Source organism: Lissotriton helveticus, chromosome 12 (assembly GCF_964261635.1).
Source record: "Lissotriton helveticus chromosome 12, aLisHel1.1, whole genome shotgun sequence".
In the NCBI taxonomy this organism is placed as follows: Eukaryota; Metazoa; Chordata; class Amphibia; order Caudata; family Salamandridae; genus Lissotriton; species Lissotriton helveticus.
Window position 1 is genome coordinate 293,196,653 of NC_136073.1, and position 144,179 is coordinate 293,340,831.

Below are 144,179 nucleotides of genomic sequence, written 5' to 3' on the forward strand. Positions count from 1 at the left end.
GCTAGCTAGTTTGAGATTGCAGACCTAAAATGCACAATGATGTTGCAATAAACTTCAAACAGCACATCAAAAAAGCATTTGCCACTAGAAAATACCCCACAAAAAGTGCAAAAAAGTTAAAATCTAATAAAAAAAAGTAACAAATACAAACAACTTTACCAATAAAATGCAGAGGGGCGTTGTCAGCATGAATGCAGCAAGGGCTAAACAAGAAAAAGCAGCCTCCAGTCAAAAACTTCCAGTCTGTGTAATGATAAAAGTTTCAATGGGCAGGGTGCTGTTAGCATTAAATGCACCTTGTCACATTGTGTGCGGCCACAAGGGGTAGCCCAGCCCAACCTCTGACGGGCACAGATGGGCCTGCCCTTGGCCCGGGCTTTGACCTGGGCACAGACTGCACATGTCCTGAGCATCGGGTCTGCAGCGTGCTTAAGTAGCACTGGTCAGGCACCAGGGCCGGACTGGCCATAGCGGGCACCGGGCAAACCCCCGTGCGCTGCACGGTTGGGGGCCGGTTTTGGGCCCCTGGGGGCCGAATTTGTTACAGGGACGTTTTTGCAGCATTGCTGCAAAATCAGCCCTGTACCAAAATCGGCAGAAAACCGGCCCCGGCAAAGAGCTCGGCGGCACGCCCAACCCCCCCGAGTGGGGAGGGGGGCCGGCCGAGCACTTTGCCAGGGCCGGCCGAGCACTTTGCCAGGGCCGGCCGGTTGTGGTTTCCAGTCCGGCCCTGTCAGGCACTGGTGAAGGCACAAGAGTGGTTTCTGGGACATGTAGTCCCCTGTGGTCGCAGCATGATTGCTCCCCCCAACGATGATAGCCAACAGGAACTTGTGTAGAGAGCAACCTTTGAGCAAGTTGTGGCCAATAATTGCCCAGGCAAGGTTCAGAGCAGCCCCCACTTGTTACCGAATTGCAACTTGGTTTTGTGATGCAGTATTTGGATGGGGTGTTTTAGGGCTTACTTTCCAAATGCTGAATCGCAGTGGTATGTAAAAATGTTTTAAAACTGAATTATGCTCACAAAATATTAATATTTTATCACCTCTTCTGCGGAGGTGGTAATCCAATCGCAAATAGGAATAGGCCCACTTCCCTTTTGAGAATAAAAAACAATCTTTTTTTAAGAACAGGCATTGGTCCCAGGAGCCACTGCTGACTCTTAAAAAATAACACTTAAATATTAAATATTATTTTTTTTTAACACATCCTGTTTTCTTTCAACAAAAATATGCTGCCTTAAAAAAATGCTTTATTTAAAAGCAGTCACATATATGGTGGTCTGCTGACTTCAGCATGTCACCATTCCTATGATGGCAGCAATTCCTAGTGGGTCACAACTTGCATACTACCTCATTAATATTCATAAGTTAGGTCGATATGCAAACCCACTAGGAATCGCAACTTTAAGAATAAGTCTTTAGTACATTAGGAATTGGAATTTTCTAATTGTGATTTGTTAAGAATCACAATCTACAAACCACAAGTCTTAATTACCGGGTACCCTAAAAAAATGCCCAGAAAATTTGCAGATTCTGGTGCAGAAATGATTAAAATACCCATGCTGTGCCCCCTTTAAAGGCCACAACCCGTAAAAGATGCCATATAGTACACCTTATTATTACGCCATCCTGGGGTATTGGATTGTAAGCATTTCGAAAAATATTGCAGGGGGAACAACGTTTACAACGCAACTTTTACAACGCACTTCCATTACAACGAAACTTTTACAACGCAACATCCATTACAACGCATGTCATTACAACACAACCATTACAACGCATAGTACCCCTACACTATCCAACACTTACCCTACTGTTGCACCCTCTAGAGTGAGAATAGTAATTTTTACCCCTACACTATCCAACACCTACCCTACTGTTGCACCCCCTGAAGTTAGAATAGTAATTTTTACCCCTACACTATCCAACACCTACCCTACTGTTGCACCCCCCCCGGAGTTAGAATAGTAATTTATACCCCTATACTATCCAGTAATTACCAATTATGCATTTTAATGGTATGCGTTGTAATGGTATGCGTTGTAAAGGTAGTATGCGTTGTAATGTAATGCGTTGTAATGGTAGTTTATGAAAATTCGTTGTAATGGCATGCGTTGTAATGGAATGCGTTGTAATGTATGTTGCGTTGTAAAAAATGCGTTGTAATGGCATGCGTTGTAAAAGTATGCGTTGTAACGACATACAACCTATTGCAGCCCTATTTGGAACACCTATTATTAGAGCCAACAACTAAAATTATAACAGAAGGTATTCATAATACCAAATGTTCCACACATTTAGGTGGCCCTGGGGTGAAATGTTGCCATGTTTTAGAAATACGCACTCTTATTCAGCATACAAACTTCTTTTTGTGCATTCCTTAGTGGTCCTTTGTGGAGCGCCCTAGCTGACCGCGGGTAATGTCTTCTTCGGGTAAAACCTACCCTCTGGCACTTCAATCTATAATCTCAAATCTTAAGGTTCAACAGCAAAAAAAAAACACAATAGACGTCTTTTTGTTATGCTTTACTTCGCCTTTGTTCCTAAACCTTTATACTCCAGACGGTAATATATGCAGGCATTTCTAAATTAATCTAGTCCCAATTGTATTGCTCAAATAAAATCAGCAACCTGACCTGTCTGGTAAATTAAATCTTACTACTTGTCACTTTCCTGAAGTCAAGTCTCCGATTCCTCCTTCTTCGTATTTTAAAGGACATCATTTTAGAATCAAATTAAAAGACCGATGATAAACATATTTTGCAACTCTTGCATGACTTGTAATTTAATTTTATTTTCGGTTTTGCTGAACTGCAGAAAAAAATGTCAATCAGGAATGGGTGACGGCAGCCCTGCTCCCCAAGTGCTGCAAGGTTAGGTAGCGTCAATTGTCAGCTCTCAATTCCCGAGAAACTCGCTGCAGCATCTTCGGATTTTCATTCAATTTAAGCAAAATGAGTAGATGAGTGTCATGCACAGACAGTGAAGTTTGTTGTTTAAATATTAGATATGAAATACGTATTAGCTTTTACTGTCTATTGATAGGTTTTTCCTAACTCAATTTGCAGACAGGCAGCAAATAAAACCAAAGCAACACAGCAGTCTTTTTGCTCTAGTGAATTAAATAAAGCACCAGTGCTCGATTTGTAAAAAAGAAAAAATACGTTCTGTTGTGTAGTTCCTACTAATCTGTGGGATCTGTGCATTGTTTTGACAACATAAACTAAGGACTTGGGGCATATTATCAAAAACGGCGATAAAATTGTCACCGCTTTAGCGGCAGGAAACTGCCGCTAAAGCAGCGATAATGGGCTTGATAATATGCCCTTGTGAATTCCCGTAGCAGCCCAGGTTCGTGTGAATTCCCATAGCAGTCCAGGTTCACACCAGAACCTGGGCTGCAATGGGAATTCACAAGGACATATTATCAAGCCCATTATCACCGTTCTTGATAATATGCCCCTTGGAGTCTAGACTGGTTCCGGACACCCCTGCAGGATACGTTGGCCTGTAGACTGGCTAGCTCGCAGTGCCAGTGCAAGCCCCCCCCTCCCCCTAACTTACCAAGGAGCGAACAGTTTCTGGCAACCACTGAACATGACAGCCCTGGTTCCTCAGGAATCATGGAAACAGTGCAGAACCTTTTGCTCAGTCACTCGTGCTCACTTGTTCTCAGTGAAATATACAGAGAACACACACACCAATGTTATTCTTGCATCAAATACGTGTGCTGCAATGATTCAGAGACAAAAGCAAATAAAAGAGATTACATGTGCCAAAAGAGTACAGTAGATACATTTCTACCATCGTGCTGAAGCAAGGAATATATGCAGGTATATATTCTGTATATTAATCTACAGTACTTCTACGATGCAAACGCTACTCTAAGTGTATTTTGAGTGTGTGTAGGTGTAGTACTAAGAATTCCCCCAAGGGACGTTCCAACCCCATTACCTGCTGGGAGACAGGGAAGTATCCCGTCTTGGTCTTTAGTTGGACACCCCTCACAGAATCTCAGAGCGGTGTGTGGTGATTTCTCAGCAGAAGTGCCTCCTCTGCCAATCTATTGGGATGCCTATTATTTATAACTAAAAGCAGCCTTTTGCGATGTGCGCACTAGATTAATGATGTAATGGATGTGTGGATAGCGCTATTACCTTGTGGATGAAGATAAGATGACTGTTGTACTTAGTGCATAGAGACGCCTAGTACATGATGCACAGGGTATCAGGACAATGTTGTGTGAAGCTGGATGTATAAACAAAGTTGTTTCAGAGAAACAAATCCAACATTATCGTACATGCAAATGTGTGCAAAAGGTCACTCCTGAAATTTTATTTTTTGCAAACAATTTATGGAATAAGTTGCCTTGCTACATGGGCCTAACTCAGGAAAATAACAGTTCAGTGGACCAACTATTTTGTGTGCGTGGGTGAGGAGTCCACCAATGATACTTCCCATTGCGAAGTTCTCGAATACTAAGGCTACCTAGTTTTGTTCCCAACTCATTCCTCCTATTTCCACTCCCTGCTTCTTCCATCATATTTTCACTCTAACCGGTAGGCTACTTTTCAGCACTCTTGTCCTCCTTTGTTGTTGCAGAGAAAGCTCCCCTGCATGTTTCTGGAAAGAGTATACCCTGCTTTGAAGTCCTCATTGGTTTGATTGAGTCCTGTGTCCACTGGAGCGCGGCCGTGAGCAGTAAGCAGGAGCAGCGAGCTGCGGCAAGGAGGCGAGGGACGCAAAAGAAGCGGAGTAAGCAAGAGCGAGGGCTCTGGTGGTCTGCAGCAGGGTTGAGACCCCCGCAGGGCACCGTTATGCACTGCGGAGCCAGAAATGAAAGTGTGGTTCTCTGCATGCCGCTCTGAGCTCTGAGCTCTGACCTCCAAGGGGGGAGTGACCTCGTGACCCTGAGATACTGCATTGACCTGGAGAGACCTTCTGTTTCTTCGGCTGTTCCTCGGCGCTGTATATCGCTCTGAACTTCAAGCATTAAAGGGATCAGTGAGGCGTGATTCCGGTGATTCCGGTGAGAAGCTAAAATCAAAACTTAAATTTTATTTGATTGTCTCTGGCTGCTTGAACACTAAGTGGTCACACCGTAGTGGCCTCGGCGGCTCTGAGGTGGAAACTGTATGCAACTTCTACGAGTGCCACAAGTCTCACTTTGTTTCACTTTACTTTACTTTACTTTGCTTTGCTGCAGGTGGTATTTCAACCTGTATTACCTGCATTGGCAGAATCACTGCCCCAGGGTCTGAGAATCTGAGAGTCTGAGGTCAAGTCAGAGAAACCACAGCATAAGATCTTAGAAAAATGATTTAGTTACAAGCTAAACTAATCAACTAAGCAAAAAATACAAACCAATAATGAAATAATATACCCCCACAAGAGGACATACTTTTGCTTTGCTACCAAGTTGCCGAGCCGCGGCGAGTCTAGTTTAAGCCCCTGGAAAGAAGGAACTCCAGCCGGCTGCCTGTTGCCAGTACTTTTACCAACCCCGACGGCTGCTGCTTCTGGTGCCTGTTACTGCCTCCATATTGCCACTGCGTCCCACTTTTGCAATTTGAGGGTTTGACAGGCAGGCATGCAGTGAGCAGACAGGCTGGGGTGGTAGTACGGGTGGCAGTAGGCTTTACGGGACTGTGAGATCAAGAGGGACGCTGAGCCAGTGTGCGACTTACCGGTTCTATACGTAGCCGGCGGCGGCGGTGGGAGAGGTAGGTTCCAATACCTTCCATAGAATCAGGGGGGTAGGAGTCATGGTCTCTGCTGGTAACTAATGAGGAATTTTTCTCTCTACCGTCAAACCTCCTACATAGCAGTATACAATATGCAATAATCCAAATCAATATAATCCAAACATAAGTAATAAAACACAGGAAAACTAGGACTTGCAATCTTAACCGGCCTATGAGCCATAAACCTCTATGGAAAAGTCTTGTAACCTGCATAAGTTCTTTCGAAGCATTTGGGGAAAAAAATAAGGGGGCTTCTACCAGCCTATCATTTGATATCTGACATTGTGTTGACCAAATTACTATTTACAATTTAAAACTGTTTTCTGGCTGCAACATCTGTGACAAGAATACTTTCTTTGTTGAACATTTGCTGATTACTTGTTGAGTATTTATTCGGGCCTAATATCTGTTGTTCAGTTGCATAGGGGTGCATATGGTTGCATTAGGTACTGTTGAACGGTTGGTCTCTTTTTCAATTTCTCTTCCTGTGATTGTTTCTGCATACTAAATTACATAATCGTCTTCAAAAACAATGCGCTCTGGAAAGGAGAGGGCGCCTGCTCTCCCAGCACATAGATCCCGTAAATCCCGTAAATCGAAAGTTACAAGCATAACAAAAAAAGTCAATGTACAACCTAAGGAGCTGAGTAAAACACTCATATCGCCAATAGCAAGAATGTTTTGAAAAAAGTACAAAAGTTCCTCAGAAATTTGATTTTCTAAAGGATCCAGCAGGAGTTTTGTGTCAATACAAAGTGATCCAGCAATAGGGAATCTGCAGTCACCTATTTTACCTCAGTAATCAGAAAGTCATGATTCAACAATTGGGACTAAAACAAGGTTTTGTGGCGGAAAGTAATACTGTCATCGAACCTAACAAATTGGTTAAATTAGTAAACCATACACCTATGAAAACTAATAACCTGGAACCACTACACATAAAGAACATACAGGAAGGGGATGTCTTAGTGAATAGTATGGAAACAACAAAAACTGAGGTCTCATATGTTGATCATTCTACGGATCCAGGCATAGTAACCATTTCATCTAGGATGCCGATAGAGGATAATGTCGAAATAAGGCAAAACAATGCTCAAACTATGGTACCCATAACTAATAGCATCAACATAGGGGATGACTCTCCATGGAAAAGCCTGTCTAGAAAAAAACAAATTGCTTCACCTACATTGGAAATACCCATGCTGCCATACAAGGATAAGAGCATATGCCTTATAACACTACATAATGAACAGGGTACTCAAATTCAGGAATCATCGAATTTTAAATCAATTAGAGTGCTGAATCAACCAGACAAACTAAAATCAGATAAAGCAAAATGGGGCATAGAAATGATACAACCTGTGGGAGAGAGAGCAAGACGTAACTCTGAACCAGTGCAATCAATACAATACGATGACTATAATATGATCTATTTAAATAATATCCCCTCCAACGATCAAAAACCACGGCTGAGTAATAGCATCAAAACCACTGATAACCAGGATTTGGGTTCTATTTGGGATATTTTTTATCAAACCTCAACACTTACTCTTGAAGTTTTGTCACTACAGTCCAATAAAATGGATGCGGGAATAGATCTCAAATTAGCGGACCTCAACTCATTAATAACCAGAGCTCAAGCAGACAAATCCACCTCTTACTTAGAATGTTCATGTGGGCCCATAATCAACAAACTAATAGCCATACCAGAAGTTATTAGTACAATACTAGAGGACGCTAAGGCAACTCTCAAAAGGGATCAAAGCTGTAAAAAAGAGGAAGATAACAAAGGTAACAAAGGTATAAGTTGCTTAACGGAAAATGAACACACCAAAAAGGATTATCCTCCAGTCAAAAATGAGCTGGTAGCTAATTATCAACCATCCGTTACAACAACATTTCATACTCAAGAGAACACTAAAAAAACTGAAAGTAAGAAACGTACTAATCAAATAGGGGAAAATAAAAAAGGGGACAATGACGACGAGGACAAAACTGATCCAGACCCAAATCCTTTTCAAATGTCAAAACGGTGCAAAGAAAAGTTACGTAAAGCACAAAATAAAGCAAAGTTACAGGATCAACAAGATCAAGGATCATTTGAGGAATCATCTAGAAATATACCCATTCAGGGAACTAAGGGAAAACAATCTTTAAGGGATACAACATTGCATATAGGTAAAGACTCGCTAACAAAACGAATGCAACAAACACTAAGTATTATGACATCTTTGCACACCATGGAAAACATACAAACACGACAAAGGATCCGGAAAATAGGATTGCCACAGATAAGAAACTTAAAAGTGGCACAGCCAATCCTGTAAGTGATACATGTGATCTTGTTTCCGAAAAAGTTGTTAAAACTTGAAAAAACTTAACATCAAATAAATCCTCTGATTATAAGGATAGAATTGACTCTGGGGAAAAAACACTTAAAAAAGGGAACCCTGGTTGGCACCCTACTTAAATGTGGCCACACAATCAGTTCAACAAAACTGGAAATAGGCAAGATAGCGCCAGAAAGAAAGATTTCAGTTCCTCCGAAAGTTGATGTCATGGAACAACAAATAAATACACAAATTTCAAATGAAGAATTAAATATCACCCAACTATCGTCTACAAAACTGATAACACAAACATTGAAACAAACTATAAATAACGTAACAGAAAAAAAACAACTTCCAATGATCAAACTGGCGAAATCATTGGAAGCAATTAATATAACAGAGGATGCGGTTGATTTAACAAAGGGAGACTAAATAGTAATAGTTAGAAGTGGTAATAACGACTCAAAATATTGTCAAAAAGGAATTGAATCTAGACAAAGAAAGTGATATGGAAAATCAGAGGAAAGTACAACTAATCTTTAAGCCAGTATATGAGTCCAGAGGACATCAAGATACGTTAAATAGAGGTAATCTCTTGTGTCTATTCAATCAGTTCCACCCTTGGCAAATCTTACAACTAAAGCAATAGACTGTGTCGGTTTCATAGAAAATTCGGATGGATTACCGCCACTAACAGTATTAACAGTCACATCCCCGGCTGTAGCAGAACAAATTATGAAGGAAGAGGACACTTTCCGCAGTTGGGGAATAATGATCAGTACAATCAAGCCAAAACAATACCCCACACAACTTTTAAAAGTACAAAATTTAGCAAGCTTTGAGAAAGGAAAAAAGAAGCAATCAACATTCTCTGTGCTAAAAAATCCAATTCAACAAATAGACATAGGAGTTGAAAATCGACCAGAAGATATTAGAGTAGACAATGAAAACGGGATAAATGATTCATGGATTAAAAGTGCCCTACATGGCAACAACACACAGTGACAAGCAAACCAGGAAACACCAGATGAAAACTCATGTGATAACGAAAAGGCCATAACAATGTGCTCTTGGAACATTAACGGTATAGGTAATAAAATGGAGAAAATAACTGATAATTCTCTCACAGGAAACCAGGCCTACAGCCCCTTTTAATTTCTTTTAAAATCCATGGCTATAAAGGATGCTATGAACCTGCTACTAAGTTAAGTAATTTCGGACGCCCTTCAGGAGGTCTAGCAATTTTTATATCAATTGATATAAATACGGAACATATGGAACTAGTCACAAATAACTGTAATATTCAATCAGTATTGCTAGGATCCACGAACAAAAAAGATCATTCATTTTGGTTAATATCTACATTCCACCTACACCTATTTCTAGGAAGACCATATGTGCTACCCCTTCTGCCTATTTATTAGAGCAATAGATAAAGGACGGCTTTATGGATTTTATTATTACAGGTGATTTCAATCTGAATCTCTTAGCACCATTCATTAGAGATGAGGTGACGCAGTCACAAGACCACCTATGGTTAATTCCAGCCCAAGTATTAGAGCTCTCAGCTAAGCCGGGACAAAATCAAATAGGTATACATTTCGTGAAAGATATAGAAGCTTGAGAGTTACGGATACTTAATGGCCAATTTTCAACGGATTTGCCTCCATCATGGTCTTTTGAAATCCGTAGCAGTAAATCTCGTATCGACTATACCATGGTATCACTAAACATTTTTAACTACTGCACCTCATACTATTTAAAGAAGGTCCTGGAGAGTGATCATAGTCAGCAAATAATCACCACATCATTTACAAACAAAGGACATCAAATTTATTTAACAACTTTAGGTCAAATCGGAACAACCAACTACCAGAAACTAATCTGGGAAACAAAGTCACAAGACAAAAGATTAACTAGTGATTTGGCATTAAAACGGGCTAGGGAATGTCTCAATGAAACCGCAGCTACATCTATAAATGATCAATGGGCTAGTTTCATTTCTAAATTACCTGCACATAATGGGAATTATAACAAACCTAGAGATAGCTGTGTGACTCGGGCATTACAAGGGGTAATCCATATTAACCTTCCGTATGCAGTACAGAAAATGAAACGAACTAGAAAACGACTAAGGAAAGAGTTGACTAACTTCCCAAATAAAGAAGAAATTAAAACCGCTCTAAGGGAGCTAAATCAAACCATAAGGAAATTAATCTGGAATGAAAAAATGGCAGCTAATAATGTTCTTTGGACTCGTATTTTTTATGTAGTAACCAAGTAAACTCAAGGGAGTTCTGGAAAATGATAAATAGCCTAACCAGGCCAGATAAAACCATAGTCTCATCAGTATTAACTGAGATGGAATGGGTGAATTTTTTGGGGCACCACCTAAACCCAAATTCTACACTATCCGGAAGTGAAGAACATTTTCCAAACAATGAAATTTTATTTACAAGGCAAGAATTTGGCCTTGAAACAATACGAGAATTTGATCTAGAAATAACTCAAGAACAAGTTTCCAAGTTAATAAAAAAACAGAAAGATGGAGCACTAGGGCCAAACGGTATACCCTTTGCCCTATATAAAGCAGATCCGGAAGTATGGGCAGAACATCTCGTAAGGGTCTTCAAAGAAGTGGTTAGGAAAGGGGAAATACCGGAAAGTTAGAGAGGTTCCTTAATATTCCCCATATATAAAAATGGAGACTGGGTGCTGCTAGAAAATTACCGTCTGATAACCTTACAGGATACCGACGCAAAACTATTCGCAGGTCAGCTTTTAACAACTTTATCTGATTGGGTAAAGACTAATAACATTTTCCCGCCAAATCAAACCGGCTTCATAAAAGGACTAGGAACAACTACCAACATCCTAGCCCTATCGGTTTCAATCAATAAAACAATTACAAATGGCCAATCCTTATATTTATGCTTTATTGATTTTAAGTCAGCTTTTGACAGTGTAAACGAAGAACGCCTTTGGGGAAAGTTACATGCTCAAGGGATTCCCTCCTTGCTAATATACCTAATCCGTCTTCTGCATACAAAAGCATGGGCCAGAGTACGTATCGGTAATGGTCACTCATTAACTAAAGAAATACCAACGCTAGGTGGAGTGAAACAAGGGTGTGTATTGGCTCCCTTATTATTTAATTTGTTTTTAGCTGACTTAACTGAGGCCTTAAACAACATAAATGCACACCCCTCCAAGCTTGCTGATAAACACTTATCTAATCTACTGTATGCAGACGACATCATCCTGCTAAGTAACACAAAGGTGGGTTTGCAACGGTTAATAACACGCATACAGGAATATGCGATAGAAAACGAAATGGTAATAAATAAATCCAAATCCAAAGTTATGGTTGTTACAAAAAACTTAAGGAACAAGTATAATTCTAAATGGTTAAAACCTATAGATACCTTGGAGTTATATTTAACGATAATATTAATTTTAACCCTCAGAAACTGGATATCACCAGGAAAGCAAACGCACTAAGAGGTGCATTTGGGATAATTAAAAAATCTACTAGCAATTTAACTTACCGACCGCTACTTAAGGTGATATCGGCAAAATTAATACCTTCATTAACCTATGGAAGTGAGGCATTAAATAAAGCTGTCTCAAAAACCTATCGGTCTCTCTTTCTCTTACCAAAAAATGCCTCACAAGCCCAAGTCAGACTGGAATTCGGCCTGTATAACCAACTATATGCACGAAAGGGGCATACAATTAAAGTATGGAACAGAGTAAAAAATGATAAGGAGAACTTAATCTCACAACTCTTACGGAAAGAAATTGAGGGTAATACTAAATCTTCTGCCTGGAATTATCTGAATAAGGCTCTGAACGAGTTTGGGGTCAGGGTTATTTGGACTACTACCATAAACCAGGAATCCTTCAAAAAAGTTGTGAATAAAACAACAGATCACCTATCATTGATAAGCGATAAAGAGACCTTTGTTAAAAGGAAACACACTTGGTCCATAATAAATAATTACAAAAAGAAGAGGCCTCAGCAGTATCTGGACACAGCATGGTCGTGGGTAAATAAAAATATATTCATGAAAGCAAGATTTGGAATTTTGCCAGGAGAATCCCATGCACTTCCTTGGAAAAAACTCGAAAATAACATATCATGTCAGTTGTGCAAATCTGGAGAGGAAAATATTATACATCTTCTGTGCATCTGTCCAGAATTAAAAAATGAAAGACTAACATTATTAAAAAGGCTTTTTAATGGAAGAGCGATAAGGACTTGCAGACAAGCACTGCTTCGGTGTCTTTGCCCAGATGATGTACTTATTAATTCTGCTTTTACAACATTTTTAAAAATATCCTTGGAAAAAATTAGAAAGATATTATCTGAATTTTCAAACTGATTGTACTTTCTGCCAATTTTCTTTAAACATATGAACTAGCGTTATTCAAAAGAGTTTTTATAATACATGTGAATAATTTTAAAAGTTTTATTGCGATTTAAAAGTTATTTTATTGAGTTAACTTAATTGAAAGCCCATAAATGTGTACCCATTCTTTGTAATGATTTTAAATAATCAATCAATAAATTACTTACTTACTTAAGTCCTCATTGCAAGCTACAGTGTTTTTAAGATCCGGCCTCAGCATACTCGGCAAGTGTGCTGAGACCTCTGGAATATTTGGAGTGAGACCCAGAGCAGGGCTCTGGGCTTGAAAAACCATGTGCATGATTATAGTTGCAGTTGTTTTTTCTTGTTACCTGCTTGCAAGAACAGCCTACCGGCCTACCTGCCATGCGTCCATTTTGGAAATTGTTTTGTTAGTCCAAATTTACCTGGTTCTTCACCATTCATGCAGATGTGTGCATGCAGTACTTGTATGCAATGTTTCCTCTAATATTAGTTTCCTTTGAGTGTCAATGAAGGCCTTCTGTGTACCACAGCCAAGGTCATGTGCGCATCCACCTCCATCGTGTTGCTTGCCAACCTGTCCTCCTCCTGCTGCCTATATATATATATGCATATATATATATATATATATATATTCACTGAAAAAAACATAGGTTTCATGGGCGTTATTGTTATTTGGATATTTCACCCGTACAAAACCATAGAAATTCCCCCGTTACAGTTAGTTCAGCTAACTATAACTCGCTTGCCCGCAATTCACTCCTGATGATGTCACATATTACATCACTCATGACATGGTCAGTGACATCACTGATGACATCTCAAATAGCATCACTGATGACATTATTGATGACATCATCCAGTGAATGTGTGTTTTTGTGAAAATTAAATATGGTTTATATATGTATAGCTCAAGGTCAATGGAAGAATAAATGGGTATATAAGTGTCGAAATGGATGATTTTTTTGTTGTAACATTGATTGTATAAATGACTGATTAAGTGCATCTAAGTGAATACATTGGTTAGTGTGTAATGTTTAAATATGTAAATATCTGCATCATTCTCTCACTTTGTGTATAAGTGACTGCATCGGTTGGTGAGTAGCTACATGAGTGTCTACATGGGTTATTAGTTGGTTTTTTGAGTATCAGTATGAGTGTCTGAGTGTCTGTATGGTTCGGTGGGGGTATTACTTAGTGTATAGATGCATGAATGAGTGACTCACTGTTTGTATGTATTGAAGACAGCATGTGTGCAGGTCAGTATGGGTGGATGAGTGTGTGTATGGGTGCGTTAGTGAGTGAATGACTGTCTCAATAGTATCTTTATGAGTAACTACATATGTTTTAAACTAGTATATGTGAGTATTGGTGTATATAAGTGAGTATATGTGAGAGTGAGAGATTGGAACAGTTCCTATATAAATAAGTATGTGTTTCTGTAAGTGATTGTTTAAGAGAGTAAGTATGTGTAAGTTTCTGTAGAAGTAAGTGTGGTGGTGTGTGTGTAACTGTATATGCAAGTAAATGGATGTTTGATACTTTGTTTGCATGTGTGACTATGTATCTGAGTAACTCTATGGATGAGTGGCAGTGTGTAACAGTATGTTTAGGTGTATGAGTACATATGATGAGTGAGTACATGTATGAGGACTGTATAGGACTGTTGGTGAATGAGTGGATGTGTGTGTAGATCTTGGAATTACTGAATGAGTATGTTGTAACTGGTATTGGTATGTCCATTGTTTTGAAAATGTTAATTTGTATTATTGAGTGTGTGTATCAAAGGTTATATTAGGGTGAGAGGAGGTCTGCCATCACAAGGATGATCACTATTCACAGAGAAGGGGAGAGGGACAACTATATATACAACTCTACCACCCCGAACCCCCAAGGCAACGTATACACACAAGAAGGGGTGGAGAGATTAAAGTTTACATATACCATCACAAAACAGAAAAACTCATCTGTTTTGGAAAACTGCCCTCACTCACACACCGAAGTGTGTGACATGCTTCATCATCGGGTCTGCTTACAGTACACCCTGGTATAGCCACACTCAGGGCGGAGCATAAGGGAGGGGGTAAAATACATAAAAAGACCACAGGACACAATACAAAACAAACACAACCTTGAATATCACCCTGTGACTAGGACTAGTGACACGACAAAAGTGCAGTTGATAGGGAAGTGCTTTAAAACTGGTTTGAGGATACCAATCAAACCTTTATTACTAGGTTCCACAACCAGGATTAAAATAATTAGGATGGGTAGTGTTTAGAAGAGAAGATTAAAGTTCTCAAAACACCCCTCCTGGTACTGCTTGTGCCAACATGTTTCGACCGACTTACTGCGCCTCGAAAGGTCACCCCGGTCTTCTTCAGGACGAATGTCGTTCCCAGTCCTGGTACTGGCCCAACCGCAATTCGGACAATATGCCAAAGTCAACTGATCTCCAATGATCCTGACTAAATCGTCACATGTGGAGGAGGTTCCCAACAACATGGAAAACAAATACTGAAAATAAACATAATGGTATATATGTTTACATTCGGGTTCCAGAGGACAAAGTATCCTCCCATGCGACCACATTAGGTGTGTCGACATATGCCCCCTCAGTGGTCCAAGATAGTATTTCTTGTACTACTCCATAGCCCTGGTGGTGTATGCAATGATCACCCCGGGCATAGAATTCAGAAGAAAAGAAGTTATGTATAATGCTGCATAGAAGTAAGTCACCACCTCTTCTTCCGTGTAAAATACCTTCAACCCTATCCAATCTACCAAGCATGCATATTCACATTGAATCTGTATAGTCGAAGAAATTTGGTGAGGAGGGCTCAGAACCACTCATGTACTCACCGAGTTTATAATGATTAAAAACTCGAAAGGGTGCCCGGCAGGGGGGTCTCCCAGGAACACAACCTATGTTCCAGAAACGAGAGAAATTCACACGTGAAATTGCCTTTCTCAGTAAAGAAACAGTTAAAATGCAGCCCATCATAAAGACTTCCATTCACTGTAAATAAACGGTATTAGGTAGATATCATGCTTAGATTTCGAAGCTCATTCATGGCAACAAATCCCCAAGCAAACACCCATCAGGCCTCCTTACTGTTCCGCAGGAACGACCTCACTCAGATGCCTGTTCCCGGATCGCCGCGAAGTCAATGGCAGCTCCGGGCGTTCGGCATTATAAACAATCACCACCATTATTGGATGCCCTGACGATCCCATGTGACTGCCGTCAAAGCATGATGATGTCAAACACGTCGCCCGCGGGAATGCTGGGAGAGGTAGTTCCTTTTGCCTGCGTACCCCCGATAATAGAAACAACAAATTCAGCTCACAGGCTCCTCACTTAATCACGATTAAAACCATTCCCATAAACATTCTGCCAGCCATACTTGTATAAGCGAGAATGTCAGAAGGGGAGTGGTTGCTGAAAAATGAACACCACTAGGTTGTATGGTCAGTAAAGAGAAATGACCACGGAGTGGGGTATAGATACATTCACACATGTGTATATGTACGCAAGAAAGGAGGAGATAAGAAAGGTTAGGAACACTAGGCTCCTTGTAGCCCTGTCAAATTCTGGTGTGTTCCGCCCCCTGATGGATGTTATAACAAAGCCATTCTGTGTACTGATACACTGGCATTTTAGACATCAAACCTTCTATTGTCTCCCCAGGGATTGCCATGGTATGTCATCATTAAGCCCCACAATATGACTCTTCAGGCGATATACCCACTTTTGCTCACACAAAAGTAAAGTCCGCTGATCATCTGCCATGTGCCTCACTAGTTGTAGTTTTTCAATTACAGTCCACCTTAGCTATTCAGTGGTATGTCCCAACTCCAAGAAATGCGCTGTAAGTCTAGTGTTGGAGCTACCGCATCTAACTGTACTCCGGTGTTCTGTTATCCTTGTCTTCACCTTCCTACTCGTCATGCCCACATAGAATTTGTTACAGGGGCATGTGATAAGATAAATAACACCCTGTGAATTACAGTTTGTGTGGGATCTCTGTTCCCAAGGGGTGGCGAGTTCCAGGTCAATGTGTTTGGTGTTAGAAGTGAGGTGGCATACACTATACGAGCCACACCGTGTGTGGCCCATTAACCTGGGCAAGCCCGCCACTGTGTGAGTGTCCCTTATACTGACCGCAACCCTTGGTCTCGTGTGAACTAAGAGGTCCTTCAGATTCTGACTCCGTTGAAAGGAAAACAGTGGCTTCTCCATACTCATGCCCCCTGTATTAAGAATTTTCCAATTACGTAGAACCAGGCGTCTGATCTGTTGGGATGCTGTATTGAAAGTTGAAACAAAAACTGGTTTGTTAGTTTTAGGTCTGATTGTTTTTGAAAGAAGAGAGTCGCGATCCGCATTAAATGCCCGTTTCCTGGCTCTCTTAATAATCCTAGGATGGTACCCCCTTGTTGTAATCTCTGAGAGAGGGCGCCTGACTCCGAAACAAAGTTGGCTCGATCCGAGCAATTGCGGCGTATTCGAAAAAAGTGTCCCACCGGCAAGTTCTCCCGTAGGGACGTGGGGTGAAAGCTTTCGAATGCCAGCAAGGCGCTTTTATCTGTTGGTTTCTGAAACATTCTCGTTTTCCGTATACCCTTACTCGGTTCTATCAATAAATCCAAAAAGGGCAGACTGGTTTTAGTGACAGTCGAGGTGAAATGGAGAAACGGGTTTCTCTCGTTTAACCAGTCAAGGAAACGGACAACTGATGGTTCATCGCCTCTCCAAATCACCAAGACGTCATCGATGTAACATCGCCATGACCTCAGGTGGGAAGACCATGGACCAGTGATATCAAAGAACGTCAAAAGCCCTCACATATAATCCGGCCAGACTAGGAGCGAAGACACTACCCATTGAAGTACCATGGGTTTGTAGGTACATAGTGCCTGCGAATTCAATTTTTTTTTGTTAGAGCTATTTCAGCTAAATGTAGTACAAAAGCTCTAGGTGTCTGGTAAGGCCACTCTTCCTCAAACAGGATGGTCTCCAACATTCTTAGGGTTTCTCTCTGGGGGATATGGCGGCCCCTGGTGTAAATGTCAGAATCAATGGCGCGTGTGAAACCTAAGACATGTACAGTCCTCCAAGTAAGGTGTGGGGGCGGCAGATATCTATGGGTGGAGGCTGTCTCCACGAACTTTGGGGCAAATGCAAAAATGCTGAGTAAAGGGGACGTATAATGTGGAAGGCAGTTATGGTGTGCAGGGAGAGTGCGCCTCACTACAGCTCTTATACAGCATAAGCATCAATGGCAAGGTGCTTCACAACTCATATTATCTACTTCATATGTGCATTGGAGATGAGGGCGTTGCACATGTTACAGTGGTAATGGTGATTTTGTCCTACTATTTGGGTGCCCTGGAATTAAACGCTGGACCCACCACGCGACTAAGTGCGTACTATTGTGGACTGTGGGAGGAACACCGGTGACAGGTAGATGGGTAGGATCACAATGTTGTGTTGTTGTAGGCTGCTGGGGGCGGCGTGCATATCATCGCGGCAGCCGTGCTTGGAGGGGCCACATTATCCCGCGCCAAGTGAAGCTCGTGGCGCAAACACCGGACTATACAGTGTTGATTTCACCGTCCATATTGCGCTCTTTAAGTGATCGAATACAGGACAGGAGGTACCGGGAACTGGGACTGTACTAGAGGTGTTGAAGGGTACGATGTCTTGGTTGCCGTGGATGGCGGGGCACTGAGTGAGCAGGAGGAGTTGTGTACGCAGCGCTTTCAGCTGGGGCGCACTTATCTGCGCTCTCCAAGGCCAGTAACTCCCAGCCACAGACAAGGAGGCAACATCAAGCATGGAGCAGATTCCCTCTTTCGGCGCGCCTGATCCCAACATGGCAGCAGCAGCACAAAGGCAGAAAAACCCCAGTCACAGAGGCCCAGGTGGCACTAGATAAGTGGGAGGTCAAATACCAGAGACCTCTGGTTCCTCAGAGGAACAGAGTGAAGACCCAGCCGGACCTTGGACATAGTTCTCCTCGTCTCTACCCCTACCTCTGTTCCCTTACCTCTCCCCTCTTCCTCCCATGCCACATTCGTCTTGTATCGTGTACCTTTGTAACATTGCTATTTGTTTGTCTTGTTTGAGTATGCATCACCATGCCCCAGTAACTGTTTGTAACCATGTAACTGTTACCAAACTACCTACCCTCTACCCCTCCCCGCTCTACTCCTCTCCACTTTTCTGCTACTGACCTCTGCCCCCACCTGTTTCTGGCCCTAGTCCCCAACCCGTTTAACTGTGAATTCTCCCTCGTCATTTGAGATCTAGCTATTTTGTCTGATGCCCGATGGAGCTACCTGGTTTAGCTATAGGGGAGACAGGTCGGGGATTCCCTCCTTGGACGTCACCTTCCCAGTCGGTCTTTAGCCAGACTTCCTTTCGTCTCTCCTTGTCGTCTATTCCCGCATCCTCCCTCTATTTATGTCTCTCCTTCTCTCCTCTCTCAATGTATTGAGACTGAACTATTTTGTCTGATGCCCAATGGAGCTACCTGGTTTAGCTATAGGGGAGATGGGCCGGAGACTCCCTCCTTGGTCGTCACCTACCCAGTCGGCCTTAAGACAGACTTCATTCCGTCTCTCCTCGTTGTCTCTTCCTATCCTCCCTCTCTCACCTACCTTGTCCGCTCCATTTATTTTGCCCTCCAACTTCTTTAAATGTTTCCCATTAAGACCTAGCTACTTGGCCAAAGCCCGATGGAGCTACCTGATAGCTATAGAGTAGAGGAGATAGGTTTTGGAACTTCCCCCTCGACCGTCACCTACCCAGATGGACTTTGGGTGGACTTTCCTTCATCTTTATGCCGTATCTCCCTCCCACCCCTTTAGCCTTACCCCCTTCCCCTCTACACTTCACTTATCTAATTTTCTATGCTCTTGTAATTGTTTGTCTAGCAACTGATGTAAATTGGAACTGATGTAATCTTGTAATTTTGTGGAACCTCATGTAAAGCGCGCTGATACCTCCGGGTCTAGCCATCGCTATATAAAACTCTTAAAATAAATAAATAAATAAATAAAATAAATAAATAATGCCTCTATATCGAGACCTATGAGAAACTCAGTGTCTGGTTCAAAGGAGATGTCCTTTAGGAGGTTCAAAATGTCCAATGTTCCCTCAAGTATGCAGGCAATTTTTGAACAAGTGGTATAAGGAAAAAAACGCAAAATTGCGACAGAGGTTCGAGCAGGGACCCCATCCCGGAGACAATCGGTCTCCCGGGAGGGGGTCTCACTGCTTTATGGATCTTAGGTAGAACATAACAATACGGAGTTTTGGGATGTTTGTTTATTAAAAACTCTGCTTCATGTCCCGTGATCCAGTCATTGGCTCGGGCCTCCTCCACCATTGTTATAATCTCCCTAGTAATGGTATATGTAGGATCACTGTCAACCTGCAGTAAGTTCTGGGATCAGATAATAAGCGGGTGCATTCTGTGCGGTAGGTGTCCTGATCCAGGATCACTGTTGCCCCGCCTTTATCCGCAGGTTTGAGGATAATCTCTTTGTTATCCACAAGTTCCTTGAGTGCCATTCTCTCCAGATTGAACAAGTTGGAGAAATTATGGTATTGTACTAAATTAGAATTTTCCAAATCATGAACCACCACCTGCTCAAAGGCCGCCTTGTGGCGGTAGCAGAGTTAGTTGGGGAGTGAAAGATGACTTAGGCCGGAAGGAGGTATTCCCTTTGTCTACATCTAGGGATTCCTGATCCTGGAAGAAGACCTTTAATCTAAGATTACGAAAAAAGGTTGCCAGGTCTTGGCGGAGTTTGAAAAGGTCAGGGGGGTTAGTAGGAACAAATCCCAGCCCCTTATTGAGTACCTGTTCCTGCAAGGGAATTATGGGGCAGGAGGATAGGTTAACCACTAGGGTGGTCCGTGGTTGGTGCTCGGTAGACTGCTCTGTGCCAGACTCCTGGTTACCCGTTGAGTAATCTCCTGGTCCTGGTTGTCCCAGGTCACTCGTTGTTGACTTCTCTGTTTGCCCCGTCCCTTGTTCTGGCCTCTCATTAAAAAAGGCCCCTGAAAATTCTGGAACTGAGGGTTCTGGAAACGAGGATTTTCAAACTGTTGATTCTAAAAGGGTACTGAGGGGGTGTCAGTGATGTAATTTGAGGGGTCATGAGTGATGTCATGAGTGATGTCACTGACCATGTCATAAGTGATGTAATATGTAACGTCATCAGCAGTTCATTGCGGGCGCGTGAGTTGTAATTAGCTCAACTAACTATAACGAGGGAATTTCTATGGTTTTGTATGAGTAAAATGTCCAACTAACTATAACGCCCCTGAAACCTATGTTTTTTTCAGTACATTTCTAAGGTTTTTTAAATACTAATTTCTAACTATAACATTCCAGAAACCTATGTTTTTTTCTGTGAATTTCAAAGTTTTTTTAACCCCTTGGATGGGCGCCCGCAGTGCGGTAAAATTCCGTGCATGTGCAGTTCGGACAGCTCCCGGCCATCCGACGCACACACACACACACACACACGCATGCACACACCCACCGCATGCAAGGGGTTAAATGCTAATTTCTAACGATAACATGCCTAAAACCTATGTTTTTTAAGTGAATTTTTAAATGCTAGTTTCTAACTATGCCTACAGAAGTAGGACATGTGAAGAAAGAAGAAAGAACAGATGGAAAGAAGCAAAAGAAATGCAGATAGAAGCAACAGAAGTCCACAAAGACGAAGAAAAGTGCAGGAAGAAGCAAGATGTGCAGAAAGAACCAACAGAAGAGCAGAAAGAGGCCTTGTTGCTAAATCATCCTGTGCCCACAACTTTTTCAGACGGGTACTGGTGGTAACTGACTCTGACTATCCAGGCCTAGAGCCAGTGCTATGCTAAAAGACACTTAGAATACAGTGAAAAAACCTCCATACACTAGGGAACACTATGCGTTGAGGTATGCCTGTGATTAGCATGACCTCCTCTGTAAGGCCCTAGTATATAATAGGGCAGAGTGATTAAAACTACCTCTAAGTCAGAGGTGCAGAAATATGCTACTTTAACTAGTAGTTGTGTTTGCAGAGTGGTGGAGAAAGGGTGCTGGGCGTCCAACCAATGCTAAGGAATTCCGCTGCGTAGGACTTACAGGAGGTACCAGGAGGGATTCTTGGCCCCCAAACTCCATCAGGACTAAATTGGACTTAATCCCTCATCTCGTAGTCTACCACGAGGCACGTTTGCAGAGTGGTAGAGAAAGTGGCCCATGGCCTCCAAAGACGTCTTAGCAATCCCACTATGTGGGACTTACTGGAGGTAACAAGAGCAGTAGATGGCCAGAGGACATCCTTGGGGGCCAACTTCCCAAACTATTACCTCCAGTCATTCCCACACAGCAGCATTGGTAAGTACTTGTACCAGGCCATGCCCACTTTGCCAACCACTCTACAAACGCACTCCCTGGCACGCTCTTGGATGGGGATTGAAGTCCCCTTCACTGCTGGGGATCCTTTAGGGGCCAACTAGCCTACCTTTTACCTCCAGTAAGCCCCATGCATTGGGATTAGTGAGAGATAAACAAAGGCCATGCCCCCTTTCTCCACCACTCTGCAAACGCACCACCTGGCGCATTGTAATTCTTAGGATTAAGTCCCCTTAACTCCTGAGGGTCCCTGGGGTCCTACTAGCCCACCAGGTACCTCTAGTAAGCACCACAGAGCTGCTTTGCAGAGAGGTGTAAAAAGGGGCATGGCCTGGACCACCTCTCTGCAACGTGGCCTGTGGCACTTACTGGAGGTACCTGGTGGGCTAGTTGGCCCCAGGGGCCCTCAGGATTGAAGGGTAATTAATTCCCCAACTTAAAATGGGCCACAGGGCGTGTTTACACACATGTTACCTCAGGCCCGCCCCCTCCATTCACTGCAATGCAAATATGCCTGTGGTGCATTTTAAGTTGGGGGATTAAGTCCCCTTGAATCCTGAAGGTCCCTGAGGTCCAACTAGTCCACCAGGTGCCTCCAATAAGCACCACAGATCTGTGTTGCAGATAGATGTAAAAAGGGGTGTGGCCTGGGCCACCTCTCTGCAACGCAGGCCTGTGGCGCTTACTGGAGGCACCTGGTGGGCTTGTTGGCCTCCAGGGGCCCTCAGGATTGAAGGGGAATTAATTTCATAACTTAAAACGAACCACAGGGCGTATTTGCACACATGTCACCTCAGGCCCTGCCCCCCCTTTACTACAGTGAAAACATGCCTGTGGCGTGTTTTAAGTTGGGGGATTAAGTCCCCTTGAATCCTGAGGGTCTGTGGCGTCCAACTAGCCCACCAGGTACCTCCAGTAAGCTCCACAGAGCTGCGCTGCATAGAGGTGTAAAATGGGGCATGGCCTGGACCACCTCTCTGCAACGCAGCCCTGTGGCGCTTACTGGAGGTACCTGGTTGGCTAGTTGGCCCCCACGGGACCCCCAGTATTGGAGGGGAATTAATTCCCCATTGTAAAACGCGTGACAGGGCGCGTTTGCAGAGTGTTGCTGTGAGGGGGCGGGGTCTCCGGCATGATCACATGGTTTTGTATTATTTATTTTCTTAGAAGGGGACTGTGTGGCCCCCTTCCTTTAACTTTTTTTTGGGCCCTGGGGACCCCATCCCACAGGGCCTTTCCCACATAAAAAAAATTGAACGGGAAGGGGGCCCCGTGGGGCCCCCTCCCGTGGCCAATTCCAGCCCCTGGGACCCCATCCCCTGTCGCATGGCCACATAAATATATATTTTTTTTATTGAGGGGGCTGCGTGGCACTCCTCCCAGGCCAGATCTAGCCCTGGGGACCCCATCCCCCAGGGCTGGCCCTCTCCGTTGGGGACCGTGGGGGGAGCCCCAATGCCCTCATGGTCCCACCGGCTCCCCGCATCCTGCAGGAGCCAGCATTGCTTTTCCACATGGGGAGCTGCTGACATGCAGCTCCCTGTGTGGAAAAGCAATCTGCTTTGCTTCATTGAAGCGAGAGCAGGTTTCCCTGCTCTCGCTTTAATGGAGCAAAGCAGAGTTTGCAATGACAGGGCGGGAGCTACACGGCTCCCGCCCTGTCATTGCAAACAGCAGTGTCCCGGGGGTGGGCACCCCAAAACACTGAAGAAGCCCACCCTGGGGGGGTGGTGGCCATCAAGGGATCCAGGGGGGCGGCCGCACAGCCCCCCTCCTAGCATCTGCACAGCCCCAGGTAGGTGGTGGTCCTGTTACGGACCCCCAAATTTGAATATTAGTGCAGTCCCGAGGGCGTGTGGGGAGCTAGAGTCCCCCCACACAGGTGTATGATTTTTGTTTTTGAAAAACCCCTGGAGTGGCGGTCCCCAGGGCAGCGGGGGCCACGTGCCCCATCAAATAATTACTAAGAGCCCTGGGGTGGCAGTCCCCAGGGCTAGGGGGGCCTTGGAGGTCCCCCACACCTAAAAAAAGCAAAGGCCTGGAGGCTGGCAGTTCCCTGTGCTGCGGGGGCCGTGAGCCCCCCACAAATATTTAATGAAAGCGCCGGGGTGGTACCCGGGGCTGCGTGAGCCTGCCTGGGCCCATGCAATTTCAATTTTACATGCCCCCGGGACTTGGTCCACCCAGGGGGTAAATAATAACGAAGCGCAGGAGTCCATGCTTTGTTTTTTCCTAAATTTTCATCCATAATTTGCACTGGGTGAGCGAATCTCGACGATTGTTAAAAATAAATGCTTTTTTTACCCTGGGAGTTATTGTGGGACCCCCTGATCAGGTCTAAGGGGTCAGGGTGTTTCTACCCTGCCCCCTTTTCTTGCTTTTTTGCATATGTTTTTCTTTTTCCTTGTGCCTCGGTTAACGAGGCACAAGAATGCTGCCAACACTTCCTGATTTGGAGTGCTGACAGCCAATTACAATAAAGCTCATGGTTGGGAGGGTGCACGGATCCTCCATGCCTCTTTAGATCAAAACTTTTATTTTTTTATTTTCTCAGCAACTACTGAACGGATTTACACAATTTAAGAAAAACAGTTCTTTCTGAAATAAGGGCTACCTTTATGCCAAATTTGGTCTAATTCCATTCAGCAGTTCGGGCTGTAGCCGTGTCTAAAGTTTCCTATAGGAATTAACATGGAGAAAACACATTTTGGGACCCCCCTATTTTCTCGGCCCCCACTTGCCGAATCACCCCGAAACTATCAAGATAGGAGCTGACCGAAGAGCCCGCGAGTTTTGAAAATTTCGCGAAGATTCGTCAACCGGCGCCAAAGTTACTGGGAAAGCAAACAACGCTTTTTCTATGGAAACTAGGTCCTAACTATAACTACCTACTTTCGACCGCCAGTAGGTAATATATATATATACACACACCAAACACACACACACGCATACACATATATATATATATATAGGTAGTTATAGTTAGGATTGTTTTCCATAGGAAATCCGCAACATTCTATTGGGAATAACTTTGGCGCAGATTGAGGGATCTGCCTGTAATTTTCCTCAAATTTGCCTCGCTGCGCTCTGCTCCTTTCCTGAAAGATTGGGGGGGATTCGTCAAGCAGGGGCCGAGATAAAAGGGGGGTCCCAAAACGTGTTTTCCCCATGTTAATTTCCATAGGGCGGTTGGACTCACTTTTAGCCCGAACGGCTGAATGGATTTCCACCAAACTTGGCAAAATTGTAGGGACTGGTAGCCCGATGTGCCTTTGCTATGTCTCAAGATATGTGCTCCAGAGGATTTTGAGTAATTTAGGTTCAAAAAAATATATATATCTATAAGCGCGCCCTGGTACGCGCACCGGGGAGCGCACCAGGCGCGTAACGCGAGTTCGCGCGCGGAAAGCTGATTGGCTCTCGGGTGTCTGTCAACATTCCAAACAGTCCGGAGCGGCCGCCATCTTGTGCCTCGGTAGGATCGAGACACAAGAGGTGGCAAAAACAAAGGGGGAAATTACCATAAGGGGGCAGGGTAGACCCCCCCTGACCCCCTAGGTTTGATGTGGGGGCCATAAAAGGTCCCCGCCGGGCCAAAAAAAAAAAGCGTACCAGGGAGCGTACCAATGGGAAAACCCAGTGAAACAGTAAAATAATAATTTTAAGTGCTTAGAGGTAGGGTAGCTTTGAATAGAGTTGTTGTGTTGTGTGGGTGATTTAAGTACCAACATGTAGGTACCAATGCAGAGTCTTAAATTCAATGTACACCTTTTTTTCTGTAGATATCTTGCATGTTGTTACAGAAGTTATTGTGGTATATGGAATCCATACCATAGTCTGTCAGGAAAGCAGAAACAGGTCCTTTAACCACTTGGCTGCTAAGGGGTATGCATGTAGGTCCATTGACTTTCCATTGAAATCAATGGGCCCTACATGACGAGCTGAGCTCGTCATGAGCGTCGAAGGGGTTAAGCACTCTCTGAGAAGACCTAGGGGATCATGGGTCGTCTACCGTGCTCCCTTATGATGTTTTAAAATTGCACAATATACTGTAAGTTTCACTTTATACTCTAATATAAACATAATCATTTTGGTAGTACTTCATGAATTAGATATAAAAATGAATAATGTCTCAAACAATTTTTAATTATTAAAAAAAAATGTATTGGTTAGAATTTTCATAGTTTACTAAAACTTCCAGCATTAGATCATCTGGAATCTCCTCAAAAATGCATGTTTCAATATCTTGTAAACATTCAATAAATTTTTGATCCAAAGACTGATCCATAAAATCCTCTTCAACAAAATCTTCATTAAGAATCTCCTCATATGTAATCTCGAAAGAAACATTGATGTTTTCTTGCTCCCCTTCCATTTTCTTGCTGCAAATTAAATAAAAAATAACTATATCAGTAGAGTTAGGGCACTGATTTTTTAACAGTGAAGTTAACTTTGGGCAGTGTATGGTATCAGGCAGGAAGTAGAAATATAAAAAAGTGCCTGTGAAGAAGCGTAAGTAAATTCATAATTATAGCAGAGAAGCCTAAGTCAATCCATAAATATAACAGAGGAGCCTATCTCTATCTATAACTATAGCAGAGGGACAGTAAATAACTATCAGAAAACGCTTTTACAAATTAACTTAAAGTGCCCCTTACAAATTAACAACTTACTTTACAGAGAGGTGAAGAAGAAAAAATGCGAAAATCCTTTCAAGATGTACCTCAGGTAGTTGTAGTCAAAATGGCCGTGTTTCCCTCTCATTTTTCATTTATATTCGTGTACATAACCAATCAAATGTCAGGAAAAAAAAGTAGAAAATGAAAGTAACATTTTAATTGGTTGTAAATTCTAACACTTCATATGTGTTTTTGTCATGTAATTTACCTCAGGATATTTAGACAGTGCTACAGCTCAAATGGCTCAATGGAATTCCACCAAATTTGGGAAAATGGTAGGGACTGGTATGTAGTAGGGCCTATTCTATATTTGGTGAAAGTGTCTCCAGTGGTTTTTATGCAAATGAACGTTAAAAATTTTTGGCCAGCGCTTACCGGAGCGCGCCCCGGTACGCGTACCGGCAGCGCTACAGGAGTCCTCCATTTGTGTTTCGGTAGATTTGAGACACAAGATGGAGGACAAACAACGTTGGGAATGGGTAAAAGGGGACACTGTAGGCACCCCCTGACCCCCTAGGTTTTCTGAGGTGGGCTTAGGAGGCCAATATAGGCCAAAAAAACAAATTATTTTAAAAAATTTCGCGGGGGGAGCGCCCGGTACGCGTACCGGGGAGCTTACCAGGGAGCGTACTTTGGTGAAAAACAGTGAAAAAAGTTAGAGTAAAGTAATCATTTTGAGTGATGAGAGGTAGGGTAGCCCTGAAAAGAGCTTTGGGGTTCTGTGGCTGATTTAGGTACCTACAAGTAGGTTCCAATGCAAAGTCTTAAATTGAGGAGGAATATTCTATTCCCCTCATCTGAGAAGTGCACACCATCTCCTCTGTAGATATCTTGCATGTTGTAACACAAGTTATTGTTGTACATTGAACCCATTCCATAGTCTCTCATGTAAGCAGAAACAGATTTATTCACATGTTTCCGTGCTTTCTCAAATTGTGGACAAAATTGGTTGGACCACTTCCATTTCTGTCTATGGCATATATTGGAAAATACCAAGGCAGTTTGAGGAAAAAGTGCCATCAATTGCTCAAAAGTGTTCTTTAAAAACATTTCCAGACCTACCCCAGTCAAAGTGCCTAAGTCATTTCCACCACAGTGAAGAATTATGAGGTGAGGGTGTGGCAGATGCAAAAAGGTTTTCACCAATGGTATCAATTGATGACATCTCAATCCTCTCTGGCCAATCCATTTTATGTTCATATTTGGTAAATCAAGGTTGTGAAAATTTCTGGTAGCTGCATACCTTTGAGCCCAGTGGATGTAGCTATGTCCAATAATCCAGACAGAATACATGGTAAGAGGAGGTTCTGGTGCAGTCAGATGAAGTGTGGGAATGAAATGGCAGTTGGAACAGTAGGAGTTTCCAACAAAAAACTGTGGACTTTCAGTGCTCTTGAATCACAATCAATGATTGGTGGATTCAGATAGTTGAAAACTGAAAGTTAGGGTGCATGGTTCTGTTTTGTGAAAGAAGCAATTTGAATGGTAAAGAAAAAGTCATTTAAAGAAACATTGCACTGGATAAGCTGGGGTATTGAGAGGTCAAACATCCTTGCTAAGTTCAATTGCAACATTGTAGAATAAACTTTTAAACCTGAGAGCTCAGTGAGGAGGGAGTTGCTATGGTACAGGTAGAAAGGGCTGAGGGGCGGAAGGGTGTTGATTTGAAAATAGAGAGGGAAGAGTTTTGATTGGTTACCATGAGGAATATGTGTGTAGAATTAGAGGTTCTCTGTGCCATTCATGGTTGCAGTCCCTGGAGTACATACCTTTTGCTCTGCTAAAGAAATATTGGTGTGTGTGTCTGACACTGTTCTCAATCTCCTAAAGCATTTGTAAAAGTGAGTAATGATGCATTTAATATAGATAGAGACTTGTATACTCTATGGAGAAGATTTGGAAGCAAATTGTGTTTTTTAATGTTGCTTTGTGTCATGCTTTTTGATAATGCTTGGTAAAAAGTTTTTACTGCATAGAGGAATAGTATTTTCTAATATTGTGAAGTGTCAGTAGTGACATGGAATGCTTGTACATAGGACCTGTGCTGTGTTTCTTAAATGTGATGTCAAAAACGATTTTGGGGGAAATGAATGGCTTTTACATTTTTTAGAAGGAATAAATAATGTCTGCATGCTTAAAGAAATAAATTTGACCGTTTCACAATGATGTTACCTGTGTTAACTCAGTGTAGGAAGCACATTGAGTTTCTTTGCATAGAGGAATTATATTTTGTAAAAATGTTAAGTTTCAGTAGTGACATGGAATGCTTGTACATAGGACCTGTGCTGTGTTTCTTAAATGTGATGTCAAAAACGATTTTGGGGAAAATGAATGGCTTTTACATTTTTGAGAAGGAATAAAAAGTGTCTGCATGATTAAAGAAATACATTTAAACCTTTCACAATGATGTCACCTGTGTTACCTCATACTAGGAAGCACATTGAGCTTCTTTGCTGTTGGTTTGTGTCATGTTTTTTGATAATGCTTGGTATCAACATTTGCAAGATAGAGGATTTGTATTTTGTGAAATGGTGAGGTTTCAGTAGTGAAATTGAATGCTTGTACATAGGACATGCGCTCTGTTTCTAAAATGTTATTTAAAAAACGATTTTGGGGCAAATAAATGACATTTTTACATTTTTGAGAAGGAATATATGTAGATCAAAAAAAATTTGGGATGAGAATGTGAATAAACAGAAGGAGAGAGCAAATTTGAAGAGGAAGGAGAGACCCCCCAAAAATGTTACTACTGGAGCAGGAGAGAATAATATGTATAGGAATAGAAGGCAGAATCAGTTTAGAGACATTCGTAAATGATGTTTCGCAATACGGTGGTTTTAAATTTGTTAAAAAACATTAGGAAAGGTAAACAGAGAGCTGCTTTTTATAAGAAAAAGAAAAGTGTAGAGAAGATTGTTGATCAGGCTTTTGAAGTTAAGAAAAAATTATTTATTTTAATAATCAATAGAATTAGGACACTTAACAAGACAATTGATGTTTTCAAATCAAACAGTAGATGGAAAAGAGTAATTAATCGGACTAATTTGTGTTAAGTATTTTCTGGAGAATGGATGCACAGTTCAAGTTGTGAGCCATTTTTTAAGGAGGAGAGTTACTTCCAGGAGAATGATTTAGTGCATGCAGTTGACACCAGTGGTCGAGCATATGAGGTGAAAGACGGTTGTCCGATTGAAAAAGAGAAACTTGTGCCTAGAGAACCAGAAGAGTGTTAACTGATGAAGTTTTAGGGAGACGTACTAAGGGTCCAGTGTACACTTGGAAGTGTAGTAGTATTTGTAGTGTGCGACAGGAATCAATCCATTTGTTTAGTAATTTCTTGCGTACATATACTAAGAAAAGTCTAAAACAGAAAATGAAGATGTTGCAAGACTTAGATCCTTGCAGAGTGAGAGAAAACACAGGTTTGCAAGGGCATTCACTGGCTTGTCTTTCTAGAAAAGTCTGTCAGAGTGTTTTTCATCATTTTAGGATGTTAGCAGTGCATCATAACAAAATGAGGAAATTAGTGAGAAGGTTGTATTATGCAAAAAGTCCAGCACTTAAGCTTAAACAATTAAACAGTGCTCTTTTGCATGGAACTGAATTAGATGTGAAGAAGATTTGTGAAGAAATTGAGATTTCTTATTTTGGTGATAAAGAGGACAGTGTAGAAATTGGCACAGAAATTCAAGGTAATGTGGAAGACAATGTACAGATTTCAAGTACAGAAAAGTTTGACCAGGAAATTACCAGGTTTAAGGTGAAATCAAGTGAAAGGCTGAATTTTACTTGTGTGTGTTGTCGACGAACTCATTATAAGCATCAAACTAGATTAGTTGATTTATACGTAAAAAGTAAAAAGATAAATAATTATGAGTGGAAGGATTTTGCAACTTATTTGTGGGTGGAGAATTCTTTTGATTTGAGTTCTGATCAGCGTATTTGTAAATATTGTTATGATAAATTAAATCAAAACAGAATGCCTGCTAGAGCTATTCATAATAATCTGGGGTTGGTAGACATTCCTCCTGAATTGATGGATTTAAATACATATGAGTCTATTTTGATTCAATGTGTCCATCCTTTTCAGGCAATTGTTCGCATGGAGCCTAAGATAGGGAAATTGCCTCCTTCAGATTTACAGAGAGGATTAAAGGGAAGAGTTGTTTATTTGCCTCTAGATTTCAAGAAAAATATTGATACAATTGGTGTAGAGAAAGTGGAAGAGGAACCTCTGGTAATTCCAGTTAATGGGGTTCCGACAAAGAGTAAGAAAATCTGGCAAGATTTAGTGGATGTTAGGAAAGTCAAAAAGGCAACGTTGTATTTGGTCAAAAACAATGAGTACTACAAACATGTATGTAATGGAGCAGAGGAAACAGCTGCAGATGAAGACAGTGATTGTTCAGCTGGCCAAATTGAAAAACTTGATGTGTCTAGAAGTGAAGAAATATATGAACATTATACTGTTCATTCTTTGCATTCCAAAGAAGTGATGGGGAATGCAATTGACTTGTTTCAAATGAAAGCAGCAAAAGGAAGTCCCATTAGTGTATGGGAAGAAAGTTTGGAAGCTCGTTGTTTTCCACAGTTATTTCCAACAGGTCAAGGTGGACGATATGACGATCGACCACTTAAAATTCCTGCATCTGAATACCGGACTTCAAGATTATATGCTGAAGATCCAAGGTTTCGTCAATGCATTCCATATTTGTTTCATCTACTGTATGAAAGTGACTTGTCTGGGCATTCTTATGCAGTAAACGATATACTGAAAAGTGGAGCACATCTGCAAAATGTTTCGGCGAGGGACTTTATGGAGAAAGTAAATCTGCAAGATAATATTTTGGAATCTCATCTAATCAATCTCTTGGCATGTCAGCGTGGTACACATGAGTATTGGTTCCGTCGTCATGGGGAATTGAAATGTATGCTAAGAAACTTAGGAACTCCTACATGGTTCCTCACTCTTAGCTGTGCTGAGTATGCATGGGACGACTTACTTCAATTTCTACGAGAGGCAAATGCAAATATACAAAATATAGAATTCAAAACTGCTGGAGAACTGTGTTCTTTGGATCCAGTGAATGTATGCAGATATTTCAATCATAGATTTGAAGCTATGATGTCTTTTATTACCAACAAAAAAAATCCTCCTCTTGGAGAGGTTTTGGATTTCTTTTGGAGAAAGGAGTATCAAGCGAGAGGTGCTCCTCATATACATATGTTGTTGTGGATTAAAGATGCACCCAAATTTGGAACAGATTCGGATGAGACAGTGATGAGCTTCATTGAAGAGTATTCAACATGTGCTGTTCCGAAAACTACCGAAGAAAACTGTTTAAGGCAACAAGTTTTATGCTTTCAATCCCATCGTTGTGGAAAGTACTGTAGTCGAAAATTCAGAAACAAGGACAAGTTCTACACAAAATGTCGTTTCGGGTTTCCACGACCAGTGATTTCTAAAGGAAGAGTAAATAATTTGATGTCTTCTCTGCGACATACTGTGACGAGGAAATCACCCAAAAATACATACAATTTAAAAAGAAACGAAGAGTCCAAGTACATCAACGACTACAACCCAGTGATTTTGTCCATGTGGAATGCTAACATGGATATTCAGTTCGTTGCTGACAACTCTATTGCTGTGGCTCGATATGTGACGTCTTACATCACAAAAAAAGAAAATACAGAACTGAAGGAAATGTGGGAGGATATTTCACATGAAAAGAGTCTAAGCAAGAAATTATACAGTTACAGTCGGAAGATGTTGTCACATCGAGAAATTGGAGCATATGAATGTTCTGATCGATTGTCATCAGCAAGTCTATATGCCAAATCTAGAACCATCATTTGGGTGAGTCTAGGTCTTGCTGCAACACGAAACCGAGTTTTGAAATCTGTACAAGAAATACAGTATTTGGCGGAGAAAGAACCAGAAAGTACAGATATTTTGAAGACAAACATGTTGGATACATACTATCCAAATAGAAGTCCTTACCTTGAGAACGCTTGTCTCTATGAAGTTCTGCAAAGATATATTTATAAGAGGAACATCAGAGAAGATATCAATAATGGAATATATGCTGTCATTGGGTGTGAAGGATGTCTAGTGAAGCAGAGAAAAGGCCATTTGATTAATCATCGAAAATTGAGTGGCGAAAATCCAGAGAAAAGGGAATTGTACTATTTAGCTCTTTTGCAACTCTTTAAGCCATGGCGTACAGAAGAGGAACTACTTGGAGATTTTCTCTGTTACGAAGATTCTTTTAATGCAACCAAGGATACCATAGAATGTCCTGTTTTTCCAAATTATCTGCAAATGTTGAACGAAGAAATAGAGCAAGAAGCCACAATTGCTGTAGAGATTGCTAGAGACAGTTCTCAAGACAGTCAGAGTTCTGCTTCATTGAGTCAGGATCCACTAGGAGGACCATTTATCCAAAATGAAGCTGCCACTGCCATGAATGAGGTAGAAAGAGCTATGGAACAAGCTCAAGATGATGTAGTTAACTTAGAAGATTTGGTGAAACAACTAAACCTTGAGCAGAAACAAATATATGACGAAGTCACAGAACAGGTTGAACATGGATTCAGTCATAAGAAAAAAGAGTGCTCATGTACATCATTTAAGCCTGTCCAACTGTACTTGAGTGGAGAAGCGGGAACTGGAAAAAGTTTTCTGATTAAAGCAATTGCAACTTATCTGCAGAAAAGGACTGAATCACCACTGTCATGTGTTGTTACCGCTCCAACTGGGCTGGCAGCACATAATATTAAAGGGATTACTTTACATCGTTTACTGATGCTGCCAGTGGAGCATGATAACAAATTGCAATACCACAAGCTATCTGGAGATGCGTGTAACGAAGTTTCCAGAGTCCTGAAGAAAATGAAACTTCTTATCATTGATGAAGTAAGCATGGTGTCAAATCTAATGCTTGCTTTTGTGCATTTGAGAATGCAAGAAATTCTTAGAACAGAGTACGATGTGTTATTTGGAGGGAAATACATTATTGTTTTTGGAGATCTACTGCAGTTGACTCCAGTGAAAGGACAACCAGTGTTTAAAATGGTCACGCTTGAAGATACCAGGAAGTGCCTAGGAAGCATTGGAAACGTTAATATATGGTTAAATTTCAAATATGCAGAACTACTCCAAAATATGCGACAGGCAAAGGATGAAGATTATAAAAATATTCTACAAGATGTAAGAATCGGAAAAGTAAGTCAGCATGGGAAAGAAGCTTTACATGGACGATTAATTTCAAATTTGTACCCAAATGAAAACATTCTTCCAGAGAATATTTTTAAGAAAATTAACGAGAAGAAATCTGGGATATGTTTGATGCCAATTCTGAACGAATGTTCCATGTTCAACAACAAAATGTTAAAGTTAGAAAATGAAGAGATAGTGAAACTGGAAGCTATAGATAAAATAGAGCATATGGGAGCAACAATTATTTTGTCTGAACATTTGAAATCAAAATTGGATTCATTAGAGAAGACTATATCCAAAACTGCTGGTTTTGAAAAGACTCTGAATGTGTGTTTAAATTGTCGTATCATTTTGAGAAGGAATTTAAATGTTGAAAGAGGTCTGGTAAATGGAGCAATGGGTCATGTTGTTGATTTTGTGAATTACAAAAATAGAGATGGAATTGAAATTTCAAAAATTAAATTTGATGGCATTGACGAAATAGAACAATATTGTCGTTGTTCAGCTAGATTTTTGCTTGTGAAAGACTTATATGTTCGCAGAAAACAGTTTCCTGTTTGTTTGGCATATGCGGTGACAATCCATAAATCTCAAGGTTTAAGTGTAGATAGTGCTTTGGTGAACATTGGAAGTTCTGTGTTTAAAGAGGGTATGGCATATGTGGCCTTATCACGAGTCAGAACTTTATCTGGATTGTACTTGATTGAGTGTGATGAAACAAAGATTTGTGCAGATCTAGATTGTGTTAAAGAATACAATAGGTTAAGAAGAGAGTATGCTCCACATTTGCCTCAATATCCTCTGTTTGAAAAACGTGTGGTAGGCCGAAAAAGAAGAAATGTGAATAATTGCAGTGAGGTAGTAGCAAAAAGACAAAAAGTAGATGAAACTGTAATTGTAAGCAGAAAGAAAAAGGATTCTGTTGAAGATGTTGTTGGATTTGAGTTTGAAAACAGTTCTGGTGTCAACTGCTATGCTAATGTAGTGGTTAATGTTGTTTTTTTTCTTCAAAATTTACAAGAACAGATTGTTGAAAATCGGGATCAAATATTCTGCTGTTTATTGAATTCTGTGTTTCAGAAATGTAGCTGTGATAGAGCAAAAATAGAAAGTGTTTCAGAAATTCGAAATCTTCTAGACATATGTTCTGGTCAAAATCAATTTTCACAGAATATTCAGCAGGATTGTCAGGAATTTTTAATGTATATGTTTGATGTATTGGAAGACGAAGGTGTAGATATAAAAAATCTTTTTAGCCTTTCTTATCAATGGCAGCATGACTGCGACAACTGTAGTTTATCAAGTAGTACTAGAATAGACACTGAAAGATTTATATATTTGAGTTTACCAGACTGCAAATCAGTGCCTTTTGTGTTGACATTTTTTATTAAAAGGTTTTTAAATGAAAATACAAATGCATATATAGATGCAGGGAGAAAACATCAGAAGATATTGATAAATGAAACATAGTACAGATGAGAATATTTTACATAAGATATAACAGGGGTGAGGGAATAAAAAATTAGCAAATATTCCATAATTCATAAGGCAATGAAACAAGGAAGATACAAGTAGGAATGTAATAGAAGAGAAGAAGATAGAAAAAAGAAAAGAAAAAGGAAAGAAAGGAAAGAGAGAGAGAACAGAAAAAGAAAATGAAAGAAAAGAGAAAAGAAAGAAGGAAGAACCCCCGAGTAACAAAACCAACTAAGAAGGAAGATGGAATCAAGAGAGATGGAAAGAGGTGAAGAACAAACAAAGGAACAGGGAAAAGGGAACCCTGAAGAGAATAGAATTAAGAAGGGATAGCAGTCGTAGGAGAGGAAGGAGTGGAGACAGAGTCACTATCCACTGTGGTTTCCAGGAATGGGGACCAGGTGTGGAGAAAAATGGTAGCCTGATCCTGCAGATTATAGATTATACGTTCGTGAGAAGCTGTTTGTACCATTGCCACCAACCACTCTTCCTGAGATGGAGACAAGGAAGACTTCCAATGACGCAATATACAAATTTTGGCCGTAGCCAAAGCAATATGGAGAAGACGAACCTGTTGTTTAGAAAACCTCGGAAGGCCACGAAAATCGTGCAAAATAATATTTGCAGAAGTAAAGGGCAGAGGCAGTGACATGGTACTAGCCAAAGTCTTCCTTATAAAAAGCCAAAATGATCTAGTATGGGAACATTCACAAATAAAGGATCTTTACCAGGTTTTGGCAAAACCGCTATGATGGCCTTGTTGGAAATAGAACCAAGAGAAGATTCCTCTACAGCTTCCTCAAAGGCAGCATGTAGAGTATCAATCATACTCTGACCAGTCCACTTAAAAAATTCAGGAGGAAAACCATCATCACCCGGAGCTTTATGGTACGGTAAGGCAGTTATAGCAGAGGAGATTTCTTCTTTCGTAATAGCACCCTCAAGTAGGGCTCTGCCATCATCTGAGAGTTGTGGAAGATGTACCGCATCTAAAAATGTAGACATCGCTAGTGTATCTACGTGAGTGCTTGGAGAGTAGAGAGATCTGTAAAATGAGGCAAATTCTTCAACGATGTATTGTGGTCGAGTAAGTATATCACCACCACTTGATTTAATAGCTGGAATTGCCATAGCGGCCTCTCTCTGACGCAGCTGCGCAGCCAATAGCCGACCAGCCTTTTCCCCTTGTTCGTAGTGACGGCCTTTCATCTTTTGTAAGGCATATTTAGCCTTAGAAGTAAAAAGAGTATTAAGAGACATGCGCGCCTGTTCCAATAACTTACGGTTTTGGAGAGTCGGTTTTGAAATATATAATTGAGAGAGCCGACGAATGTCTTTTTCCAGATCGACTTGTTTGGCAGCGTTTTTCTTTTTAGAAAGAGCAGCGTCCCGCATAAGTTGACCTCTGATGGTTGCCTTAGCAGCTGCCCAGACCATCCTTTTAGAGGAAATTGAATCCTCATTATTTATAAGGTAATCACGTAAGTGTGACTGTAAAAGAAGCTTACCTGTTGGTGTTTTATATTTGTTTATACTTAAACGCCACGACTTGCGCCCTGGACTCGAAAGACCCAAATCAAGAGATAAGAAAATAGGAGAGTGATCAGATATGGCTGCTTCTAAAATTTTGGAGTCTGTAACCAACCGGACTGAGTGTTGCGAAAGGAGAAAGTAGTCAAGACGTGAAAATGTACCATGAGTAGAAGAAAAGAACGTGTATTCTTTATCCTGTGGGTGACTGAGTCTCCAATGGTCCACAAGACCAGTGTCAGTAAGGATGTCATGTAAGATGGCTCTATCCGAGGCATTGACGGTATCAATGCAACCTGTTCTGTCAAGAGCAGGGTCCGGAGCCAAATTCCAATCACCTCCAATGAGAAATTGAGAAGCATTTATTTCTGTAAGCAGACGATTGAGTCGAAGGAAAAATTGTTTTTTGGGACCTAGCGGAGCGTATACAGAACCAAGACAAATGAAGGAATTTCCAAGTTTCAGCTTAACGAATACATACCGACCTTCCGGATCAGACCATGTCTTTGAGATTGTGAAAGAAAGAGATTTCCGAAAAAGGATGGCCACCCCACATTTTCGAATAGAGTTAGGGTTGGTGGGATCAGGCTTAGAAACACTACTATTAAAGACTTTACCAACCCAGTCTCTGCTGAGTTTACTGGATTCAATATCGTCCAAATGAGTCTCCTGCAATATAGCAACGTCCACATGTTTAGAGTGTAAATAGGAAAGAACTTTCTTGCGTTTAATATAATGGGTGAGGCCATGAACATTCCAGGAAATCACAGATAACGGATGAGTAGAAGACATGATAATAGGATTAAATAAATAAGGAAGGAAGAAAAGAGGAAACAAATAAATAGAGAAAAAAGAAGAGAGATGTTACTCTGGGAAACAGAAGACAAAAGGTGTATAGAATGTGGAAAAACTGATTGGGGAAGATGAAAAGAAAAAGGAGGAAAAGGAAAGAAAGGAAAAAAAAATAGATTATAAAATCAGAGTGAAAATCTAGAATAGACAAAGTATGTAGAAATAGAAGAAAGGAAGTATTAAAGATAGAGATAAAAGAGAAAGATAAAGAAAAGAGAAAAGCAATCTAGACTGTTAACTACTATTTTTGACTTTGCAAGACTGCAAATCAGTGCCTTTTAATAATCTAGTTAAAGCAGCTGATCACAATATGGTGTGTACCCAATGTAAGTCTGCAATGCTGTCCACATTATTTTTACAAACTTATGGTAAATATGTGATTTTAATGTTGCAACGATGTAGACCTGATGGGAGTAAATTGTCAACTTCTATCAAAAATTTTGTGGCTTCTCAGTTATCAATTTCAGGAAGAACTTTTGCAACTGTAGCTATTATTTATCATGATGGTCCTTCAACAACATCAGGGCATTACACATGCTATTTAAAATGTCGTAAAGGTTGGACCCACTGTAATGACACTCATTTGACTTTCAAACAACGTTTGCCTTTTGACTTAAAAAAATTCATACCTAGTGTTTTTAGAACCAAAATTTAAGTAAAGGTAATTGCCCTATGAAGACGGGAGCAGTTAATAAAAGTTAGTTTGCTGTTTAAAATTATATTGTGAGTAAAATTGATGAAGATAATATAAAAATTATAGTTCTCATAAAGGTACGGTAAGTGGATCACATAGTAAGTGATATCAGTATTATAGGAAATGTTCAACATGAGAGAGCCAGAGATGGAATTATAAAAATTTGAATATTGTGACAATGTTGTTTGAGCCTTTCTTTCAGAACGGTGGGAAAACGGAAATTTTAGAGTTTATTTTAAGTAATTTGAAAATATACTGATACATCTGACACTATTTGGCCTTAAGGAATGGTGAAGGAATGAGCAAAGAGTTATGACTGAACAGAAGGAGTATATGAAAATAATGACAATATTTCAGATGTTCTTCGAGCTTTTCTTCTAGAAAGTCGATGAAATGGAATTTTTAGAGAACAGCAGAGTACTTTCCAACGAAAAGGACCTTCATGATGTACTATTTGGCCTAAAGGAAAAGTAAGTGAATGAAAGATTAGTGTACATTTGTGATTTTTAAGTTCAGATTTTTTTTTAAAACACAATCTTTTTGATTGTGTTTTTTTTTCCCGCTGTCATATGATGAGTAGTTTGAACTCACTGTTTTAAGGGAAATTCAATATATTGTGAGAACAGCAAAAATAAACTATGTAACATGTTGTACAAGTTATTTTATAGTTTGTATTATGTAATTTAAATTGTATTCCCATTGTCTCACACTCACTTTGCTTTTTGCATCCTCTTTCAGCTCTCTTTACTCACTCATAATGTCTTTCTCTCACTCTCTTTCACACCCGTTCCTTTACCCCACTTCTTTCACAACCCCTCATTTTCATTTCAACTGTCTGCATCCCCTCTCTCCCTTGCACCACTTTTCAGCTTTCAGTCTCTCTGCTTTACTTCCCTTTTCCGTCTTTTCCTCCTTTGCTCTTTTAGTAATTCCTCTTTACTCACTCAGCAGTATTGTCGCACTCTATCACTATAACTCACCCACTCTCCCTCGCTTATCTTTTTTTGCTCCTTTTTTTTTACCTCTTCTCTCTATTTTCCGTTCACTACCTCTATGTCCTCAGTCCCTCACTGTCCTTGTGTTATGTTCACTTGTGTTTATCTACCTTCTATCATTTCTCTTACAACAACTTCACTGCTCCTCTCTCATCGTTCTTCATCCCATTTCTTTTACTCTGGTTCCATTAGTACCCCTCATTTCCTATCTTTCAGTGTCCTTCTCTTTACTTTCATCACCGAATCACTTTCTCTCAGTACCACTGTTTTAGTCCTTATCCTCTCTTTCCTTTTTTTGCTCCCTTACTCATTTCCTTTCCTCACTCATTGTACTCCACTTCACTCAGTCCTTCTCTTAGTCTCTCTGTCTACTAACTTCCTCACTCCTTTTCCCTCAATCCTTCTATATTATCCTCTCTCCCTTCATGCCTTCACTCTATGACTGTCCTTCACTTACTCTCAGTTATCTTCCATTCCTCATTCCAAAAGAATACTTCTTATTTGGGTTCTCTCTTGACAGTTGTTCGCTACAGATGAGGAAAGTCACCTTAGCTGCATTCACTTTTTTTGCACCCCTTGGTATCTTGAAAAAGTTCCAAATAAAATGTTCCTTGGGTCAGTATCGGGGATTGACCTCAGGCAGGAATGTGTTCCTCCTCACCTCCTCCATCCTCTTCGTTCTCCTCTTCTTCTTGACCACCAATGTGGCCTTGTGGTGGTCCTTGTGGTGGTGGTGGAGGTGGTGGTGGTGCAGACGCACCTGCAGCTGCTACTAGTGAAGCCATTTCTCACAGAATGAATGCAGGTCTTCTTCACTCAAACAACAAAGTGAGAATAAGGAAAAAGGTGGGGTCTTTCATCATTTGGAAAACAAAACTGTTGTGAACCAATCAAAACTGTTATTTTCAGGTCTCATGACCTGGGCTTTCTCATCATTTGGAAACCAAAAGTGTTCTGAACCAATCAAAAGTGTTATTTTCAGGTCACATGACCCGACGCCCTTACGGTACGCGCCCGTGCCCGGGGCGCGCCCGGCGCACGCCTGGCGGCGCTTACGTTGCACGATCGTATGCGCTCGGGTGCTTCCGGGTGCGCTTACGCCGTGCGACATATGACGCATCACGCGGCTACGCGATACGTCACGATGTTGTTTTCGATCGTGGCAATAGCGCTAACAGGACGCTCCCCGGTACGCGCCCCGGGGCGCGCCGTAACAATGCGCACACCGGTGAGCGCATCGGTACGCGCCCCGGGAGCGCTCCGGAGCAAAAAAAGAAAAAAATAGAATTACATAATTGTAAAATATAAAATTCATTGTAAAAAATGTTACATTTCATACCTACAGAGACTTGCTATTAAAAAACCTATGAAATTCACTGAAAAAAACATAGGTTTCACACCAGTTATAGTTAGGAATTAGCATTTAAAAAACCTATTAAATTCACTGAAAAAACCAAAGGTTTCACACCAGTTATAGTTAGCTGGAAATTTTACTCGCATAAAACCATTGAAATTCCCACGTTATAGTTAGTTGGACTCACTATAACTTGCGCATGCAATGCACTGCTGATGACGTCACATATTACATCACTCATGACATGGTCAGTGACATCACTCATGACATCACTGATGATACCATCCTTGTGACAGAGTGACAGACCTCCTTTCACTGTAATGTAACCCTTGAAACACATATTCAAAAATAGAAACTACAATTTTCAAAAAAATTGAGATACCCATTCCAGTTACAACAACCAATTCAATAATTCCACCATCTATATACACATCCACTCATTCGCCAAGAGTTCTATATAGTCACTCATACATATACTCACTCATCATATGTAGTGATACACCTATACATCCTGTTACACACCGACATTCATCCAAAAGATACTCTCACACATACTCACACATGCAAATAAACTATTGATCTTTTCACCCATACCAGCTAGAATTGCTACTTGTGAAGCGCTGAGCACGCTTCCTTTAATTACGAGTTGTGCGAGTAAAACGGCTCGTTTTTATTGTATTTTTAAAATTGTGTATTTTCACTCTGTAATGCATACAGCATACTTTTAGGCCACTTGCACGCATTTTCGCCACTCTTTCACGGCTCTAGCTGCCGTTAGGGCTTCAGACCGGGGTCAGGGATTTCCGCCCACGGCGGCCATCTTGAGTGTGGGCTAGAGTGGTGTGAGCGCTCTAGTGTCCCACATAAAAGGAGCCCAGGGACTGCGCTCGCGAGATCTTTTCACCCATACCAGCTAGAATTGCTACTTGTGAAGCGCTGAGCACGCTTCCTTTAATTACGAGTTGTGCGAGTAAAACGGCTCGTTTTTATTGTATTTTAAAAATTGTGTATTTTCACTCTGTAATGCATACAGCATACTTTTAGGCCACTTGCACGCATTTTCGCCACTCTTTCACGGCTCTAGCTGCCGTTAGGGCTTCAGACCGGGGTCAGGGATTTCCGCCCACGGCGGCCATCTTGAGTGTGGGCTAGAGTGGTGTGAGCGCTCTAGTGTCCCACATAAAAGGAAACGGTTGTCTCACGCGCTAGCGGTCGCGTTTGCGGGTGCGCCGTCCCTGCGCCGGAGTCTCGCCTGAGTCATCCCGTCTGCGCCCGTCAGCGTCCCGGAGGCGCACGGGGAGCGAGCCTGGTGGATCTCATTGAGCACTTAGTAGGATGTACACTAGAGAGGAACTTTTGTCCTATAATGTACATACTGCTCCATGTCAGCGAGTCATCCCCTACTTTGCAGGGGCTATTACTAAGTGCTTCACGTGCGGGTGGATTCCTGGTTTCACCGAAACCCTTCCGTGCAAGCTCCCCCCTTTAGGCAGTAAATGTGCATTGTTAAATACTAGGTCCCTTCCCCAACAAGCTCTTGACATCCATAATCTTTTAACACACAATGAAACGGATTGTCTCTTTCTCACGGAGACATGGCTCGGTGAGGGATCGGAACCTGATCTGGCTATCGCCATCCCTCCTACGTATGCTATTTTCCGTCGAGACAGAAGTAAGGGCAGGGGAGGTGGAGTGGCGCTTATTATTAAGAGGCACATTCCTTGCACTATCTTGTCTGTGGATGACCTACCTGGCTGTGAGACCCTTGCCTTTTCCTTGGCCCTCTCCCCCCATCAATCCTGCTTGGGGATCTTGCTTTATAGACCTCCTGGCCCTCTCGGCTCTTTTACCGAGGATTTGTTGTCGATTATTTCCACACTCAGTCTCAGGGCAAAACACTGACTAATCCTAGGGGATTTTAACATCCACATGGATAAGGGCGATGATCCTGAAGTGCAAAAATTCCTGGATATGACATTTTCGGTGGGATTTCATATGTACTTGCAGGCACCTACACACGAGAAAGGGCACATTTTAGATCAACTTTTCTCGACCGTTCCGGTGTCCCTCTCCTCCCTTGCCCCAGTCCTCTGGTTGGATCATTTCCTAGCGGACTTCGTGATAGTACATCATCTAGCGGCCACTCGCAATGTGCAGCGGCAAACAGCACGTATGCCTAGAGCCTTTCACAAAGTCACCCCAGCCATGCTTACCCGGGCCTTAGAAACCTATCCTTGTGTTCTCACAGGCAGGTTGGAGGACGATGTAGTGTGTTTTCAGAACTGGCTCACCGCACGTCTGGAAGCCTTGGCACCACCCCGCCAGGTTAGATCAGAACTGGCAAGAGCGTCGGCTCCGTGGTTCTCTATTACATTGGCTGGCAAGAGAAGGCACTGCAAGAGGCTGGAGAGAATTTGGCGGAGGCAGTATGATACATCTGCTTAGCAGTCTTATAGAGAAGCAGTGAAGGAATATCATAGGGAGATTACTGCAGAGAAAAAATCCTTTTTAGCTCAAAGGATTGAGGAAGCAGATAACTCCTGCAAAGAGATCTTTAAGATTGTTAAAGAATTTATCTCTCCCTCTTGCTGTACTCCTACGTCTGTCTTCTCGATCCATGGATCACGGAGCTTGCAGCATTTTTCACTAATAAAATCCGTACCATCCAGTCGGCCTTGCAAGGAGCCCATAACATCTCGGGTTCTGGCTCTGTGGCCGACGGCTCTCTTAATCCCTGGATACACTCATCTGCATCTGATACGGACACACCTATCCTTGACTGCTTCCCTGCTTTAGAGCTTCAGGCCTCGCTTGACCTCCTGTCCAACTTGAAATCTGGCTCTCCACTTGACCCTTGCCCCGCCAAGTGTCTTGCGACCGTGGCGCCTGCTCTTAACTCTATCATTAATCCTATTATTAATTCATCTCTGAGCTCGGAAAAAGTTCCCTCATCCTGGAAGCAGGCCCTAGTCCTTCCCCTTATTAAAAAGCCGAATGCAGATGCCAAAGTGCATTCCAAATATAGGCCAATTTCGTTGCTGCCCACTTTGGCCAAAATAGCGGAAAAGCATGTACACACCACCTTAACCAACTTTCTAGAGGTTAATTCCTTATTACATCAGTCTCAGTCCGGGTTTAGATCTAACCTGAGTACAGAAACCGCTCTACTCGAGGTGACCGAGGCTGTGAAGGAAACTCTGGACAGGGATGGAAAGGCCTTGCTCATCATGCTTGATTTGTCGGCGGCATTCGACACCGTTCCCCACGACCTTCTCCTGACAAGACTCTGGGAGATTGGCCTGAGGGGAACGGTGTTCAAATGGTTTCAATCTTTCCTGGCCGACCACAGACAAACGATCTGGGCCCCCCCTTTCTCCGCCCCTATGCCGCAGCTTGAGGTGGGGGTCCCGCAGGGCTCCATACTCAGCCCCTCCCTTTTTAACATCTTTATGACACCTTTGGCGGCACGGGTGGAGGAGCTAGGGGCTCAGATCGTGTCCTATACGGACGATACACAGCTCCTATTCACTTGTGACAGGGGCTGTGATTTCGACGGAGCGGCCATCCGGAAGTGTCTGGAGTTTGTGTTTGATTGGTTCGGGAAAAGTGGCCTCAAATGCAACTCAGACAAATCCGAGATATTGTTTTTTGGTTGTTCTGCCGACCCGAGATGGATGCACTGGTGGCCTTCGGCCATGTTCCCCCCTGCCAGCGATTCTGTTACAACTAAGATTCTGGGCATGTTGGTCGATAACACCCTCTCCTTCAAGGCCCAGGTAGCTGGCCTGACGGGGAAGTGCTTTGCCATCTTAAGGATGTTGAGAAAGTTTCTGCCGTACCTATCTCTGGAGCACAAGAAGATTACGGTGCAGGCCCTGATAGGTTCACGCCTAGACTATGCCAACATCCTTTATCTGGGTCTTCCTGAATATCTGCTGACCCGCCTGCAGATAGTCCAAAATTCGGCAGCTAGGGCAATATTTTAAGGCGCTTCACAATTTCGGCGCTGGCTATTTGCAGAGAAGGGTCAACTTCTATCTTCCATCTAGACCCTTGAGGTCGGATGCCCAGGCCAATGCCATCGTGCCGGCAGTGAGACGTGTTCGTTGTGGAGGTCGTTCCTTTAGTTACCTTGCCCCCCGTCTTTGGAACACTCTGCCCCTGACGTTGCGAACGTGCTTCAATTTGTCTGCTTTTAGAAAGGGACTTAAAACTTATCTCTTTGCCCTATAAGTTTTTTTTGTGGATTTTTAGTGCCGTTTTGGCTGTCTTGTTAGTTGCTGGTGTTTGTGTGATGATCTATAGCGCCAGGACGCTCTCTTGAGCAGCTGAGCGCTTTACAAAACCCCCAGTAACATAACATAACATAACATAACATTGAACATCCATTTATTTGCATATACAGCTATACACACTACCGCTTTACTTCTAAGGAAACTTACACATACTTACTCTCTTAAACAATCACTTATAGAAACACATACTAATTTAAACAGGAACTCTTACAATCCCTCACTCTCACATATACTCACTTATATACATCAATATTCACATATACTAGATTAAAACATATGTAGTTACTGATAAAGACACTAGTGAGACAGTTATTCACTCACTAGTACACACATATACACACTCATCCACCCATACAGTCCTGCACATATGCTGTCTTCAAAACACATACAAAGAGAGAGTCAGTCATTCATGCATCTATGTGCTAAGTAATAGAAGTTTATGGGTTATTAGATGTTTTTCTTAGTATCAGTATCAGTGTTTGTATGGTTTGGTGGGGGTATTACTTAGCACATAGATGCATGAATGACTGACTCTCTGTTTGTATGTGTTTTGAAGACAGCTTATGTGCAGGACTGTATGGGTGGATGAGTGTGTATATGTGTGTGTTACTGAGTGAATGACTGTCTCACTAGTGTCTTTATCAGTAACTACATATGTTTTAATCTAATATATGTGAATATTGATGTATATAAGTGAGTACATGTGAGAGTGAGGGATTCTAAGAGTTCCTGTTTAAATTAGTATGTGTTTCTATAAGTGATTGTTTAAGAGAGTAAGTATGTGTAACTTTCCTTAGAAGTAAAGTGGTAGTGTGTGTATAGCTGTATATGCAAATAAATGGATGTTGAATAGTTTATTTGCATGTGTGAGTATGTGTGTGAGTAACGTTTGGATGCCTGTCGGTGTGTAACAGGATGTATAGGTGTATCACTACATATGATGAGTGAGTATATGTATGAGTGACTATATAGAACTGTTGGTGAATTAGTGCATGTGTATATAGATGGTAGAATTATTGAATTGGTTGTTGTAAGTGGTATCGGTATCTCCATTTTTTGGAAAATTTTAGTTTCTATTTTTGAATATGTGTTTCAAGGGTTACATTACAGTGAAAGGAGGTCTGTCACTCTGTCACAAGGATGGTGTCATCAGTGATGTCATGAGTGATGTCACTGACCATGTCATGAGTGATGTAATAGGTGACGTCATCAGCAGTGCATTGCACGCGCAAGTTATCGTGAGTCCAACTAACTATAACGTGGGAATTTCAATGGTTTGATGCGAGTAAAACTTCCAGCTAACTATAACTGGTGTGAAACCTATGGTTTTTTCAGTGAATTTAATAGTTTTTTTAAATGCTAATTCCTAACTATAACTGGTGTGAAACCTATGTTTTTTTCAGTGAATTTCAATGTTTTTTTAATAGCAAATCTTTATAGGTATGAAAAGTAATATTTTTATACCGAATTTTATATTGTATAATAATATAATTTTTTTAAATTTATTTTTTTGCCCTGGAGAGCTCCCGGGGTGCGTACCAATGCGTTCACGGGTCAGCGCAGTGTTACGGCGTGCCCCGGGGCGCGTACCGGTGAGCGTCCCGTTAGCGCTACTTTTGCGAACGAAAACAACATCGTGACGTATCGCGTAGCCGCGTGATGCGTCATATCAAGCACTGTGTAAGCGCTCCCGGAAGCACGCGAGCGCATACGATTGCACAACGTCCCGACGCGCTTACGCTACGCGCCCCGGGTCGCGCCCCGGGGCACGACTACGGGCGCGCCCCAGGGCGCGTAGCGTAAGCGCGTCGGGTCATGTGATCTGAAAATAACACTTTTCATTGGTGCAGATCAGTTTTGGTTTCCAAATGATGAAAGCCTGGATCATGTGACTTGAAAATAACACTTTTCATTGGTCCAGAACAGTTTTGTTTTCTAAATAATGAAAGCCCCCACCTTTTTTCCTTATTCTGACTTTGTCCTTTGACTGAGGAAGACCTGTTTGGAGATCTGTCTCTAGTCTTTTCTACTTTAAAATTGCTACAGTAGCAGCAGCAGCTGGAGCATCTGCACCACCACCACCACCACCACCACCAAGAGGACCACCACAACAACACATTGGTGGTCAAGAAGAAGAAGAGGAGGAGGAGGATGAGGAGGGAAGAAGGACATACCTCCCAGAAGACAATACCCCATATAGGCCAAAGGAGCACATAGTATGGGAGTTTTTTTCTATTCCAGATGGCAAAAAGAAAGTCAATGCACCAAAGGTGACTTGCCTAATCTGTGGCATGGAACTTTCAAGGGGGAACCCTAATAGAAAATATTCATTTGGTAATTATACCATGATTCGGCATATGGAGCGGAAGCATCCCAACAACTATGCTAGGGCAGAGGTCCAAGAAATGGCCAGGAACCCTTCTCGATCTGCACCAAGCACCTCCCAAAGAAAGCAACCCACTTCATCGGATCCAGAGGCAAGAATGACAATGTCTGTAATTCAACCCAAGTTTGGTGATTTTAAAATCGTGTGCAAATTTTGTGGGAAGACACTTTGCTATGGTGAGCAAAGTCTAAAACTTATCCTCTGTGCTGGTGATAACCACAAGTGCCCGAAAAACACCTAATTTTTTCCTGATTTTTTTTTGCTCCATTTGAGCCATTTACATTTCCCTGTTTTTTGTTTCTCCCCATAAAAAATACAAAAAAGATATAAAACTGTTCAGAAAAGCCAAAAAAAGCAAAAAATGTTCAAAAAAACAATTACAAAAATATAAAACAACAAAAAGAATAAAAAAAACAGTTCTTTTTAGAACTACCTTTAATTTATAAAAATAAACCTATATTTTTAAAGAATCTCTGGCAATCTTTTTTCCTTAGGGTACGCGCACCGGGGCGCGCACCTTAAAAAAAGAAAAAAAAATATTGAAGGAGTGAGCATGAGGGAAGAACACAGAGAGAGTAATGTTAAGAGAAAGAGAGCTAGAGGGAGCAAGACAGAGGAATTGTTTATTACATAGTAAAAAACAGAGAAGGTGAAATAGGGTGAAAGTGAGAAAAGTAAAATGAATAAGGGAGCGAAAGAAGGGAAGAGAGAGGAAGAAGACTAAAGTAGAGGTAGTGGGAGAATGTGAGTGGGTGTTGAAAGAAAAAGAAAGGACAGTAAAAAATGGGGAATGAAGGGTAGTGACGGAACCGGGATAAATGAACAACGGTGAGGGAGGGTGAGAAAAGAGCAGTGAGTGTAAGTAAAGAGGGGTGAAAGAGGGTGAAATATTTGAATTAGGATAAGACATGGGGAGTGACGAAAAGAAAGGACAGAGAGACTAAAGGAAACAGTGCCTGAAAGGGTCTGAGTTAAACAGCAAAGAAAAGTAAGTAAGGCCGTGTGGGTGACTTATAGCGAGTCAGTGGGTGTAGGTGGGGGTGTGGGTGTGTAAGGTGTGTGTGTGGGTGTGTGGGGTGTTTCGGTGTGGGTGGAGGTGAGGGCGTGTGAGATATGTGTGGGGGGGTGTGGGTGTGGGGGGTATGTGTGTGGGATGTGTGTGTGTGTGTGTGGGATGTGGTGTGTGTGTGTGTGAGGAGTGTGTGTGGGGGTGTGGGGGTGTGTGTGAGGTGTGTGTGGTGTGTGTGTGGGGTGTATGTCAGAGGTGTGTGTATGTGTTGGGAGGGGGATGAGGTGTGTGTGTAGGAGGGAAGTGAATAATTAAGAAAAAGAGAATGCGTGAGGGAGCAAAGGAAGGCAACAGAGGGTAAGTGAACTAAAGAATGGGGACTGAAAGAAGTTGAATGTGAGAGGGGAAATAGGGAAAGGGGAGTAAACATGGAGAATAAGAATAAGTGAAGGAAGCAGAGTAAGGAAACAGGAGTGAGGTTGGTTGAGAAATTATTAGTGAGGTTAAAGCAAAGGGTGATGACAAACTACATTTTTTTAGTCACACTTACCATATAATAAATGTAACTTTTATTACATTTTTTTACTACACTTTGTATCTGTGAAAGAGAGAAGAAAAAATAAGTTATAATTAGTAAAATACCTATTTTAAAATAAAAGATACAAATGAAGAGGTTAAAAATCATAACAGTGTATTTAGAAATAAAGTAAGAGTGAAGGACACAGAAAGAGAAATAAAGTAAGGTAGAAGGACAAAAAGAGAGAAAAAGAAATAGAAGGAGAGCAAATTACTAAGACTAAGGCATATAGATTCACTGACAGAGAGGAAGAGAAGAACAGAGAAATGAACTGAAGGTAAGAAAGATACTAAAAGAATGTGAGTTAGCAAAACTAAATCAGGAAACAGTAGTAAGTAAAAAGATAATGACTGAGACGCAAAAGAGTCTAATTAAGGATGCATTTAGAAGAATGAGGAATGGAAGATAACTGAGAGTAAATGAAGAACAGTCGTAGAGTGAAGGGATGAAGGGAGAGAGGATAATATAGAAGGATTGAGGGAAAAGGAGTGAGGAAGTTAGTAGAAAGACAGACTAAGGGAAAAACTGAGTGAAGTGGAGTACAATGAGTGAGGAAAGGAAATGAGTAAGGGAGCAAAAAAAGGAAAGAGAGGAGAAGAGGACTAAAACAGTGATACTGAGAGAAAATTATTCGGTGATAAAAGTAAAGAGAAGGACACTGAAAGATAGGAAATGAGGGATAGTAATGGAACCAGAGTAAAAGAAATGGGATGAAGAACGATGAGAGAGGAGCAGTGAAGTTGTTGTAAGAAAAATGATAGAAGGTAGATAAACACAAGTGAACATAACACAAGGAGAGTGAGGGACTGAGGACATAGAGGTAGTGAACGGAAAATAGAGAGAAGAGGTCAAAAGAAAGGAGCAAACAAAGATAAGCAAGGGAGAGTTGGTGATTTATAGTGACAGAGTGCGACAATACTGCTGAGTGAGTAAAGAGGAATTACTAAAAGAGCAAAGGAGGAAAAGACGGAAAAGGGAAGTAAAGAAGAGAGACTGAAAGCTGAATAGTTATGCAAGGGAGAGAGGGGATGCAGACAGTTGAAATGAGAATGAGGTGTTGTGAAAGAAGTGGAGTAAAGGAACGGGGGTGAAAGAGAGTGAGAGAAAGACATTATAAGTGAGTAAAAAGAGCTGAAAGAGGGTGGAAAAAGGAAAGTGAGGGTGAGACAATGGGAATACAATTTAAATTACAGAATACAAACTATAGAATAACTTGTACAACATGTTACATAGTTTATTTTTGCTGTTCTCAGAATATATTGAATTTCACTTAAAACAGTGAGTTCAAACTACTCATCATATGACAGCGGGAAAAAAAAACACAATCTAAAAGATTGTGTTTTAAAAAAAAACTTAGAAACTTGAAAATCACAAATGTACACTAATCCTTCATTCACTTACTTTTCCTTTAGGCCAAATAGTATATCATGAAGGTCCTTTTCGTTGGAAAGTACTCTGCTGTTCATTAAAAAATCCATTTCATCGACTTTCTAGAAGAAAAGCTCCATGAACATCTGAAATATTTTCAATATTTTCATATACTCCTTTTTTTCAGTCATGACTCTTTGCTCATTCCTTTACTTTTCCTTAAGGCCAAATAGTGTCAGATGTATGAGTATATTTTCAAATTAATTAAAAGAAACTGTGAATTTACTGTGTTTCCGATGTTCTGAAAGAAACGCTCATACAACATATTCACAATATTTAAATATTCGTAACACCATCTCTGACTCACTCATGTTCATCATTTTGTATAATACTGATATCACTTACTATGAGATCCACTTACAGTACCTATATGACAAATCAATTTTTTATATTATCTTGATCACTTTTACTCAGAATATAATTTTAAACAGCAAACTAACCTTTAATAACTGCTCCCATCTTCATAGGCCAATTACCTTTACTTAAATTTTGGTTCTAAAAACACTAGATATGAATTTTTTAAGTCAAAAGGCAAACGTTGTTTGAAAGTCAAATGAGTGTCATTACACTGGGTCCAACCTTTACGACTGTTAAATAGCATGTGTAATGCCCTGATGTTGTTGAAGGACCGTCATGATAAATAATAGCTAGAGTTGCAAAGGTTCTTCCTGAAATTGATAACTGAGAAGCTACAACATTTTTAATAGAAGTTGACAATTTACTTCCATCAGGTCTACATTGTTGGAACATTAAAATCACATATTTACCATAAGTTTGTAAAAAATAATGTGGACAGCATTGCAGACTTACATTGGGTACACACCATATTGTGATCAGCTGCTTTAACTAGATTATTAAAAGACACTGATTTGCAGTCTGGTAAAGTCAAATATATAATTCTTTCAGTGTCTATTGTAGTACTACTTGATAAACTAGAGTTTTCGCAGTCATGCTGCCATTGATAAGAAAGGCTAAAAAGATTTTTTATATCTACACCTTCATCTTCCAAAACATCAAACATATACATTAAAAATTCCTGACAATCCTGCTGAATATTCTGTGAAAATTGATTTTGACCAGAACATATGTCTAGAAGATTTCGAATTTCTGAAACACTTTCTATTATTGCTCTATCACTGCTACATTTCGCAAACACAGAATTCAATAAACAGCAGAATGTTTGATCCCGATTTTCAACAATCTGTTCTTGTAAATTTTGAAGAAAAAAACCCCCTACATTAGCATAGCAGTTGACACCAGAACTGTTTTCAAACTCAAATCCAACAACATCTTCAACAGAATCCTTTTTCTTTCTGCTTACAATTACAGTTTCATCTACTTTTTGTCTTTTTGCTACTACCTCACTGCAATTATTCTCATTTCTTCTTTTTCGGCTTACCACACGTTTTTCAAACATAGGATATTGAGGCAAATGTGGAGCATACTCTCTTCTTAACCTATTGTATTCTTTAACACAATCTAGATCAGCACAAATCTTTGTTTCATCACACTCAATCAAGTACAATCCTGATAAAGTTCTCACTCGTGATAATGCCACATATGCCATACCCTCTTTAAACACAGAACTTCCAATGTTCACCAAAGCGCTATCTACACTTAAACCTTGAGATTTATGGATTGTCACCGCATATGCCAAACAAACAGGAAACTGTTTTCGGCGAACATATAAGTTTTTCACAAGCAAAAATCTAGCTGAACAACGACAAATTTGTTCTATTTCGTCAATGCCATCAAATTTAATTTTTAAAATTTCAATTCCATCTCTATTTTTGTAATTCACAAAACCAACAACATGACCCATTGCTCCATTTACCAGACCTCTTTCAACATTTAAATTCCTTCTCAAAATGATACGACAATTTAAACACACAGTCAGAGTCTTTTCAAAACCAGCAGTTTTAGATATAGTCTTCTCTAATGAATCCAATTTTGATTTCAAATTTTCAGACAAAATAATTGTTGCTCCCATATGCTCTATTTTATCTATAGCTTCCAGTTTCACTATCTCTTCATTTTCTAACTTTAACATTTTGTTGTTGAACATGGAACATTCTTTCAGAGTTGGCATCAAACATATTCCAGATTTCTTCTCGTTAATTTTCTTAAAAATATTTTCTGGAAGGATGTTTTCATTTGGGTACAAATTTGAAATTAATCGTCCATGTAAAGCTTCTTTCCCATGCTGACTTACTTTTCCGATTCTTACATCTTGTAGAATATTTTTATAATCTTCATCCTTTGCCTGCCGCATATTTTGGAGTAGTTCTGCATATTTGAAATTTAACCATATATTAACGTTTCCAATGCTTCCTAGGCACTTCCTGGTATCTTTATGCGTGACCATTTTAAACACTGGTTGTCCTTTCACTGGAGTCAACTGCAGTAGATCTCCAAAAATAATAATGTGTTTCCCTCCAAATAACACATCATACTCTGTTCTAAGAATTTCTTGCATTCTCAAATGCACAAAAGCAAGCATTAAATTTGAGACCATGCTTACTTCATCAATGATAAGAAGTTTCATTTTCTTCAGGACTCTTGAAACTTCGGAACACGCATCTCCAGATAGCTTGTGGTATTGCAATTTGTTATCATGCTCCACTGGCAGCATCAGTAAACGATGTAAAGTAATCCCTTTAATATTATGTGCTGCCAGCCCAGTTGGAGCGGTAACAACACAAGATAGCGGTGATTCAGTCCTTTTCTGCAGATAAGTTGCAATTGCTTTAATCAGAAAACGTTTTCCAGTTCCCGCTTCTCCACTCACGTACAGTTAGACAGGCTTAAATGATGTACATGAGCACTCTTTTTTCTCATGACTGAATCCATGTTCAATCTGTTCTGTGACTTCGTCATATATCTGTTTCTGCTCAAGGTTTAGTTGTTTCATCAAATCTTCTAAGTTAACTACATCATCTTGAGCTTGTTCCATAGCTCTTTCCACCTCATCCATGGCAGTGGCAGCCTCATTTTGGATCATTGGTCCTCCTAGTGGATCCTGACTCAATGAAGCAGAACTCTGACTGTCTTGAGAACTGTCTCTAGCAATCTCTACAGCAATTGTGGCTTCTTGCTCTATTTCTTCGTTCAACATTTGCAGATAATTTTAAAAACAGGACATTCTATGGTATCCTTGGTTGCATTAAACGAATCTTCGTAACAGAGAAAATCTCCAAGTAGTTCCTCTTCTGTACGCCATGGCTTAAAGAGTTGCAAAAGAGCTAAATAGTAAAATTCCCTTTTCTCTGGATTTTCGCAACTCATTTTTCGATGATTAATCAAATGGCCTTTTCTCTGCTTCACTAGACATCCTTCACACCCAATGATAGCATATATTCCATTGTTGATATCTTCTCTGATGGTCCTCTTATAAATATAGTTTTGCAGAACTTCATACAAACAACTGTTCTCAAGATGACTACTTCTATTTGGATAGTATGTATCCAACATGTTTGTCTTCAAAATATCTGTACTGTTTGGTTCTTTCTCCGCCAAATACTCAATTTCTTGTACAGATTTTAAAACTCGGTTTCGTGTTGCAGCAATACCTAGACTCACCCAAATAATTGTTCTGGACTTGGCGTAGAGACTTGCTGATGATAACCGATCAGAACATTCATATGCTCCAATTTTTCGCTGTGACAACATCTTCAAACTGAAACTGTATAATTTCTTGCTTATACTCTTTTCATGTGAAATGTCCTCCCACATTTCCTTCAGTTCTGTCTTTTCTTTTTTTGTGATGTAAGACGTCACATATCGAGCCACAGCAATAGAGTTGTCAGCAACGAACTGAATATCCATGTTAGCATTCCACATGGACAAAATCACTGGGTTGTAGTCGTTGATGTACTTGGACTCTTCGTTTCTTTTTAAATTGTATGTATTTTTGGGTGATTTCCTCGTCACAGTATGTCGCAGAGAAGACATAAAATTATTTACTCTTCCTTTAGAAATCACTGGTCGTGGAAACCTGAAACGACATTTTGTATAGAACTTGTCCTTGTTTCTGAATTTTCGACGACAGTACTTTCCACAACGATGGGATTGAAAGCGTAAAACTTGTTGCCTTAAACTGTTTTCTTCTGTAGTTTTCGGGACAGCACATGTTGAATACTCTTCAATGAACCTCATCACTGTCTCATCCGAATCTGTTCCAAATTTGGGTGCATCTTTAATCCACAACAACATATGTATGTAAGGAGCACCTCTTGCTTGATACTCCTTTCTCCAAAAGAAATCCAAAACCTCTCCAAAAGGAGGATTTATTTTGTTGGTAATAAAAGACATCATAGCTTCAAATCTATGATTGAAATATCTGCAAAAATTCACTGGAACCAAAGAACACAGTTCTCCAGCAGTTTTGAATTCTATATTTTGTATATTTGCATTTGCCTCTCGTAGAAATTGAAGTAAGTCGTCCCATGCATACTCGGCACAGCTAAGAGTGAGGAACCATGTAGGAGTTCCTCAATTCCACATGACGACGGTACCAATACTCATTTGTACCACGCTGACATGCCATGAGATTGATTAAATGAGATTCCAAAATATTATCTTGCAGATTCACTTTCTCCATAAAGTCCCTCGCCGAAACATTTTGCAGATGTGCTCCACATTTCAGTATATGGTTTACTGCATAAGAAAGCCCAGACAAGTCACTTTCATACAGTAGATGAAACAAATAGGGAATGCATTGACGAAACCTTGGATCTTCAGCATATAATCTTACAGTTCGATATTCAGATGCAGGAATTTGAAGTGGACGATCGTCATATCGTCCACCTCGACCTGTTGGAAATAGCTGTGGAAAACAACGAGCTTCCAAACTTTCTTCCCATACACTAATGGGACTTCCTTTTGCTGTTTTCATTTGAAACAATTCAATTGCATTCCCCATCACTTCTTTCGAATGCAAAGGATGAACAGTATAATGTTCATATATTTCTTCACTTCTAGACACATCAACTTTTTCAATTTGGCCAGCTGAACAATCACTGTCTTCATCTGCAGCTGTTTCCTCTGCTTCAACACATACATGTTTGTAGTACTCATTGTTTTTGACCAAATACAACGTTGCCTTTTTGACTTTCCTAACATCCACTAAATCCTGCCAGATTTTCTTACTCTTTGTCGGAACCCCATTAACTAGAATAACCAGAGGTTCCTCTTCCACTTTCTCTACACCAATGGTATCAATATTTTTCTTGAAATCTAGAGGCAAATAAACAACTCTTCCCTTTAATCCTCTCTGTAAATCTGAAGGAGGCAATTTCCCTATCTTAGGCTCCATGCGAACAATAGCCTGAAAAGGATGGACACATTGAATCAAAATAGACTCATATGTATTTAAATCCATCAATTCAGGAGGAATGTCTACCAACTCCAGATTATTATGAACAGCTCTAGCAGGCATTCTGTTTTGATTTAATTTATCATAACAATATTTACAAATACGCTGATCAGAACTCAAATCAAAACAATTTTCCACCCACAAATAAGTTGCAAAATGCTTCCACTCATAATTATTTATCTTTTCACTTTTTACGTATAAATCAACTAATCTAGTTTGATGCTTATAATGAGTTCGTCGACAACACACACAAGTAAAATTCAGCCTTTCACTTGATTTCACCTTAAACCTGGTAATTTCCTGGTCAAACTTTTCTGTACTTGAAATCTGTACTTTGTCTTCCACATTACCTTGAATTTCTGTGCCAATTTCTACACTGTCCTCTTTATCACCAAAATCAGAAATCTCAATTTCTTCACAAATCTTCTTCACATTTTATTCAGTTCCATGCAAAAGAGCACTGTTTAATTGTTTAAGCTTAAGTGCTGGACTTTTTGCATAATACAACATTCTCACTAATTTCCTCATTTTGGTATGATGCACTGCTAACATCCTAAAATGATGAAAAACACTCTGACAGACTTTTCTGGAAAGACAAGCCAGTGAATGCCCTTGCAAACCTGTGTTTTCTCTCACTCTGCAAAGATCTAAGTCTTGCAACAACTTCATCTTCTGTTTTAGACTTTTCTTACTATATGTACGTAAGAAATTACAAAACAAATCAATTGATTCCTGTCGCACACTACAAATACGACTACACTTCCAAGTACGTCCCCCTAAAACTTCATCAGTTAACACCTCTTCTGGTTCTCTAGGCACAAGTTTCTCTTTTTCAATCGGACAACCGTCTTTCACCTCATATGCTCGACCACTGGTGTCAACTGCAAGCACTAAATCATTCTCCTGGAAGTAACTCTCCTCATTAAAAAATGGCTCACAACTTGAACTGTGCATCCATTCTCCTGAAAAAACTTTACAAAAATTAGTCCGATGAATTACTCTTTTCCATCTACTGTTTGATTTGAAAACAACAATTGTCTTGTTAAGTGTCCTAATTCTATTGATTATTAAAATAAATAATTTTTTCTTAACTTCAAAAGCCTGATCAACAATCTTCTCTACACTTTTCTTTTTCTTATAAAAAGCAGCTCTCTGTTTACCTTTCCTAATGTTTTTTAACAAAATTAAAACCACCCTATTGTGAAACATTCGTTTACGAATATCTCTAAACTGATTCTGCCTTCTATTCCTATACATATTATTCTCTCCTGCTCCAGTAGTAAGATGTTTTGAGGGCCTCTCCTTCATTTTCAAATTTGCTCTCTCCTTCTCTTTTTCTGCATGCTGTCCAACATTTTTTTTTGATCTACATATGTTCCGTAAGAAAGACTTAGTTGTCTTACCAGGCGCTTTTTTCCTGTTTTTTGAAGTATTTGTTGTGGAGGAGTGCACTATTAGACACAGGCCTCACCACCTACGCTCTCCAGGAAAGGCCTCTCTCCCACTACAGTCTTGAACACAGACCTCACCTCCTCTGTCCCTCTAGTCATGCCTCACCTCAAGTGCACAATCTACTTCCTAATCTGAGGTAACACAGGTGACATTATTGTGAAAGGTTGAAATATATTTATTTAATCATGCAGACACTATTTATTCCTTCTCAAAAATCTAAAAGCCATTGATTTGCACCAAAATCGTTTTTTAAATAACATTTTAGACACACAGTGCAGGTCCTATGTACAAGCATTCAGTGACCATGAGTACAGTGAAGGTCACTGACCTCCTCTGACCCTTGGACAAGCCTTACCTCATCTGTGTCCTCTGGACAGGCCTCAATGTATTGAGTATAATTGATGGTAACTGGGTGCAGATGAGGTGACACATGTCCAAGGGTGTAAATAATCTGAGGCCTGTCTAAGCATGCAGATTAGTTGAAGTCTATTCAGGGTTGCAGATGAGGTGAGGATTCTCTAGGGGTGCAGAAGAGGTATGGCCTGTATTGAAGAGTGTAGTGGAAGAGAGGTCTGTCCACGGGTACAAAGAAGGTGAGACCTGTGTCTAAGAGTGCAGTGGGGGATAGGCTTCATGAAGCCTAGTCCACTGCACTCTTAGACACAGGCCTCACCACCTACGCTCTCCAGGAAAGGCCTCTCTCCCACTACAGTCTTGAACACAGGCCTCACCTCCTCTGTCCCTCTGGACATGCCTCGCCTCATCTGCACAATCTACTTCCTAATCTGAGGTAACACAGGTGACATTATTGTGAAAGGATGAAATATATGTATTTAATAATGCAGACACTATTTATTCCTTCTCAAAAATCTAAAAGTCATTGATTTGCACCAAAATCGTTTTTTAAATAACATTTTAGACACACAGTGCAGGTCCTATGTACAAGCATTCAGTGTCCATGAGTACAGTGGAGAGCGCTGACCTCCTCTCACCCTTTGACAAGCCTTACCTCATCTCTGTCCTCTGGACAGGCCTCAATGTATTGAGTATAATTGATGGTAACTGGGTACAGATGAGGTGACGCATGTCCAAGGGTGTAAATAAGCTGAGGCCTGTCCAAGGATGCAGATTAGTTGAAGTCTATTCAGGGTTGCAGATGAGGTGACGATTGTCTAGGGGTGCAGAAGAGGTGAGGCCTGTATTGAAGAGTGTAGTGAAAGAGAGGTCTGTCCACGGGTACAAAGAAGGTGAGACCTGTGTCTAAGAGTGCAGTGGGGGATAGGCTTCATGAAGCCTAGTCCACTGCACTCTTAGACACAGGCCTCACCACCTACGCTCCCCAGGAAAGGCCTCTCTCCCACTACAGTCTTGAACACAGGCCTCACCTCCTCTGTCCCTCTGGACATGCCTTACCTCATCTGCACAATCTACTTCCTAATCTAAGGTAACACAGGTGACATTATTGTGAAAGGTTGAAATATATTTTTTTAATCATGCAGACACTATTTATTCCTTCTCAAAAATGTAAAAGCCATTCATTTTCCCCAAAATCGTTTTTCACATCACATTTAAGAAACACAGCACAGGTCCTATGTACAAGCATTCCATGTCACTACTGAAACTTCACAATTTCACAAAATACAAATCCCCTATCTTGCAAATATTCATACCAAGAATTATCAAAAAACATAACACAAACCAAAAGCAAACAATCTCAATGTGCTTCCTAGTATGAGGTAACACAGGTGACATCATTGTAAAAATTCAAATGTATTTCTTTAATCATGCAGACACTATTTATTCCTGGTCAAAAATGTAAAAGCCACTCATTTTCCCCAAAATCGTTTTTCACATCACATTTAAGAAACACAGCACAGGTCCTATGTACAAGCATTCAATTTCACTACTGAAATTCAACCATTCTCAAAAAACATGACACAAACCAACAGCAAAGAAACTCAATGTGCTTCCTACTCTGAGTTAACACAAGTAACATCATTGTGAAAGGGTCAAATTTATTTCTTTCAGCATACAGAAACTATTTATTCCTTCTCAAAAATGTAAAAGCCATTCATTTTCCCCAAAATCGTTTTTGACATCACATTTAAGAAACACAGCACAGGTCCAATGTACAAGTATTCCATGTCACTACTGAAACTTCACAATTTTACAAAATACAATTCCTCTATGCAAAGAAACTCAATGTGCTTCCTACACTAAGTTAACATAGGTAACATCATTGTGAAAGGGTCAAATGTATTTCTTTAAGCATGCACACAATATTTATTCCTTCTAAAAAATGTAAAAGCCATTCATTTTCCCCAAAATCGTTTTTGACATCACATTTAAGAAACACAGCACAGGTCCTATGTACACGCATTCCATGTCACTACTGAAACTTCACAATTTTACAAAATACAATTCCTCTATGCAAAAAAACTCAATGTGCTTCCTACACTGAGTTAACACAGGTAACATCATTATGAAAGAGTCAAATTTATTTATTTAAGCATGCACACATTATTTATTACTTCTAAGAAATGTAAAAGCCATTCATTTTCCCCAAAATCGTTTTTGACATCACATTTAAGAAACACAGCACAGATCCTATGTACAAGCATTCCATGTCACTACTGAAACTTCACAATTTTACAAAATACAATTCCTCTATGCAAAGAAACTCAATGTGCTTCCTACACTGAGTTAGCACAGGTAACATCATTATGAAAGAGTCAAATTTATTTCTTTAAGCATGCACACATTATTTATTCCTTCTAAAAAATGTAAAAGCCATTCATTTTACCCCAAATCGTTTTTGACATCACATTTAAGAAACACAGCACAGGTCCTATGTACAAGCATTCCATGTCACTACTGAAACTTCACAATTTTACAAAATACAATTCCTCTATGCAGTACAAACTTTTTACCAAGCATTATCAAAAAGCATGACACAAACAACATTTAAAAACTACAATATGCTTCCAAATATTCTCCATACAGTATACAACTCTCTATCTATATTAAATAAATCATTACTTACCTTTACAAATGCTTTAGGAGATTGAAAACAGTGTCAGACACACACACCAATATTTCTTTAGCAGAGCAAAAGGTATGTACTCCAGGCACTGCAACCATGAATGGCACAGAGAACCTCTAATTCTACACACATATTCCTCATGGTAACCAATCAAAACTCTTCCCCCTCTATTTTCAAATCAACACCCTTCCCCCCCTCAGCCCTTTCTACCTGTTACCACAGCAACTCCCTCCTCACTCAGCTCTCAGGTTTAAAAGTTTATTCTACAATGTTGCAATTGAACTTAGCAAGGATGTTTGACCTCTCAATACCCCAGCTTATCCAGTGCAATGTTTCTTTAAATGACTTTTTCTTAACCATTCAAATTGCTTCTTTCACAAAACAGAACCATGCACCCAACTTTCAGTTTTCAACTATCTGAATCCACCAATCATTGCTGAAACTCCACAGTTTTTTTGTTTGCAAACGCCTACTGTTCCAACTGCCATTTCATTCCCACACTTCATCTGACTGCACCAGAACCTCCTCTCACCATGTATTCTGTCTGGATTATTAGACATAGCTACATCCACTGGGCTCAAAGGCATGCAGCTACCAGAAATTTTCACAACCTTGATTTACCAAATGTGAACATTAAATGGATTGGCCAGAGAGGATTGAGATGTCATCAATTGATACCATTGGTGAAAACCTTTTTGCATCTGCCACACCCTCACCTCATAATTCTGCACTGTGGTGGAAATGACTTAGGCACTTTGACTGGGGTAGGTCTGGAAATGCTTTTAAAGGACACCTTTGAACAATTGATGGCACTTTTTCCTCAAACTGCCTTGGTATTTTTAATATATGCCAAAGACAGAAATGGAAGTGGTCCAACCAATTTTGTCCACAATTTGAGAAAGCACGGAAACATGTGAATAAATCTGTTTCTGCTTACATGAGAGACTATGGAATGGGTTCAATATACAACAATAACTTGCGTTACAACATGCAAGATATCTACAGAGGAGATGGTGTGCACTTCTCAGATGAGGGGAATAGAATATTCCTCCTGAATATAAGACTGTGCATTGGAACCTACTTGTAGGTACTTAAATCAGCCACAGAACCCAAAAGCTCTTTTCAGAGCTACCCTACCTCTGATCACTCAAAATGATTATTTTTCTCTAACTTTTTTCACTGTTTTTCACTAAAGTACGCTTCCCGGTACGCTCCCCGGTGCGCGTACCGGGCGCTCACCCCGCGAAAATTAAAACAAAAATTTGGGTTTTTTGGGCCTATATGGGCCTCCTAAGCCCCCCTCAGAAAACCTAGGGGGTCAGGGAGTGTCTACCGGGCCCCCTTTTACCCATTCCCAACGTTGTTTGTCCTCCATCTTGTGTCTCAAATCTACCGAAACACAAGATGGAGGACTCCCGTTGCGCTGCCGGTGCGCGTACCGGGGCGCGCTCCGGTAAGCGCTCCCAAAAATTTTTAAAAGTGAATTTACATAAAAACCTCTGTAGAGAAGTTCACCAAATATAGAATAGGCAATACTACATACCAGTCCCTACCATTTTCCCAAATTTGGTGCAATTCCATTGAGCCATTTGGCCTGTAGCCCTGTCTAAATATCCTGAGGTAAATTACATGACAAAAACACATCTGAAGTGTTAGAATTTACAACCAATTAAAATGTTACTTTCATTTTCCACTATTATTTCCTGACAATTGATTGGTTATGTACATGAATACTACTTCCTGAAGTACATTTGAAAAGGATTTTCACTGAGAACTTCAACTGCTTTCACAAAGGTAAGTTGTTATTTTGGAAAGTGAAGTATGTTGTGCACTTTAAGTTAATTTGGGAAAACATTTTCTGATAGTTAAATACTATCCCTCTGTAATAGTTATAGATTGAGATAGGCTTCTCTGTTATAGTTATGGATTGAGTTAGACTTCTCTTGTATAATTATAAATTTACTTAGGCTTTATCACATACACTTTTTTATATTTCTACTTCCAGCCAGATACCATACACTGCCCAAAGATAACTTCACTGTTAAAAAATCAAAACTACCTGTCTGAACTTAAACCCAACAGTGCCCTATCTCTACTGATATATTTATTTTTATGCAATTTACAGCAAGAAAATGGAAGGAGAACAGAATAGAATTAATATTTCTTTCGAATTTGTTATGGAAAACAACTCTGAAGAAAATATTTCTGAGAATGATGACTTTGACTTTATGGATGAGTCTCTGGACCATGAATTACTTGAGTGTGTGGAAGCAATAGAATCACAGAATTAAAATGAGGACATTCCAGACAATATATTGTTAGAAGTTTTATTACATTTTGAAAAAGAATCAGAAAAATAAATTTATATTTAATAATCAAAAATTGTTGGAGACATTATTCATTTTTATATGTAATTCATGAAATAGTACCAAAATGATTATAATATAAAGTGAGACTTATAGTATACTGTGCAATTTGTTTGTGTTACATAGTAATTTTGCTCATAGTTACTTCCTTTCTCCCACTTTATTATCTCCAATGTGTATTTGACATCTCTTTTTCATCTCCTGCCTCCATGTTGTTTCTGCTTTCCTGACAGACTATAGTATAGATTCCATATACCACAATAACTTCTATAACAACATGCAAATTATCTACAGAGGAGACAGTCTACTTTGAATTTAAAACTCTGCATTGGTACCTACATGCTGGTACTTATATCACCTGCACAACACAACAACTCTATGCAGAGCTACCCTACCTCTAAGCACTTTCAATTATTATTTTACTGTTTCACTTGGTTTCCTCCGTGGTACGCTTCCTGGTACGCTCCCCCGTGCGCGTACCGGGCGCTCCCCCCGCGAAAATCGAAAAAAAATGTTAAAAAATGTTTGCCCCGCGGGGCCCGTTTATGGCCCCCACATCAAACCTAGGGGGTCAGGGGGGGTCTACCCTGCCACCTTATGGTCATTTCCCCCTTTGTTTTTGCCACCTCTTGTGTCTCGATCTTACCGAGACACAAGATGGCGGCTGCTCCGGACTGTTTGGAATGTTTACAGACACCCGAGAGCCAATCAGCTTTCCGCGCGCGAACTCGCGTTACGCGCTGGTACACTCCCCGGTGCGCGTACCGGGGCGCGCTTATAGATATATATATTTTTTGGAACCTAAATTACTCAAAATCCTCTGGAGCACATATCTTGAGACATAGCAAAGGCACATCGGGCTACCAGTCCCTACAATTTTGCCAAGTTTGGTGAAAATCCATTTAGCCGTTCGAGCTAAAAGTGAGTCCAACCGCCCTATAGAAATGAACATGGGGAAAACACATTTTGGGACCCCCCTTTTATCTCGGCCCCCGATTGACGAATCCCCCCCCCCCCAAACTTTCAGGGAAGGAGCGGAAAGCCGCGAGGCAAATTTGAGGAAAATTTTAGTCAGATTCCTCAACCGGCACCAAAGTTATTCCCAATAGAATGTTGCGATTTCCCTATGGAAAACAATCCTAACTATAACTACCTACTGGCGACCGCCAGTAGGTAATATATATATATATATATACAGAGTTCACAAGTACCCAAAGGTGCGGGGCGCACTCTGCATCAGCGCGTTCAAATTGAGGCAAGGAACAGGAGCATCCAGCGTCAGCAGAGCCTGACGCGTTTCGGGCTACGCCCTTCTTCCGAGGCTTCCTGCTCCCTCACTGACGCCACCACAAGGACTCCAGAGATACTCTCATATGTATTTCAAAATAAATTCCACTCAGGTGAGTAAAAATAGCCACTAAGCATTCTGGGACTGGTAGTCCTTAAACATAAAACCCCAGTGGGCTGGAAGCAGTCATAAAGTAAAATAAGTTCGAAATCATGGGTGCTTCTGCTCAGTTCTCACCCTTTCCAGGTAACGTCAGATGAATCTGCATGCTGATCATCACACCAGCAGCGGAACCATTTGAAACCCTTGGCGGTGCGCCCCCCGTCCAGGTCAACCGGAATTTATACAGAGTTCACAAGTACCCAAAGGTGCGGGGCGCACTCTGCATCAGCGCGTTCAAATTGAGGCAAGGAACAGGAGCATCCAGCGCCAGCAGAGCCTGACGCGTTTCGGGCTACGCCCTTCTTCCGAGGCTTTCTGCTCACTCACTGTCTGCCACCACAAGGACTCCAGGGATACTCCCATATTTATTTCAAAATTCCACTCAGGTGAGTAAAAATAGCCACTAAGCATTCTGGGACTGGTAGTCCTTAAACATAAAACCGCAGTGGGCTGGCAGCAGTCATAAAGTAAAATAAGTTTGAATTCACGGGTGCTCCTGCTCAGTTCTCACCCTTTCCAGGTAACGCCAGATGAATCTGCACGCTGATCATCACACCAGCAGCGGAACCATTTGAAATCCATGGCGGTGCGGCCCCCTGGCCGGGTCGACCGGAATTTATACAGAGTTCACAAGTACCCAAAGGTGCGGGGCGCACTCTGCATCAGCGCCTTCAAATTGCGGCAAGGAACAGGAGCATCCAATGCCAGCAGAAACTGATGCGTTTCGGGCTACGCCCTTCTTCCGAGGCTTTCTGCTCACTCACTGACTGCCACCACAAGGACTCCAGAGATACTCCCATATTTATTTCAAAATTCCACTCAGGTGAGTAAAAATAGCCACTAAGCTTTCTGGGACTGGTAAGCATATACATATATACATATATGGCCTGTTCTCTTCTTATGCATGTGCACTTTGCTGTTGATAATAAAAAAAAGAAAGAAAATAGCTTGAAATCCTGCAGTAATCCTGTTGACTGTGTTCGTGCTGCCTTCCTGTGTTTGTCCGTGTCACTGACCATGTTATGAGTTATGTAATATGTGAGGTCATAAGCAGTGCATTTTGGAGTCATGGGTTATGGTTATCTCAGCTAACTATAAGTGTTAAATTTCACTGGTTTTGTACTAGTAAAATCTGAGCCTAGCTAAAATGTCTCTGTAACCTTTGCTTTTTTTAGTGAATTTCTAAGGTTTTTTAAATTCTATTTCCTTAATGTAACATCCCTGTAACCTTTGTTTTTTTCAGTGAATGTCTTAAGTTTTTTTTATCTGAAGTAAGATGCCCATCGCAATGCACAGTGGGGTGGGGTTGAACGCAGGGCCTTCCCTGTCATAGTGCTGTCCCCACCCAAGCATGCTGCTCCTGCTCCCCTCTTCCTTGGCATCCATTGTCAATGACCCTGCTCCCTCAGCCATGAGTGGCTGTTGTTCTGCCACTGCCCTTCCTCCCTTCCCTAAACAGTTAGCTTGCTGCCCCAGCCACCTCCTCCCTACCCTCTGTTGTCCGAGTCCATGCACCATCCACTCCTTCTTGCCCTGCATGGTTTTTCTACTGCCTTCCATTTAGCTTGATGTCCCTTGCCACTCCTCCTGCCCTCTATTCCCCATTTTTAAACAGCATCATTGTTCTCCTCCTTAGCCTCTGTGCTTAGCTTGATGGCCCTACTCTCGTTCCCCCTGCCCTCGGATGTCTGTGTTCATGCCCCTCCTCCCTCCATTCTGTCTACCATATTCCATGGACCTGACACCTTCCTATCTACTCTAAGTGTTCTGTTGACCTGCCACTGCCCTTCCCTCCTGCCTACCATGGTCAGATGGCTGGTATCTGTACCTCCCACCTCCACCCTGCCTGTCCTAGTTCCATGCCCCTATCTGCTCCCACCTGTCCTTCATGGACCATTTTGCTACCATTCCTTTCTGTCATCCATGCTCCGCTGTGCTGCAACTGCTCCTCATGTCTGCCTTGCATGGTCTGATATGAAGTCCCTTCCCCTGCCCTCTTTAGTTTGTGTCCAGCCCCTACCCCCATGCCTCTGTTCTGTCCTTCATGGTCTTTTGTTCATGCTTCTGCCCCTACAATATGCCCACCATGGCCATTGTGCTTCCATTAACCCTCCCACCTGCCATCCAAGGTCTTCTGTGCTACCACATCTCCTCCCACCTGCCCTCTGTGGTCATATTTCTGCCCCTGAACCCTTCCCACCTTCCTTCCTTTGTCTCTGTGTATGCCATTATAGTCTCACTGTTGCCCTCAATGGTGTGTTGTGCTTCCAGTGCCCATCCCACCTGCCCTCCATGGTCAGCTTGCTGCTCCTGCCCAGCCCCTTTCCCCCTGCCATCAGTTTTCCATGTGCAGACCCCTATCTCCTCCCTCCTTTCTTGGTTGGTCCACTTTCTTTTCTCTCTGCCCCCTCCCTCCTGCCCTTCATGTTCCATTATGCTGTAGCTGTCCCTCCTGTATGTGCACTATGGTCAGCTTGCTGCCCTTGCATCTTTCCTCTCTGGTCTCTGTTGTCCATGTGCATTGCCCTGTTCCAGCTTGCCCCGTGGGCTGTATAGTGCTGCTGAAAGCCCTGACACCCATAACTCTCTTGCGCTCTCTTATCCAAGTCCATGACCCCACCCCATTCCTCCTGCCCTCCGTGATCCCATGTACCAAACTTGGTATCATTTTGAACTTGGTAAGAGGGAGACTTTGAAAACAAACCAGGGAATTGATTTTCCCCATTGACTTACATTGAAAAAGAGGAGAGTTTAGGCAGGAGACAAATACAATGAAGGCCTTTTGGGATTAACACCATTAGGAGTCTCCTGCCTGAATGGGGTCTGTTGGCATGTATGGTTGTACTGCCACTGTCTCTTTCTTCTGCCTTCAATGGTCTTTTTTGTGACTCAGTCTCTCTTACCTGTACTGCATGGTTGGTTTGTAGCCCATGCCCCCTTTTTCCCGAACTTCCATGGTCCATTGTGCTCTAACTGCCCCTCCCGCCTGCACCCACCTCCATGAGAGGGTCTTATACCCATAGAAATTAAGGTTAGTGCTCTAAACAACTAAAATGAGGACATATTTCCTGAGTTCTCAAATAAAAACAACGCACTTTGAAATAATTTACTTTGTTTATGTTTTTTTATCCAGTTGATCGCTTGATTATATGTTACACTTAAGGGAGGGGATGTGGTGTTACAGTCATAGCTGCAGACCTTGCAATCTTCCTATGACTAAAACCAGAATGAATGTGTCCTTGTGGAATGTAACTGATGCTCATGTAAAGCACTTCTATACCTTTGGGTCAAGCCTGTGCTACATAAGACTGCACTTAAAAACAAATATTGAAGTGTTTTGCACACTTCTATCATTGGGCTGTACTTCGTCATTGTTTGTGCTATATTTAGGCTCTTTTTGGGAGACTTATTTATTATGGCGCTCCCTAATTTAATTTACTGTAGTATCCTTAGTAGAAAATGATTTCAGTTTTCTACTTTGATTTCATCAAGGTGGCATTATTATATGCCACACCTTTGGCAAAAATTTTGAATGTTAGCACACTAGTTGCTCATTAGAACACTGTAGTAAAACTGCTGATCACCAGGAAGTTACCTGGCAGTCTGCTGCTGGTGTTGATAGTGCGTGTTTCAGTCTGCATGTGTTGAAAGTTCAAGTTTCAGTCTGTACGTTTCAGTCCCCCTCATTTTGTTCTTTTCTAAATTAAATGTTATATGTTTTACCAGTTTGATACATTGCTTCAGGTGTGCCATGCTTTTGTCATAAGTAACACTGTTAGCACTCTAATTGTTCTTAAGAACAATCTGGGAGACGGCAGTAGAACACAAGGGAATGAACCAATCCAGCGGGTTACCAACACCACATACTCACCAGGGCCCATAATTTAATTCACAACACACTAGGTAATAACCACTGGGATCATGTTTTTTGTAATTCTCTGGGTTAGTTATCTTTAGTTCCTGACTAATCTTTTCACTGATCAAAAGTTCTTTCCTTTGGTCAATGGACCATTAGTTAGAACTAGTTGATGGTGAAATGACAAAGCACATAAGCACGAATACAGTTATAGATATATTTACCTAGAATGGTGTGAAAACCAACTCCAAGGCCTAGAAATTGGTAAGGGTCCCCCAGGAAAGGCCTGTTGAACAAAGACTTCAGGACAGAAATCTAGATAGGACAGACAACCTCTCTATCACTGATGCTTGCATAGCCACCCTCTCTGACACTCTCTTCCTCCTCGCGATTCTTCCGCGATCTTCTTCCAAATTAATTTGCTTTAGATAATTGGCTCTATAAGTGGATTCTTCTTCAGCATCTCCAGTCACGCCGACAGCATCCCAGCCTCCAGACTCCTCTAATCTGACTAACTAACTAACTAACTAATGCTATCTCGATTATACTTTTCTGTAGGCTAGTACCACCCATTAATGTTTCAAGTTTATGAAACTCCTAACTCTGATTGGACATGCAAGGGGAGGTGATCATCACACCATGCTTATTTCTCATTATTTTCTTTCAGCTTTTTGTTTAAAATCCAACCCCTTAAGTTTTATACATCAATCTTTATTACCACCCGTATTCCCAATGTAAATGTCACACATTAGGGAAAAAACAGTAGTTCTCATGCATTTCCGTGGACTGTTGTTCCATTTCCCATGATTGTAACCATTTGCAGCCTTGGACGATGTTCAAGTTGACATGGCGTCTTCCAGCTAATTTGCACTCACTACTCATTTGCAGCAGATCGAGAGGGAATAGACTGTGGCTCACAACTGCAGGCCCATAATAAGCACAATTGAAAGAGCCAAAAAGACAAATGTTAAAATCAAAAATAAATGGTTTCACTGTATACCACCTATCTCTACTCTAATCCCATTTACTTATTATTATTATTCCCACATGAGCATTAGTAGAACAGCTGGGTTTAGTTTTTCAGCAAGCAGGTGGCAAGCATGTGAGTTTCAAGCAGCCATCCTGTTAGCTACTGCGCAAGTGCAGAAACTTCCCTCCAAGCGATAGATACGTCATACTACGTAGATGCAGTAGACGCATGCGCACTAAAGAAATTCAGTTAGCGACCATTTTAGCATCACTCTCTAGTTACTGGTTAGTAAAACACATAGGCACGCTTCGTTCTTACTATTACATGTTGTGTAAATGCATGCTGTTTTCACAATACACATTTTAGTATGAGGTTAGTAGTTACATGAGAAGATTGCATGCGAGTAAGGCCTAGATGTAGGTAATAGCAAATTACCGAATGGTAAATACCGAATTTTACAGATTCGGTATTTACTAATCGGTAATTGCTATGTAGGTAAAAAATTTGGTAAAAATACAGAATCGGTAAGATTTGGTAATTACCGATTCGGTAATTACCGAATCAGTATTTGCCATTGATTCCTATGGGCCTTGAAGCCCATAGGATTCAATAGCAAATACCGATTCGGTAATTACCGAATCGGTAAAATTACAGATTTTACAAGGGGGACAGGGTGTCACTTTGACACCCTGTTGCACCCCTGTTTCTGGCTTGTGTGCCATGTGACACACATACATGCCCTTAGGGCATGTATGTGTGCCACATGGCACAGGTGTACATGCACAGATGTGCATGTACACTGGAATTCGTTATTTACCATGTAATAGTATTACATGGTAAATAACGAATCGGTAATGGCCTGTGGCAATGTTTTCAGTGCCACCTACATCTGTATTTACCGAATCGGTAAATTTACCGATTCTGTATTTTACATAATCGGTAAATTTACCGATTCGGTAAATATACCGATTCTGTATGTTTTGAGGTCCCTACATCTCCATTGGCAAATACCGGTCGGTAATGGCCGAAATCGGCCGTTACCGACCGGTATTTGCCGACCTACGTCTGGCCCTAAGTCTCCTTTTTCACAAGTTCATTTTCATATGACTGAGAAAGATAGTGTGAATTTACAGAAAATATGCTCTCATTTTAGCTTCTGGAGCACCTTCCATAACCTGTATGCAGAAATCATGGGAAAACAGTTTTCTTTCAAACATGATTCTTGAAATCCCAGCAGAAGGCTTTTCCACTGGGTAAAATCACTTTAAAACACACCACAATTCCTACAATTAGTATAGGACCATCAACAAATAATTTATATTGTGGAGGTGGTGTGGCTCACTGGTTAGAGGCGGCAGACCCGGAAGCAGAGAACGGCCCGGGACCAGGGTTCAATTCCCGACGCGGCAGGGTCGTGGACCAGGGTCAGCGGACTCGACAATTCTCGCCTCGGTGCCTACTCTAACCAGGGATCACACTCGGCAACTCTGGGCATTAAGCTTGCCTCATCTCTACAATGGCCCCCACAGACGCCGGGGATGCCTGGTTTCACCTTGGAGATACCCAGAAGGGACCATCTCACAGGGAAAGCCAGGACTGGTTCCCCAGCGGTCTGCAGCGCCGGGATGCTTACGGGCAGCTGTGCGCTTTACAAGTCCAACACATTTACATTTACATTTACATATTGTAACTAAAATCTGTCATCAGTATTTATACTTTCTCCTTTTTGTGACTCTCCAAACCAGCCATTCACTAGAATGAATTTCAATAAGGTGCTGTTGTGTGTATTTGTCCAAAGATGGCTGTCAACACTTCCTGGTTGTAGTGTTTGCAGCCAATCAAATTTCAGCAGGATTTCAGTAGGCTGAACAGATTTACACCAAATTAAAAAGAAGCCCACTTTTTGGACCAACATCTAGCTTCCTTCCATAAAACAATCCACAAACAGCCCCAAAAAATGCCTATCAGACTAAATCATGATGGCCATATAGACCGTGAACCTGTGGGTCTCTTCAGCAGCCTGTTGACATGTTAATGCACTTAACATCTCATCAAGTCCTTTCAAGCAACAAAGTGTCTTGTAAATGTGTTAAGTGCATTAGTTTATTTACTTAAAGAGCTGCCTGGAGACACTGCCAACCTGAGGGGCCCCATCAGAATACTGATGGGAACCCCAGAAGGATCTATTTCAACTGGATTCCCCTTTTGGAGCGTGCATAAGTAGAAAAAACTTCCTTTCACCTTGCTGCATTCTTTTTAAATCAGAGCTGGGGAAGTTTTTCTCTCCGTGCCAGTAATCTGAGGTGCACTCCTGCAGAGGTGCAGGGCGCGGTGAAAGTGAAGGGTGCACGCCCACCTTACAGGGAACATAGCTTGTGTGTAGATGTTGCATGTACATGTACGTCTTGTTTGTGCAGGATATGTGTGTGTAGATCAAATGGTGCATGTGCTAAGGCCACATTGTTTTCCACTTTGTACTAGGCATACTTTGGCGGTGCCTTAGATAGAGGTATGTAGTAAGAGCCAAGAAAGCAGAAGTATCTGGACAGTTCTACCCTAGAACAATCCAGGAATCCTTTCAGTGGATCATACAGAAGAGAGTTATTGGTCCTAATGAAGGTGACAGAGGTTCCTTTGATACTTAGGAGTTTCACCTGCCCCTTCCTTGCCCATGGTCTTTGAGAGAGGCTACCCGTCCTCCCATCAGTTGGCAGGTAGTTAGGTCGAGCAGCTTTACTTTGCTCTCTTGTTTTGTGTTGCTTCTACAAGGAGACTCTCACCTACTCTGCCTTCTTTTTTGCAATTGTAACAAAGATGATGGCTGGAAAAGTCTGCATGGAAATCCCAAAGGGCGGTCTTAGCCTTTCACAGAACTGAACAGCTAGAATTCGCAAGATGTGTGCAACCTGAGTATAAAGGTGAAGCAGACACGTCCTGTTGTTGTGCAAGGAATTTGAGACCAGAAGCCTGGGATCCCATGCCAATGGTGACCAGGAGAGTGTTTTGAGCTCCAGAGCTGGGGTACTGACTGACAACTCCCTGTGCCAGGTACGAAGCTAGCAATCTGTGGAAGAGTAGACTAGCCTACAAGGACAGGTTCCAAACTACTATCAAGGAAGAGAACTGACTGACTGTGCAAAGGGCACTGCAGGAACCCATACATGAAGAAGACACTAATCAGAAGTGAAGGCTGTGAGGCATTCTAGCAAGGCAGTGATGCCTATATTGCAACACATGGGACAGCCCACACTGAAATACAAAACCAAAGGGAATGATGGACGGAGTGGTGAACAATGCAAGCACTCACCCACAGTCAACTGATTTGGGTTTAATCCATCATCATTCTTTAGCTCACTCTGCCACCCCAGTTCAGACATGGCCATATGCAAATTAGTCTGACCATGTGCCTCATGGGAACAGTCAAGCCCGAACTGCCAAGCCATGTATTCCCAGGACCGGAAACAAGCATCCTGGGACCGGTTTCTGGCTAATCAGCTGTCATCAGCCAGGCTAGCTTGAATCCAGTAGCAAAGTGAGCAAGGGACCCACGTCTGGGCTTACTCTGCCAACTTAGGGCGACCAAAGCAAAACCATAGGGGATGATGGATGCAGTGTTGAACAATGCAAGCCCTCACCTCCAGTCAACTGATCTGGGTTTAATCCATCATCATTCTGTAGGTCACTCCGCCACCCCAGTCTAGACATGGCCATGAGCAAATCAGTCTGACCATGTTCCTCATGGGAACAGTCCAGCCCGAACTGCCGAGCCATGTCTTCCCTGGACCTGAAACAAGCATCCTGGGACCTGTTTCTGGCTCATCAGCTGTGATCAGCCAAGCTAGCTTGAATCCAGTATCGCTTTGCTCGCCCTAAGTTGGCAGGGTATGCCCAGACGTGGGTCCCTTGCTCACTTTGCCACTGGATTCAATATAGCCTGGCTGATGAGGTTTATGAAAACAAAACCGGTCCCAGGATGCTTGTTTCTGGTCCAGGGATGACATGGCTTGGCAGTTCGGGCTGGACTGTTCCCATGAGGCACAGGGTCAGACTGATTTGCATATGGCCATGTCTGAACTGGGGTGGTGGAGTGAGCTACAGAATGATGATGAATTAAACCCAGATCAGTTGACTGAGGGTGAGTGTTTGATTTGCTTAAACGCTCTGTCCATCATACCCTTTGGTATCGCTTTGTTTGCCCTATGTTCGCAGGGTATGCCCAGACATGGGTCCCTTTATCGCTTTGGCACTGGATTCAAGATAGCCTTACTGATGAGGATTATGAACCGAAAACGGTCCCAGGATGCTTGTTTCCGGTCCAGGGAAGACATGGCTTGGCAGTTTGGTGCTGGACTGTTCCCATGAGGCACAGGGTCAGACTGATTTGCATATGCCATGTCTGAACTGGGGTGGTGGAGTGAGCTAAAGAATGATTGGATCGGTTGACTGGGGGTGAGTGTTTGATTTGCTCAAACGCTTCGTCCATCATCCCCTTTGGTATCACACTGAAATACAGTAAGGAAGCCAGGACGTGTCTTCTCTGAAGAGATGGCTTTTACACCTGACCTGTGATGAATGATGTTCTGGAATTCAAAAGGAAATGCATTCTGCTTCCAAGTCCAGTGTCAAGAATGCGAAAGCTCTAGGATTACAGAGATTATCAGACTCGACAGGCTCACAAGAAAAAAAGTCCTAGTACCAAGATGAGACGGATATCTTCAGGAAGAGTGTCACAGCTGTGACACAGGGTAGCCACATGTTTGTTTGGGAGATGAGTTTTAAGCCTGGACCGAGGAAGTTTGAAGCAGCAAAATTTCTAAGACTTTGAGCTTTGCAACTCCCAGTGCACTTCCGACTGACTTGTTCTGGCGCTGCTGTGATGCACTTGAGGTTGCAGGTGCCGGCACTTATTGCTTGAGGAAATCCCGGTGGCTAGGGTGAAGCAGGTGGTTTCACCATCCTGGCATGGCAAGTTGTGCATAGCATACTGTCAGGAATAGCCCCCTCCCACTGGGAGAGACGTGCGCAGACCTTGCCTGCACAGACAGACTTCACAAACTCCCCAGCAAAGGAGAGAATGGTTCTGTGGCTCTGCACCCAAAACAGGTGAGAAGAACGCACCTATTTGGGGTGGAAGGATGTGCAAGTCTGTGAGTCAGGAAAGAAAAAATCTGAAAAATTCAAATTAGGGCCAAAGGCCGATGGACTTTGCCTTACTAGAGTATCTCGGGATTATAGCAAGGCCTGTTTTCCTTTCTTGCCTGTCAAAAAAAGGTCTTCTGCAAATTGTATATGGTATTTGTTCCAATGTAAATGTACTATTTAAGCATGGTTTTCGTAATCCTATACTGGGTGCACCATATGTTATTTAATCTCATCATATACATTGAGTACTGAGCCCCTGCTTTAGAGTTTGATAGTTCCTATATTCCCAATAGGCTCTGCGCATTGGAATAACATAAACGATAGTTTAGACGTAGGACTGAGGTCGACTAGGTCTCTATTGAATATGTTAGACTTAATTATGAATGCCAGCTAGCTCAGAGGTCACAAGAAACTTTCTCGAGTAAACAAGAAGGTGTTAACTTTCCTGAACAGACAAGAAGGGATTAGTTTCTGACAACTGCATAAACATGACAACTTTGCTCCCTCCAGAATAAGGAGTATATCTCCAGAGTCGCGGAAACAATAGATAACTATTTTACTCAGTCAATCGTGCATACTTAGTTTCACCAGAAGCGCCGAGAAATAGAGAGACGGGTGTTTTCAATAAAAGTGGTTCTTTATTGAACAGTCTTCTTTCTCATGCAAGAGAAGTGAGTTGCCACAATTGCAATACTTATTATAAAGTAAAGTGCGTACAGTAAAAGGAGTATTATAAAATAATACTGTAAAAGCATGGAATGGTTTCTAAGCCATACGGTATCTAAAATAGATAAAATATATACATAGATAAAACCATGACTAAACGTACTCAACTGGTGCTTCTAAGATACGCCTATCCCAGTGTACCTAACCTAAGCCTAGTATGTGGGAAGGAGTAAGTGAGCTGCAGTTTAAGTTAAGATAGTTTTTGCCAAGAATCTGAATCAAGAATCCTCTATGGGTCTAATCAGCTCCGTACCTTGGTTATAGAATGAAGGAGGTCTTGTATCTCTTTCACAGGACTCGATCTCCCAGCAACCCGCAAGGGTGACTGGAAACACTGGAGCTGGATTTCTCGGCAGGAGAAAAGACAGCGTCTCTCTCAGTGCGTCAATGGGAGGGTCGGCTTCCTTCGGCTCTTGCCACAGCAGGGCATCGGGCAAGTAGATAGCTGATCTGCTCCAAACCACCGTGTGTTTGCTAGGGCAGCAGTTGGTATATTTATACCTGGAAGGTGCCGAGTTTGACGTAAGGTTGGACATAAGACGTCACTAAGAACTCGCAGTTCTTTCAGGACTCCAGGAGTTCTAGGACAAATCAATACAGAAGCAGGGGGAATTCCCGGGCTGCTGGAGGCTTGGTTTGTTTAAGAACGCGTTGTGCTTTCTAGGAGTCTGTGGGAGTAGCCTTGCCGTATTTGGACTGCATTGGCTATGACTAAATATGGATATGACTCTTATGCCTTTATAAGGAAATGTTTTGTTATAAACACATATGGGCATAAATCGGGAATATTTAAATAGGGTCCTAGATACGTTTACAACACCCACTCCACGTATAATGTCCATCATTACTAAATACTAAGCAATGTTAAACATATGACTATGCATGTGTTTTCCATCCCACCCCAAAATACATAAAATGCATTTGAAATGGTATATACATGAAAAATGAGTAATATACTGTACGTTTTCAAGCAGTGGTATTATTCAGATAATGCATTTACATTGAAATATTGGCTGAATGAATCACGAAAATTACATTTATGAAATGGCTCTTAATACAGAAGAGAAGGTCGAGACCATTTCATCACATATTTATACAAGATTGTACATGTGCTAGAGGCTGAATCAAAATATTGTCTCTAGAGTTTCAAAATAGAAATCTTGTTCTCTAAGAATAGTTCTACTTTAAGCAGAGTATGATGTGCAAAAAAAAGGTAAATATGTTGGGAACGGGGAAAAATTATTTCGCTTTCAGGGCAAAATATAGTTCCTCAGTTTTTTAGAAGTTTCTGTTTTTCCAAATTGAAGGTCGAATTCAGAGTTCAGGGAACGCTATGGGCTCAAAAGTTATTCTCGTTGTTAGGAGAGAACATTAACTCAGATAGGGTGGAAAAGAATTTGTCTACAACAGTAGGTGAAAGTTGGACCAAGTTTGAAAAAGCAGAAATAGTGCAGATATGAGAGGCATTGCTGTCATCGGTGTTCAGATCAGCAATGGTCACAGAAGGTGGTACCTGTGTGCCGCTTTCATCTCGTACCTCACCGTCACCTAATCGTAATGGTGAGGTCTCAACGAATGCCGTCATCAGAAGAGGTAGCCGCTGGGGACAACACGTTGCATGAGCCGTTACCGAGCCAAGCAAAGTATCGATATCCAAAGGTACTGCTGATGGTAGTGTGAGACAGACGTCCAACATGCATTCTTCTCTGCATAGCAGGCATCGTAGAACAGGTAGGATGCAATCTTGCCAGATTGGTCTGAATGAAAGAAACCAGGTAGTATTCAGATCTCTTAGTCGAGCCAAGCCGAGTACTTTAGTTATTCTTTCTCTGTATCTCATCGCAAGGATCGTTTCTTCCATGGTAGCCTGAGTTTTGTTTGTGGCTGGATTTGCCATATCGGAGCAGAAGGAACAAAAATACAATTCCTGCTACGAGTCCCAAGATGAGAGGCAGGCCGCCAAACACAGAGTGCACGAAATTCGGGAAGATGCTCAGGACTGCTTCAAAGGGTGCTAATAGTCCCGAAAAAATTGTCCTAAATACATGTGCGATGCCACTGGTATCAGACATGTTTAAAATTTGACCTAACATTTCTACGAAATGCACGGGGCAATTTGTTGATAATAATGCATGTATCTCTGCCGCTGTCCTTGCAACTTGCAGATCATACGTCTCTCTAGACGAGGTTAAAGGCACAGTTGTTTGTAAAAGAAAGGATTTTATTCTGCTTAAAGTATCAATTCAAATAGAAGAGATATTCAGAGAAGGCCATATCGTTGCCTCCTTGTCTGGTTTGCTGTTTGGATACAATACTTGCATACAGCAAGTGACCATGGAAGTTACACTGACGAGATAGGCCCTTCCTGGCACTATGCCACAACAGCTGCAAGCACTTATTATAACGTAACTGCCGTTGGAAAGTTGTTTGAAAAAAGGCTCTATCTGTGTAGCCCGGGAGCCGTGCAGGTGGCATGAAAGGTTATTTGATGAAACTTCGTAGGCTACATGCAAGTTAATTCCTTGACACAGAAGTGTACCGCTTAGTGAATTTTTACAGTTATTACCACTAAGAAATACCTCTTTTTTTCCCCAACTGTAACATTTATGTGTGTAAGGTAGATTCCAGGTCGACTTGATGTAACCTTTACCCAACCTTTCATAGATGCCTGCTGGTATATGCTTTTGGCAATATTGAAACTGAAAAGTCGTTATCGGAATTGTAATTGTGCCATGTATTATCCATTCAATGACGGGTCTCTCGGAGACTGTCAATGGCAATTTTTGTAGTTTTTCAATGCTCATCACCGTATAGTCTGCTCCTTTTTTGTGCCAAAGAGATTTGTTTATCAGTAAGGTTAAAGATAGAAAATAATGACGTTGTGTTGATTAGACGCCATGGCACGTAGCCTGAACAGAGGTTTTGCAACGTCCAGCCTAACTGTACAATAGAACGCAATTGGGACTGGCCATGTTGTAACATTAGCATATCCTGTTCTATTATATCAATAGCAGATGATACAATGCTGTCCAGTGAATAAATTCTGGAGGACGGAGTCGTTAAACCATTGTCCACTACAGATAGTGATTTTTCCAAATGAATACGATCAATTTCTTGTATTTTTTCTGCAGTTTCAATTTGCGTTACTTTCCAAGCCTAGTTGTAAGCAGCGTATATACGGCGTATATAAAACGTTTTTGATGCTGTTTAAGAGGTCCCAATATGAAATCTCGCGTCAGCCCCTTCTTTAAGTAAAGTCAAGTGTTGCTTAATTTCAAGCAGTGTGGATTTCTGTAGCCATTCGAGGCATAGTTTGTTGCAATTATCCCTGGATGTTGTCTCTGGGAATATCTTGGGTCTGGCCTATTCTGTTTAAACCCCTGTCTTTTATTCAGGAATCTATCTTGACAGTTATTAGTGTCTGTGGGCCAGATCAACCATTTTCTCCAATCAGGATTAGTTCTGTTTTGTTGTAAAATATGGGATACGTCTATTTCCGCATCTGTAGAGCTATTACTATCAGGTATGGGCTTTGGTATAGACGGTTTATTTAAGTCCTTTATCCTGGCTAGGCCAAGACAGGTTGTTTGTTGAATGGTGTCATTCAGGAACATTATTTGTTCTGGTATCTTGCAGGCTCTAAATAATGATTCTAGACCTTGTACCTGCCAATCTTTTGTACCCCAAATGTTTTTTGTTTTAATGTTGTCTTTCTAAAATTCAAAAGCAAATGTAGACATTTTTTCATAAAATTTTGTGAAATATATCAATTTAGTGTTAGTCAACATGTTTTTCATTCCTGTCTTATTTAACATTTTAAAATAAAACGTTTCTGGATCAGTGATGTTAAACCCTGAGAAGTATGGGAATTTCTCATAAAATGTTTTCTCGCTGCTTTTTGGTGGTGTTGGACAATGTTCCCATTGATTATAAGTAAAAACATTTCCAGGATTAAAAGATTTATGCAAATAGTGATGCCCATAATGATTAAAGCAATACATTTCTTCATACTTTGATGAGCCTTCTAAATAATCATGTTCTGTAAATTTTGCTGACATTTCTAAATCTGACATCATATTATTAATATTTTCAAAGTCCCAATCATCAGAGAAAGTACTAGGTGATACAAAGTCACTTAATGAAACCTTAAACTGATGTGGATATCTCAAAAGTTCAACCGTAATCAGTAGCGTCCCATGCTCACCACCAGGTATAGGAATGGCTGTGATGTTTACTGATGATAGTTCTCTTTTTTCAATGTGAGAAGATATGTGAGGCTTTAGGACAAAGTTGATGTTCTGACTTGCTGTGTCCATTGTACTATATTTTCCTGCAATCATTCTTCCCAAGCTTAAAACCAAAATGAGCCAGAGTAGGAGGAAAAGTACACCTAACACAATCCATAATTCCATCCATGGTAAAATCAGATATGTTTCTTTTAGTTGATGAAAGAGTTCAGTCATTTTTTCTTTGAAAGTTTTAGTTGCTGGCATTTCTTCATGTTCACTTGGATCTTCAGAAAAGTCATCGAAATTGATGAAGTAGCCAGATGCAGTTCTGTCAATTGTTGGAATTGCTTCCGGATTCTCATTAATCTTTGCATGTGTGTAGTCAGAGGCTACATCATTGTAGATTGGTGTTTCTTGACGGACTGTTGCAATTTGGGTTTCAAGAGGCACAAGTTCCATGGCTTTGTTGCATAGTCCTTTTTTATTCACTGCAGCTTTATCAAATGTGATTAGTCTCTCAGTTTGAACCTCTTGAATTGTAGCAAGGTTTGGTCTTCTGCTACTTCTTGGGAGTCCACTGGGCCTACTACTTATTATTGGCCACATGATTGTGGTTTTACCAGGTCGATTGATACAACTCTGTTCTCCTTTTTACCAGCAAGGGTCGGTAGTACTACTGATCTTGTTCCGCTGATAGCTAAGACAGGTACTGCTTTTCTGTAAGAAGGCCCAAATTCCTTCTTCACCGCAATCTTTTCTCTGACCAGATCCCTAATCTTTGGAATCCGGACAGGTCTTGCTGGGACAGGTGGTTTTTCTTCAGTGGCCGTTGGCTTTAGTTTTGTGTTACTTAGACTTCTTCTTGTTTCATTTAAGTCCTGTAAAACAGCCAAACGATCTTTGATATCAAAGGTTTTTTGTTCTACCACTGAAGTCTTACAATCTAGGTCTTCGGTTATCATTCTAGTACCAAACAAAAGTTCATACAGAGTGATTCCCGCCAGAGAATGTCTTGGCAGATTATTAAGACTATGTTGGACACTTGTTAGATGTTTGACCCACCCGTCACCCGAATCTAATACCCTCGCTGTTATAGATTGCTTTATGTCACGGTTTTTCTCTCCACTACCGCATTTCCCTCGGGATAGAATGGACTAGAATACCGCAATGCAATGCCCAAGCTGGCCATGGCCTCCTTGTAAGCTCGAGAGGTAAACGCAGGACCCTGGTCAGAATGTAGCATGCCAATTGCGTATGTGCCGATAAAGACTCGCAAATCTTTTATAACAGTTCTGGCGTCAGCCGAGCACTGGGGCCTCCTCTAAATGAATCTCGTCCTAATAATTATGGGATCGCATTTTTCCTTGTGGATGTCTGTGTGTAGAGAGCCTAATGCTGTCTAATAGAGGTGTCTAGGCTGGTGTCTGGTCCGGTTCACAACTGCGATCTCTGTTGCAGTCCTGACAATCCATTGCAAAGTTATAAATTTGCACGCTCATCCCCGGCCACCAGTATTGTGATTGTAATTCTATTAGAGATTTCAAGATCGCTTAGTGCCTCAGACCCATTCCCATGTGTGCTTCTTGTATCAAGTAAGCCCTCCGGTTCGTGTTTGGAATTACTCCCCCACTCCAGGGATTCGAGCAAAAGGAACGAAGTTCGCATCAATTATGTATCTATTTTTGAGTGAATAGTTGAGAGGTAATGCTGCATAGTCGCCTTTTAATGAGGCGTTTACTGCCAGCATGGTTTCTCCATCTATTTATTTTTTAGAACGCTTTTTTGTAGCTATGGAAGCCGGTTGCACCGCTGCTGTTCTGGCTCTGCTAGCCAATGAATTCCCTGCAACGTGAACGCCATCACGTTGAAGACTCTGCGTATGTATCACGTGAGTCTTTCGTAGTTCTTTCTGTAAAAGAACTACTTGTTCCCAAAGTTTTTTATGCTTCATTGTGACACCTGTCTCATCTTTGTAACCATTTTTACTCCAGGTCTGCATGAATTCGTTGTAAGACTGGACGCAATAATACGAATCGCACACTATTAGTGTGGGGAATTCGCGATCGGCATTCTCAAGCGCCATCTTTAAAGATCTTATTTCAGCTCGCTGAGCTGTACAGTTTCTGGGTGATTCCGTTTTAGTGACCATCGGTCTGAATTTACCTAAGCGCCAGCGACCTTTAACAATCGCGCATGCTGCATTGTACATTTGTTTTTCCACAACGTAGTGTTGTGCAAATCTTTCCATGTAGATTACACAGGTGTATTGTTCGAGAGGCAGAATTTCGATTGACAGAGGACATTCATGTTCGTATTCCAGATCTTCTAGTTTTTTCATTTTCGGATCAAATGCGTGTTTCATGTCTGTTGCAGCAAGAGAATTGTCCCATTGTAATCAATTTGGATCTAAAGCTTTAGCATTCGGAATGCTTGGTCTTGTTACTGCCTCAAGGGCTGATATTGCTGTTAAAACAGATATGCTCTTCCCTTGGGCTAGGGTTCTTTCTTTTGCTACAGCAGTTTGAACCGCAGTCAGAATTTTTTCAGTAGAACTGAATTTCATTTCAGCTTGTGTGTACAAGTGTGATTTGTAAGCTGTTGGTACCGTTTCTCCCTCATTAGAGGTCAGGTACGTAAATTCGCATCTTCCTGGGATGACTCGGATTACAAGGTTGCGTTCATTTGCGCTTGTTTGCAGTTTTGTTTTAGTTAACATGTCTGTTTGTATTGATCTTAAAATTTTTGTGTGTTTCTGAGTCCAATTGATTGGTTTGAAATCAGGTTTTATTAATTCGTAGAGAGGTTTAACCCTCTCTGCATAGGTTAGAATGTAAGTTCTTCCGAAATTCAGGAAACCTAGAATTGATTGTAAGTTCTTCAGCGTTTTTGGAGCTTGGAGTACTGCACACTTCTCTAAGAAGTTGTCTGCTAGGCTTTTGCCTTCACTTGATAATTCATATCCTAAAAATAGGACAGTGTGGTGGGCAATTCGTGACTTTTTGAAATTGAATTTGTACCCTTCAGATGCGAACCCAAGTATAATGGTGTTCACTCTTTTCAAGTGTGTCTCCAGGTCATCATCTGTAAGATAGATGTCATCGACATAGGATAATGCCTCATCATCATACATTTGTAGTAATTCTGTTACCCTGGCTAAAAATAATCCTGGGATGTTCTTGAATCCCTGGAGAAGACGACAGAATTGCCTTTGGGCCCCCATACTTGAGAAAGCGGTCAAATACCTGCTTTCTGGTGCAATGTTTTGACAAAAGAAACCATTCGAAATATCTAATGTCGTTTTATATTTTTTGCACACGATGTTATTCATTAGTGCTGCACTGTGTGAGTTTTGTACTGCAAATGTTTTGCAGCAGGAGTTTAGGTGCCTGAAGTCCAAAACTAGACGATATGAATCGTCTGGCTTGGAGACAGGAAACAAAGGATTGTTCATTTGTGAGGTGCATGTTTCAATCACCCCCTGATATTCAAGTTGATCTAAGATCTCCCTGACTTGTTTTTTAGCTTCTTGCTTAACAGGATACTGCCTCTGTGCAGTAGGTTGATTTTTTAACTGAATTTTATGGTGAGCAGAATCCTCACCCCATCCTACTTGATTTTTATATAATGCAGGGGCTTGGGCCACTGCCCATTTTCTAGCATATGTGTATTTTTTTATGAATTGGAATATGATTTGAGAAGGCAGGCATAATCATTTCTTTGCCATGTGGGAACTCCCTGACAAACTCTGGTGGCCAGTCTTTCTCTGCTAGCAGGATATCATAGCCTTTAGATAGGTTCTTCCCAAAGAGACCTTTTATTTTCCTAGTTTTTCCCCCTCTATACGTAATGTTATTTAATATAATTTATGGGGCACACTAACTCTGGTGTCTGCAGTTTCCACCTGAATGTATTTATTTGTGTCCAATGTCTCCAGAAGATTCATCAGGATCTTGCGAGCTATGGTCAGTTCTGCTGCGCTGTCTAGCATTGTCTGGGCCCATTCTCCGTTCTTGAGTTGTGTCCTCAGAATCCTCGGCATGTTTTATTTTAATACTGGCTACCTTCTTTTTGGGAAATTGTAATTTTTTACTTTGATAAGCAGGTTCCTTGTCTTTGGACTTGACACGCTCTTCTTTGTGTTCTGACCGTCCTCTTCTTTCTGATTTCTGTGAGGAAGTCTGAAAAGATCGAGAGGGACGTGTATCAACATCTTGATATCTGTCAGGATTTCTTAAATTATCCCTATTTCTAAGGTTGTATCTTTGTTCAGAGGACTCACGTTGTGGAGACCTGCCCCCTCCCCCCCGTTCTGGAGATCTATTTCTCCTTTGGGGAGACCTTCCTCTGGACTAGAACTGTTTTTCTCTGGGAGTAGTTTGTTTATTACCCTCCCACTTCTTTTTTGGAGTAATGAGATTATTTTTAATAAAGCTCTTTTCAGGATTTTCAGTTAGTTGTGGTTTTAGTGGTTTCCCACCCAAACTATCTCTACCTAATTCTTCATAGGATTTTTCAATTATTCTGGCAAGTTCAAAAGGTTGTTCTGCTATATCTGTTTCTTTCAGTTTTTGGCGGATCGCCACAGATGCTGCTTCTCCTTTTATGTTGGCTAATAGTATAGCTATAAAATAATACCGTAAAAGCATGGTATGGTTTCTAAGCAATACGGTATCTAAAATAGATAAAATATATACATAGATAAAACCATGTCTAAACGTACTCAACTGGTGCTTCTAAGATATGCCTACCCCAGTGTACCTAACCTAAGCCTAGTACGTGGGATGGAGTATGTGAGCTGCAGTTTAAGTTAAGATAGTTTTTGCCAAGAATCTGAATCAAGAATCCTCTAAGGGTCTAATCAGCTCCGTACCTTGGTTATAGAATGAAGGAGGTCTTGTATCTCTTTCTCAGGACTCGATCTCCCAGCAACCCGCAAGGGTGACTGGAAACACTGGAGCTGGATTTCTCAGCAGGAGAAAACACAGCGTCTCTCTCAGTGCGTCAATGGGAGGGTCGGCTTCCTTCGACACTTGCCACAGCAGGGCATCGGGCAAGTAGATAGCTGATCTGCTCCAAACCACCGTGTGTTTGCTAGGGCAGTTGTTGGTATATTTATACCTGGAAGGTGCCGAGTTTGACGTAAGGTTGGACATAAGATGTCACTAAGACCTCGCAGTTCTTTCAGGACTCCAGGAGTTCTAGAACAAATCAATACAGAAGCAGGGGGAATTCCCGGGCTGCTGGAGGCTTGGTTTGTTTAAGAACGCGTTGTGCTTTCTAGGAGTCTATGGGAGTAGCCTTGCTGTATTTGGACTGCATTGGCTATGACTAAATATGGATATGATTCTTATGCCTTTATAAGGATATGTTTTGTTATAACCACATAAGGGCATAAATCGGGAATATTTAAATAGGGTCCTAGATACGTTTACAACAGAGGACCCTCTCTTCCAAACTGTAGCACCCTTAGAGTTGGTTGGACCTTAAGTATGTCAGAGATGGAGCCTACTCTGTCTCTGCTGCTGTAAGATGCCTCTGACGGCCAGATAGAGCGAGGGCTGTTGGACGTTTGGCTATGTGTCTGCACGCCCTACTTAGATTCATTGGGCAGACAAATGGCCATTTTTAACTTTTAAATACGTCCATCCAAATGTGGTGGTAAGTGGAAGTAAACACATTTTAAGGATCCCCCCATGTCAAGGGAAAAACTCCTGTGGAGAGGTGGGACGTTGCTTGTTTTTATTTTCAAAAAGAAAACTCTGCTTTGGCATTTTGCTTTCTAATATAAAAAGGGTATTGAAAGTGTGTCATCCAGCACCATCAAGTTGACAGAGCCAACAGCACACTTTCAATGCTTTCACCAGAGCCGCTGTGACTGGAGTTTGGGCAAAGGTAAGAGATACCAGACATCTCTAAATCTGGAGTACTGTTCCTGGTCAGGGAAATAGAGTATTTTACTTTGTTGCCCAGATGAGGTAAATAACGTACTTCACAACCTTAATCAGCCCCTGAGTGTCTATGCTGCCAAGAGGATCTAAAATGGAGGGGGGAGGCCTAAATACCCTCCCCATCCCCCAGCGCGCCGGACATGACGTGTCTGGTGCACCCTGTAAGGGGACTCCTCCTGGAGTCCCGCAGTAGAGTTTGGGCATGGGGAAGTGCCCAAATGGAACTAAGGGGGGCCACCCTCTGATGTGGCCCCCTGCAGGGTCCATGGGCAGCCGCAGAGACACCAGTGGTAATTAGTTATGATTCACTCAAACTGAGACCAGTAACCCCTGACTGTCCCAGGAATCCTAAAAAATTTCCTTCACTCCTACAGTTTTCATATCATTCTCTTTTCCATTCTTCTCACTTTTCTGTCTTTCTGTTTTGTTATGGTCCGAAGGTAATGGTGGGCAAAACTGTATAATTTGTCATGTGAAATTTTGCATATTTCCCAAAAAATAGCACATTAGTCTTTTAATTAAAACTGTGGTTTGCCTCTATCTTTCATTACTTTTTTTCACACAAGAGCACACATAACTTTCACAAGACACCGGCAGGAGATGGGTTACAGCATAAAATGCCCTAGTGAGATTTTTTCTGCAAAAATTTGTCTCCTTTATGAAATTGCATAAAATTAAATTTCAAATGATTTCTGAATTTTTCAAACAATGCGAAATTTGGGAATTACAAGAATTTCATCAGTGTAATTAACATTTCTCACAAGCTTAGTTAAATTCTGATGATGAAAAATATGTTTTGATGCCCATCCCCTTCAACCACAAGCACACATCAAGCAATAAGAAAATGACTTACAAATCAAGCAGTAGCACACAGCTATATCTCTTATTAAACATGACTATGTAATGGAAGGAATCACATTTTGTTAGATGCAATGTTGCCCATGTCAGTTCTATCACATTTGTTATGAACAGCATCAGAAGTAACATTCTTGATATTCGTTACTTTGGATCTTGCATTTGACACTCACACATATTTAAAAGCTGAGTTGTACCAAGCTACAACATCCTTAGAAATAATACAAAAGCCTCTTGGTGACTGCAGTTTCTTAGAAGATCTAGTGTACACTATGGTACAAGACTCCTACCATAGGTGATACTCGTGGTATCTTCTGTTTAGGGGGATCGCTGCCCTTTGGCTACACCCCTTCCCTCTAGGTCAGAATGTTCTTGCCCATTGCGAGATCCTGTGGAATGGTGCAGCACTGAAGGTTCGATGTCGAGCTCCCTGTACGGAGACGGCAGGCAACAGCGGTGTGGGCTGTAGCTGGGGTCCTTTGCAGTGTAACATAATAAAGATCTTCTCAGAACTGCATGTGCTTACCTGTGATTTCACATTCCTTCGTGAAACGTGCCTTAATGTCACACTGGTGATGAGGATGGGATACTTCCCAAGACAGAAGCAAAACACCATCCTTAACCTAACTGCTCCTAGAAGCAAAGAGGAGATCAAATCTTTCATAGGTATGATTAAATATTACAGCAAGTTTGTTCAGAACTTTGCCAGACGAACCTAACAGATTCGTAATCTCCTCAGGAAAGGGGTAACGTTTGACTGGAGTGAGGCATGCCAAAGAGAGTTCGATATATAACAAAGAAGTATTAGGTTCTAATCAGTAAGGCTGAGCCAATCTAAACAGTCAACGACGAAATTGCTAATACTGATTGTTCTTTTTAACAACAAACGCCCACGGGTGCGCAGACTTGAATCAATGCCACCCAAGTAGATTCTTATCCAAAATACTTTTATTTTATTTGCATAAGAACAAACACATTTATTTTCTCATTTAAATATGAATCTCACTTTCAAAGACACATGTAAAAACATCAATTAAACATCACAATCAAAAAATGATTGAACAGACCTATTAACAATACATTTACATGACAAATTTCTTTGACGACATTCAGACAAAGACTAGGACAACATAAAACAAATAACTTAAAGCAACTCAACGTTCATAAGATAGACAGTGATTTACAAAGAGTCGATATTAAATCAACAAACAGTGTGAATGTTTTCAAACACCATGTTTCTGCACAGGGCAGATCTACTCAATTTTACTAATTTTGTATAGGCAGAAACCAGAACATAAATGTGTAACCACACTTGTTTGGAAGAAAATTGGTTGATGCGTTTCCAGCTTCGAATTAGGGAACTGCACACGCACATACTTACTAGGTTCCCTGAATGTACCTTCCCAGTTCACACCTCCCAACCCATTCAACACACTAAGTAACCTAGAACATGTATCACAACCACTTCTCACAAAGAGCCTAAAGAAGCATACCACCCCAAAAACAAGGGTTCTTTAACTAACACACCCACTCTCCAATCTTAGCTTGGGATAAAACAACTCTCCTCCTTCTACACCAGGTGCTACATCATTGATGCATTAGTGCAACAGGAGGAGAAAGACAGAGAAGCCAAATAACCTGCTCTTCAACAAAAGACCCATGAACTAAAACGTCATAACATATTTGATCTCCTATCAGAATCAGCACAGGACCACACTTTCATCACAGAAACATAGCTTAGTGAAAATACTGTGTATGTCTGCCATGAAGTCATGCCATCGGAATACAGCATCATCCACAAAAATGAAAGATTGGAGGTAGCAGAGGAGTTACCTAAAATAAATACTTACTAATATTTCATATTGAAGATTGCACCATGAGGAACTGTCAATCTTTGGTGGTAAAATCACTCACTCCATCCTTTCTCTTGATCTCCCCCACCTACCAGCATTGCAAAGTTCAAGGAAACCTTAATAAACACTGTGACCAAGACACTACTAAATCACCCAAACTATACATCCTAGAACATCTCAACACCTTTTTTGACAAGAAGGATTTAACAAACACTACCATCAAACCTTGAAACCTTCCACCTGAAATAAGTCATATTGGTCCACATTCCCAAGTTAAGTCACACATTAAATGACATACTCATCCTACTTCCAGAACATACCTTGGTGATTCGCATCTCCCCAGTCATCTGGAGTGGCCACTACCTCACTATTTCAATGATTGACATACCAATCTCTAACAACACCTCCAAGACTGCAAATACCATAAACAACAAATCTACGTACAGAAATGGCAAAGTAGGACCTTCCAACACTTAAGTACCACCTCAAAGAGGTACCCAAATTAGTATTTGACCTAAGGACATACCAACTTGATCTCCAATGCACTGGTCCACCAGATACTGCAGACCACTACCAGAGATAAAGCCCAAGAAAAGTACAGTATGACTTAATGACGAGATTAGGAAAATAAAAACACAATTCAACATTCAACAATGCAAATGGAGAAAAGCAAGGGATAAAAACGAAATCTATAACAAAGCCTACAAATCAACTATCAGAACCACAAAAAGACAACTCTTCCTTGCACAGAAAATTTAACCAACTGCCTCCTTGAGCAAGATCACGCTGTGGCCACTGAAAATTTCATTGGGGAGACATCAGGAAGTTACAGGTTGGGGGTGAGGAAGGTGGCGGTGCCATCCCAAAAGTTTCCATCACTGGGCAACTTTGGAAGTAAGTACAGCAGTCTCCTAGAATGCTGAATGAACTAATGGACAGTTAGAGGCAGTTGCAATTTGGGTTTGCCTTCTGACAGCATGGTGCATGGAACCAGGTGAGCAAGGAGTGATCCACTTGAGTGGAATGAGAATGTGAATTAAATTGACCAGGCCCCAAGGCTTTGAATACTCTTCCTCAATCACACCTAGGTTCTATGTTGACCTATTGATGTTCTATGTAATGAATGCATTCCAGTCACCACACATCCTCTTCCTTTGCAAACAACAGAATTATCTGCAACAATAATTGACAAATAAAATAGCACAAAACAAATAAAACAACAATAAAATATAAGTTAAGTACTAGCATTTGCATATGAGGAATCATGGAACAGTGGGGATTACTAGTAATAAAAACAGATAAAGCAACATTGCGACACTAGATCAGTCATTTAAATAATATTGCTGTGCTCTGGAGGGGGCCACAACTGCAGGGTGGATTCTGTGACCAGGAGTTGACCGTGGCCCTGGTGGTGGTGCATCCCTCTTAGCCTTCCCTTGCACAGTGGATCTGGGCCCAAGAGCCTCTTCCCTGGCCCTTGGGCTGCTTGTGTTGGACCTGCCCAGCCTCCTCGAACTGGAGTTGGAAAGGGAAAGGGAGTCATGAAAGGACCAGAGTGTTTGCATTTGTCCCTGCATGAACTGCCTGTAATTGGGGGATGCCCTGACAGAGGATGATTGGCTTGTTTGCCTGACTGCTCTTGCGGTTCTGGGGGTGACGTGGAGGAAATGACCTGTGCCATCCCTGCAGAGCCAGCGCATTGGGGCACGTGCAGGTCTTTGTTGACCCTGGAGGGCTTTTCCTGGGCACTTGACTGGAGCTGGAGAACACCGCCTTGCTGTAGAAAATCATGTAAAATCATGTAATTGGGTGGGCCTGTGCTCTGCTCGGTCCTTGAGACATTGGAGGTGCTGAAAAAATAGAACAGCGCATTTATAACTTTCATCGCCTGGAGGAGGCTGGGGAACCCTGTTTGGCTTTCCTCTCCTGGTTCACTCTTTTTTACCGGGGGTGAGTACCAATCTTGACCTGTAATTAACTCTTGTTTGGCCAAAAAACTGGGCTTCCCCTTGAGCGACCGTTTTTAAGTGCTAAGCCAGCCCCCTGAGAACCTCCCAAAAGCACAGGCATGCTTAAATCCTCAAATCTTGGGTCCATCAACAGTGACCCGGAAAGATTAACTGGGATAGAGAAGTACAATGAAACAGATTGGCGGCGTTAAGGGCAGCCAGGATATCATTAATTTTAGGGTCTCCCTGTGAGAAAGGAGGAAGTGTTGTATTTTTCCCAAAGATCGATGAACCTTCCGGTAATCAATTCACCCCAGACGCCTACCCTTACATGGCTGTTTTGATGGGAAACCATGGGTGAAAACATGACCAGAGTAAGTCATATGTGGAACTGGGTAATAAGTGTCTAAATTGGCTGGGAAAGACCAGGACCTTTCTGAGCTCAATGGCAAAAAACATTCTATTTCCTCAAAGGGTGGGGTGAATAGGGAGGGGGCAAAAGGATCGTCCTGGAGATTTTGTAATTAGCAATTTTAGAGTGCTGCCGGTGGTACACAATGGCAGCGATCATATGATGGGTTCAGGTCTGACACTATTGCCGTTAGGGTATTTCTAGAAAGCACTCCCAGGAATTGGACCGCGTCATTCCCAGCACCTAGAAATATTGGAGTTGGAGACCACTGCTTTGCTGCAGCAAATCATGTAATTGGGTGGGCCTGTGCTCTGCTGGGGCCTCTGTGATTGCTGTGTACTGGCTGGTGTGGGACCGTGGCTGTGAACTCTGGGGCCACAGCCTAGAGAACCAAGGAGTTGTAGAGTAGTGAAAGTCGGCAGGAACCATGGGAATTCCCCCCTCCCACGGAGTGGGACAGTGCTGGCAGTGAGCACCATGAGCGGGGGCGTCTGAGAAGGGTTGTGCAAGCCTAGGAAGTGGAGGAGTGGGGTGAAGTCCCAAACCCCAGTCTGCCTCTGTGTTTTGGTGTCATCAGACATTGGAGGTGCTGAAAAAATAGAACAGCGCATTTATAACTTTCGTCGCCTGGAGGAGGCTGGGCTGGGCAACCCTCTTTGGCTTTCCTCTCCTGGGTCACTCTTTTTTACCGCGGGGTGAGTACCAATCTTGACCTGTAATTAACTCTTGTTTGGCCAAAGAACTGCTGGAACCACAGAATGGGGAAACACAAGTGCACCGTGGGACCTTATTTACCCTGCCCCCAGCTAAAGTTACTACTATTGATAAAATGCTGTGAAGGCATATTGCTGTAATAGCCACCGAGATTGAGTTGGCTGAATGAATAATTTCTTTTGGTGGCAGAGGTGACTTTTCTGAAGTCGTTGCACCCTCTCCCCTTACGGTTGCCACAGGCACTGCCAAAGTTTCTTCAGAAGGACAGCCTGGTGCTGTTCATAACTTCCAAGATGTTCTGTTAGAGGCTATAGTTACAGCCATTCCTTTGCAAGAGGACAATCCAGGGGAATCAAAACTAGAAGGGAAAAAAGAACCGAAGTCTGCCAAAAATAAGACTAATTTCCACGGCAGCCCAAAAATGCCCCAGTCTTCCCTAAAAGGCTTTAAAACTAAATCTAACCCTATTAACCCAGTGCAAAAACTTAAGACACTCAAACCCAGTTGGTTGGACAGTTTTATGGGAATTTTGATAAACCACCTTCAAAGAATATTGCTGTCGGAACTTACTCCAATTCTGGAGAGCCTATCCGAGGTAGACACCAGGTGGGCCATCTCCAGAAAGCTGAGCTTCCCCTTGAGCGACCGTGTTTAAGTGCTAAGCCAGCCCTCTCAGAGCCTCCCAAAAGCACAGAAATACTTAAATCCTCAAATCTTGGGTCCATCAACAGTGACCCGGAAAGACTAACCGGGATGGAGAAGGACAATGAAACAGATTGCCGGCGTTAAGGGCATCCAGGATATCATTAATTCTAGGGTCTCTCTGTGAGAAAGGAGGGAGTGTTTTATTTTTCCCAAGGATCGATGAACCTTCCGGTAATCAAGAACCCCCAGAAGCCTGCCCTTACATTGCTATCTTGATGGGTAAAAACATGGCCAGAGTAAGTCATATGTGGAACTGGGTAATATGGGGCTCATTAGGATGGCGGACGGAAGAGCCACCGCGGCCCTGTAGTAGGCGGAAAAAGCCTTTTCCGTGTCCGCCTGCCGCGGATACTCCGTCCGCCATATCAGGATAGGAAAACGTGTCAAATTCCCGTCCGCGACGGGAAAGCACGCTCCGCCGCCGAACTACACACGAGAGCGTGGCGGACGGAACACATCCGGAGGCCACGCCGTACGGACTGACGTCGAAGACCGTCCTCCAAATCAAGATGGCGGAAAATACACATAAAACCGCAGCGGAAAAACAACCTGTCTGAACACGGCGGAATCCCCACTGCGAAGACAGGTGACATAGCAGAGATACCCACCGCAAGCTGACCAACACCATGGACCCAGCGCTACACGCTTTCCCGATGCTCTTCGCGATCCACCACGTCCTAGTCATGGCCCACCACGGACGACGACGCAGGTAAGGCACAAACCATTGGCTGTCTGCAGGGGAATACCAGTAAGGGACGTGACGTAGGGAGGGGGAGTGTCATGTTACCGAAACCACTGATGAGAAGCATATACAAATACACATTTGTAGTACGCAAGCAGGAATGACAACGACAGACCACGAGACCTGATAGACAACCTTTATTGTACAAAATAGGGGTAAAATCACAGTGTATGCGTGAGCATGGGCAAAGTGGGCACCACAGCAGCTACATCATTGGCAGTCAACGAGAGGGCAGAATGCAGTATCAGAGCATCAACAGGGCATTGTGCAGTACAGAGCAGCTACATCAGAGGCAGTCAACGAGAGGGCAGAATACAGTATCAGAGCATCAACAGGGCATTGTGCAGTACAGAGCAGGTACATCATTGGCAGTCAACGAGAGGGCAGAATGCAGTATCAGAGCATCAACAGGGCATTGTGCAGTACAGAACAGGTACATCAGAGGCAGTAAACGAGAGGGCAGAATGCAGTATCAGAGCATCAACAGGGCATTGTGCAGTACAGAGCAGCTACATCAGAGGCAGTCAACGAGAGGGCAGAATGCAGTATCAGAGCATCAACAGGGCATTGTGCAGTACAGAGCAGCTACATCAGAGGCAGTCAACGAGAGGGCAGAATACAGTATCAGAGCATCAACAGGGCATTGTGCAGTACAGAGCAGGTACATCATTGGCAGTCAACGAGAGGGCAGAATGCAGTATCAGAGCATCAACAGGGCATTGTGCTGTACAGAGCAGGTACATCATTGGCAGCACATGAGAGGGCAGAATGCAGTATCAGAGCATCAACAGGGCATTGTGCTGTACAGAGCAGGTACATCATTGGCAGCACATGAGAGGGGCTAAGTGCATCAACAGTCCATTGCACAGAACAGGTCCATCACAGGCAGCACATGAGAGGGGCTAAGTGCATCAACAGTCCATTGCACAGAACAGGTCCAGAGGCAGCACATGAGAGGGGCTAAGTGCATCAACAGTCCATTGCACAGAACAGGTCCATCACAGGCAGCACATGAGAGGGGCTAAGTGCATCAACAGTCCATTGCACAGAACAGGTCCATCACAGGCAGCACATGAGAGGGGCTAAGTGCATCAACAGTCCATTGCACAGAACAGGTCCATCACAGGCAGCACATGAGAGGGGCTAAGTGCATCAACAGTCCATTGCACAGAACAGGTCCATCACAGGCAGCACATGAGAGGGGCTAAGTGCATCAACAGTCCATTGCACAGAACAGGTCCATCACAGGCAGCACATGAGAGGGGCTAAGTGCATCAACAGTCCATTGCACAGAACAGGTCCATCAGAGGCACACATGAGAGGGGCTAAGTGCATCAACAGTCCATTGCACTGAACAGGTCCATCAGAGGCAGCACATGAGAGGGGCTAAGTGCATCAACAGTCCATTGCACAGAACAGGTCCATCATTGGCAGCACATGAGAGGGGCAGAATGCAGTATCAGAGCATCAACAGGGCAATGTGCAGTACAGAACAGGTACATCAGAGGCAGTAAACGAGAGGGCAGAATGCAGTATCAGAGCATCAACAGGGCAATGTGCAGTACAGAACAGGTACATCAGAGGCAGTAAACGAGAGGGCAGAATGCAGTATCAGAGCATCAACAGGGCAATGTGCAGTACAGAACAGGTACATCAGAGGCAGTAAACGAGAGGGCAGAATGCAGTATCAGAGCATCAACAGGGCAATGTGCAGTACAGAACAGGTACATCAGAGGCAGCACAACTACGTGTCCCTACCAAACCGTCACAGGGACCACAAGAGTGCCACGCAGTTCTCAATGGACACACCATGTGAACTAACATTTGAGTGAAGTGTACAGCACCTCACATCACAGAATCAGGGGGACTGCGTGAACTACCTGCCTCGGACACACTGGCAGCACCAGCAACAGGAGTGTGAGACACAGACACAGCCCGAGTGACACACACATGGGCCACGGACCCAGACACACTGGCAGCACCAGCAACAGGAGTGTGAGATACAGCCACAGCCCGAGTGACACACACATGGGCCACGGACCCAGACACACTGGCAGCACCAGCAACAGGAGTGTGAGACACAGCCACAGCCCGAGTGACACACACATGGGCCACGGACCCAGACACACTGGCAGCACCAGCAACAGGAGTGTGAGACACAGCCACAGCCCGAGTGACACACACATGGGCCACGGACCCAGACACACTGGCAGCACCAGCAACAGGAGTGTGAGACACAGCCACAGATGTAGTCACTGACACGTGAGCCACTGACCCAGACAGACTGCCAGCACCAGAAACAGGAGTGTGCAACACAGCCACAGATCTCCTAACTGACACGTGAGCCATAGACCCACATACCCTGCCAGGATCTGCAACAGGAGAGGGCACAACTGACACTGTGCCACCATCTGATACACGAGAGTCAACTGCACCAGCGCCACTGGGACAACTGAAATGATGAGCCACAGGGCTGTATGGGCCAGGAGGCAGGGTGGGCCTGGGAGCTGGGGATAGCTCACCTAGAGCCAAATCGGGGTTGGCAGGTGTCAATGGTGTGTGTCTGCGTTTCTTAGGGTGGTGTGAGTGCACCCTGGACAGGACAGGACTGCCAAGTGGTGGGGACTCCAAAGAATCACCACCCAGCATAGGTGGCGCAACTGCTGCGGGGGATCTGGTTTCGGGGGACGTGCTGGAGCCTGCTTGTCGTTTGCTCTGTGCCTGCCGCCTGGACTCAGAATGATGTGTAATGGGGGATGCAACAACAGGGGACACCCTCCTCTGCTTCTGACTGGCCTGGATGGGAGTGGAGGTATGGGGGGACTCCGCCGCGGAGACATCAGTGTTACGTTTAGTAGAAAACATCAGCCTCAGTGCAGCCAGGGGTGAAGTATGCCTGTCCTTGATAGCGCCATTGTCCATGCCAGATGCCTTGTCCGTAGGATGTGCCTTATCCTTAGGTGGAGTGTTGTCTCTGGATGTAGCCTGTGCCCTGCTCGCCGCCCTGTTCCTGCCAGCAGACTTGTCGTCTGTGGTGCACCTGTCTCCAGCAGACACCTGCTGTCTGTGTGTGTCCCTGTCCTTGGGAGAGTCCCTTACCTCTGCTGTGGGCCTGCTCTTGGGAGTCTCCCTGCTCTTAGTAGGTGCCTTAGTCTTCTCACTGTCCTTGGGAGAGTCCCTTACCTCTGCTGTGGGCCTGCTCTTGGGAGTCTCCCTGCTCTTAGTAGGTGCCTTAGTCTTCTCACTGTCCTTGGGAGAGTCCCTTACCTCTGCTGTGGGCCTGCTCTTGGGAGTCTCCCTGCTCTTAGTAGGTGCCTTAGTCTTCTCACTGTCCTTGGGAGAGTCCCTTACCTCTGCTGTGGGCCTGCTCTTGGGAGTCTCCCTGCTCTTAGTAGGTGCCTTAGTCTTCTCACTGTCCTTGGGAGAGTCCCTTACCTCTGCTGTGGGCCTGCTCTTGGGAGTCTCCCTGCTCTTAGTAGGTGCCTTAGTCTTCTCACTGTCCTTGGGAGAGTCCCTTACCTCTGCTGTGGGCCTGCTCTTGGGAGTCTCCCTGCTCTTAGTAGGTGCCTTAGTCTTCTCACTGTCCTTGGGAGAGTCCCTTACCTCTGCTGTGGGCCTGCTCTTGGGAGTCTCCCTGCTCTTAGTAGGTGCCTTAGTCTTCTCACTGTCCTTGGGAGTGTCCCTTACCTCTGCTGTGGGCCTGCTCTTGGGAGTCTCCCTGCTCTTAGTAGGTGCCTTAGTCTTCTCACTGTCCTTGGGAGAGTCCCTTACCTCTGCTGTGGGCCTGCTCTTGGGAGTCTCCCTGCTCTTAGTAGGTGCCTTTGTCTTCTGACTGGCCTTGTCCAAGGAACAGTCCATGGACATGTGACTATCCCTTGCCTTGGGAGTACCTTTCGTGTTGAATGGCTGTGTAGCTCCGGAAGGCATGTCCCCCAACAACACTTGTGGATCCTGTGTGTGTACTCCAGTGCATCTGACGTCGTCTACGTGAACAGATTTAGCTGATCTAGGGGATGGGGTCTGTGCCCTGCGTGCCCTGACGTGCTGTCTGACGCTGCTTCTAGTGCAATAAGCTGTATTTGAGTCCTGCTCAGAATAATCACTACCCCCTGAGACATCCAGCGGTGTAGATGGTGAAACACAAGTAGCACCCTGTTCGTTCGACTGTACTATTGCAGACGACACACTGCTTGCCAATGACTGCACTGTCCTGTGTAGACCTGCAAGATCGCCATGCATCCCTTCCATGAATGCCACCACCTGCCCCAACTTCCTATCATGGTCCTGGAAAGCATTTGTCATATTGGTCTGCCCCACACACAGCTGTCTGAGCAGATCAACGGCCTCAGCACACAGTGCATTTTGGCTCACCGTGGCAGGGGCAGCGGTGCCTGCACCGAACGCCACTCTGCTCCCCCTACTCCTCCGGCCACGAACAGTACATGGTGCAGTTGGCGGAAGTGTGGGCCCTGTGTGCTGTCTTACGACAGAAGGTGGTGAGTGCCCACTCCCAGTCTGTGACAACAGTGCAGGCTCACCCAGAGTGTCCGACGAGGAGGACGATGGCGTCTCCACATGCGAGTCCTCAGGGACGGTCCTGTCCCCCTCTCCGGCGCTGGCCTCCTCCGTGTCAGTCTGCGTGTGTGCGAAGTCTGAGCCGGACTCATTTCCTCGGCTACTCTCCACCGTCTGTGGCTGAGTGTCCTCTGTCAAAGCTGAAATGCACAGAAAAGATGTGTGAGTCATGGGCACACTCACGTACAGAAGGAACAGGATAGCCAAATCACATAGCAGACAAAGGTTTAGGAGCCCTCATCCTGCACATGGCCCACCCCTACCAGTCATCCTCACATTTTCTGCCATGGGGCCATGGACCACTAGGGGATGTGCTTTTACACTCAACTACTAAGCAAGTGGCGTGTCAACATGGCGGACCTGGATGTCAAATGAGTACCGCCCAATGGGACCAAAAAGGCATCACAGGCATACATACGCAACACGGAACTCAATAGTGTGTCTGTGCACCAATACATGCATAGCACTCACAGGTTTCCTACACAGACAGTATGCTCACCGCTAGTTTGCTGTCGATCGGCACTCAGACGTTCGGCCAGTTCAGGATGCGTCACTGCAATGATACGTTGCATGAGAGGGGTCATGGAGCGTCGGGCCAGACGGGGCGTCCTTGGAATCAGGCCCAGTGTTACTTCCGCTACATTCTTGCTCAGCCTGGAAATGTCGTCCCAGCGTTTGTGGCAGTGTGTATGTCGTCTGTTGCACACCCCCAATGCCCGTACTTCCCTTGCTATGCTCCTCCACAGGTCCTTGCGAAGGTGCAGCTTGACCTACCATGATGGGAGACAAAAGGGTGTAAGTCAGTGGACAGGTGGCCTGTCACACACATAGGGGCAAGACGTTACTGTCAGCAGCCATGCACAATCAGGAACATATGTCTAGCCCACACTACACAGCTAAGATAGAAATAGGCCTGATCATTCGGCCCCCTCATGCACACCAACATGTCCCACACTGCACTTACCACCCGTCCCGGTGCGCCGTAGAGGCGTCCATAGTTGCGGAGTACACCGTCCACGAGGACATCAAGCTCCGCGGCGGTGAAGGGTCGAGACCGGATCTCTTTGCCTGACGACATGGCAAGATCACGGAGTATGGCACTAGAGCAGCAGTCGGTGGTCAGCTCAGCAGCAGCAGCAGGTCGAGGTGATGGTCACAGGCAGCAGTCGGTGGTCAGCTCAGCAGCAGCAGCAGGTCGAGGTGATGGTCACAGGCAGCAATGGTCCCCAGGGTAGAAAGTTTCATTTTGGCCAACACACATATATAGGGCCCTCAGCACGTGTCAGTGGCATACGTCGCCAGCAATTGGTCAGCCCTGGAAGCGTGATCGTGAAATGGCCCAATGACTGGCCCTGTTGTTGCGGTGCACAGCTTCCTCTACTTGCGATTGGCCGTATGCGGCCAGCGTCCCTCTTCCCATTGGCTGCATGTGCAGGGACCGTCACGGGCACACATCGGCAACCGCACGTGCAAGCCTCACGGAAGGAAGCTTCAGTTGCAACAATGTTGTATCACTGGCGCCTCCATGGCGGTGCACGTACACAGCGGGGGAGGTGCAGGCCTATACACCCTGTAGATGTACTCAATGGACATGCCAGTTCATGACCCCCCTTACAGTCACCTTGCATCATCCACCGTACACCGGCCGGAGCGGCCGGCCCATGAACAACCGCCGTGCCAGGCCCTGCCCAGGACCGCCGTGCCGGCCATGGCAACAACCGCCATTGCACGGCCCTTCCACTACCGCCGTGCCAGGCCCTGCCCAGGACCGCCGTGCCGGCCATGGCAACAACCGCCATTGCACGGCCCTTCCACTACCGCCGTGCCAGGCCCTGCCCAGGACCGCCGTGCCGGCCATGGCAACAACCGCCATTGCACGGCCCTTCCACTACCGCCGTGCCAGGCCCTGCCCAGGACCGCCGTGCCGGCCATGGCAACAACCGCCATTGCACGGCCCTTCCACTACCGCCGTGCCAGGCCCTGCCCAGGACCGCCGTGCCGGCCATGGCAACATCCGCCATTGCACGGCCCTTCCACTACCGCCGTGCCAGGCCCTGCCCAGGACCGCCGTGCCGGCCATGGCAACAACCGCCATTGCACGGCCCTTCCACTACCGCCGTTCCCTGGCGGTCCGTGCAATGGCGGTTGTTGCCATGGCCGGCACGGCGGTCCTGGGCAGGGCCTGGCACGGCGGTTGTTCATGGGCCGGCCGCTCCGGCCGGTGTACGGTGGATGATGCAAGGTGACTGTAAGGGGGGTCATGAACTGGCATGTCCATTGAGTACATCTACAGGGTGTATAGGCCTGCACCTCCCCCGCTGTGTACGTGCACCGCCATGGAGGCGCCAGTGATACAACATTGTTGCAAATCGACCATCCGTCCCGGAACCTTACACATGCACTTGCCGGTGTGTGGGCGTGACGGTCTGTGCACGTGCAGACAGTGTGAATGTCGAAGGCGGCCCGCGTATGCCCAGACGTAAACAGCGGATGCAGTGCACCGCCATGGCGTGATCAATGTTAGCATCTTAGCCGATGATGCACCTTGTACCATTGTCTGCAGCTGCCTGCTCACGGTTGTGTGCGTGATTGCGTGGCTACACATGTCATGCTCCATCCCATGTGTGTCCATACCATGGCCATCGGTGAGCCACAAGTGTCCATCACGTGTGCATGTCCACATCGGGTAGTACCCTACACAATTCAGTCGTACCTCACATGTACACAGTAGATCCCGTATGAATGGGCACCTGTGAATCAGTTGTGAGTGAGTGGTATGTGTCAGATGATGACTATGGTGGGGGTTCTGTTGTGTACTGTACATGTGTGTTGCCTATTGTGTCCCCATGCATGTGATGTCCGTATGCCCACCATTCCTGGTGTTGCCATTGGGGCATCATGATATGGGGGGGTGGGGGGGTGTTTAATTTAGTATGTGTGCATGTACTTGCATGTGTGCATGTGATGTTGGGCCTACACATGTGGGTCATGTCACATGTCTGGTTGGCAGTGATGTTGAGGTGAGACACTGTGCATTGCACATGTTGCTAAACATCATGTTTCTAGTGGATGCACATTGTAGCTACGTCGGTCCATGTTGTCCTGACAATCAGAGGAGTCACACATATGACAAGCATACACTGGATACTACATGTTGGTAGAGGGCGTTGACATGTGATTGAGGTGCACACACGTGCGTTGTATGTTAATTGACTTCCATTCCATCTACTCCCACACAGGAGGGCTCCAAATGTCCTTCGCCCATACACTGTGCTGGAGGATATGGTGGACGAGGAGGTGATCCGGAAATTCAGGCTGGATCGCCGTCGATTGTTGCAACTTGTGACCCTATTGTCTCCTCATCTGCAGCCGCGAAGAACCTATCCAGGTTCCATGACACCCACGCAAAAGGTGATGGCGGCACTCCATTTCTTCGCAACAGGCACATTCCAGTACACAGTTGGAGATGCCGGGGGAATGTCACAGGCCATGTTCAGCACGGTACTCCGGGATGTACTGACAGCCATGATGCTGTACAAGCATGACTATATACATTTCCCTCAGGCGGCGGACTTGCCAGCGGTCAAAGCTGGCTTCTATGCCCTGGGTCGTATACCACACGTTGTGGGTTCCATTGATGGCACGCATATCGCGATCATTGCACCACGGGCACGTGAGCAGGTGTATAGGAATCGGAAACACTTCCATTCCCTGAACGTGCAGGTGGTGTGCCAGGCCGACAACATCATCTCACATGTGTGTGCAAGATTCCCTGGCTCTGCACATGACGCCCACATCATGCGGAGCAGCATGGTCCCCCAACTGATGGCTAATCTTCGTCCAGCACAAGCGTGGCTTGTTGGTGAGTATGCTGTGGTGACAGGAGTGATATCTGTGTGGCATGGTGTGCCCCACAATGCAGGTTGTGATGTTTCTCTCTCTCTCTCTTCCACCAACACAGGCGACTCGGCTTACCCAAACAGGCCTTGGCTGCTCAGTCCCTTACGCAATCCCACTACACCAGGAGAAATGAGATACAATGATGCCCATGGTAGGACACGTCGAGTGGTAGAACGGACATTTGGCCTGCTCAAGTCAAGGTTTCGGTGCCTGGATAAGACTGGAGGGGCCCTGCCTTACTCACCAGGCAAAGTATGCAAGATCGTGATAGCGTGCTGCATGCTTCACAACCTGGCTGTGCGCTATAACATTGAACTGCTCTTGGACCCTGATGAACTGCAAGTTCCTCGCCCTCCCGACCCAGCCATGTCAACTGATGAGGATAGTGGTGAGGAGGAAGGTGTGGACCAGAGGCGCCAGATCATTGATCGCTACTTCCCTTGATTGTGAGTGTGCTCCTCTTGTGCTGCTTGGGTATGCCCTGTGAATGTGTGCTGGTGTTGTGGCATAGTGGTGTGCTTCATCTCTGTGTTCTGCTATGTGATGCATGCATGTGTGTGTGTGTGCTAAATTGTGGCCAATGCACGTCTCCATGATGTGTGTCGTCTCATCCATTACTGTTGTGATGCGTGTGGGTAGTTAAATGTTGCACTGCAGTGTGTTCTGATGTGTGTGATCTTGTTTCCTGACGTGTCTTTGCGGTTTCTATTTTCCCTAGGTCACTCCCGCAGCGCCATGATTCTGTACCAGTTGGATACCTGTACCTAGTAACATCTGTTTCTGATGCATTCATGTGAATAAACATGGAGACAACACATGATTGAGTGAGTAAGTGGCTTTTATTTACAAAATGTGCATGGGTGTAGGTGCATATTTACAAATGAGTGAAGGGGTGGGGGAGTGAGAGTTGAAGGTTATGGCAGATGAAATGTCCGTGCGGACACCACATAGGGTGGTGTCTGCCTAGTACAGCAGGCCTGTGGCAGGTGGGACCGGATAGTTGGCAGGGTGAATGGCATGCGCAGGTACTGGGACAGTCATTTTCTGTTCCTCTTGGAGCGTGTGGCAGGTGCTTCCACACTGCTGTCGCCCACTTCCAGCCTCGGTCGGCCCCTCCGTCTTACTGCCGGTACGGTGTCATCTGGTTGCGCAGGGGCATCGGGTACCACATCCGCCGCAGGTGGCGGTGGCGGTGGCGGTGGCGGTGGCGGTGGCGGTGGCGGTGGCGGTGTTTGTGGCCTGATTGTCCTGGTGAAGATGTCCACTAGTTGGCCAAGCCGCCTCTCAATGGCCCCCAACATTGCAGTGTTATCTACAAAGTCCTGGTGGGCCCGGTCTGCCTGTGCCTGACCACGTTGGTAGCTCACCTCCACCCTGCCCAGTGCCTCCAATGACTGTTGCACTGGATTGGGTGTGTTGGTATCCTCCCGTGTTCTTTGACGTATGCTCCTGCCTGCCGGATCTGGCCTTGCATCTCTGCCTTGCCTCACACTCTCCCTGCGTGGCTGGGATGGCGCTGGCACGGCGTTGGCCGTTGGGTTGGGCAGGGTGGCAGGAGTGGTGGTAGCAGTGGTGGTGGTGGTGGAGGTGGTGCTGGTGGTGGCTGTGCAGGTCACAGTGGCCGGTGTTGTCACAATGGCAGAGGCCGTAGTTGTTGGTGCAGGGGTGACCTGGGAGCCAGATGGCCCTGGCTGGCTGCTTGTGCCGGGATCATCCTCTGCCCCGGAGGTGGCTGGCCAATCGTCCCCTGAGACGTCTGTGATTGGCGAGTCTGGAGGGCGGGTGTTGCTTCCAGCTGTCAGATGAGGATGACCTGCAAAACCAAAATGTGATGATGAGTAATGTGGACTTGACAGGTTGTTTTCACTTTTTTGGCCGATTCTGTCTGCACTGGTACTCACCCCACCCACCACCACCGCCATCCCTATGGACATGGGGGCCTGTTGGGAGTTGTAGTTCCATCCCCTCACACCCACCACCACCCACCACCACCGCCACCGCCATCCCTATGGACATGGGGGCCTGTTGGGAGTTGTAGTTCCATCCCCTCACACCCACCACCACCCACCACCACCGCCACCGCCATCCCTATGGACATGGGGGCCTGTTGGGAGTTGTAGTTCCATCCCCTCACACCCACCACCACCCACCACCACCGCCACCGCCATCCCTATGGACATGGGGGCCTGTTGGGAGTTGTGGTTCCATCCCCTCACACCCACCACCACCGCCATCCCTATGGACATGGGGGCCTGTTGGGAGTTGTGGTTCCATCCCCTCACACCCACCACCACCGCCACCGCCATCCCTATGGACATGGGGGCCTGTTGGGAGTTGTAGTTCCATCCCCTCACACCCACCACCACCCACCGCCACCGCCATCCCTATGGACATGGGGGCCTGTTGGGAGTTGTGGTTCCATCCCCTCACACCCACCACCACCGCCATCCCTATGGACATGGGGGCCTGTTGGGAGTTGTGGTTCCATCCCCTCACACCCACCACCACCGCCACCGCCATCCCTATGGACATGGGGGCCTGTTGGGAGTTGTAGTTCCATCCCCTCACACCCACCACCACCCACCACCACCGCCACCGCCATCCCTATGGACATGGGGGCCTGTTGGGAGTTGTAGTTCCATCCCCTCACACCCACCACCACCCACCGCCACCGCCATCCCTATGGACATGGGGGCCTGTTGGAGTGATTTCGACGTTGGTGAGTATGTGGACTGCATGCATGGGTTGGGCTCTGGGAGATGTGTCTTCACAGTTGTGTGAGGCACACCATGTAGTAGTGCTCGTGGTGCTTGGTTTGTACTTACCAGCCTCTTCTCCCTCAGGAAGTCCATCAAGGCTCTCAGGGTGGATGATGGTCATCACCTTCTCCTCCCACTCGGTGTAGGGTAAGGGCTCCGGAGGGGTTCCACCGCCTGTATGATTAGCCCGGAGATAGTTCTTGGCTCGTATGGCTTTGACTCGGGTCTTTAGATCGTGCCACCGCCTCTGGATGTCCTGCTTCGTCCTCGGGACGCTCCCGGAGGCATTCACCCTGGTGACTATCCGGTCCCACATGCTGTTTCTCCTGGCTATGCTGGTCTGCTGCACTAGGGCCCCGAATAAGTGGGGTTCCACACGGATGATCTCATCGACCATAACCTTCAACTCGGTGTCAGTGAATTTGGGGTTTTTTTTTGGTGCCATGGTGTGTGGTGCTCGGGGTGTGGGTTTGCGTGGATGGGGTGGTGCAGGTGTGTGGTGTGTAAGAATGGTGTGGTGGGTGTTTGTGTGGTGGGTGTGTTTGGGTGTGGGTTGTGTGAATGCTATTTCTCTTTGGGCTCAGTTCAGTGGTGTGTCCTGCTAGCAGCTATGCTGTGATGCAGAGGAGTTGTGGAGTGGGTGGGAGTTCTTTTATGGTGTGTGTCTAGACCGTGTCTGAATGGTTATTGGCAGTCAGGTGCTAGGTGGGAGTGTTGGCAGGTGTGGATTGTGTGGTGCTTGGCGGTGGATCATTGTGTGTTGTGATTGGTTTGGATATTTTCGGTGGGTGGGCGTTTTTTTTCGTGTGTTTGGTGATAAACTTCCGTGCCAATGTATGGCATTGGTTTGACAGTAGGGATGTTGTTTGTGTTGTCGTTCCGCTGTGGTGCACGGATTCTCGGTGCATTGGTTCCGCTGCGGACGTGGATGGCGGTGACTACCGGGGTACTTGCGGAGTTATCCTAATTGCGGACACGGACATTGCGCAGGTATAGCGGGGGTGGTGGATGTATTCGCGGTCATGTGCGTACGCGGCGGTCGGTGTTTTTACTGTTCCGTCCGCCTGCCGCGGACTCAGGTGTACTCCGACCGCCGCGGACGGGGATTGGAGTGCTCCGTACGCCGCGGTCGGCGTTTTTTGTATGTTTTATCCTAATTGCTGTTGCGGATTTTCCGCGGACAGGTCCGGAGTAGCTTGCCACCTTCCGCGGCGGACGGTACACGTTTCCGTCCGCCATCCTAATCGACCCCTAAGTGTCTAAATTGGCTGGGAAAGAACAGGACCTTTCTGAGCTCAATGGCAAACAACATTCTATTTACTCGAAGGGTGGGGTGACTAGAGAGGGGGCGAAAGGATCGTCCTGGAGATTGTGCAATTAGAAATTTTAGAGTGCTGGCAGTGGTACACAATGACAGTGATTATATGAGGTGTTAAGGTTTGACACTATTGCCTTTAGAGTATTTCTAGAAACCACTCCCAGAAATTGGACTGCGTCATTCCCAACACCCAGAAATATTTAATAAATTGCACCCCCTGCCTGTCAGTGACAACCAGCACAATGTAGGTAGTATGTATAATGTCCCTGTATGCAATAGAGTTGGGCCTTTGGATGTTGTTGACTGAGTGTGTGGGCCACGAATCATAGAACATGTTGATAGACACATAAGAACCCAAAAGAGTGTTGCGTTAGCTTGACCAACCAAAGCCACGGTAGGCCCAAAACCATAGGTCCCTTTGCTTACTCCCCTTATGACAGCAATACTGGTCAAATGCAATATTCTACTTTCCGTGATATTTGACACTCCCCTGTCTTAATCCTGGAAGCCCTAATTCAGAGGATCTGCCAACAGCAGAAATGGGAGAAGGTCCAATGAGAGGGGGCAGCCTAGTGCTAAATGATGATGTGGTGACACATAGGGATGTTAGAGAACAAAAAAAAACTAAACATAGTCTCGTGGAATATTGCTGGTATAGGGGTAAGCTGAATAATCAGGATTGGGAAACTTACATCAGCTCCTTTGATATTTGCGTATTCCATGAAACATGGCAAAGACACAAACTTAACCATGCTGGTGTTGCCCCCTTCAGTGTTGAGGTGAGGTTGCATCGCAGGGGAAGACTCTGGGCGTTTGATGATGTGGATTGGGTTACATGTAGGTTGGGAAGTTTAAGGGTCTGAATAAATCAATAATAAGACTTTATTTGTAACCATAAAATGTCCGACTGGAGGTACAATTAACATCTATAATATTTATTTAAGACTGTCTGCAAATCGCATGGATTCCCCATTAGTGGTAACCGGATAGAGATGGTAAGTACACCCTTAATAGACCTTTAATAGAAGAGCCAGCACTAGCCTAATAGATTACATTGTAGTAGATGTCAAATTATGGCCATTCCTAATGGTACAGATGAACATGACCATGGTACCTGGGCATGACAGTGACCACAATGCTCTTGAGATGACCTCAGAACTTGCTATGATGCCCAGTCGCATTGCCCTGGCCCAAACACTGGATGATAGATGTCAACCCATTCACAATAAATGCAGAATTCATGAGCGTGCAGTGGCCAAATCTGAAAAAACCTTGTGATCTATATATTATAAGGTGGAACAGTCCCTGGGGGAGCTTTGCAGCCTTAACTTGGCCTCCTCACAGGAGACCAATTTAGCAAAAGTTGGAGATGTACATAATTCCCTGTTTGAGAGCTGACAAAATGAATTTCTTCCAGAAGCGAGTAACCATGAACCAAGGAGTAGTGTACCATCCTGGTTCAATCAACAATGTAGACTGGCTAAACACACTTTAATTAATTCTTTCAAGAGTTAATGGAAGTGAAAGCTTTAAAGTGAATAGAGCTGCATATAAAACTGTACTTGCTAGCGCAAAATGGAACTGGGACGATGAACATTGGGGCTTTTTAGTAGCTGCCACAAGGGACAACAATCAAACCCTCTAATAGAATCTGATCCCCACAGGAAACAGGGAGGGAAAACATAAGTTACACAATAATGGCACTGCTGAGGCATGGACTTTACATTTTTACAATTTATATCAAGTATCAAGTATCCTCCAGTGAGAGAATACCATCTGAAGCTCTAGTAATCTCTTGTAATTAAATGTTTGGAAAATCAGGGGGGTTTCCTCCAATAACATACAGAGAGGTGGAACAGGCAATTATAAAGATTACATCCCTCAAATCCCCTGGCCTAGATAAGATACTTGTGGACCTGTTCTCCTCTGAAATTAATATCGGACCCCCTATCTTACAGTGCTGTTAAATGCCATCTTAAATGGGCTAAACATTCCCAAACCATGGGCAGGGGTTGAGACTATTCCAATATATATAAAAAAATTGCCCTTTGGATCCCAACAACTATAGGCCCATTAGTTTTACACCACCCAAGATCTTTTTGGCAGGATAAATCTCACCAGGCTACAACAATGGCTAGAAGAGAATGGCATACTTTGTAACTTACAAGCGGGTTTCTGCGCAAATACTTCTACTGTAGATCAGGTGTTTTGACTATAGATGATCAATTGGAAAACAAGAGACATTGAAAAGGGAAGGCTATATGCTGTTTTTGTGGAAATCAGTGCAGCATTTGACCTGGTGCCAAGAAGCCTGCTGTGGAGAAAGTTAGCTGAGCTGGGAGTTCCAACCTACTTGTGTGGAATAACTAAGAGATTATATATAAACTACTATGCCCAAGTTAGATGTGGAACACTGTGTTAAGTAACATATCCTTTCCCATTAAAGAGGGGCGTAAGACAGGACTGTATCCTGGCCTTTACCCTGTTTATCTTGAACAGGTTTATGTCTTTGATTACCTGGGAATTACGCTAGATGAAAAGATTAATTGGATTTATCACATAGCAAAATGGAGACTTAAATTGGAACACCATATAGGGGGTTTGTAGAAGTTGCACAAGGGGTTCCTATGTAGATCTGTTTCCCCTCTCCTTCAGTTGTATGCCTATTAGGCACTCGCTGAAGCCCTTTATGATGCTCAGATTTGAGGGCATAGAGAGCCAAAATCTCTGTTAACGGTAGAAAATAAGTGAATGAGATGTCTTCTTTGTTTTCCATTGAGAATGGACTCAGGGCTCAGGCCAATCTCTGAAAAGATTGAATTTCGACCATTGGCTTTTTTAAGGCGCTTATGAGTTACCCCTGAACTATCGCAATATCATAGTGGTTTGGAGGAAATACTTAAAAATCCCCTCACTATCTAAAGCCCTTGGCTAAAATATTTTAAAGACTCATTTGAGGGGATGGGTCTTGCCAATTTTTGGCTTCACCCTGAGGGCTATTGCTCTTCCCTGAGTGCCAAAGAATTAAAGAATCAATGTAAAATATATGTTTAATAAACCTTTAATGTAAACAACTAGAGAGAAAGGGTCCGGAGGACACTCTTGTACCCCTTAATAACAATCGTAGAAAACAACATAAGAGTGGCCGCATCAATCAAAACACAAATAAGAATTAAGTCATGGAGTAATAATAGTACATACCACCAAGACAAGTACAGAAACCAGATAGGGGTAGGTTAAGTGAACATGCAAAGTGAAAAGAAAAGAACCCTCAGGCACCCACAAATGTTGGTAGCCAATATCTTCATTGGGTTCTTTTATTGAGACAAGAAATATGTCCAAAATGTGATGAATTAGTGAGTTTAAAAAGAGTGTGGGCTACACCTCAAACAAAACAATCTTTATTACGAGGGTAGTTCGAACTCTATTAAAAAACAGTGAAAAGAAGACGGACTTATGTGAGGTTAGGTTAATTTGAACCTTAAAGTCCTATAGAAATATTTAAAAATGGGTCAACATGTTTCTGCTAGCGAGTCAATAATCAACTCAGCATTCGTCAGGACCACAAAGAAATATATCCTCACTCCATGGATGACACACACTAAGGTGCCGAACCAAAATGGAGTGGGCAGAGACAGATATACAACCTTAACTGTGCGATTTGCACAAATGTTGTCTCCTGCGGTCTCTCCAGAACATGAGAGACAGGGAAATATTCTGCAGACAAGAGTCGTTCCCCATGGGCTAGTGGCAGGGGGAAACCTTCACGTCCGGGCTCTTTGCTCCAGGACGACCGCCCGCTTTTGCACCTATGTCGGCCACATCCACTGCCCGAATCGAATGTTCTGGAGAGACCGCAGGAGACAACATTTGTGCAAGTCCGTCTTCTTTTCACTGTTTTTTAATAGAGTTAGAACTACCCTCGTGATAAAGATTGTTTTGTTTGAGGTGTAGCCCACACTCTTTTTAAACTCACTAATTCATCACATTTTGTACATATTTCTTGTCTCAATAAAAGAACCCAATGAAGATATTGGCTACCAACATTTGTGGGTGCCTGAGGGTTCTTTTCTTTTCACTTTGCATGTTCACTTAACCTACCCCTATCTGGTTTCTGTACTTGTCTTGGCGGTATGTACTATTATTACTCCATGGCTTAATTCTTATTTGTGTTTTGATTGATGCGGCCACTCTTATGTTATAATAAACCTTTAATGCATGTACAAGGATCTTTACCAAATAACTTTTTAGCAGCTAAGGATACTAACTTTTTAGAAACTTGTCTAGATGAAATTGAACCTAATATTTACAAAAAAACTGTGTCTTCAGTTTATATTTGGGGCACTGCCATTACATGCTATTACATCAAGATGAGCAGGAATATTAAATGTGAATAACCAGAGATGCCCTATGTGTGGTTACAAAAATGAAAATGCACCCTATTTCCTATTCTTCCCAGCATACAGCAGGACAAGATTAAAGTGGTTGACCCCTATTCGGGGGAACCTCAGCACTAGAAGAATTGAGCAGGCATATAGAATTCTTCAAATAGTCTTGGCACCTCATACCTTTTTTGCTGTTTCCAGAATTTGATTGCAGGCATGGCTGATAAGGACAAGACAGACCAATGTAGCAGTTTTAAAGGACATTGACAGTTGAGCTCTTATTAATATTTCACAAATGCAGAACCCTATTGTTTCTGGTTGTAAATCTCTGTTCACTTTACCCGGGTTAACCAGTGTTAAAGTACTTGTGATCCCCCTTTTAAACATGATGAAATTGCTATACCTCTGATTGGCATATTTTACATGCGTATAAATTACAAGCATAAGGCACAAAGTATACCCAGGGCCCGTACGTTAAACATCACTAGTGGACTGCAGCACAATTTTGCCATACCCAGCAATGTCAGTGTAAGCATGACTGCAAGCCTAACTGTCGGTATCCTTGCTGTGCAGTTTTAAACTGAAAATCTGACTTGTCAAAATAAGCCATTTTGAGAGGCCTAAATCTTTCTTTTAAATATTAGTAAGTCACCCCTATATAAACCATGCTGGCCAAAAGTAGAACATGTACAAGTTTAATGTTAAACATGTCCTTAAAGTGAAAAGGCCTCAAAAGTTATTTTCACTGTTGCAGAATTGGCTGTTCCGTAAGAAAACACTGGGAAACTTTAATACTTTCATTGTTATCTCAGTTTTGAAACCGGCACAAAATTAACGTTTGTACTTTCTGAAAGATTTATAAAATGTAAGCCTAATTTATTGGTGAAGATGGATTTGTAATAAGTATTTTGTAAAATGTACTTTTAGAAAGTGCCCTTTCCATGCCTAAAGCCTCTGAAAGCCCATTTGTATGCTTTCCAACTGCCACTAGGCAGTTGAATAACCCCCTTAATGAGGCATGAACTTGCTCCCAGAGCAAAGACAAAAACCTTAGCTGTGGTGAGGTATTGTTTTTCTTTCATAACATGGCATGTGGGAGGGCAGGAACTTGATTAATTTCAAAGAGTCCTACCCTGTCACAGGTAATTGTACCCACAAACTGAGCTTGAACCTTCCCTTTTTCCTTCCAGCCAGGCGGGAACCAATTACAGAGGGAGGGGAGCTGCCCCGGAACTAGTGTATAGGGACCAAAGAGAAGAAGCTGTTCATTTCCAGCAGGGGAAGACAGGTTCTCCCATCTTGGATTAATGTAGATAAAGACATTATGGAAATGCTATAAAAGTGTGTAGGGTTATTTCAAGAAACATTTAACCCATTGGTTAGGGAATGGCCAGGAGTTAGCCCTACTGATACGCTGATGCCGGTATTAATAGGAGTGGGCTGGACCTGATGTCTGTGGCCTGACAACATCTTCAAAGACTGGACCTGCTCCCCCTCTTGTCCCCAGGACAATGAGGTAAACTCCAAAGGTCATAGGCTGATCTCTGTTCAATCTACAAGGTAACCACAAACTACAAGAGGTCTGTTCCTGCAAATATCCAACTGACCAGCTCCAACTAAACCTTCCTGGATCCTACTATTTGCCTCTGTTAGAGTGACTCCTATTCCCCAAGTGCTGTCCCCAAGGTCCAGGACCCTTGGCTAGTCTCAAAGTGTACTTCTCCTTGCATTTCATAAAACCTGGGATATAGAAGGTTTTTGACACCAAAGGCCTCAACGTGCGAATGGCGTATCTGGTCAGAGAGGTCGTGGTGGTTTCCAGCAAGGTCCTAGGGGTAGGGGACGTGGTGTGTTACGGTAAACAACCTTTACAACGCAACTTTTACCACGCAGTGCCTTTACAACGCAACTTTTACAACGCAAACCATTACAACGCATTGCGCTGGGGGCGCTCTAGGATAGGGAATAGGTTTAATGTACTACCCTACACCTTCCCTACTATCCACGGGGACTGGAGTTGGAATAGTAAATTAAACAATTCACTATCCAGCGCCTAAAAGCACTATGCGTTGTAATGGTATGCGTTGTAAAAACCGCGTTGTAAAAGCATGCAATGTAAAAGCATGCGTTGTAATGTCATACATCCGGTGTGTTACCCCAGAATGAGCGTTCCTCTTCCCTTCAGAATTCTGCAAATTATTTTGACAGACAGAATGTTCCGAGTGTTCAGTCTGCACAGTACTATGTTGATGATTATTGTGTCGAGAGTGAGAGTGCTGGTTATAATGATAGTTAGGACAGCCATGGGCAAAGAGAGGGAGTAGTGTCAGTTCCAGTAGACCAGAGTGGACCTTATGTTGAAGTGATTACATCAGGTGTGGCAGAACCTTTTCTTTTGGATACTGATGCGACAAAGAGTTCTATTATGCACTCTAAACTTCCTGGCGCACCTTTGTCTAGCTTGACCAATGTTTCCGTAGGATTTTCAGGTGCCCCAGTTCGTAATCCGGTTTCTAGTCCTTTGTCCCTTTCTATTGGTCCTTGTGAATTGGAAGCTCCACTTATTCTAACGACTGGTTGTGGTGAGAATCTGTTGGGTTTGGACTTGCTGAAAAGACTGCATGCGACATTACATTGCTCTCCTTCTGGAGTACATCTTACCTTGGGTAAGAAAGTGATTTATCCGATGTATTTGTCTAAAGATTGCCTTCCACTGGAATTGCGTTCTCTTCCTGATACACTTTGGGCTACAGGTCCCAATGATGTTGGTCTTTTGCAGATTCCACCCTATGTTGTTACCCTTAAGTCAAATGCTAGGCTACCTCGTATTCCCCAATATAAAATATCGAGTGATGGTGAGAGAGCTCTTCTAGCAATTATTTATGATTTGGTTGAGAAGGGTGGAATTGAAGAAATGAGAGGTAACGTGTGTAACAGTCCTGTTTTGCCTGTCCTTAAGCGTACTGATGCTTCTCCGCCACCTGTGTATCGGTTTGTGATCGATCTTCGAGAAGTGAATAAGATTGTGGTGCCACAGTTTCCTGTTGTCCCTGATATCACTACTTTGTTGACTCTGATTCCTGCTTCGGCAGCCTTGTTTTCTGTTATCGACTTGAAGAATGCTTTCTTCAGTATTCCAATTGCCGAGGAAAGTAGAGATATTTCTGTCTTCTCATTAGGAGGTCGAAGCTTCCGGTTTAAGAGAGCTCCTCAAGGTTATTGTGAAAGTCCCTCCATCTATAGTCAGGCGTTGAAAACTCAGCTTGATGATTGGGTTATGGCTGGTGAAATGTGTGAAGACACAATAGAAAGTGTGAAGTCAATTCAGGCCGAAGCTACAGAAAAGGAAGTGAGTACGTGGAGAGAAAGTACGGGTATGCTGGATTCGACGGGTTGTTGGGTTGAGTTGTGCCTCGTCCTAAGAAATACAGCGAGATTGAGTACCCTATGTTGGTGGATTACTTACATGACTTGACTGCTAAATTACGTTTTCTCCACCAACAGGTCTATGACAGTTTGCCGACAGCTACTGCAGATCCAGGCCATACGATTCAACCTGGTGATTTTGTCTTGACAAAGAATTTTCAACGAACCAAAAACTTAGAGCCGAGATGGACTGGACCACATTTTGTCCTCTTGGCCACTTAAACTGCTGTTAGAGTAGCTGGTAAAAAAATTAGGTGCATGCCACTCATACTAAAAAAGTTCCTTTGCCTTTACCGTATGATAAGTGGGTGAAGGATGGAATAGCTGATTCCGAATGTGAAAGGATTCTTAGATTTGTACCTTTTAGTGATGCACATTTGACATGGACTCAGTCAGAACGTGAGGATGATGATGTTCTGAAGCTGCTGTGCCTCCACATCTGAAGCTCGACACAACGAATCCGGAGCTCCTTTTTAAAGGCCCAAATGTGCTTGGTAAAGAACGCTACAATTTGAGACCAAGAAAGACTGTTCTCATGGACAAATAAAATCAGAATTTTTTTATATAGTGAATTACACCTTGTCAGATCAGGAGACTTTTTTACTTTTTTCATTTTCGAGTCACCATCCGGACTCAGCTGCAGGGTCACGGTATAAGTTCTTAAGGGGTGAGCCGTGAATTGACGAAAGGTCTGTGGTTCATGGTCGTTAGTACGATCTTGACGCACACTTAAGTGAAGAAGGTAATAGCCGTGAGCAGCACGTTAGAGGATGGAGTCTTTTGGGTCTGATAAGAGTGTTGAGAAAGTTGACGCTTGCATCTACATCCCAACCTACTCTTTCTTTTCCTACTGTCTCCCCGCATGAGTTTCATACGTTACCTGAACATGAACAGACACGAAGATCAGAATTTGTGAACAATTCATTCATACAGATGTTGCATCAGCATCAGTTAGTTGTAAATCCTACGAATTGCTGCTGGGTTTGTGGTCTTATGCCACATACGACAGATAAGGGAATGCCATATTTGGTTTTGCCTTTTTCGCCTAATGTGTCAGTATGGGCACTCCAAGCAATGTTTATCTATGCGAATGAAGCATCTCCTGTACGTTCCGACAAAGATAATTCGAGTAATAATGCCTTGATACAGGGAATAGTAGATATGATCAGAGATATTGATGCGTATAATGCTATCCCTAAAGATGAGGTACGAGCATATGTTGGTTGGAACAAGACGAGATATAGTATTAGTCTGACAGAAAAGGAGAGACAGAAAAGGTCTCCTCCTATTTGGATTGTACCCCACCAAGGTCATTTTTGTCTGCAAGGTAATGGTCAGAATCCGAGAGCTCAGCTTGGTGAGAGTGTGTGCGTTCACACCTATGTCTATACATCCCAGAAATCTCCACCGTTCGTGCCAGCTAAAGGCACGTATTTTGTTTGTCACGACAGAGCATATACATGGTTGCCTCCTGATTTCTCAGGCACATGTTATGTGGCATTTATGCTTCCCCCTACATACACAGCTGCTTTCAATTACCATAAGACAAGATATGGTAGAGGTGTTATCGATCCGAAAGATACTGTCGCACAAGAAGTTGGGGACTTCTTTAAGGGTTTTCTGCCCTTTTAGGGTCCTATGGCTAATGGTAGAAATATTCGTCAGCTTACGAGAGTGGTCGAGGCCACTATAAATGAGACTGCAGGTGCCCTTAGCAATATTACAGCTGAGCTTCAAGCGGATCGCCTTATGACATTACTGAACCGCTTTGTTTTAGATATTATACTTGCAGATAGAGGTGGGGTATGTAAATTGATCGGGTCTAGTTGCTGTGTTTTCATACCAGATAACGCCCCAACACTGTACCAAGCCATCTTGAGGTTACATAAGTCCGCTGAGTCTATACATGTAGACGAAGGGAACTGGTCATTGATAGAATGGTTTTGGGAACTGCTGTCCAAATGGGGATGGAAGATTCTGATGTTTCTTGGTATGGCTTTAGCAATCCTTTTCTCGTGTTGCTTATGCATCCAGTGTGGTCCCGCCATTTGTAGTCTTTGTGCTACGATCTGTGTGAGAAGACCCGTCCCGAGAGAAGCGAAGGATAATAAGATGATGTTACAGCAACACCTCGATGACCTGATGAGAATAGATATAGACCTGGATTCAGATTGACATGAGTTTAGGTTATTGCCTACGTAATGGCAAAAGGAGGGCTGAGGTTCCATGATTTCGAACCAGACTCCATTTTGTTTTAGTTGTTCGTGACGCCATTTTTGTGTTGCCCTCACGTAGTCCGTGGAGGTAACCGAACGAACAAAGTTGCATGGGCCTCATTGTTCATGTATGCATTAATAGGCCCTTTTCTGACTTGTGAGTGAACTGCAGGACGCTGACCTCTTCACCTGAAACTGACCCTTCATGAAGCCAATTTCTCTGGCTGATCGTTGTCTAAAATTGCCAATCAATGTTCAGGATATCGTTAACTTTTAGTTTCCTTGCACATATCTTATCCTAATCAGCATCTGAATTGTTTCTTTCCTTACGACTTTTCATTACATGGGTAGTGCTTTCAATTATGGGTTTTTCCGGGTTGTGGAAATTGAATTTGGGACCGTCCTAATAATTAACTTTTGGGTTGGGTTACTGTAAATTGGGTTTTTGTTAATGTAATACTCAGTTAGAAAATGTGTCCTATTGGTCAGAATTTTGCGCAGTGGGTGTACATTTATAATGAGAATATGGTGTATAAAAAGCGATGTCTTGCTCTATGAAAATTGAGCAGTTTCCTGAGTTGTACACCGTGTTCCGTGTCTCTGTATTCCAAGACAGGAGAATACGAAGACTTCGGGTGTGTCCCTGGCACCGCTGGGTTCTAAGAAAACCCGGTTCTTCAACGGGAAGAATCCAAGCTTTACAAAATCAATTAAGTCTGAAGGTAGAAACCTTTTTTTTTTTTCTTTTTTTCTTTTATTTGTACATTTTCAAAAGTGAAAAAGCAAGGTACAAACATAACGATCAAAGCATTGGCAAGGCATATACATATTATACAACTCATTTAGCATGACAGAACATTTCACAATTCAGTATTACATACATAAATAAGCATGGCAGTAATTTAAAGTGCAGTGTGTGGTGGTACATGGCAAAGCCGTCTCGGAGAAAGATCGAACATCAGACATCAGTTACCGTTAGTAAATAAGCAGTGAGTGGGCCCCAAATATCACAAGCTTTCGACATTGCAGGCAATTCCTCAGCATAACATGTAAGCTGATCCCAACAGTATGCCAAGTCCTGCAACCATAGCTTAGTGGTAGGTGCAGGTCTGCCCCCTCAGCCCATGGAGACCCTGCGTTTAACTAACAACAGTGCTATAGCCACACACCTCCTATGAGATGCATTAATCTTGGCTACCACGCCCAATAGGCAGATCTGCGGGGTACATGCTATTGGTACCTCTACCATCAGGTGCACGGTATGTGTGACTGATTTACAATATGCGTGCACCTTTGGGCACTCCCAAGCTAAGTGATAACAATTGGCACCTGGGGTACTGCAGCATATACAATTGTCAGCATCCCGCAACCCATACCTATAGAGCTGAGCTGGAGTGTAGTACAGTTGATGCAAATATTTAAAGTGCATCAATCTCAGATTACCATTCGCAGTCAACTGTCCAGTCAAGCGGCAGCTTTCATACCACTCATCCTCAGAAAGCGGGTCGGGGAGCACATTATTCCACTTAGCCAGGGCAGTCAGACCAATTGCAACCACATCCCTCTGTGAGGCGCGATATAGTCTTGTAACCAGTCGGGCTCTAGAAGTGGTGGTGTATATTAGTTGCAGTGCTTCAAGTGCCGGTGGTTCCACAGGAAATTGTCGATAAAGCGCACGCATGGCAGAACGCAGCCTAGTATAGACAAACAGCTGCATGGCGGTAGCATTTCCCCCTGCAACTATAGTTGCTGACTTTATAACTTGACCTCCAGGAAAAGCATCCTCCATTGTTATCAGTGCCATTTCATGAAGGGTCCTTAGTGTACCAGTTTCTCCCGTAACAGAGAATTCAGAGTGGTGTAAAAATGGTATGCTGGGTGCATACAAGGTTAATTTCTGAGCCAGTTTCCCCAACTCTTGCTAGGCCCTGGACGTAGTCTGCACAGTGTCGAATTCTCCTTTCTCGAATACCGTATGCTTGTTGACTATCATGCTTTAAGTGCTATAGGGTGTACCGCGCCTGCCTCAACCGCTACATGGGGAATATAAGCTGGGTCCTGCTGACAGTAATAGGCGCAATGAGCCAGCGCACAGAGGTAATAGAGATGAAAGTCTGGCGCTGTGAACCCCCCTGCTCATAAGGAAGTGTGTTTCCCATTTGAGGAGAGGTTTTTTACCTCCCCATGCCAACGTGATCAAGAGGGAACGGAGCCTGTCAAAAAAATGTTGTGTTAAATGTACCAGAATATTTACAAATAAATACAGAAAGTGTGGAAGGATTACCATCTTCATCAATGCTATTCGATCTGCGAAGAACAAGGGTAATTTGATCCAATGGCTGACCTGTCCCTCAAGACGCGTGATAGCTGTGCCATAGTTAGATTGTACGACAGCTTGCAGATCCCTGTGTAGCCCTATTCCTAAGTATTTCACAGTGTGAGTCACCACGTTAAAGGAAAATCCAGGTCGAATTGGTGTGTGTTATCCTTGAGGGGCAGAATGACTGATTTAGACCAATTGATTCCCAGACCTGGAAACCATTCGAACCGGATATATTCCCTAATGAGTTGAGCAAGGTGCAGAGCAGAGTCCCGAACAAACAACACCATGTCGTCCGCATACATGGAGACGGCCAAAGGGCGTTGAAAAAAATGTAATGCAGCTTGTGCACAGCTTTTTCTCAGAATACAAGCCAGTGGCTCAAGTACGAGTGCAAAGAGCAAGGGCGATAATGGACACCATTGCCGCGTTGTATACAAAAAGCCTCCGATAGTTGACCATTAACTCTTACGCGTGCCACTGGGTTGGTATACAGCAGTTTGATCCAGTTGGCGAAAGTAAATTGCACACCCATGCGGTGCAGAATGGCAAACATATCTGACCAGAAAATAGAATCAAATGTTTTGCAACATCTAAAAGCACTGCAACAACCGGCAGGGTAGGTTCAAGCACATGCATTACAGCAAAGAGCGTTAGTAAATTATGAGATGTAGAGCGGTTTGGAACGAACCCGGACTGATCAGGGAGAGCCATAACGGAGAGGAGTAACTTCAATCTATTTGCCAATACCTTCGCTAAAATTTGAACATCCGTGTTGATTAAAGATAAAGGTTGATAAGAATCACACCTATCGGGTGGCTTCTTAGGTTTTAATAATGTGATCACCAGTGCCTCACGCAAGTTCGGCGGCAAGCACCGAGTCTCGTATGCTTCCTCGTATAACTGGATTAGGCAAGGGGCAAGCAGATCTATGTACTCTTTATAAAATTCTGCTGGCAACACATCGGTACCAGCCGATTTCCATTAGGCAGCATGACAATAGCATCCCGTATTTCGTCTAGGGTAAGAGAATGCATTAAGAACTCTTGCTGTCCTCGCGAGAGCCACACCAGCGCAAAATCGTCAAGATATTGCGTGAGTTCTGCCTCGTTCGCAGCTTGATGATGCGCATACATTCCCGTGTAGTACGTTGCAAAGGTTTGGAGTATATGGGGTGTGTCGTAATGCGCGGTGTCGTCTGCAGTGACTGCTTGATTAGACAAGTTTTATGGTGGGGTTCAATTTTGCAGCTGGCCAGTGCTCTGCCCGACCAACCACCTTCGCCATAGTATCAAGCTTTGCTCCGGCGAGACATATGTCTGATTTCCTGATCAGCCACATCATTATATTCTGTGACCTTAGCCTTGATAAGTGCCAATGTAGCAGGATCTACTGTAGCAGTGTATCTGCGTTCAAGGTCGCTCAAGTCTCATTCAAGTGTAGTCATAGTGCTGCGCAATGATTTCAGTACTCTGGCCTGAAGACCTATACATCCCCCCGAATGGTCTCTTTAAGAGCCTCCCAGAATGTCTCCACAGTTTGAACAGATCCAGTGTTGCGTGAGTAATAGTCGTAGATGGCTTCACGAATGCCTTCACAAAAGACCTGGTCTAGGAGAGAGGACGACTGTAGTCACCATTGAAATTGGGAGGGAATGTAAGATGGTACTGCCATACTGAGGAATACTGGGGAATGGTCAGATAACGTTTGAGGTAGATGTTTAATCTGTCCAGCCCATGTACAAACATCTTGCGTACCCAGCCAGTAGTCAATGCAAGACCAAGCTTGATGCGCAGAAGAGTGGCATGTACTTTCCCGGGAGCTTGGGTGTCGCAGTCGTCAAATATCTATAAGCCCCAGCATCACCAGACCATCGCGCACCGAGGCAGCAGCCTTCTTGGGGGAAGGGTCGACCGTATATACTCTATCCAATATAGGGTCTAAAACCCCATTACCATCAGCACCACAAATAAGGCCTGAAGAGGGTAGATTGTAGAGCTTGCCCGCAGGGTCATCAACATTTGGACCATACAAATTGACAATAATCAACTGCGTACCAGAGTGTTCCCTGCACTATTATGTATCGGCCCCCCTCATCTTCTCTACGTGGATGGGTACAAAAGGAATGCCCTTCTTTATGAAAATCATAACTCCCAGTACATAGGAGGAGTAGTATGCCGCCAGCCGCACCCCCTCCCACTTGGTAGCTATGGGTGAAACAGCCCATTGGTGAGATGGGTCTCCTGCAAAAGGGCAATCTTGATACGATGATGATCTAGGTGCAAGAGAACCTGCCACACTTTTTTAGGATTATTAAGCCCTCCGACATTCCAACTCAACCACGATATTGTGTTCATTTTGGGCTCAGCTATGTCTATTGATGATGATGAATATACCTGTGTTGTTGGCTAGAAGTGAATGTAGCGCAGGCCAAATCCTGCCAATATGATGCTAGTGGCCATCAGCCCCCCGATGGACAGGGTGGATTGAGACGAAAAGAGGCAGGATAACCAACCATTAGTATAATAACATTGGACATTTCCTGGCGCGTAGCTCCGACAGCAAGGCAGCATTTTAGAGTGTTTAACATACAATATCAGGAGCCTATGCATTCTACATCTTACATAGAACAATCAGAGCACATTAGGTGGTGCAATGATGATCAGACATAAACCAATAAACACATAATATGTCAAATATAGCCTTATCAAACCCTATGAAAGATCATGGTAAATCATAAGCAACAAGACAGTGGCATACAGCAAATAGCATAATTCTCACTTGTTCAGCCCTCAGAGTCAGAGTCCGCACCCCTCTCTCTCATGGACTCCTGCCGCTCAATCCGCCGGATATTGAAGTGCGTCTCTGGGTGTTGTGAAAATGCGTGCCTTCCCTGCATGTTGGATCCGCAGGCGGGCAGGGTATAGCATGGCATATTGGATATTTAGAGCTTGCAATTTCTTTTTAACAGTTTGAAATTCACAGCACGCCTGCTGCACAGCTTTAGTGAAATCAGGAAATAGTTCCACTTTCATTCCCTGATAATTCAGACTGGCCAAACGGAGCGCTGTGTCCCGGGCACGATAATTCAACAGTCTGGCTATAATGGGTTGAGGTGGCGCCCCAGCCAAGGAAAAGTGAGCCCTTTCCACTATAAGCACTTTGGAGAAATGTTCCTCGCCTAGAAGAGTCACTAGCAATGTTTCGACATAGGATTCCATGGGTCCAGTGTTGGTGGATTCTCAAATGCGGGTTATGCGAAGATTGTTCTTGCGGGAACGGGTTTCGATGTCTTCATTCTTCACTCGGAACACCTCCAGCAGCTTCTCCATACTGGCATAGGATGCGCCGACAACCTCCATGCGATCCTCCGTAGTCAAGATGCGCTGCTCAGCCTCCCCAATCTGTGTGCCATGTTTATCTATCTTTGCTGCCATGGTATCCATGCGCAAATTAAGGTGATCAATCTTCGAGTCGATGGATTGCAAAGTCTGTTGCATGCTCAACATTAGTCGCTCAAGCTTCGTATTTGATCCTGCTTCAGGATCAGGGTCTGTATCTGAAGCATTTGGGCTTTGGGCTTTTGTGTGCTTTTTGACCTTGAATTGTAATTTACTCTTTTGCTTGTCAGTTCTCCCTATGCCTGCTGCAGTCCGAAGCAGTTATTCACAATTGGAGGGAGAGGTTCATATACAGAAACAGAAGACCAGGAGACCAAGACCCCACAGAAGATATAGCACCAGCAGGCAACCCACCGCCTGCAGCGCACCACAGAGAGAGTCTACAAGGACATATGTAGGCCTTTGTCAATGGTATTCCCACAGGCGAAGATTTGTTCACAAGCCGCCAGGACCAGCAAAATCCTCAGAGTCATGCAGCCAACAGTTCAAACATGCGTAGCACTGTATCGGAGACGCAGCAGGCGTGTACGGAAATACGAGCCCGGCAAGTCGAGGAAGGTGGTATTCCTGCAGCCATCCCAGAAAAGCGCCTACACAATAATCTCTCCAATGAGGTGGGTAGCGCGTAGTATAGCAGATTTAGTAGTTATATAGTGGTCACTGTGAGTAGTCTCCGCACAGCCGCACCCAAGTGGTCACAATGGCGCAGTTCCCAGGCCGCGATTGGCACAGTACAAGGTGGAGCCCTGAGGCGTGTTGGCACAATAGAATCCAGGAGATGAGGCAGACCACTGGGCCATCCCAGGGCTAACAGGAAAGCAGGAAGAGGTATTACCGGCAAGCTACCCAACAAGCCACTGATCCCCCAGTCCGAAAGCCAGGCAACAATAATGAAGCGTGTAGAGTCTGAGTGGACGCAATGCAGATATAGAGGATGAATGCGCATGCTAAATGCAGAGATCACAAAGCGGCACCTACTTGAGCTGTTCTCCTTCCACTCCCATCAGCGCCACATGCATTAACCCCGCAGCTGATCCGGAGGGTCTGTGGTGGCGTATCATGCGGCAATCCGCTTCAGGCCAGGCAGGCATCGCCAAGAACCACAAGTGCATCGTAATTTGAGGCTGCGATGCTAAATAGGCCCCAGATGCGGGAGAGTTCCAGGCTGCATGGGGGCAGCAGATTAGCAGCAAGGCGCAAGCGGCGGGTGCAATGTCAATCGGACTGCTGTACAAAGGCCTCCCAGCGCGTCTCACCTGTCCCGCAGTAGCCGGAGCAGGCAGGGGGCACAGCACGGTCATCTCACCTTGGCCCAGCGGCTCTTGAAATGGCGGCTGATCATCCCGCCGGGGTGCAAGCGGGCTCCCAATCCTGTCGCTCCCCAGCGTGCCTCCGGTCAAGCAGCTGATATACACGCCCGGACCTTCAGACAGACGTCTAGGGCAAAAGCCACAGTGCCAGGGCAGTAAAAAGGCACGGCCTGCGATTTCAGTGACCCGTTCCCTCGGGGGCTGCCATTTTACACCAGGTGAAGTCTCGCTTCAGAAATGCAGTTAAAAGCATAGAAGAGCTATGTCAGCAGCCTCGAGGCAATTGTCTGCCACTCAAGAATCAGGAAACTCTAAGTACAGCAGTGGATGGCGCCAGTATTACATATTATGGTCTCGATCAGCAGAGCAGCACTAAAGTGCGACCATCTTACTCTGGGTTCTCTAGCGCCTCCCCCTGAAGTTAGAAACCTTTATCAGGCAAAGGCGTGAAAAGTATCTAGCTGGTGAGGCACCTTTCTTGGGCATGCAATTCAAATTTCCCCTGCTCAGAGCTTTTCTGACGAGAGTCAGCAGCTTCACAGAGACCTGGTTGAGTAAGGTGAAGCCCTCCTCGGCCATAACCTACTGCTTTGCTCCACTGAGTATTTTCCACTTCTATTTCAGAGACTAAGTCTGAATGTAAAACTTCGGAATGGGTCAAACCTGGTTTTTGCATCGGACCCCGGCTCCATCGCAGTTAACCTTAACTTACGCCTAGGTACTGTTCAAGTGCAATGAGATGACCATCATTGGCGCTTAACACTTTTGGTTCTATCTTTATATTGAAACTTTAAAAGAGCATGACTTCTGTTTCCCTGATTGAACTCTTGTTGTTTTGGTGGCATTTTATTTAGCGGTACAACCAGGCTTGCTTGAATCCAGTGGCAAAGTGAACAAGGGACTCACGTCTGAGCATACTGAGTTGACTGGGTGTGAGCGTTTGATTGGTTCGGATGCTCAGTCCATCACCACCCCCTTTTGTACCTCTTTGTTTTCCTTAAGTTGGCAGGGTATTCTCAGACGTGAGTCCCTTGCTCACTTTGCCACTGGATTCAAGCAAGCCCGGCTGAAGACGGCTGAAATGTCAGAAACCAGTCCTAGGAAGCTTGTTTCCGGTCCAGGGAAGGCATGGCTTGGCAGTTCGGGCTAGACTGTTCCCATGAGGCACAAGGTCAGACTGATTTGCATATGGCCATGTCTGAACTGGGGTGGCAGAGTGGGCTAAAGAACGGTGATGGATTAAACCCAGATCTGTTTACTCGGTGTGAGTGTTTGATTGGTTCAGATGCTCCGTCCATCACCACCCCCTTTTGTACCGCTTTGTTCGACATAAGTTGGCAGGGTATGCTCAGACGTGAGTCCCTTGCTCACTTTGCCACTGGATTCAAGCAAGCCTGGCTGAAGACGGCTGAAATGCCAGAAACCAGTCCTAGGAAGCTTGTTTCCGGTCCAGGGAAGGCATGGCTTGGCAGTTCGGGCTAGACTGTTCCCATGAGGCACAAGGTCAGACTGATTTGCATATGGCCATGTCTGAACTGGGGTGGCAGAGTGGGCTAAAGAACGGTGATGGATTAAACCCAGATCTGTTGACTGGGTGTGAGTGTTTGATTGGTTCAGATGCTCCGTCCATCACCACCCCCTTTTGTACCGCTTTGTTTGACATAAGTTGGCAGGGTATGCTCAGACGTGAGTCCCTTGCTCACTTTGCCACTGGATTCAAGCAAGCCTGGCTGAAGACAGCTGAAATGCCAGAAACCAGTCCTAGGAAGCTTGTTTCTGGTCTAGGGAAGGCATGGCTTGGCAGTTCGGGCTTGACTGTTCCCATGAGGCACAGGGTCAGACTGATTTGCATATGGCCATGTCTGACCTGGGGTGGCAGAGTGGGCTAAAGAACCGTAATGGATTAAACCCAGATCTGTTGACTAGGGGTGAGTGTTTCATTGGTTCAGATGCTCCGCCCATCACCACCCCCTTGTGTACCGCTTTGTTCACCATAAGTTGGCAGGGTATGCTCAGACGTGAGTCCCTTGCTCACTTTGACACTGGATTCAAGCAAGCCTGGCTGAAGACGGCTGAAATGCCAGAAACCGGTCCTAGGAAGCTTGTTTCCGGTCCAGGGAAGGCATGGCTTGGCAGTTCGGGCTGGACTGTTCCCATGAGGCACAGGGTCAGACTGATTTGCATATGGCCATGTCTGAACTGGGGTGGCAGAGTGGGCTAAAGAACAGTGATGGATTAAACCCAGATCTGTTGACTGGGTGTGAGTGTTTGATGGGTTCAGATGCTCCGTCCATCACCACCCTCTTTTGTACCGCTTTGTTCGCCATAAGTTGGCAGGGTATGCTCAGACGTGAGTCCCTTGTTCACTTTGCCACTGGATTCAAGCAAGCCTGGCCGAAGACGGCTGAAATGCCAGAAACCGGTCCTAGGAAGCTCGTTTCCGGCCCAGGGAAGGCATGGTTTGGCAGTTCAGGCTGGACTGTTCCCATGAGGCACAGGGTCAGACTGATTTGCATATGGCCATGTCTGAAATGGGGTGGCAGAGTGGGCTAAAGAACGGTGATGGATTAAACCCAGATCTGTTGACTGGGTGTGAGTGTTTGATTGGTTCAGATGCTCCGGCCATCACCACCCCCTTTTGGACCGCTTTGCTCGCCATAAGTTGGCAGGGTATGCTCAGATGTGAGTCCCTTGCTCACTTTGCCACTGGAATCAAGCAAGCCTTGCTGAAGACGGCTGAAATGCCAGAAACCGGTCCTAGGAAGCTTGTTTCCGGTCCAGGGAAGGCATGGATTAAACCCGATCTGTTGACTGGTTGTGAGTGTTTGATTGGTTCAGATGCTCCGTCCATCACCACCCCTTTTTGTACGGCCATTTTATTTAGTACAATATTCTCTATTTTACTAATTTGGTCTGGGAACTGTCTTTTGCTTTGTTTGACTTTATTACTGTTTTGGTGCTGCATGACTATTTTACGCATTTCCTTTAGTTAAATCAGTCTGCTCTGTGCCATAGCTACCAGAGGTTTGAGGTCAGATTTATTTAGTCATTTTAGTGGTTCACCCTGACAAGGATTGTGATTACTTTTTTAGAATCAAACGTTTTTTTATTAAGCAGCGACATATCAGTGAACACAGCTGGGCTGCCTACATCCACCGGCCGGCAGAGCAGAGTCAGACAACATTGAGACACAGCCATAGGGTCTACATCCCAGAGGGCGACCCGGCGAGAAGGAACTGACGGCCAGATGGCGCAACCAATTCTCATGTTGGTACTGCATTTTATAGGAAAGAAAAAACAAACACTAACCAGAGAACAGAAGCCTACCCACCCCCTCCAGCCCCCTCCCCCTCTAGACCCCCCTCCCCCCCACCCCACTCCGCATCAGCCTTGCCCGTGCCTCTGCTACTGTCCCCCACCATGTCTCCGCCTTCACAAAGCCATTCCAATCCCCTTATGAGCCCACCCGCGCTGGGTCTAACGGGATGAGCTGCAGAATTTCAGGAACTTGGGGCATGTTACCTCCCGGAGATCCCGCAATAGCAAATGAATAAATGGTTCCCAAAGCTCCGCATATGACTCCTCCTTGCCATCCACACAGAGGGAAAGCCTCTCCATACCCAACTATACAGCAAAAGGAAGTGCCTAAACTGATACAACTAGTCATACGTAATTTAAACTCACTAAGGAAGAAGTTGCGTTTCCGCCCGGGATTTTGCTAGTTAATAGCGGTTTATTTGTTCAATTTCTAAGAATTTTTTTTTCAACGTTTTTACATGTTATGTACAATAGGACACTACACCATTAAACTAAACAATATTATGACACTATAGATGCTCATTCATACTAATCAGACATATCACAGTCGTTCAAAAGTACATACATCCATTCATACACAATCTGGAAAAAGAGAAACAAAGGTTGCTCAATAAATCAATACATCAGATATGATACATAAATACATATCGACCTGGAACAAAGTACACTTGGAATTAAATATAAAATCAATTATTTGATGAAAAACTTGTATATCAATGTGTACAAAACTTAAGTGCAGTATATTATCAACACTTGGGTTTTAAAGAGCAGAGCAACACTTAATACAAGTATGGCCCTTGTATTAAGTGTTGCTCTGCTCTTTAAAACCCAAGTGTTGATAATATACTGCACTTAAGTTTTGTACACATTGATATACAAGTTTTTCATCAAATAATTGATTTTATATTTAATTCCAAGTGTACTTTGTTCCAGGTCGATATGTATTTATGTATCATATCTGATGTATTGATTTATTGAGCAACCTTTGTTTCTCTTTTTCCAGATTGTGTATGAATGGATGTATGTACTTTTAAACGACTGTGATATGTCTGATTAGTATGAATGAGCATCTATAGTGTCATAATATTGTTTAGTTTAATGGTGTAGTGTCCTATTGTACATAACATGTAAGAACTTTGAAAACATTTTTCTTAAAAATTGAACAAATAAACCGCTATTAACTAGCAAAATCCCGGGCGGAAACGCAACTTCTTCCTTAGTGAGTTTAAATTACGTATGACTAGTTGTATCAGTTTAGGCACTTCCTTTTGCTGTATAAATATAAGTGCTCAGCCTAACTGATTAGAGCCAACTCTTTGTTGCTAATATATATACATCTCCATACCCAACAGCAGCCACAGACTTCTAATCCAATCTCTCGGGTCGGGGGCCGTCTGGGAGCGCCACTGCGCAAAGATTACTAGACGCGCAGCCAAGAGAGCCAGGGCTATCTGCCTACCCCGCAGGGAGTGCAAGGGGAACGCTTTAGGATGTGGTAGACCTAGCAGCACGTACTCCGGGGCCCTGGGAAATGTAATACCAAATGCGTTATCAATGTCATCCAGAACTACCTGCCAGTAGCGCACCAGCTTGGGGCAATGCCAGAGCAGATGTGTCAGGGTGCCCGTCGCTCCGCAGCCACGCCAACAGAGATTCGGGCATTTGGGATCCCACGCGTGTATCCTAGCTGGAGTGTGATACCAGTAGGACACCATTTTGTAGGCGGATTCGCCCCCCGCCACATTAGAAGCGGTGTGGTGTGCGCGATAGTGTACTTTTATCCCATTCTTTGCTCGTCTGCGGGCGGCCCAGCTCTGTCTCCCATCTGACCTGCGCCTTGGTGCGCTGTGTATGTGGACGCGCAATAATTAGGGCGTAGAGTTCAGAGATAATCCGGCGGTCATCCTTCTTACAGACAACCCAGCGCTCAAGTTTCATCATGGGGCGGGACATGTTCGCCACGTTAGAAGGCAGTGTGATCCAATGCGCGACCTGCGAGTAAGGGAAGGCATCGGACTCGGGGAGCTCAAAGTATTCGCGACGGAGAGAGGAGAACGGGATCAGCCCCTCCAGCTGGAAGAGGTGGCCCACTCTTTTACATCCTAGCTCCCTCCAGCACTGAAACACCGGCGAGGCGCATCCCGGGGGGAACTACGGATTATCCACTATGGGCGTCAGAGGGGACGGAAAGGTGGTCCAACCCCGCTTGCGTGCTAGCCGGTCCCAAGCGTCCATCATCGGAGATGTGACCGGTGATGAGTATAAGCCCCACGCCCTGTGTTTACGCGGGAGCCACAGTTCGCGCCAGAGGTTGCGACCTGCGACCGTCTGGTCCATGAAGAGCCAGTGTTTGCTGGACATAGGTCTGTTCCACTCGAGGATAAAGTGCAGGCAAGAAGCCTGATAGTATGCCTCTACGCAAGGGAAGCCCAGGCCACCCTCGTCTCGGGGGCCATAGCCCGGGAGAACGCTACACGAGGGCGCTTATGATCCCACAAAAATGTGGTGAGCAATCTCTGCAATTTCTTCAGTGCTCCCGGCGGGGGGCTCAAGGGCAGCATCTGAAAGAGATAGAGGATGCGCGGGACGATTGTCATCTTTATCGCTGCCAGGCGGCCGAACCAGGCGAGCCGTAACCGGGACCAGTCCGACACAGATTTGGCCGTCTGTCCAATCAGGAGCCCGTAGTTGAGGGAGACGGTTTGCGGAATCGTAGGTGCTAAACGCATTCCCAGGTAGGGGATATCCGTGTGAACCCACTGGAAGTCAAAGTCCCTCTGAAGGTCCTTAACATCCTCCGCCGGCACTGAGAGGTTGAGGATTTGGGACTTGAGGAAGTTGACCCTGAGGCCAGCCACCGCCCGAACTCCTGTAGCTCGCGGGAGAGGTGCCGCAAAGAGGAATGAGGTTGGGTGAGCGACAGGATGACGTCATCAGCGTACAGACTCACTTTGTGATCATCAGCACCAAATGCCAAAATCCCATGTATTGCCGCATTGTCCCGGAGGCGTTGCGCAAATGGCTCCATGTAGAGCGTGAAGAGCAAGGGTGACAGGGGGCAACCCTGTCGCGTCCCGCGCATGATGGAAAAGTGCTCCGAACGGCATCCATTGGTCCGCACCGCCGCCCTAGGGGAGTCATAGAGGCAATGCACCCAGTTGACATAGGTGTCTCCCAGTCCAAATGTTTTCAGGACTGCGAACAGGTATGACCAGTCGACTCGGTCAAACGCCTTCTCAGCGTCTATAGAGAGGAAGAAGGCCTGTGTACGGGAACGGTGCACCGAGTCAATCAGGTGTAGGAGCTGCTTAGTGTTCTCACCCCCCTTTCGCGTAGGGACGAATCCCACCTGATCGGGTTCAATGATTCCGTCCATGAACGGGCTGAGGCGCGCGGCCAGGATACCAGAAAACAGTTTCATGTCTATGTTGAGGAGGGATATGGGGCAGTACGAGCCGCACTCTTTGGCATCCTTACCCGCCTTGGGGATGACCATGATGACCGCCTCGGCCATGGAGGGAGTCACTCTCCCCGTCTCCTTGAAGGAGTTGAAGAGGCACGTTAAGAAGGGTGCCAGTACGCCACAAAACTTCTTGTAAAAGGTGGCCGAGAAGCGATCCGGCCCCGGCGACTTGGCCGTCTTCAAGCGCGAAATAGCAGAGATAACCTCTTCAATGCGTATCTCCGCGTCGAGAGACGCTGCTGAGCTCCGGGAGAGGGGCGTGATTCCACAAGTTGCCAGATAGGCCTGGACCCGGCCGGGTTCGGGGGGCTCACACGTATACAGCGTGTGATAAAAACGGTGAAAGATCGCCGCTATGCGGTCGTCAGCAGTCTGTTCCACAGCATGTTCGTCCCTAATAGCCGGGATGGCCGTCTGCTGCGTGCGGGCCCTCAAACGGTGCGCCAGCATCCTGCCTCCTTTATCTCCGCTAAGATAAAACTTGTGGCGCAAGCGCAAGAGCGCGTACTCGGCCCGGTCAAGGTCCAGATGTTTAAGCATGTGTCTTTTCGTCTCTAGCTCTCTCCAGACACGCTGCGCCCCAGTACGCTTGTGGATCGCCTCCAACCCCTGCACGTCACGCTCAAGCTCTTCCCGTTTTGCCTTGCGCAGTTTAGCCAGCGACGCCGATACCGCTATGCAGTCGTCCCTCACTACCAGTTTAAGCGCTTCCCATACCGAGCTCAACGGCATGCCATCTACATCATTAGTAGCGAAGTAATGCGTGATCGTGTCTCGCAGGCGCTCCACCACTGAGGCGGAATTGAGGAGAGAGTCGCGCAGCCGCCATCCCCCGGATGATCGCAAGCCGCTGCCCCCCGCCACCCGCACTGAGATGAGCGCATGATCGGATAAAGAGCGTGGGGCAATCTGTGCTGAAGAGAGCTGGGGCATTAGAGAAGTGGAAGCAAGGAAGTGGTCCAGGCGCGCGTAGGTCTTGTGAGCCGCAGAGTAATAGGTGTAATCGCGCTCTAATGGGTGCAAGGTACGCCAAACATCATGGAGCCCCCCTTCCTGTAGCCACAACAGACCCCATTTGGATGTGGCCCCTGTTTGGTGCGAGCGCGCTTCTGACCTATCAAGGGACGAGTCCATAACCATATTCAAATCCCCCCCTACCAGCACCCACGGGTCAGGAGACATCAGAGCATCCGCAAGAGCTGAGGTCAGGAAGGGTTCTTGCTGCGCATTGGGAGCATAAAGGGAGCCCACTGTAAGGCGTGTGTCGCCCCACTGGATCCGGACAGCTAGAAATCGGCCCCTGATATCCACCACCTGGGATAAGATCTTGCAGTGAGCCTTCACGCTAATCAGTATCGCTACTCCCTGCTTCTTTGCTGTGCAAGAGGACCACATTTGGATCGGGAAACGCCTATCGCTCATTCTCTTGGTATCTTTAGAGAGGAGATGCGTTTCCTGCAACAAACAGATATCGCCTTCCGCCCCCTCCAGCAGTGACAAAATCACCGCACGCTTAACTGGGCTGTTAAGGCCCCGTACATTCAAACTAACAATTTTCAGGTCCTTCCCCATCGTAAAAGCAAAACACAGATAGCTCCACTAAAGCTGGGCACACCGTAGCTGGACAGCAGAGCATTCATTTCCAAAATGGAGGCAATTAACGGCTGATGCGAAGTCCCTCCCCCACCCACAGTCCCCAACCCCAACAGCCCACCACTCCCCCCCCAGGAACCACCCCAGAAACAACCCCCCAACAATTTGACAGCACCCTCCTGCTCGGAAGACAAGAGGAGGGAACGATAGTCCATCACATAGGTCCAAAGGGCTGGGGGCATGGACTTAACCCCACCAGCCACCCAGGTCCTGAAACAGGACCATATTTTCGGGGAACGCGGCACTACATTACCCATCAAGGTCCATCTTTCGGGTCCCTCCGACGCCAGCCAGCATCCTGCAGAGAGCAAGTGTCTAAAGATAGGGATCAGGACCCCTCTGGAGCCTCCGTCACCTTCGCCACCGAGGCCACTGCCGCTCCTCTCTCCTGGAGACTAATGGATAAGTCTGGACCTGAGGGTTTCGCTGGTCTGCCCACTGTGTGCCACTCCGCGGAACAATGGCGCCGTCTCGAAGGGGAGGAAGAGGCCTCCGGCTGAGCCATCGCACCATCCAGTCCCAGCAGTTCACGAGCCGCCTCCAGGGATCGCACTTGGATGAACTTGCCCTTCCACTTGAAGACCAGTCGGAAAGGGTGCCCCCAGGAGTAGGGGACCCCTTGCTCGCGTAGGAAGGTGGAGACCGGCCGAAAGACTCTCCGCTTTGCCAGGGTGGAGGCCGCAAGGTCTTGGTATAGCACCGGGCGATGGTCCCGGAACAGAAGAGGAGTATGCTCGCGTGCTTTCTTCAGAATCCGTTCTTTCAGCTGAAAATCATGGACACATAAAGATATCAGGGGGGGTGCATTGGATCCTTGTGGGAGGCCGACCCTGTGGACTCTGTCCATCTAAATTTCGCGGAGGTCTTCCTCCTGCAGGATGTGGCGGAAGAGCCCATCGACATATTCCCGCAGGTCTGTCCCCTCTCCTTTCCACGGGACAGCTCTAATCCTGACGTTGTTGCGCCGAGATCTATTCTCTAGATCTTCCGCATGTGCCTGCAGGTCCAGGTTCAGCTCCGTGAGGCGTAGGACATCCTGTTGCAGCTGATGAATGTCCTCGGCCGTCCCTAGGTCATGCTCCTCTAGAGTTGCGACTCTGTCTCCAATGGCGTCAACATCCCTCCGCACCTCCCTGAGATCGGAGGCCAGCTGAGTCCGCAACTCCTGGATATCTTCCTTTATGGCCATGAAGAGCCCTCGCATAAAGGCCTTGGTGGCAGGGGCTTCATTGTCATCAGGACTGTGGTGCTTGTCGGTCACTGGCGCAGGCCGCAGCGGAGAGCTCTTCGGGGCCCCATCCTTTGGAGGTTTATCTTTTTTAGGCCTGGTCGACGCCACAATGCTACCTCGCCGCCGAGGCCCCCAGGCAATGTTCGGAGCCCCTCGATAATAGGCGGTGCGCTGTCTCTTCCTCCCTTCCGGCACACCAGGGTCGCGAGCGAGTCACTATACCCAGAGGCTGCTTCGCGTGGCGGACACCTCTGTCTGAACACCACAGTCTCGGGGCCAAACACGGTAGGGGCCCCCCGGTGGCGTTTCTGCGTCGTGCCTTCAGGCCCGCCGGCTCTTTGGCTCCGCAGCTAGGTCGGGGCGTCTCGGCGCAGGCCCGGGCAGGAGGGGATCAAGTGTAGGCCCAGGGCCCTCAGTCGTGGGCAGGGCCCCAGGTAGCACGCTGTCCGGGAGACCACCAAGCCGCCACCAAGCGTATTGCTCACTGCGGTCACAGGCCGCGTTCACCGCGTGGCCGCTCACCGGCGTACCCCGTCAGCCCTTGAGGTGCCGGTTGCCCTCTCTTCACGGGTCTCGGGGACAAGTAGGTCTCCTCTTCGGGGCCGAGCCCCGACCCCCAGGTTCACGGGGCTGCGGGCTTGCAGCGCTGTGCCCCCGAGCACTTCTCGCTTTCAACGCGGTGACCCACTTACCCGGCTCCACGGGGTCACCCGATCTCCCCCGGTGTCCGTCTGGGCAGCGCCGCTGGCCGCACCACTCACGGGTGCACTCTCCGTACCCCCGGTAGCGGCCCGCCAGCCGCAAGGTGGCCGTCAGCTCCCTGTGCGGGCCCTCGAACTGCCGGCCCTCTGCGCCGGGGACTCCAGCAGCCGCTCGCCGGCCGCGAGCTCCGGCAACCCAAGACATGACACCCCGGCCGCGCGCCAGTGGAAGGCCGCGCCCAGCAAGCCGGTCTCGGAGCCTCCAACCAGCCGCTTGACTCGCGGGGAGCTTCTAGGCAGTGTCCGAGTGCCTGGCAGCGGCCACGGACCTCGTACAGGGTGCTCTGCAGGGCACAAAACAAAGCTATAAGGAAAGCGGCGACGGAGGGACCGAGCAAGACGTCTTATTCCGCCGCCATCTTGGCCACGCCCCCCTGATTACTTTTTGAGGTGGGCACTCAACCTCCTCAACTGATACTCCTAATTTCTTACAAACTTCTTTTAATTTTTCTCAAGCCACCATTTATAATTTCAAGATGCTCCACACATTAGGATTGGAAATTCAACAACTCAAAGGTTAAAGTGGAGTCAAGAATGTAGATTTTCCACAACCTCGGTGGGCTGACAATCTGGATTTTCTTAAAGACATGGAGGCTAATACTATGCAATGCATCCCTTATTGCCACCACTCAACAGCAAGTTAAAAGCTTCTAAAAATTTGACTTTCAAGCAAACATTCCAAACATAATGAATCCCAGCAGCAACCAGTCCTCTTCCTTCTTTTATGTACTGTGAACTATTGTAAAATGTAAGTTCTTAATAAAGTTCCTTGTGTCGATTCAACAAACTTTGTTTCCAAGAAATCCTTCTTCTGAAAACTCAGTAGAAAAAAATGGATTCACCAATGTAATCCAGCCATTTCTTAAGCTTGACCTGTATTTGTAAAATAAACAACATCGAGGTTGGCAGAAATTACTTGGAGGGATAATATTAGCCTCTGCGTCTTTAATAAAATCAAGATTTTTAGCTCACCAAGGCTATAGAGAATCTACATTTTATGTCAAGACCTGGAGGCCAATATTATGCAAGTTTAAAGCTTATTTACCAAACATCTACGTGCACTTTCAATTGGCTTAAAGTAAAAACACCTAAACAGAGAGTCTGAAGACCAATTAGCACAATGTAAAATGTCTTGCAGACTTCCTCTCACCATACCAGCTTTAGAAGCAGCCGAACCTCACACTGAGTGGGTACCAAAAATCCTCACATCTATACCACATTTCTTGATCAACAGCCTTATGGGGATGTCTAAATGAAATTAACAATTGTTCCACCCAGAGGGCTTAACAACATAGTTCTACGTTCATATTCCTTCACACAACGCACCACACAAAATGTTTCCTTTTCATCTAAATATGGATGAAAGATTGTTGAAGAATTAGTCTTAGTTCTCTGTTTTAGATGGAAGCAAATACCTTCAGACGTAAAACACCTACTAGCCACCTCCAAAGCGCAAACTTCTGAAACACTATGGAAAGACAGCAAGCACAACAGCATTGTTAACCTGAAGGATAAATCCTTTAAACTCAAATCCTTATTATCACTCCAAGATTCAAGAAAAAGGAGAACATGAAACACATCCCAGAGGGGAATGTACCTAGTGCTAATGGTTTAGCCAACCTAATTCTTCTTAACAACCTCTTCACCATCACGTCTTGACCAACTGCCAAGCCTTTCACCAAAATGTGACCTGCTGAAACAGCCTATCTATGCAAGTTCACTGATCTTTAAGCTAAACCTTTTGAAAATAAATCAGTTAAAAAAAAGTAAGACCTGCACTATATCCGCTGAAATGGGATCCAAGTTCCTTTCTGCACACCAACTGCCATTTAACCCATGCCGATCTGTAAGCCTTCCTAGTTCCAGGTGCCCATGACTCCTAAATGAGTCTCGAAGCCTCTGATGAATGTCCAGACTTTCTCCAAACTCTCTGAGAATGTTTCCATGCCACTAGCTGAAGTTGGCCTGTTTCTAGTAGACCTTGCACCTCTCCTCAAGGTCCTAGTAAGATTTCCCAAAACACCGATAATAGCACTGGAAAATACACACTCATCTCTTACGGTGATGGGTACCATGCCTGAGAATTGGATGATAATCCTCAAAATGCCTGTAGCCGGCACATTCCCAGTAAATGACTCAGCAGTCAAAATCTGATGAGCAACACAGTTCCACCTACGCACTCCTGGAGGACTCATCGAAGGCCACAACTTTGTGTCTACGCCTTTTAGATCTCTTTGCAGTATCATATTATGGGCCTTTTACATGCCCATCTTTGATGCCTACAGTATCCTCCCCTTGTCTTCCCTTTGCCTGTCATCACAACAAGCATGCTCTACCAAAGTGGATCTCTTTTTCTTATAGAGGAAATTGGAGAATTGTGCCCTCACGGTTTGTCAACAGTGGTCCAAAAAGAATTTCCAAACGTTCCTTAATGGTTTTGAATGCGTTTGTATAATTTATTGTTGCATATGCGAAAACATGTGTCGGCTGTCCTCTTTTCGCAACCACTGTTGACAAACTGTGAGGGCACAATCCTCCAATTTCCTCTATACTAAGTAGTAATTTTCTCTATTGCTTTATTAAGCTTCTCTTCTAAAGGGAGATCTGATGGGTCTCCACCCTGCTCCATTATTTTCTCACAAACAAGCTCACTTATAAATACTTAATAGGATGCCAAGAATATATGCCAAAATAGAATAATGTTTATAATGAAAAAAACTCCATAGACAATCAACATTAGAATTAGTACAAGCTATCTCGAAAAAACGAGCCCCAACAATTAAAAGGCTATTCCACTTTCACCAAAAACAATGTGTGTCCTCCAGAAAGCAGTTTACACTGACTAATTAGCAATCCAGTCAGATAGCACAGGAACATTCTGTTCGGAGCAGCCCCTGCAGAATTACTACAATGCCAAAATAGGAGGAAAGGAATGTGTTGCGGTCTAGTTTCACGACCGATCTCAAGCACCGTCAGATGACGATAGAAGAGCGCCTACTTGAGAGTGCAGGCAAAAAGACAGACTTGCAGCCAGCGTGAGGTAAGCTCGTTCTGTGCGTGCCAGGAAACCTCCACAGGAGAGTTCCCATGACAACGCATCTTCTCGAGGCCCAACTGAGAGAAATGTCAGTTAGGGTATGCGATGCCAGACCCAGCTAGGCTTAGTTCATCTTTGAGATAAAAACGGATTTCTATAAGGGGAAATCCAGAGATGAACAATAAAACCAGATAAATAGAAAAAGCCTACATTGATCTAATGAGGAAAAACCCAAGAAACACCAAATTGTCACAAATATACACATTGCTAATAAAAATATATACACTCCACACGTCAAGGCTGAATCACCTGATCAAGATATCTTCCATCAAATAACAACACATGTAAAACCAAATATTTAAAGAGGGGTACATTCTAAAATGAACAGCATAAAGTTATACTTATCTCAGTGAGCAGCAGCAATAAAAGAAGGAAGAAGACTGATTGCTGGGGGGTTTATTATGTTTGAAATGTTTGTTTGAAGTTCTAAGTTCTAGATGCTTTTAACATGCTGCTGAGTGGTGGCAATAAAGGATTCATTGCATAATAGTGGCCTCCGTGTCTTGACATAAAATTATAAATCTTAAGTAGGACATCAATTGATGTATTTGTTGCAAAAATGAATTCTTAAAACTCAATACCTTAACTTGCCTCATGCGAAAGTGACAATTTTTCTGAAGGCTTTTTAGGTCTAACAGGAAAACTGCAGTAGAGGCAAAACCCAAGCCTTCGTCTTCTAGATCTAACTCATCACACAAGAACAGGCAGGTTAAAACCAACAGCATATGTTTCCTTTCTTTGGGTTCAGTCTTTGGGGAATTGGAAGGAAGTGACTGCTGAAATGGTTGAGATCGTCCAGTAGTCCCAGTAGAACTCTTTTTTATCTTGTCCTTTTATTTCTGGACTCTTCTGCCAATCTGGAAAGTTATAATTAATAACTTGTTGACTGAGGGAGGCTGTATCACTTGATCTACTTTACTCTTCAACTCCATATGGCAGCCATATTGGTTATCACCAAGGTCATACCAGCACTACCCATAATAATGAACAAATAAAACCGTAGTATCAGTTACTTCATGCTCATACCTCATGCAAGGCTGTGCTTGTATCAGTCCTTCGGATGGTAAAGACCTCCAGCTTCACAAACTGGACCACACTGCACCAAATATATACTTTAGGTATTATATGTACCTACTCTACTGAGAATACAACCCAAATATAAAACAAACCCTATACTGTGATGGAATTCTTGAGACCTAGGTATGACAAAACCGAAATTTGACACCACCGTGAGGCAAAACAATGCAAATTGAGTGCTATACACATTTCTGTTAACATAAGATAACATAACATAATGTAACCTTTTACTGGCTGAAGATTAAAACTGTCTGGTGAATGCTTATAATATAGTGCAGTTTGTACCTTAGTCAATGAAAAAAGACCCAACGTTCAATATGTCTCCTAGGAACAGATGTATCAAAATACATTTTTGCGATGACAAAAAAGCAACATTTTATGAATCTTTATTTGGTAATAACAAAACCATATGTATGTAGAAATTCGCAATAATTTTGCAAATCATTTAAAATCACATTCTTAATTAGAGATTACCTAAATGTGAGTGTCAAAATAGCAAATTCACTATTTTGAGAATCGCTTTTAGAAAATCTACCATTTCTATGCAGCATGAAGACCTCACAACCAGGAAGTAAGGCATGCCATGCTGTTACCTGTGTACTGAGTGAGAGTAGGAGGAAGACTACAGGAGCACCACTCTAGGCAGCCTGTTTGGACAGCTGAACCTACGCATGGCGTCACAAAACACTGAGAAGGAGCCAGCACTGCGCAAAAAAAAGCTAAAGTTTAGCAAGATAGAGTTGGAAATCCTAATAGAGGAAGTGTTGAAGAGCCATGAGAAATTGTTTGAAAAACATTCACTCCGTGTCCCAGAGCGTAAAAAAAGAAAACTATGACTGGGAATCCAAATCAAAATATGCGCAGTGGGGGTCACACTGCGCCCCATTGAAGATTCACATGAGCGATGGTATGATCTGCAGAGCAGGGTCAAAGAAAAGGTTTGCAGAGATGAAAAAGAATTGAAGAGGCCCATCCACAGAAACTGCATCTACACCCTACACTGCAGAACAATGTCATACATTCACCCCAGTATGGAGATCTGGGCCTAAATCCATAATTTTTTGTTTTGCTCACCATGCCATTCCAGTTTGTACCCAGCCATAGGCAAATCAGTCTTGACCCTGCGCCCAGTGGGAGCAGTCCAGCCCGAACTGCCAGGCCAGGTCCTCCCTGGACTGGAAACAAGCATCCTAGGACCGGTTTCAGGCTTTCAGGCCTCATTAGCCAGGATAGTTTGAATCCAGTGGCATTGGAGAGCATGGGACCCATGTCTGGGCATACCCGTCCCACTCGGAAAAAAGAAACACGGTACCACTCTCCATCAAAGATGCTACACGGGGATTTAACCAGTACATTCTCCAGCACTAAAGTGTTCATAAAATCACATAAAAAAGGGGGGCTAATGGGGTACGTATGAAAAATGACCAGTATGTTCTTCATGACTGATATATTTCTAAAGTAGAAAGAGCAATCGACCAGAGTGTACTCAGTGGGGTATTAATAGAAGTGGTTCACGAGATGTTTGAAGAATCATAAAAAAGACATAATGAGAACCACTGTCCCTAAAAAGTTGGCGTGTCCATGTGTATTAAAAAAAAATGTGTACCACCACTGTTGGAAGGTCGAAATAGGGAGGGAGAGACAAGGAAAATGATTTATTTATTTCTCTCTTCTTCCTAATGGGTGTCACATGATAGGTGTAAATGTAGCCTAAGAGAGTGTAGGTCCAGACCTCAGAGGGTCTCCCCTATAGCTACTTTATTATGATAGAAGGGCAGATGATTAAAACTCATTGAGTCACTATATTGCCCATACAGGTTGACATTCATCAGGCAGTTTTTAAGGCACCATAACTCAGAACAAAAATGCTGTTAATTCTTTCATATAAGGGTATTTTTTAACTCAGAGGGTTCCGGTAAATTGACTCCAGGGTATGTTGTCATTGAGACAGTCGACGTGTGTCCCCAAACTGAACACCCACTGTTGTTCTTTCTCAAAAAGACCGTTTTGGCCATTCCGTTTTTCCATTTCTGCCCATTATAAATCACCCATAGTGTGGTGGGTGATCAGGTAGTGGGTTGCCATCTTGGTTGTGCTCTTTTTGAAGCGACGTTGCTCTTATGTTCCCCAATTCGAACCTTGACTGATCTCGTTGTCATGCCTATGTATTCCAGGCTGCATGGGCAGGTGATCATATACACTAAATTCTTGTTATTGCAATTAGTGAATCTTCTCTGTTCCCATTCGGTACCATTCCTGAATTTTTTGTGCCTGCTCTTCCTTGTGAGGTAGCATGTACTGCAATTACCACAGGGGAGGTTACCCAAAATAGGTGGGAGAGGTAGACTCTCAGGTGTCTTTGGTAGTCCTGTTCGTGGTCTCGTGTGGACAAGCATGTCCTTCAAATTTGTGTTGGGCGATCAGGTAGTGGGTTGCCATCTTGGTTGTGCGCTTTTTGCAGCGACGTTGCACGTATGTTTCCCAAAGCGAACCTTGACTGATCTCGTCGTCATGCCTATGTATTCCAGGCTGCATGGGCAGGTGATCATATACACTATATTCTTGTTATTGCAATCAGTGAATCTTCTCTGTTCCCATTCGGTACCATTCCTGAATTGTTTGTGCCTGCCCTTCCTTGTGAGGTAGCAAAGGAACAACTGAATGGTCAAAATGGTCTTTTTGAGAAAGAACAACAGTTGGTGTTCCGTTTGGGGACACACGTCGACGGTCTCAATAACAGCATACCCTGGGGTCAATTTACCTGAACCCTCTGAGTTGAAAAAAACCCTTGTCTGAAAGAATTAACAGCAGTTTTTTTCTGAGTTATGGTGCCTAAAAAACTGCCTGATGAATGTCAACCTGTACGGGCAATATAGTGACTTCATGGGATTTAATCATCTGCCCTTCTATCATAATGAAGTAGCAATAGGGGAGACCCTCTGATGTCTGGACCCACACTGTCTTTGGCTACATGTACACCTATCATGTGACGCCTATTAGGAGGAAGAGAGAAATAGACAAATAATTTTCCTTTTCTCTCCCTCCCTATTTCGACCTTCCAACAGTGGTGACACACCCATTTTTTTGAATACACATGGACACCCCAACTTTTTAGGGACAAAGGTTCTCATTATGTCTTTTTTATGATTCTTCAAACATCTCGTGAACCACTCCTAATAAGACCCCACCGAGTACACTCTGGTTGATTGCTCTTTCTACTTTAGAAATATATCAGTCTTTAAGAACATACTGGTCATTTTCCATACGTACCACTTTAGCCCCCCTTTTTTATGTGATTTCATGAACACTTCAGTTCTGGAGAAGGTACTGGTTATATCCCCCCGTAGCATCTTTGACAAAGAGCAGTACCATGTTTCTTTCTTCCTCTAAGCAAATCGCAGAGGTCAGTCTTTCTTCACCTGCACCAGCGAAATGATTAAGCGATGTTCATCACAGAGAGAAGTCTTTCTTTACCTGCGCCGGCAAGGTTGTCAGTCTAGTCTTCAGTGCACCTTTCGAAGCCCACGCAACAGGAGGTAGTTTGCCTGAACTACTTCCTGGGGGACTGTCAGCAGGTGAACAGAGTTTCCCAATAGAATACTGCTTTGTCGACAATGGTGCCAATTAAGCTCACTACTTAAAGATACTCCCAACGCTGTCCCATTGTTTAAAGGAGCCGCAGGGAGGCAAGACATAGGAGAGGCAGTGTCCTTGGAGTAGTAAGTACGGTATAGCCACGTAGCACCAGTAGATTAAATGAGGACCAGACAATGATCAATGGAATTTCGTAGCAACTCGTTTTTCCTTTTTTGTATTTGCAGTGTGTGACTATAGGCACCCTTCCCACCCGTTTTAAGGCTCACGGGGCATTATCTCCTTAGTAGACAACCTCAATACCATTTTTATTTGACTCTCATGGCACAACACTTTTTTAAATAATACTATTCATTTCTAAGGATGTACTAAACATCTTTTGGACACGCTAATACCGGACCTTTGATGTAGAGTGTGTGTTTTTTGTTCAATGTGTGTTTGTCTTTGTATTGTCACTTTTTCTACCAGCAGGACAGAGCACCATCCTTGGCATCACTGTTATGGATAAGGAAAATATATAACCACATATCACCTTCCTTACAGGTCACCACCGATTACGATGGATGATGGTTATGTCTTGCTTTTCAATACTGTGTTTTTCTTCCAGATTACAAAGTAGTATACCTATGTAGGTATTGTATACTGTGAATGGTTATTTGTCATGCTCACCACATAGTAAAAACTACATGTATATACACTACCTTCTTAGACACTCCTATTTTTTTTTATACCTTATTGACATCGCTCATTATTATATTGTGATTGTAGAAGGGATCCTTTTGGTCCTGAACAAGAAGCCAGGGGAGGGCTTTGAAACATGTTGACAGACATAGGAGGGACTGCTCATTGAGGCAATATACCTCCAACCCCCATTTCCCCACTTTTAATAATACCAGCTCAAAGGAATATTAAAGTTTTTTAGACCAAAGAGCCAGGTATTTTTAAATTCACACTCTCATTCACTCCTGACCCTTCCATTCATACTCCTACATGACACATAGGGCCAGATGTAGGAAGACTATTACTGGTCGATAACGGCTGAAATCGCCCGTTACTGACCGGTAATAGCCTTTTCAGATGTAGGTGGTATATTTACCAATTCGGTAAATAACGAATCGGTATTTACCGATTTGGTATTTACCGAATCATCATTTACTGATTCGGTATTTACCCAATCGGTAAATGAGATGTAGGAAGCACTTTAAAGAGTGCTTTTGTGCTTTAAGGATTCGTTATTTACCACCAACTATTAGTTGGTGGTAAATAAGGAATTCCTCTATAAATGCAAATCAGTGCATTTACACCTGTGCCATGTGACAGACACATATGCCCTTAGGGCATGTATGTATGCCACATGTGCTCACCAGCACTATTCAGGGGTGCAACAGGGTGTCAAAGTGACACCCTGCCACCCTTGACTCTTTCCCTATTTTACAAAATCGGTATTTACCGATTCGGTAATTGACATTAATTTCTATGGGCCCATAGGAATGAATGGCAATTACCAAATCGGTAAATACCGATTCGGTAAATACCGAATCTTAATGATTCAGTATTTTTTACCGACTTTTTATCTACAACGCATTTACCGATTCGAAAATACAGAATCGGTAAAATTCTGTATTTTCGAATCGGTAAATTACAATTACCTACATCCATAGTCTTGTTTTTTTCCGAAATAGTGCTCCCACACAGTCGCAGGTCGTAGCACCCCCATCCAGTAGTGGGGCGGAAAGACCCCCTATGTTGAAGCATGACAGCCAAGGGCCATTTTGGTGTTTGAAGAGTATTTTAACAGAACTGTGTGTTTTCCACCACTGTAGGAAACACACGTAGTCTGGAAGGACACGGTTAAACTTCAATCTGAGGGTGGATCTTTATGTTTTCTACACATTTACTAGAGGAGGACGCATCCACCTCCATTGCTCCTATGAGCATTACCTCTTCACTCCCCTTTTTTGTTTTTTTGATGTCTACCCTTCAGCCTGAAGCTGGCATTGGAGTGATGGAGATGGACACCAGTACTTCCCAAGGTAAGATGCATGCAAATGACCATACACATGGTAAATGTAACAAAATAACCCTGTAGTGAGAGAAGGGTTAGAGGAGCAAATACTACTCCAGTCCACATTTTACTAGCTACACACAAATGCATTATGGGATTAGTAGTCAGCAACTCCAATAGGAAAGGCAATGTGGAAAATCAAAACAGCATAGGTGCATTTAAGTTTCACAAGCAAGTGAATTTATACCAACCATGTGTTGCTAAATAGCTTTATTAGCCAATACAATGCACTATGTGGTATACATGTCAAAATTATAAACTGAAATAGTACTGTTTAACATCACAGATACACCTGTGCAGGAGTCAGATGAAAGTGAATCCCATGACCCTCTGGGGATTACAACACAGTGGTCCTATCACCCCCAAAACCTGCACCCACAAAACATAAGACCACAGTGGCACCATTACCTGAGTTTGAAATGGAAGAGAAGAGCCAACCTGACCTTCCAACAACACAGGCTGAACATACACCCACTCCAAGAGCCCAGGTTCACATGCAGCACTGAAATATCAGGAGGTGCCGGGCAAGGGCACAATGGCAAGCTGATGAAGGCAATGGATCTTCTGTCTGAGGTGTTCTGGAGAATGCAATGTTGAAGGTACAGCACCTGCAATGCAAACACATGCATTCAATCCATGCACAGCTTGTTTTCATTAAACAAAAATATGGTCGATATGAAGGACAGCAGTACACAGTTGACTGCATCAGTGGTGGAAGGACAGAGGGAAGCAACAGAAAAAACTTCAGTCACATGACACAGCCATCAAGGAACTATGCAATGTAATGCAAGAGGACAATATGTCCCACCGCAAAAGGCTGCTTAGATGGCTACACTAGGGCCATCAACCGCCTGAGTAACACAACAGCTTGCCAGTCTTTACGCTTTGTGGGAATGCAGGTAGAAATGACCCATTGTTGTGGAGATGTGACCAGAGGATTGATCCAGGTCACCAATGCTGGTGAGCATTTGCAAACTGCTACAGTTGTGATAGTAATGTACAGGGTGAAGGGGATAGTGAGGAGGTCTCGAGCCTCAGTAGCACCATAGCACCAGAAACTGAATGCGGAGGGTGCAGTTCCAGAAGCCACACAAGGGATGCAACAGAACATACTGGGCCACAGGAGTGTTTGGCCACAGAAAATAGTGTGGCTTTGAGCACAGGAATGCCATTAGGTGAATTAACCAGTAGCATTCAGTTGTCATGGCTGGCGTTCAAGTACCATGGCAATATTACCTAGTTGCATTATTACTTCCACACTGCATGTATTTTACTTGTTATGTGTGCATTTCCACTACCTGAATTTTACTTTAAATAAATCACAATATCAATGAAACCATGTAGTGTATTGTCTAATCAGTACCCACCTTAATAATAATTCTGCATTTTTTCTGCACGTCTCTGTCTTCCTTCTGCTGCCCTCGAAGTGTTTGCTGCATGTTGATGTTGACCTGGCTCATCATCTTCATCAAATTCACTATCCATAAGGTCCAAGGGTATGCCTCTGATAGTTGCAATGTTCTGCAACATGACACAATTGTCCGCAATTGTGCAACATGTATCTGGCCTGTACTGTAATGCATCTCCACTTTTATGTAGGTAGCAGAACCTACTCTTCAGTAAACCAAAGCTCATCTTTATCACGTTGCATGTCGATATGTGTGCTGCATTGTATCACTGTACACTTGATGTACTAAGATTCAGGCATGGCATCAGTATGAATGAGCGCCCAGGATATGCGCTGTCACCTACTGGGTAGAAGGCAATATATTGCTCACTGCAATGGTTCACTATGACCGCAGTCAGTAAGACATTGTTAAATGTATTTACCGAGCAGTTATCCTTCGCAAAATTCACCCCCAAGAAGACGTGTATGTATGCCACTGTGCCTGAAGATGTAGGAATCAGGCGTACTAGCTGGGAATCTTGCAACTATGTCTGTGATTATATTTTTGCCATTGCATATTACTTGGATACTCATAAATTATACAATTTCCTGTTCCTGTAGATGTACTCATTCACTGAGGGGGAAAATATAACTACATTTGTCCCATCAATGCACACAATTACATGGGGAAAATGAGCTAGCTGATAAAAATCTAATTTAGTTTGCTGCAATTCATGTGGTGTTGTAG

General features: G+C 43.9%; 1 protein-coding gene across 1 annotated transcript; it reads right to left on the reverse strand.

The window, feature by feature from the left end:
* Nucleotides 1-35,941: 35,941 nt before the first annotated feature.
* Nucleotides 35,942-97,655, reverse strand: LOC144798014 (uncharacterized). The gene is made up of 4 exons (XM_078668802.1): nucleotides 97,250-97,655; nucleotides 95,947-96,890; nucleotides 37,281-37,468; nucleotides 35,942-36,707 (listed from the first exon to the last, which is right to left on the reverse strand). The coding sequence occupies exons 1-4, from the start codon at nucleotides 97,332-97,334 to the stop codon at nucleotides 35,942-35,944; spliced, it is 1,983 nt and encodes a 660-aa protein (XP_078524928.1). The 5' UTR covers nucleotides 97,335-97,655.
* Between the last annotated feature and the right edge of the window lie 46,524 nt (nucleotides 97,656-144,179).

Excerpts from the sequence above, each read along its gene's own strand:
- LOC144798014 (XM_078668802.1), bottom strand. The coding sequence starts at position 97,334 with ATGACCCCTCTCATGCAACGTATCATTGCAGTGACGCATCCTGAACTG. Across the intron at positions 37,469-95,946 it reads AGAGCAGGCCCACAGCAGAG|GAGACTCATTTGGACGATAT; the intron begins GTAAGGGACTCT and ends GCTATATTGCAG. Across the intron at positions 36,708-37,280 it reads TGGTCTGATCCGGAAGGTCG|GATGGTCTGGGCAGCTGCTA; the intron begins GTATGTATTCGT and ends TTCCTCTAAAAG.